General features: G+C 46.1%; 1 protein-coding gene and 9 pseudogenes across 2 annotated transcripts; 5 read left to right on the top strand and 5 right to left on the bottom strand.

Moving 5' to 3' along the window:
- Positions 1-46,263: 46,263 nt before the first annotated feature.
- On the bottom strand, positions 46,264-46,939 carry LOC100401012 (peroxiredoxin-6 pseudogene; annotated as a pseudogene).
- Positions 46,940-48,038: 1,099 nt separating this feature from the next.
- Positions 48,039-68,316, top strand: LOC100401387 (interleukin-17 receptor A-like; annotated as a pseudogene).
- A 17,598-nt stretch (positions 68,317-85,914) lies between these two features.
- On the bottom strand, positions 85,915-90,939 carry LOC118152673 (haloacid dehalogenase-like hydrolase domain-containing 5; annotated as a pseudogene).
- Positions 89,457-90,409, top strand: LOC100409854 (aldo-keto reductase family 1 member B1 pseudogene; annotated as a pseudogene).
- A 1,649-nt stretch (positions 90,940-92,588) lies between the features above and the next one.
- On the bottom strand, positions 92,589-93,232 carry LOC118152672 (large ribosomal subunit protein uL30 pseudogene; annotated as a pseudogene).
- A 10,509-nt stretch (positions 93,233-103,741) lies between these two features.
- Positions 103,742-105,312, bottom strand: LOC100403316 (cyclin-I2-like; annotated as a pseudogene).
- A 729-nt stretch (positions 105,313-106,041) lies between these two features.
- LOC100403683 (centromere protein W-like) lies at positions 106,042-106,285 on the top strand. Its single transcript, XM_078370525.1, has 2 exons — positions 106,042-106,167; positions 106,208-106,285. The coding sequence occupies exons 1-2, from the start codon at positions 106,042-106,044 to the stop codon at positions 106,283-106,285; spliced, it is 204 nt and encodes a 67-aa protein (XP_078226651.1).
- A 1,339-nt stretch (positions 106,286-107,624) lies between these two features.
- On the bottom strand, positions 107,625-111,960 carry LOC118153149 (slit homolog 1 protein-like; annotated as a pseudogene).
- A 1,938-nt stretch (positions 111,961-113,898) lies between these two features.
- On the top strand, positions 113,899-115,807 carry LOC103796775 (serine/threonine-protein kinase D3 pseudogene; annotated as a pseudogene).
- Positions 115,808-116,071: 264 nt separating this feature from the next.
- On the top strand, positions 116,072-118,021 carry LOC103796774 (glutamine--tRNA ligase pseudogene; annotated as a pseudogene). The gene has a single exon (XR_013534773.1). The product of XR_013534773.1 is annotated as a glutamine--tRNA ligase pseudogene (transcript).
- The last annotated feature ends 24,835 nt before the right edge of the window (positions 118,022-142,856 follow it).

Genomic DNA, 142,856 nt, shown 5'->3' with positions numbered 1-142,856 from the left:
TAGGGCAATTCCAGTCAAGAAAATTTCAGGCAAGGAAAGGCAAGGCAATTGGAAGCAAGGCCAGACAATACAAGGAAAAGTATAACAATTTCATGCAAGGCAATTTTGGGAAAGATAGGGAAAGTCAAGCAAATTCCAGGCGATGTAAATTCAGGAAAGGCTAGGCAAGGCAAGGCAAGGCAGTGTAATTCTAGGCAGGGCAATTTCAAACAAGGTAAGGGAAGGAAAAACAAGGGAAGGCAATTCTAGGCAAGGCAATTCCAGGCAAGACAAGGCAAGTCCAGGCAAGTTTATTCCAGGAAATGCAATTTTAGGCAAGGTAGGGCAATTTCATGCAAGGCAATTCCAGACCGGGCAAGGCAAGGCAATTGCAGACAAGGCAATTTCAGTCAAGGCAAGACCAAGCAAGGCAAGGCAAATCTGGCAAGAAAAGGCAAGTAAAGGCAAGGCAGTTCCAGGCAAGGCAATTGCAGGAATGGCAATTTCAGGCAAGGTAACGCAAGAAAAAGCAGGGAAAGGCAATATCAGGCATGGCAATTCTAGGTAAGGCAAGACGAGGCAATACTAGGCATGGCAAGGCAATGCAAGGCCATCCAAGGCAATTTGAGGCAAGGCAATTACAAGCAAGGCAAGGTAAAAGAAGACAAAGCAATTTTCAGTAAGGCAATTCCAGGCACGGCAAGGCAAGGTAAGGCAATTTTACCCAAGGGAATTTTTGACAAGGGAAGGAAAGGCAAGGCAAGATGCAATTCCAGGAAAGGAAATTCCAGGCAAGGCAAGGCTATTCCAGAGAAGGCAATTTCAGGCAAGGAAAAGCAAGGCTAGTTAAGGCAATTCCAGGCAAGGAAAGGCAACCAAGGTGAGGCAATTTGAAGCAAGGCAATTCCAGCCATGGCAAGCTAAAGGAAGGCAGGGAAATTTCAGGTAAGCAAATTTGAGGCAACGGAAGAAAAGGCAAGGCAGGGAAATTCCAGTCAAGGTAATTCCAGGCAAGGCAGGGCAATTCCAGTCAAGGCAATATCAGGCCAGGCAAGGCAAGGCCAGGCAAGGCAATTCCAGGCAAGGTAAGGCAACGCAAGGCAGGGCAATTCCAGTCAAGGCAATTTCAGGCCATGAAAGGCAAGGCCAGTCAAGGTAAGGCAATGCAAGGCAAGGAAATTCCATACAAGGCAATCCAGGAAAGGCAAGGCAATGCAAGGCAAGACAAGGCAAGGTAATTCCAGGAAAAACAATTCCAGGCAAGGCAAGAGAAGGCAGGTAAATGCAATTTCAGGCAATGCAATTCCAGGTAAGGCAAGGCAAGGCAATTCTTTGCAAGGCAATTTCAGGCAAGGCAAAGGAATGCAAGGCAAAGCAATTAAAGGCAAGACAATTCCAGTCAAGACAAGGCAAGGCAATTCCAGGCAAGGTAATTTTAGGCAAGGCAAGGCTAGACTAGGCAAGGAGATTCCAGGCACTGCAATTCTAGACAAGGCAAGGCAAGGCAATTTGAGCCAAGTCAAGTATGGCAATGCAAGGCAATCCCAGGCAAGGCAATTCTAGGCAAGGCCGGACAAGGCAAGGCAATTGCAGGCAAGGCAAGTCAAGACAAGAGAATTTCAGGTAAGGCAATTCCAGGCAAGGCAAGGCAAGAAAAGGCATGGCAAGGCAAGAAAAGGCATGGCAATTTCAGCCTAAACAATTCCAGATAAAACAAGGAACGGCAAAGTAGGGCAATTCCAGGCAAGGCAAGGCAAGGGAAGGGAAAGCAAAGAAATTGAGGGCAAGACCAGGACACGAAAGGCAGAGGCAGGGCAGGGCGATTTCAAAAAATTTAAAGTAAGATGGCAATTCCAGACAAGGCAGTTTCATGTATAGCACATCAATGCAGGGTGAAGAAATTCTAGCCAACGCAACTTAAGGCAGGGCAAAAAAAAGGCAAGGTTATCGTAGGAAAGGCAATTTCAGGCAATGCAAGGCAAGAAAACACAAGGCAATTCCAGGTAGTGCAATTCCAGGAAAGTCAAGGCAGGGCAAGGCAATTTCATGCAAGGCAATTCCAGCCAAGGCAAGGCAAGACAACGCAAGAGAACTACAGGCAAGTCAACTTCAGGCAAGGAAAGGCAAGGCAATACCAGGCAATACAATCCCAGAAATAAAAGGCAAGGCAAGGCAATTACAGGCAAGGGAATTCAAGGCAAGACAAGATAGGGCATGGCAATGCAATTCTAGACAAGGCAATTCCAGGCTAGGTAAAGCAAGGCAAGACAATTCCAGGAAATGCAGTTCCAGGCAAGGCAAGGCAAGACAAGGTAGGGTAAGAAAATACCAGGCAAGGCAATTGCGGGTAAGGCAAGGTAAGGCAATTCCAGGCAAGAAAATTTCAAGCAATGCAAGGCAAAGTAAGAAAAGAAAATTCCAGGCAAAGCAATTCCAGGCAAGGGAAGGCAAAAGAAGTAAAGGCAATTGCAGGCAAGGGAATTCCAGGCACGTCAAGGCAAGGAAAGGAAAGGCAATTCCACGCAAGGCAATTCTAGGCAAGGCAAGGCAATTTTATTCAAACCAATTTCAGGAAAGGTAAGGAAAGACTAGGCAAGGCGATTTCAGGCAAGGATATTCCAGGCAAGGCAAGGCAAGGCAACGCAAGGCAATACCTTGCAAGACAATTCCAGGCAATACAAGGCAAAGCAAGAAAAGGCAATTTCAGGCAATGTAATCCCAGGACAAACAAGGCAACGCAAGGCAATTAAAGGCAAGGCAATTCCAGGCAAGGCAAGGCAATTCTAGGCAAGGCAATTTGAGGCAATGCAAGGCAAGTCAAGGCAGAGCAATTCCAGGCAAGGCAATTTCAGGCATATAAAGGCAGGGAAATTCCACTCAAGGTAATTCCAGGCAAGGAAAGGCAACGCAGGAAATTTCCAGTCCAGGCAATTCCAGGCAAGAGAAGGCAAGTCAATTTCAAGCAAGGCCGGGCAAGACAAGGCAAGGCAGGGAAACTTCATGGATGGCAATTTCTGGCACGGTAGGATGAGACAAGAAAATTCCAGCTGAGGTAAATTCAGGCAAGGCAAGGCAGGTTAATTCCAGCAGAACAATTTTATTCAAGACAAGGTAAGGCAAAACAAGGCAAGGTAATTCTAGGCAAAACAATTCCAGGCAAGACAAGGCAAGTGAAAGCAAGGCTATTTCAGGCAAGGCAATTTCAAGTCAGGAAAGGAAGGAAATTACAGGCAAGGCAAAGCAATGCAATGCAAGGAAATTCCAAGGAAGAAAAGGCAAAGAAAGGCAAGGCAGTTCCAGGCAAGGCAATTCCAGGCAAGGCAAGGCAAGACAAAGCAGGAAAATGTAATTTCAGGGAAGGCAATTCCAAGTAATGCAAGACAAGGCAATTCTAGGCAAGGCATCACCAGGCAATTCAAAGCAATTCCAGGCAAGGGAGTTTCAGGCAAGGCAATTCCCGGCAATGCAAGGCAAGGCAAGTCAAGGCAATATTAGCCAAGGGAATTTTTGGCAAAGGGAAGAAAATTCAAGCGAAGACACAAGTCCAGGCAAGGCAATTTCAGGCAAGGCAAAGCAAGGCAAGGCTATTCCAAAGAAGGCAATTTCAGGCAAGGCTAGGCAAAGCTAGGTAAGGAGATTCCAGGCAAGGCAATTCCAGGCAAGGCAAGGCAACCAAGGCGAGGCAATTTCAACCAAGGCAATTCCAGCCATGGCAAGGGAAATGAAGGCAGGTAAATTTCAGATTAGGCAATTTGAGGCAATGCAAGGCAAGGCAAGGCAGAGAAATTCCAGGCAAAGCAATTCCAGGCAAGGCAAGGCAATTCCAATCAAGGCAATTGCAGGCCAGGCAAGGCAATTTCAGGCAAGGTAAGGCAATGCAAGGGAAGGAAATTTCATGCAAGACAATCCAGGTAAGGCAAGGCAAGCAAGATAAGGAAAGGTAATTCCAGGAAAAATAATTTCAGGCAAGGCAAGTCAAGAGAAGGCAGGTAAAGGCAATTTCAGGCAAGGCAATTCCAGGTAAGGCAAGGCAAGGCAAGGCAATTAAAGGTAAGGCTAGGCAAGGCGATTCCAGAAAAGGAGATTCCACACAAGGCACTTCTAGGCAAGGCATTGCAAGGCAAAGCAAGGAAATGAAATTCCAGGCAAGGCAAGGCAAAGAAAGGCAGGACAATTCCAGGCAAGGCAATTTGAGGCAGGGGAATTCAAGGCAAGGCAAGGCAGAGCAATTCTGGGCATGCAATTCCAGGCATATCAAGGTAAGTCAACGCAGGGCAATTCCAGGCAAGTCAACTCCAGGCAAGTCAACTCCAGGCAAGGCAGGGAAATTATATAAAAGGCAATTCCAGGCCAGGCAAGGCAAGGCAATTTCAGGTCAGGCAAGGTAAGGCAAAGCAAGACAAAGCAATTCCGGGCATGGAACGTCAAGGCAAGGCAGTTGCAGGCAAGGCAATTCTAGGAATGGCAAATCCAGGCAAGGCAAAACAGACAAGGCAGGGAAAGGCAATTTCAGACAAGGCAACCCCAAGTAATGCTATTCCATGCAAGACCACTCCAGCCAAGGCAAGGCAAGAAAGGCAAGCCAATTCCAGGCAAGTCAAATTCAGGCAAGGCAATGCAAGCCAATTCCAGGTAATACAATCCCAGGAAAAACAAGGCAAGGCAAGGTGATTAAAGGCAAGGCAATTCCAGGCAAGGGAAGGTAAGACAAGACAATGAAATTCTAGGCAAGTCAATTCCAGGGGAGGCAAGGAAAGGCAATTCTAGGTAATGCAATCCAAGGAAAGGCAGTTCCAGGCAAGGCAAGGCAAGACAAGGCAGGGTAAGAAAATACCAGGCAAGGAAATTTCAAGGCAAGGCAAGGGAAGTAAAGGCAATTTCAGGAAAGGAAATTCCAGACAAGGAAAGGGAAGATAATTCCACAAGGGACAACGCAAGGCAATTCCATGCAAGGCGATTCTAGTTATGGCAAGCAAATTCCAGACAAGACAGTTCCAGGCAAGGCAAGACAATTCCATGCAGGCAATTTCAGGCAAGATAAGGAAAGGCTAGGCAAGGCGATTCCAGGAAAGGCAAGGCAAGACAATGCAAGACAACGCAAGCCAATTCCAGGAAAGGCAATTTCAGGCAATGCAAGGCAAAGCAATTAAAGGCAATTTCAGGCAAGGCAAGGAGAAGGAAAACAGGGGAATTCCAGGCGAGGCAATCTGAGTCAATGCAAGGCAAGGCAAGGCAGAGAAACTCTATGCAAGGCAATTTCAGGCATATCAATGCAAGACAAGGCAGGGAAATTTCAGGCAAGGCAAGGAGAAGGAAAACAAGGCAATTCAAGGCAAGGCAATCTGAGGCAATGCAAGGCAAGGCAAGGCAGAGAAATTCTATGCAAGGCAATTTCAGGCATATTAATGCAAGACAAGGCAGGACAACTTCAGGCAATGCAATTCCAGGCAAGACAAGGCAAGCCAAGGCATGGCTATTCCAGGCAAGGCAAGGAAAGGGAAGGAAAGGCAAGGCAATTGCAAGCAAGGCTGTGCTGGCCAAAGCAAGGCAGGGCAAATTCACGCAATTCAATTTTGGGCAACGTAAGGGAAGGCAAGAAAATTCCAGGCAAGAAAAATCCAGCAAAGGCTACTCAAGGCAAAGCAGGGTAATTCCAGGCAGCACAATTCCATGCAAGGCAAAGAAAGGCATGGCAAGGCAATGCAAAGAAATTTTAGGCAAGGAAATTAGAGGCAAGACAAGGCAAGAATATTCCAGGCAAGGAAATTCCAGGCAAGGCAGGGCAATTTCATGCAACGCAATTCCAGCAAGGAAGGGCAAAGCAATTGCAGGCAAGGCAAGGCAAAACTAGGCATGACAATTCCGGGCAAGAAAAGGCAAGGTAAAGCAAGGCAGTTCCAGGCAAGGCAATTCCAGGAATGGCAATTCCAGGCAAGACAAGGCAGGGAAAGGCAATTTCAGGTAAGACAATTCCAGATAAGGCAATACAAGAAAATTCTAGGCAAGGCAAGGCAAGGCAATTGCAGGCAAGGCAATTCCAGGCAAAATAAGGCAAGGCCATTGCAGGCAAGGCAATTCCAGGCAAAATAAGGCAAGGCAATTTCATGCAAGGCAATTCTAGGCGAGTCAAGGGAATTCCAGATAATGCAGTTCCAGGCAACGAAAGACAAGGTAAGGCAAGGCAATTCCAGGCAAGACAATTTCAGGCAGGGTAAGAAAAGACTAGGCAGGGCGATTTCAGGCAAGGCAATTCCAGGCAAGGCAAGGTAAAGGGAAACAGAGCAATTCCAGGCAAGGCAATTTGAGGCAAAGCAAGGCAAGGCAAGGCAGAGCAATTCCAGCCAAGGGAATTCCAGGCATATCAAGGCAAGGCAAGTCAGGGAAATTCCACGCAAGGTAATTCCAGGCAAGTCAAGGCAAGGCAATGCACGGCAATGCCAGTTAAGACAATTTCAGGCAAAGCAATGCAACGGAAGGCAAGGCAATTGCAAGCAAGCCCGGGGCAGCCAACGAAAGGCAGGGCAGTTTCGGGCAAGGTACGGCAAGACAAGAAAATTCCTGGCTAGGTAAATCTAGGAAAGGCGAGGTAAGGGAAGGCAGGGTAATTCCAGGCAGGGCAATTGCATGCAAAGAAAGGCAAGGCAATTTAGGCAAGGCAATTCCAGGAAAGACAATGGAAGCCAAGGCAAGGCTATTCCAGGCAAGGCAATTCCAGGCAAAGCACGGCAATTTCATGCAAGACATTTCCAAGCCAGGCAAGGCAAGGCAATTGCAGGAAAGGTCATTTCAGGCTAGGCAAGGCAAAGCAAGGCAAGGCAATTCCAGGCATGAAAAGGCAAGGCAAAACAAGGCAGTTCCAGGTAAGGCAATTCCAGGCAAGGCAAGGCAAGACAAGGCAGGGAAAGGTAATTGCAGGCAAGGAAATTTCAGGTAATGCAAGACAGGACAATTCTAGGCAAGGCAAGGCAAGGAAAATCAAAGCAATTCCAGGCCTGGAAAGGCAAAACAAGACAAGGAAATTCCAGACAAGGCAAGGGAAGGCAAGGCAAGGAAAGGCAAGGCTATATCAGAGAAGGAAATTTCAGGCAAGGCTAGGTAAGGCGGTTCCAGGCAAGGCAATTCCAGGCAAAACAAAACAAGGCAAGGCAATTCCAGAAAAGGCAATTACAGGCAAGGCAAGGCAAGTCTAGGTAAGAAGATTCCAAACAAGGCAATTGCATGCAAGGCAAGGCAACTAAGGCGAGACAATTTCAAACAAGGCAATTCCATCAATGGAAATTTAAAGGAAAGCAGGAAAATTACAGGTAGGGCAATTTGAGGCAATGCAAGGAAATGCAAGGCAGGGAAATTTCAGACAAGTTAATTCCAGGGAAGGCAGGGCAATCTCATTCAAGGCAATTCCAGGCAAGGCAAAGCAAGTCCAGGCAAGGCAATTCCAGGCAAGGTAAGGCAAAGGATGGCAAAAAAATTCCATGCAAGGCAATCTAGGCAAGGCAAGACAAGGCAAGTTAATTTCAGGCAAAACAATTCCAGGCAAGACAGGCAGGTAAAGACAATTTCAGGCAAGGCAATTCCAGGTAAGGCAAGGCAGGGGAATACTTTGCAAGGCAATTCCAGGCAAGGCAAGGCAAAAAAGGCAAGGCGATTCCAGGCACTGCAATTCTAGAAAAGGCATAGCAAGACAATTTCAGGCAATGTAATTCCAGGCCAGGCAATTTCATGCAAGGCAAGCATGGCAATGCAAGTCAATCCCAGGCAAAGCAATTCTATGCAAAGCAAGGCAAGTCAAGTCAATTGCAGGCAAGGCAATTCTAGGCAACACAAGGCAAGACAAGACAATTCCAGGTAAGGCAATTCCAGGCAAGGCAATGCAAGAAAAAGAGGACAATTCCAGGCAAAACAATTCCAGAAAAAGGAAGGTAAGGCAAAGTAGGACAATTCCAGTCAAGGTAATTCCAGGCAAGGCAAGGCAAGGGAAGGCAAGGCAATTTCAGGCATGACCAGGCCAGGAAAGTCAAGGCAAGACAATTTCAGGAAAGGCAAGGCAAGGCAGGGCAATTCCAGGCAAGGCAGCTCTAGGAAAAGCAAGGCAATGCAGGGCAAAGAAATTCCAGCCAAGGCAATACAAGGCAGGGCAAAAAAGGCAAAGCTATACCAGGAAAGGCAATTCCAGGCAATGCAAGGCACGGCAAGGCAATTCCATGCAGGGCAGTTCCAGGCAAGTCAAAGCAGGACAAGGCAATTCCAGCCAAGACAAGGCGAGAAAGGCAAGGCAATTCCACGCATGTCCATTTCAGGCAAGGCAAGGCAAGGCAATGCCAGGCAATGCAGTCCCAGGAAAAACAAGGCAAGGCAAGGCAAAGCAACTCCAGGCAAGGCAATTCCAGGCAAGGCAAGGCAATTCCAGGCAAGGCAAGGTAAAACAAGGCAATGCAATTCTGGGCGAGGCGATTACAGGCAAGGCAAGGCAATTTTAGGCAAGGCAGTTCAAGGAAAGGCAGTTCCAGGCAAGGCAAGGAAAGGCAAGGCAAGACAAGGCAGAGTAAGAAAATACCAAGAAAGGCAATTGCAGGTAAGGCAAGTTAAGGCAATTCCAGGCAATGCAATTTCGAGGCAATGCAAGGCAAACCAAGGCAAGGCAATTCCAGGCAAGGCAATTCTAGGCGAGGCAATTGAATTCCAGACAAGTTAGTTCCAGGCAACAAAAGGCAAGGCAAGGCAACACAATTCCACGCAAGGCAATTTCAGGCAAGGTAAGAAAAGGCTAGGCAAGGCAATTCCAGGCAAGGCAATTCCAGGTAGGGCAAAAAATGGAAAAAAGAGCCACTCCAGGCAAGGCAATTTGAGGCAATGCAAGGCAAGACAAGGCAGAGCAATTCCAGGCATATGAAGGCAAGGAAAACAGGGCAATTCCACACAAGGTAATTCGAGGCAAGGCAAGGCAATGCAGGGTAATGCCAGTTAAGGAAATTCCAGGCAATCCAAGGCAAGGAAAAACAAAAAAATTGCAAGTGAGCCCAGGTGAGCCAAGGAAAGGCAGGGCAATTTTATGGGAAGCCATTTCGGGCAAGGTAAGACAAGGCAAGGAAATTCCAGGCTAGGTAAATCGAGGAAAGGCTAGTTAAGAGAAGGCAGGGTAATCCCAGGCAGGGCAATTGCATGCAAGGCAAGGCAAGGCAAGGCAAGTCAAAGCAAGGCAAGGATATTTGAGGCAAGGCAATTTGAGACAAGCCAAGGCAAGCCAAGGCAAGGCTATTCCAGGCAAGGCAATTTCAGGCAAGGCAGGGCAATTTTATGCAAGGCATTTCCAAGCCAGGAAAGGCAAGGCAACTGCACGAAAGGCATTTTCAGGCAAGGCAAGGCAAAGCAAGGCAAGGCAATTCGGGGTAAGGCAAGGCAAGGCAGTTCCAGGCAAGGCAATTCCAGGACTGGAAATTCCAGGGAAAGCAAGGCAACACAAAGCAGGGAAAGACAATTTAGGGAAAGGCAATTTCAGGTAATGCAAGACAAGAAAATTCTAGGGAAGGCAACGCAAGGTAATTCAAGGCAATTCCAGGCAAGGCAAGGCAATTCTTTGCAAGAAAATTTCAGGCAAGGCAAAGCAAGGCAGGGCAGGGCAATTAAAGGCAAGGCAAAGCATGGCAAGAAAAATTCAGGCAAGTCAAGGTAAGGCGATTCCAGGCACTGCAATTCTAGACAAGGCAAGGCTAGCAATTTCACGAAAGGTAATTCCAGGCAAGATAATTTCAGGCAACGAAAGCATGGCAAAGCAAGGCAATCCCCGGCGAGGCAAGTCTATGCAAAGCAAGGCAAATTAAGGCAATTGCAGGCAAGGCAAATATAGGCAAGGCAAGGAAAGACAAAACAATTCCAGGTAAGGCAATTTCAGGAAATGCAAAGAATGGCAAGACAAGACAATTCCAGGAAAGGCAAGGTAAGAATATGCATGGCATTTCCAGTCAAAACAATTCCAGAAAAAGCAAGGCAAGGAAAAGTAGGGCAATTCCATTCAAGGCAATTCAAGGCAAGGCAAGGCAATTGCAGGCAATGCCAGGCCACGAAAGGCAGGACAGGGCAATATCAGGAAATTCAAGGCAATGCAGGACAATTCCAGGCAAGGCATTTCCAGGCATAGCAAGGCAATGCTGGGCAAAGAAATTCCAGCCAAGACCAAGGCAGAGCAAAAAAAATGCAAGGCTATTCCAGGAAGGTCAATTGCGGGGAACACAGGGCAAGGCAAGGCAAGGCAATTCCAGGCATGGCAATTCCAGGCAAGTCAAGTCAGGGCAAGGCAATTCCATCTAAGGCAAGGCAGTAAAGGCAAGGCAATTCCAGGAAATCAATTTCGGACAAGACAAAGCAAGGAAATTCCAGACAATACAATCCCCGAAACATCATGGCAAGGCAAGGCAATTACAGGCAAGACAAGGTAAGGCAAGGCAATTATAGGAATGAAAAACCAGAAAAGACAGTTCCCAGCAAGGAAAGACAAGACAAGGCAGGGTAAAAAATTACCAGGCAAGACAATTTCAGGTAAGGCAAGGTAAGGCAAGGTAAGGCAATTCCAGGCAAGGCAATTTCAAGCAAAGCTAAGTAAAACAAGGAAAAACTATTCCAGGCAAGGCACGGCAAAGTAATTAAAGGCAATTCCAGGCAAGGAAATTCCAGGCATGGCAAGTCAAAGTAAGGAAAGGCAATTCAAGGAAAATCAATTCCAGGCAAGTCAAGGCAAGGCAAGGCAATTCCATGCAAGGCAATTCTAGGCGAGGCAAGGGAATTCCAGACAATTCAGTTCAAGGCAATTCCAGGCAAGGCAAAGCAAGGCAATTCCAGGCAAGGCAATTTCAGGCAAGGTAAGGAAAAGCTAGGCAAGGCGATTCCAGAAAAGGGAACTCAAGGCAAGGCAAGGCAATTTGAGGCAATCCTAGGCAAGAAAATTACAGGCATATCAAGGCAAGACAAGGAAAGGGAAGGCAAGGCAATTGCAAGCAAGACTGGGTGAGCCAAAGCAAGGCAGGTAAAATGCACACAAGGCAATTTCAGACCAGGTAAGGCAAGGCAAGAAAATTCCAGGTGAGGTAAATCCAGAAAAGGCTAGTCAAGGCAAGGTTGAATAATTACAAGCTGGGCAATTCCATGCAAGGCAGTGCAAGGCAAGGCAAGGCAATTCTAGGCAAGAGAATTTCAGGCATGTCAAAACAAGACAGAGCAAGGCTATTCCAGGCAAGAAAATTTTATTCAAGGCAGGGCAATTTCACGCAAGGCATTTCCAGGCCAGGCAAGGCAAGGCAGTTGCAGGAAAGGCAATTTCAGGCAAGGAAGAGCAAAGCAAGGCAAGGCAATTAAGGGCAAGAAAATGCAAGGCAAGGCAAGGTAGTTCCAGACAAGGCAATCCAGGAATTGTAATTCCAGGCAAGGCAAGGCAAGAAAATGCAATTTCAGGCAAGGCAATTCCAGATAATGCAAGACAAGACAATTCTATGCAAGCAAGGCAAGGCAACTCAAGGCAATTCCAGGCAAGGCAAGGCAAAACAAGGCAAGGCAATTCCAGGCAAGGCAAGGCAAGGTTATGTAAGAGAAGGGAATTTCAGGGAAGACAAGGCAAGGCTAGGTAAGGCGATTCCAGGCAAGGCAATTCCAGGCAAGGCAAGGCAACCAAGGCGAGGCAATTTCAAGGAAGGAAATTCCAGCCATGGCAAGGCAACAAGGAAGGGAAGAAAATTTCAGGTAAGGCAATTTGAGGCAATGCAAGCCAAGGCAAGGCAGGAAAAGTCAAGGCAAGGCAATTCCAGGCAAGGCAGAACAATTCCAGTCAAGACAATTTCAGGCCAGACAAGGTAAGGCCAGGCAAGGCAATTCCAGGCAAGGTAAGGCAACATAAGGCATGAAAATTCCATGCAATAAAATCCAGGGAAGGCAAGGCCAGGCAAGACAAGGCAAGCTAATTTCAGAAAAAAAATTCAGGCAAAGCAAGGCAAGACAAGACAGGGAAAGGAAATTTCAGGCAAGGAAATTCCAGGTAAGAAAAGGCAAGGCAAGTTTTGAAAGGCAATTCCAGACAAGGCAAAGCAAGGCAAGAAATGGCAATTAACAGCAAGGGAAGGAAAAACAAGACAATTCCAGGTAAGGCAAGGCAATAAAAGGCATGGCAATTCCAGGCAAAAGTTCCAGGAAAGGCATGCAAGGCAAAGTAGGGCAATTCCAGTCAAGGAAATTCCAGGCAAAGCAAGGCAAGGCAAGGCAAGGGAAGGCAGGGCAATTTCAGGAAAGGCAAGCAGGGCAAAGCAAGGCAATCTCAGGCAAGGCAATTCTAGTCAAAGCAATGCAAATCAAGGAAATTGGAGGCAAGGCAATTCTAGGCAACGAAAGACAACACAAGACATTTCCAGGAAAACCAATTCCAGGCAAGGAAAGGTAAGGCAATTCTAGGCAAAACAATTCCAGAAACCTCAAGGCAAGGCAAAGTAGGCTAATTCCGGTTTAGGCAATTCCAGTTAAGGCAAGGCAAAAGAAGGCAAGGCAATTGCAGGCAAGGCCAGGCCAGGAAAGGCAGGGCAGGGAAATTTCCGGAAATTCAAGGCAAGGCAGGACAATTCCAGGCAAGGCAGTTTCAAGCATAGCAAGGCAATGCTGGGCAAAGATATTCCAGCCAGGGTAATTCAAGCAGGACAAAAAAGGCAAATATATCCCAGGAAAAACAATTCCAGGCAATGCAAAGCAAGGCCAGACAAGGCAATGAAATTCCAGGCAGGGAAATTCCAGGCAAGTCAAGGCAGGGTAAGGCAATTCCATGCAAGCCAATATCAGCCAAGGCAAGGCAAGAAAGGCAAGGCAATTCCAGGTAATTCAATTTCAGGCAAGGCAAAGCAATTCCAGGCAATACAATCCCAGGATAAACAAGGCAAGGCAAGGCAATTAAAGGCAAGCAATTCCAGGCAAGGCAAGATAGGGCAAGGCAATGCAATTCTAGGCAAGGCAATTCCAGGCTAGGCAAGACAAGGCAAGTCAATTCTAGGCAAGGAATTTCAAGGAAAGGCAGTTTCAGGCAAGGCAAGACAAGGCAATGCAGGGTAAGAAAATACAAGGCACGGCAATTGTAGGTAAGGCAAGGTAAGTCAATTCCAGGCAAGGCAATTCCAAACAATGCAAGGCAAATCAAGGAAAGGAAATTTCAGGCAAGGCAAGTGAAACAAAGAAAATTTCAGGCAAGGTAATTCCAGAAATGTCAAGGCAAAGCAAAGCAAGGCAATTTCATGCAAGGCAATTCTAGGCGAGGTAAGGGAATTCTAGACAAGACAGTTCCAGACAATGAGAGGCAAGCCAAGGCAAGGAAATTACAGGCAAGGCAATTTCAGGCAAGGCAAGGAAAGGCTAGGCAAGGAGATTCCAGGCAAGGCTATTCCAGGCAAGGGAAGGCAAAACAATGCAAGGCAATTCCAGGCAACGCAAAGAAAAGCAAGGAAAGGCAATCCAGGCAAGGCAAGGAAAAAAAAACAGGGCAATTCCAGGCAATGCAATCTGAGGCAATGCAAGGCAAGGCAAGGCCAACAAATTCTATGCAAGGAAATTTCAGGCATATCAAGGCCAGACAAGGCAGGGCAATTCAGGCAAGGCAATTTCAGGCAAGGCAAGGAAAGCCAAGGCAAGTCTATTCCAGGCAAGGCAATTTCAAGCAAGGCAAGGCAAGAAAAGGCAAGGCAATTGCACGCAAGGCCGGGCCAGCCATAGTAAGGCAGGGCAAATTCACGCAAGGCAATTTCGAGCAAGCTAAGGCAAGGCAAGAAAATTCCAAGCAAGGTAAATACAGGAAAGGCTACTCAAGGCAAGGCAGGGTAATTCCAGACAGGGCAATTCCATGCAAGTCAAGGCAAGGCAAGACAAGACAAGGCAAGGCAATTCTAGGCAAGGCAATTCCAGGCAAGCCAAGGCAAGACTCATCCAGGCAAGCCAATTCCAGGCAAGGCAGGGCAATTTTATGCAAGGCAATTCCAGGCCAGGAAAGGCAAGGCAATTTCAGGCAAGGCAATTTCAGGCAAGGCAATTGCAGGCAAGGCAAGGCAAAGCAAACAAGGCAATTTAGGGCAAGGCAAGGCAAGGCAAGGTAGTTCCAGGTAAAGCAATTCCAGGAATGGCCATTCCAGGCAAGGCAAGGCAAGACAAGGCAGGGAAACGCAATTCCAGATAAGGCAATTCCGGGAATGGCCATTCCAGGCAAGGCAAGGCAAGACAAGGCAGGGAAACGCAATTCCAGATAAGGCAAGACAAAAAATTCTAGGCAAGGCAAGGCAAGGCAATTCAAGGCAATTCCAGGCAAGGCAAGGCAATTCCAGAGAAGGCAATTTCAGGCAAGGTAAGGCAAGGCAAGGCTAGGTAAGGTGACTTCAGGCAAGGCAATTCCATGCATGGCAAGGCAACCAAAATGAGGCAATATAAAGCAAGGCAATTTCAGTCATGGCAAGGCAAAGGAAGGCAGGGAACTTTCAGGTAAGGCAACTTGAGGCAATGCAAGGCAAGGCAAGACAGGGCAATTCCAGGTAAGGCAATTTCTGGCAAGACAGGGCAATTCCAGTCAAGGCAATTTCAAGGCAGGCAAGGCAATTCCAGGTAAAATAAGGCAAGGCAATTCTTTGCAAGGCAATTCCAGGCAAGGCAAAGCAAGGCAAGGCAAGGCAAGGCAAGGCAAGGCAAGGCAATTAAAGGCAATGCAATTCCAGGCAAGGAAATTCCAGGAAAGGTAAAGTAAGGCTTGGCAAGGCGATTCCAGGCAATTCAATTCTAGACAAGGCAAGGCAAGGCAAGGCGATTTCAGGCAAGGTAATTCCAGGCAAGGCAGTTTCAGACAAGGCTAGCATGGCAAAGCAAGGCAATTTCAGGCAAGGCAATTCCAGGCAAAGCAAGGAAAAACAAGGGAATTGCATGCAATGCAATTCTAGGCAAGACAAGGCAAAGCAAGACAATTCCAGGTAAGGCCATTCCAGGCAAAACAAGGCAAGAAAAGGCACGGCAATTCCAGGTAAAACAATTCCAAAAAAGCAAGGCAAGGCAAATAGGGCAATTCCAGTCAAAACGATTCCAGGCAAGGCAAGGCAAGGCAAGGGAAGGCAAAGAAATTGCAGGCAACACCAGGCCAGGAATAAAAAGGGCTGGGCAATTTTAGGAAATTCAAGGCAAGGCAGTTCCAGGCATACCAAGGGAATGCTGGGCAAAGAAATTCCAGCCAAGGCAATTCAAGGCAGAACAAAAAAATGCAAGGCTATTCCAGGAAAAGTAATTGCAGGGAATGCCAGGCAAGGCAATGAAAGGCAAGGCAATGTAAGGATATTCCAGGTAGGGCAAATCCAGGCAAGACAACGCAGGGCAGCACAATTCCATGCAAGGCAATTTCAGCCAAGGCAAGGCAATTCCAGGCAAGTCAATTTCAGGCAAGGCAAAGAAAGGCAATTCCAGGCAATACAATCTTAGAAAAATACAGCAAGGCAAGGCAATTACAGGTAAGGTAATTCCAGGCAAGGCAAGATAAGAAAAAGCAATGCAATTCTAGGCAAGGCAATTCCGGCTAGGCAAGGCAAGGCAAGGCAATTCTAGGCAAGGCAATTTCAGGCTAGGCAAGGCAAGGCAAGGCAAGACAAGACAAGGCAGAGTAAGAAAATACCAGGCAAGGCAATTGCAGGTAAGGCAAGGTAAAGAAATTCCGGGAAATGCAATTCCAAGCAATGCAAGGCAAAGCCGGGAAGGCAATTCCAAGCAAGGCAATTCCAGGCAGGGCAAGGCAAGGGAAGTAAAGGCAATTCCAGGCAAGGCAATTTCAGGCACGGCAAGGCAATTCTAGGCAAGGCAATTCCAAGCAAATCAAGGCAATTCAAGGCAATTCTAGGCGAGGCAGGGAATTACAAACAAGGCAGTTCCAGGCAACGAAACGTAAGGCAAGGCAAGGCAATTTCAGGCAAAAAAAGAAATGGCTTGGCAAGGCATTTCCAGGCAAGGCAATTCCAGGAAAGGCAAAATAAGGCAATTTCCGGCAAAGCAAAGCAAGGCAAAACAAAGCAAGGCAATTGCTAGCAAGGCCAGGCCAGACAAGGCATGGCAGCGCAATTTCACGCAAGGCAATTTTGGGCAAGGTAAGGCAAGGCAAGGAAATTCTAGGCAAAGTAAATACAAGAAAGGGTAGTAAAAATAAGGCAGGGTAATTACAGAGAGAATAATTCAATGCAAGGAAAGGCAAAAAAAGGCAAATCTAGGCAATGCAATTCCAGGCAATGCAATTCCAGGCAAGGCAATTCCAGGCACGGCAAGGGAAGGCAAGGCAAGGCAAGGCAATTCCAGGCAAGGCAATTCCATGCAAGGCAATTCTAGACGAGGCAAAAGAATTTCAGACGAGGCAGTTCCCAGCAACGAAAGACAATGCAAGGCAAGGCAATTCCGAACAAGGCAAGGCAAGGCAGTTCCAGAAGAGGCAATTCCAGGAATGGCAATTCCAGGCAAGGCAAGGCAAGACTAGGCAGGGAATGGCAATTTCAGGGAAGGCAATTCCAAGTAAGGCAAGACAAGGCAATTCTAGGCATGGCACGGCAAGGCAAGGCAAGGCAATACAAGGCAATTTCAGGCATGGCAATTCCAGGCAAGGCAAGGTAAGTCAAGTCAAGTCAAGACAATTCCAGGCAAGTCAAGTTAATGGAAGTGAAGCCAGGCAAGGCAAGCCAAGAAAAGGCATGGCAATTCCAGGAAAACAATTCCAGGAAAGGCAAGGTAAGGAAAAGTAGGGCAATTCAAGTAAAGGCAATTTTAGGAAAGACAAGGCAAAGCAATTCCAGGCAAGTCAAGGCAAGGTAAGACATCAACAATTCAAGGTAATTCCAATCAAGACAATTTCAGGCCAGACAAGGGAAGTGAATTCAAGGCAATTCCAGGCAAGGCAATTCCAAGGAAGTGAAGGCAACCCAAGGCAAGACAAGGCAATTTCAGGCAAGACAAGTCAAGGCAATTGAAGACAAAGACATTCAAGGCAAGACAAGGTAAGTCTAGGCAAGAAAATTCCAGACAAGGTGATTTCAGGCAAGGCACTTCCAGGCAAGGCATTGCAAGGCAAGGAAAGAAAATTCCAGTCAGGGTAACTTCATGCAAGGCAAGGCAAGGCAAGGCAAGGGAATTTTACACAAGGCAATTTCAGACAAGACAAGACAAGCCAAGACAAGGCTATTCCAGGCCAGGCAATTTCAGCAAAGCAGGGCAATTTAATACAAGGCAATTTCAGGCAATGCGAGGCAAAGCAAGAATAGGCAATTCCAGGCAAGGCAATTTGAGGCAGTGCAAGGCAAGTCAAGGCAGAGCAATTTCAGGCAAGGGAATTCCAGGCATATCAAGGCAAGACAAGGCAAGGCAATTTCAGAAAAGGCAATTCCGGGCAAGGCAAGGCAAGGCAAGGCAAGGCAAGGCAAAGCAAGGCAAGGCAGTTCCATGCAAGGCAAATTCAGGAACTGCAATTCCAGGCAAGGCAAGGCATGACAAGGCAGGGAAACGCAATGTCAGGCAAGGCAATTCCAGGTAAGGCAAGACAAGGCAATTTTAGGCAAAACAAGGCAATTCATGTCAAGGCAATTTCAGGCAAGTTAATTCAAAGGAAGTGAAGGCAAGGCAAGGCAATACAAGGCAATTCCAGGCAAGGCAAGCTAAGAAAAGGCATGGCAATTTCAGGAAAACAATTCCAGGAAAGATAAGGCAAGGCACAGTAGGGCAACTCAAGTCAAGGCTATTCCAGGCAAGACAAGACAATTCCAGGCAAAGCAAATCAAGGCAAGGCAAGGCAAGGCAAGGCAAAACAATTTCAGGCAAGGCAACTCAAAGGAAGTGAAGTCAAGGCTGGGAAGACAAAAAAATTCCAGGCAAGGCAAGGCAATTATAGACAAGGCAATTACAGGGAAGGCAAGGTAAGGTAAGGTAAGGTAAGGCAAGGCAAGGTGATTCCATACAAGATGATTCCAGGCAAGGCAATTCCAGAACGGTATTGCATGGCAAGTCGAAAAAGAAAATTTCAGGCAGGGAATTTCCATTTAATGCAAGGGAAGGCAAGGCAAGACAATTTTAGGCAAGGCAATTCCAGGCAAGGCATTGCAAGACGAGTCAATAAAAGAAAATTCCAGGAAGGGCAATTCCATGCAATGCAAGATAAGGCAAGGCAAGGCAATTTTACTCAAGGCAAATCCAGGCAAGACAAGGCAAGCCAAGCAAGGCTATACCAGGCAAGGCAATTCCAGTTAAGGTAAGACAACGCAATTATAGGCAACGCAAGGCAAGGCAAGGCAATGCAAGGCAAGGCAATTCCAGGAAAGGCAAGGCAATTGTAGGAAAGGCAAGGCAAGGCAATTTCAGGCAAGGTAATTTCAGGCAAGGAAATTCTAGACAAGGCAAAGTAAGGCAATTTCAGTCAACGAAAGGCAAGGCAATGCAATTTCAGGCAAGGCAAGGTAAGGCAATCCCAGGAAAGGCAATTCTAGGCAAGGCAACGCAAGACAAGACAAGTCTAAGCAAGGCTATTCCAGGCAAGGGAAGGCACGGCAAGGCAAAGCAAGGCAAGGCAAGACAAGGCAGGAAAACCAAGGCAATTCCAGGCATGGCAATTCTAGGCAAGGCAAGACAACTTAAGACAATTACAGGCAAGGCAATTAATAGGAACGTAAAGCAAGGCAGTGCAATTCAAGGCAAGGAAATTTCAGGCAACGCAAGGCAAGGCAAGGCAAGGCAGTTCCAGGCGGTGCAATTCCAGGCAAATCAAGGCAGTGCAAGGTAATTTTATGCAACACCATTCCAGCCATGGCAAGACTAGGAAGGCCAGCCAATTCCAGGCAAGTCAATTTCAGGCAAGACAAGGCAAAGCAAGGCAATTTCAGGCAACACAATTTAAACAGAAACAAGGCAAGGCCAGGCAATTACAGGCAAGGCAATTCCAGGCAAAGCAAGTAAGGCAAGACAATGCAATTCTTGGCAAGGCAATTCTAGACCAGGCAAGGCAAGGCAAGGCAAATCAGGGTAAGAAAATACCAGGCAAGGAAATTTCAGGTAAAATAGGTAAGGCAAGGTAAGGCAATTCCAGGCAAGTCAATTCCATGCAATGGAAGGTAAAGCAAGGAAAGGCAATTCCAGGAAAGTGAAGGCAAGGGAAGTAAAGGCAATTCTAGGCAAGGTAATTCCAGGAACGGAAATGCAACGTAATTCCAGGCACGGCAATACAAGGCAAGGCAAGACAATTCCAGGCAAGTCAAGGCAACTTCATGCAAGGCAACTCTAGGGAGGCAAGGGAATTTCAGACAAGGCAATTCCAGGCAACGAAAGGTAAGGCAAGGCAACGCAAGGCAATTCCAGGAAAGGCAATTTTATGCAAGGTAAGTAAGGGCTAGGCAAGGTGATTCCAGGCAAGGCAATTCAAGGCATGACAAGGCAAGACAACTCAAGACAACTCAAGGCAGTTACAGGCAAGGAAATCCAGAAAATGCAAGGCAAAGCAAGGAAAGGCAAGTCCAGGCAAGGCATGGCAAAGGAAGGCAGGGAAATTCCAGGTAAGGCAATTTGAAGCAGTGCAAGGCAAGGCAAGATAGAGCAATTCCAGACAAGGTAATTCCAGGCATAACAAGGCAAGACAAGCATGGCAATTCCAAGCAAGACAATTTCAGGAAAGGCAAGGCAATGCAAGGCAAGCCAAGGCAATTCCGGGCAAGCTAAGGCTATAAAGGCAAGGCAATGCAATTCCAGGAAAGGCAGTTTCAGGCAAGGCAAGGAAAGACAAAGCAGGGTGAGAAAATTCCAGGCAAGAAAATTGCAGGTAAGGCAAGGCAAGGCCAGGCAAGGTAATTCCAGGCAATGCAAGGTAAAAGAAGGCAGGGAAATTCCAGGCTAGGCAATTTGAGGCGCCGCAAGGCAAGGGAAGGCAGCGCAATTCTGGAGTTGGAAACTCCAGGCATATCAAGGCAAGATAAGGCAGAGCAATTACAGGCTAGTTAATTTCAGGCAAGGCAATTCCAGGCAAATCAAGGCAAGGTAAGTCAAGGCTATTTCAGGCAAAAGAATATTTGGAAAGGAAAGAAAAGACAAGGCAAGTCGCAATTCCAGTAAAGATAATTCCAGGCAAGGCAAGGCAAGGCTATTTCAGAGAAGGCAATTTCAGGCAAGGCAAGGCAAGGCTAGGTAAGGCGATTCTAGGCAAGGCAATTTCAGGAACGACAAGGCAAACTTGATCAGGCAATTCGAAGCAAGGTAATTCCTGCCGAGGCAAGGCAAAAGAAGGCAGGGCAATTTCAGGCAAGGCAAGGTAAGGCATAGCTGGGAAATTCCAGGCAAGGCAAGTCCAGGTAAGGCAGGGCAATTCCAGGCAAGGCAAGGCAAGACAAGTCAAGGCAATTTCAGGCAAGGGAATTTTTGTCAAAAGAAGAAAAGGCAAGGCAGGAGGAAATTCCGGCCAAGGCAATTTCAGGCAAAACCAAAAGAGTCAAAGCTATTTCAGAGGAGAAAATTTCAGGAAAGGCAAGGCAAGGCAAGGCTAGGTAAGGCGATTCCAGGCAAGGCAAGAAAACCTTGGCAAGGCAATTCCAAGCAAGGTAATTCCAGCCAACGTAAGGCAAATAAAGGCAAGGCAATTTCAGGGAAGGCAATTTGGCGCAATGCAATGCAAGGCAAGGCAGGGAAATTTCAGGCAAAACAATTCCAGGTAAGGCAGGGCAATTCCAGTAAAGGCAATTCCATGAAAGACAGTTTCAGGCAAGGCAAGGCAAGACAAAGAAGGGTAAGAAAATACCCGGCAAGGCAAGGCCAGGCAAGAAAATTCCAGACAAGGCAAGCAAAGAAAGAAAAATGAATTACAGAAAAGGCAAGGCACAGAAAGTAAAGGCAATTCCAGGCAAGGCAATTCCAGACATGGCAAGGCAAGGCAAGGCAATTCCATGCAAGGCAATTCTAGATGAGGCAAAATTTTCAGACGAGGCAGTTTCCAGCAACGAAAGACAAGGCAAGTCAAGTCAAGGCAATTCCAGGCAATGCAATACAAGACAACACAAAACAACGAAAAGCAATTCCAGGTAAGGCAATTCCAGGAAATGCACGGAAAAGGAATGAAAGGCAATTCCAGGCAAGGAAAGGCAAAGGAAAACGGCCATTCCAGACAAGGCAATTTGAGGCACTGCAAAACAAGGCAAGCCAGAGCAATTCTAGGCAAGGCAATTCCAGGCATATTAAGGCAAGACAAGGCACTGCAATGCCAAGCAAATTAATTCCAGGCAAGGCAAGGCAAGGAATACCAAGGCAATTTCAGGCAAGGGAATATTTGGTAAAAGAAGAAAAGGCAAGGCAAGATGCAAATACAGGCAAGGCAATTCCAGGAAAGGTAAGGCAAGGCAAGACTTTTCCAGAGAAGGCAAGTCAAGGCAAGGCAAGACTAGGTAAGGTGATTCCAGGCAAGGCAATTTCAGGCAAGGAAAGGAAAGGCAACCTCGGCAAGGTAGTTCAAAGCAAGGTAATTCCAGGCAAGACAAGGCAAACATAGGCAGGGCAATTTCAGGAAAGGCAATTTGAGGCAATACAGGCCATGGAAAGGCAGAAAAATTTCAGGCAAGGAAATTCCAGGCAATGCAGGGCAACTTCGGTCAAGGCAATTCCAGTCCATGCAAGGCCAGGCCAGGCAAGGCAATTCCAGGCAAAGTAAGGCAACGCAAGGCAAGAAAATTCCACGCAACCCAACGCAAGGCAAAATAGGGCAAGTTAATTCCAGGAAAAACAACCCAGGCAATACAAGGTATGACAAGGCAGGTAAAGGCAATGTCAGGCAAGGCAATTCCAGGTAAGGGAAGGCAACGCAATTCTTGGCGAGGCAATTCCAGGCAAGGCAAGACAGAGCAAGACAATTAAAAGCAAGGCAATTTTAGGCAAGGCAAAGCAAGGGAATTTCAGGCGAGGCAATTCTACGCAAGGCAAAGCGAGGCTAAGCAAGGCTATTCCAGGCACGGCAGTTCTAGAAAAGGCAAGGCAAGGCAATTTCTGGAAAGGTAATTTCAGGCAAGGCAAGCGCAGTAAGGCCTGGTAATCCCAGGCAAGGCAACTCTAGGCAAGACAATGCAAGGCAAGGAAAGGCAATTGCACACAAGTCAATTCCAGGCAAGGCAAGGCAAAAAAAGACATGGCAATTCCGGGCAAAACAATGCCAGAAAAGGCTCGCAAGTTAATGCAATTCCAGTCAAGACAATTCCAGGCAAGGGAAGGCAAGAAAAGACAAGGTAATTGCAGGCAAGCCCAGACCCGGAAATGCAAGGCAGGGAAATTTCAGGAAAGACAAGTCAAGGCAGGGCAATTCCAGTCAAGGCAGTTCTAGGCAAAGCAAGGTAATGCAGGGCAAAAAAATTCCAGCCAAGGCAATTCAAGGCAAGGTAAAAAAATATGTTCCAGGAAAGGCAATTCCAGGCAAGGCAAGGTAAGGCAAGGCAAGGTAAGGCAAGGTAAGGCAAGGCAAGGTAATTCCAGGCAATTCAAGGCAAGACAAGGTAAGGCAAGGCAAGGCAAGGCAAGGCAATTTCATGCAAGGCAATTACAGCCAAGGTAAGGCAAGAAAGACAAGACATTTCCAGACAAGTCAATTTCAGGCAAGGCAATGCCAGGCATTACAACTCCAGCAATAAAAGCAAGACAAGGCAATTACAGGTAAGGCAAGGTAAGGCAAAACAATGCAATACTAGGCAAGGCAATTTCAGGCAAGGCAAGGAAGTTATTTGCAAGGCAATTCTAGGAAAGGCAGTTTCAGGCAAGGCAAAGCAAGACAAGGCAGGGTAAGAAAATACCTGGCAAGGCAATTTCAGGTAACGCAAAGTAAGACAGTTCTAGGCAATGCAAGTCCAAGCAAGGCAAGGGAAAGCAAGGAAAGGCAATTCCAGGCAAGGCAAGGCAAGGGAAGTAAAGGCAATTACAGACAAGGCAATTTCAGCATGTCAAGGCAAGGCAAGGGAAAGCAAGGAAAGGCAATTCCAGGCAAGGCAAGGCAAGGGAAGTAAAGGCAATTACAGACAAGGCAATTTCAGCATGTCAAGGCAAGGCAAGGCAATTCCAGGCAAGGCAAGGCAATTCCAGGCAAGGCAAGGCAATTCCAGGCAAGGCAAGGCAATTCCAGGCAAGGCAAGGCAAGGCAAGGCAAGGCAAGGCAAGGCAAGGCAAGGCAAGGCAAGGCAAGGCAAGGCAAGGCAAGGCAAGGCAAGGCAAGGCAAGGCAAGGCAAGGCAAGGCAAGGCAAGGCAAGGCAAGGCAAGGCAAGGCAAGGCAAGGCAAGGCAAGGCAAGGCAAGGCAAGGCAAGGCAAGGCAAGGCAAGGCAAGGCAAGGCAAGGCAAGGCAAGGCAAGGCAAGGCAAGGCAAGGCAAGGCAAGGCAAGGCAAGGCAAGGCAAGGCAAGGCAAGGCAAGGCAAGGCAAGGCAAGGCAAGGCAAGGCAAGGCAAGGCAAGGCAAGGCAAGGCAAGGCAAGGCAAGGCAAGGCAAGGCAAGGCAAGGCAAGGCAAGGCAAGGCAAGGCAAGGCAAGGCAAGGCAAGGCAAGGCAAGGCAAGGCAAGGCAAGGGAGAAAGCAATCTCAAACAAGGGAAGGCAAGTCAAGGCAATTCCAGGCAAATCAAGGCAAGGCAAGGCAATCCCAGGCAACTCGAGTCAAGTTAAGGCAAAATAAGGCAAGGCAATCGCAAGCAAAGAAAGGCAAGGCAAGACAATCCCAGGCTAGGAAATCCCAGGCAAGGCAAGGCAAGGCAAGGCAATCCCAGGCAAGGCATGGCAAGACAATCCCCTGCAAAACAAGGCAAGTCAAGGCAATCCCAGACCAGGCAATTCTGGGCAAAACAAAAGAAGACAATCCCAGGCAATGCAACCCCTGGGAAAACAAGACAAGGCAATCCCAGGTAAGGCAATCCCAGAAAAGACAAGGCAAAGCAATGCAAGGCAAGACAATCCTATGCAAGACAAGGAAAAGCTAGGCAATCCCAGGCAAGGCAAGGAAAGGCAAGGCAAGGCAATCTCAGGCAAGGAAAGGCATTCCCAGCAAGACAATCCCAGGCAAAGCAAGCAAGGCAATTAGAGTCAGGGAAATCCCAGGCAAGGCAAGAAAAGGCAATCCCAGGAAAGGCAATTCAAGGCTATTCTAGGCAAGGCAAGGCAATGCAAGGCAATCCCAGGCAAGAAAATTTCAGGTAAGGGAAGGCAATGCAAGGCTATCCCAGGCAAAGCAAGGCAATCCCAGGCATGGCAAGGAACGGCAAGGCAAAGCAATCTCAAGCAAGGCAAGGCAAGGTAATCCCAAAGAAGAGAAACACAGTCAAGGCAAGGCAAAACAATTTTAGGCAAGGCAAGGCAAGGCAAGGCAATCCCAGACAAGGCAATGCAAAGCAAGGCCATCCCGGACAAGGCAAGGCAAGGCAATACCAGGCAAGGCAAGGCAATCCCATGCAACGCAAGACAATTCAAGGCAATACCAGGCAAGGCAAAGCAAGGCAAGTCAATACCAGTCAAGGCAAGGCAATTCCAGGCAAGGCATGGCAATCCCAGGCAAGGCAATGAAAGGTAAGACAAGGCAAGGCAATCCCAGGCAAGGAAAAGCAAGGCAATCCCAGGCAAGACAATCCCAGGCAATGCAATGCAAGGCAAGGCAACGCAATACTAGACAAGGCAAGAAAAGGAAAGGAAAGGAAACACCAGTCAAGGCAAGGCAAGGCAAGGCAAGGCAAAGCAAAGCAATCCCAGGCCAGGCAAGGCAAGGCAATTACAGGCAAGGCAAGGAAAGGCAATCCAAGGCAAGAAAGGCAATCCCAGAAAAGGCAACTCCTGGCAAGGCAATCCCAGGAAAGTCAATTTCAGGCTAGGCAAGGCAAGGCAATCTCATGCAAGACAATCTCAGACAAGGAAAGGCAAGGCAATCCCAGGCAAGACAAGGTCATGCAATCCCAGGCCTGGCAAGGCAAGGCAAGGCAAGGGAATGGAATCCTGGTCAATGCAAGGCAAGGCAATCGCAGGCAAGGCAAGGAAAGGCAATCCCACTCAAGGCAAGGTAAGGCAATCCCTTGCAAGGCAAGGCAAGGCAATTTCAGGCAAGTCAAGGCAATCCCATGCAAGACAAGGCAAGGCAAGTCAAGGCAGTCCCAGGCAAGGCAAGTCAAATCAAGTCAAGTCAAGGCAAGGCAAGGCAAGGCAATCCCAGGCAAAGCAAGGCACGTTCAGGCAAGGAAAGGCAAGGCAATTTCATGTTAAGCAATCCAAGACAAGGCAATGGAAGTCAATCCTAGGCAAAACAAGGCAAGGCAAGGCAATCCCCAGCAACTCAAGGCAAGTCAAGGAAAAACAAGGCAAGGCAATCCCAGGCAAGAAAAGTCAAGGCAAGACAATCCCCGACAACTCAAGGCAAGTCACAGAAAAACAAGGCAAGGCAATCCTAGGCAAGGAAAGTCAAGGCAAGGCAATCTTAGGCACAGAAAGGCAAGGCAAGGCAACACAAGGCAAGACAAGGCAAAATAATCACAGACTAAGCAAGACAAGTCAATCCCAGGAAATGCAATCCCAGGAAAAACAAGGCAAGGAAATCCCAGGCAACGGAATCCCAGGGAAAACAAGGCAAGGCAATGCAAGACAAGGCAATCCTAGGCAAGGCAAAGAAAAACTAGGCAATCCAAGGCAAGGCAAGAAAAGGCAAGGCAAGGCAATCCCAGGCAAGGCAAGTCAAGGCAATTTAATCTTAGGCAAGACAATCCCAGACAAGGCAAGCAAGGCAATTACAGGCAAGAAAATCCCAGGCAAGGCAAGAAAAGGTAATCCCAGGCTAGGCAATCACAGACAAGGCAAGGCAATCTCCGGCAAGAGAAGGCAAGGCAATCTCAGGCAAGGCAAGGCAATCTCTGGCAAGAGAAGGCAAGGCAATCTCAGGCAAGGCAAGGCAAGGCAAATTCAGGCAAAGCAAGGCAAGGCAAGGCAATCCCAGGCAAGGCAATCCCGGGAATGGCAAGGCAAGGCACGGCAAGGCAAGGCAAGGCAATGCAAAGGAGTCCTAGGCAGTGGAAGGCAAGGCAATCACAGGCAAGGCAAGGCAAGGCAAGGCAATGCCACATAAGCCAAGGTAAGGCAATCCCAGGAAAGGGAAGGCAATGCAAAGGAAGTCAAGGGAACGAAAGGGAATGCAAGGGAAGGCAAGGCAATCCCATGCAAGACAAGGCAAGGCAAGGCAATTCCAGTCAAGACAAGGCAAGGCGATCCCAGGCAAGGCAAGTAAAGGCAAAACAAGGCAACTTCAGATAAAGAAAGGGAAGGCAATCCCAGGCAAGGCACTCCAAGGGTAGGGAATCCCACGCAAGGAAAGTAAAGGCAATGCCAGGCCAAACAACGAAAGGCACGGCAATCCCAAGCAACACAAGAAAAGTCAAGGCAAAATAAAAGAAGACAGTCCCAGGCAAGTAAAGGCAATCTTAGGCATGGCAAGGTAAGGCAAGGCAAAGCAAGGAAAAGAAAGGCAAAGCAATCCCAGGCAAAGCAAGGCGAGGCAAGGCAAGGCAAGGCAAGGCAAGGCAAGGCAAGGCAAGGCAAGGCAAGGCAAGGCAAGGCAAGGCAAGGCAAGGCAAGGCAAGGCAAGGCAAGGCAAGGCAAGGCAAGGCAAGGCAAGGCAAGGCAAGGCAAGGCAAGGCAAGGCAAGGCAAGGCAAGGCAAGGCAAGGCAAGGCAAGGCAAGGCAAGGCAAGGCAAGGCAAGGCAAGGCAAGGCAAGGCAAGGCAAGGCAAGGCAAGGCAAGGCAAGGCAAGGCAAGGCAAGGCAAGGCAAGGCAAGGCAATTCCAGGCAAGACAAGGCAAAGCAAGGCAATCCCATGCAAGACAAGCCAAGGCAAGGCAATATCAGACTAGGCAATTTCAGGCAAGGGAAGGAAAGACAATCCCAGGCAATGCAATCTCAGAAAAGGCAAGGCAATGCAATCCCAGATAAGGCAATCCCAGGAAAGGCAAGGCAAGGCAATGCCAGGCAAGGCCATCCCAGACAAGACAAGGAAAGACAAGGCAATCCCAGGCAAGGCTAAGGCAAGCAAGGAAAGGCAATCCCAGGCAACACAAGGCAAGCCTAGGAAAGATAATCCCAGGCAACACAAGGAAAGGCAATTACAGGTAAGAAAATCCCAGACAAGGCAAGAAAAGGCAATTTCAGGCTAGGCATTCCCAGGCAAGGCAAGGCAATACTAGGCAAGGCAATACCAAGCAAGGCAAGGCAAGGCAATCCCAGAGAAGACAATCCCAGGCAAGGCAATGGAAAACAATTCCAGGCAAAGCAATCCCAGGCAAGGCAAGGCAAGACAAGGCAATCCCATGCAACACAAAATAAGGCAGTTACATGCAAGGGATTCCAGCAAGGCAAGGAAATGCAATTCCAGGCTAGGCAATCCCAGGCAAGGCAAGACAATCCTAGGCAAGGCACAGCAAGGCAATCCTCCTGAAGACAATTTCAGGAAAGGAAAGGCAAAACAAATCCAGGCAAAGAAATCCCAGGTAAGGCAAGGCAAGGCAAGGCAAAAGAAGGCAATCTCAGGCAAGGCAAGGCGAGGCAAGGCAAGGCGAGGCAAGGCAATCCCAAGCAAGGCAAGGCAAGGCAAGGCAATTCAATCCCACGCTAGGCAAGGGAAGACAATCCCAGGTAAGGGAAGGCAAGGCTAGGCAAGGCAATCCCAGGATAGGCAAGGCAAGGCAATTTCCGACAAGACAATCCCAGGCAAAGCAAGGAAAGGCAAGGCAAGGCAAAGCAATACCAGTCCAAAAAAGGCAAGGCAAGGCAAGGCAAGGCAAAACCAGGCAAAGCAAGGAAAGACAATCTCAGGAAAGTCAAATCAAGGCAAGCAATCCGAGGCAAGGCAAAGCAAGGCAATTCCAGGCTAGGCTGTCCCAGGCAAGGCAATGGAAGGCAATCCTAGGCAAGGCAATCTCAGGGAAGGCAAGGCAAGGCAATACCAGGCAAGACAATCCCTGGCAAGATGAGGCAGGGCAATTCGAGGCAAGTTAGTTAGAGTCATGGAAAGGCAAGACAAGGCAGAATAACTTCAGACAAAAAAATTCGAGGCAAGACAAAGCAAGGAAATGAAGGGCAAATCCAGGCAAGGCAATGCGAGGCAAAGCAAGGCAAGGCAAGGCAGATCAATTCCATGCAAGGCAATTCCAGGCAAGGCTAGGCAAGAATAGGCAAGACAAGATAATGCAAGGCAATTCAAGGCAAGACAATTTCATGCAAGGCAAGGCAAGGCAATTCCAGGGAAGGAAATCACTGGGAAGTCAAGGTAATTCCAGGAAAGGGAAGGAAAGGCAATGCAAGGCAATCTCAGGCAAGGCAAGGCAAGGCAATGCCAGGCAGGCAAGGCAACGCAATCCCTGACAAGGAAATCCCAGGCAATTTCAGGCAAGGAAATCCCAGAAAAGGTAAGGCCAGGAAAGGCAAAACAAGGCAATTTCAGGCAAGGCAATTTCAGGTAAACCAAGGAAAGTCAAGGCAAGGAAATTCCAGGCAAGGCAACTTCAGGTAACGCAAGGAAAGCCAAGTCAAGGAAATTCCAAGCAAGGCCATTTCAAGCAAGGCAAAGCAAAGCCATTCCAGGCAAGGCAAGGCAAGTCAATTCCAGGAAAGGAAGGGCAATTCCAGGCAAGGCAGACAAGGCAAGGCAAGGTAATTTTAGGAACAGCAATTTAGGTCATGGCAAGGCAAGACAAGGCAGGGAAAGGCAATTCCAGGCAAGGCCATTCCAGGAAAGACAAGGCAAGGCAAGGAAAAAATATTCCAACAACACAAGGCAAGGCAAGGAAAGGCAATCCTAGGCAATTCAATTACAAGCAAGACTAGGCAAGGCAATTTCAGGCAATTGCCTTGTTTTCCCTTGCCTTGCCTTTTCTTGCATTGCCTCAAATTGCAATTCCAAAATTCGTGCCTGGAATTGCCTTGACTGAAATTGCCCTGCCTTGCCTTGCCTGGAATTGTCTTGACTGAAATTTCCCTGCCTTGCCTTGCCTGGCCTGGTCTTGTTTGCAATTGCCTTATTTTCCCTTGCCTTGCCTGGAATTGCCCTGCCTTGCCTTGCCTGGAGTTGCCCTGCCTTGCCTTTCCTTGCATTGCCTCAAATTGCAATTCCAAAAAAGGCAAGGCAAGGCCATTCCAGGTAAGACAATTCCAGGCAAGGCTAGGCAAGACAAGTCAAGACAAGACAATTCCAGGAAAGGAAAGGCAAGGTACAAAAGTGCAATTCCAAGCAAAGCAAAACAAGACAATTCCATATAGGGAAATTTCAGGCAAGGCAAGGCAATTCTAGGCAAGGTAACATTAGGCAAGACAAGGCAAGCTACGACAATGCTATTCCAGGCAAAACAATTCCAGGCAAGGCGATTCCAGGCAAGGTAATTCCAGGCAAGGCAAGGCAATTTCAGGCAAGGCAATTCTAGGCACAGCAAATCCAGGCAAGGCAAGGCAAGACAAGTCAAAGCAAGGCAATTTTAGGCAAAACAAGGCAAGGCAAGAATATTTCAAGCAACGCAAGGCAAAGCAAGGAAAGGCAACTCAATTACAAGCAAGACTAGGCAAGGCAATTCCAAGCAATGCAATTCTAAGTAAAGCAAGGCAAGACAATTCCAGGCAGGGCAATTTCAGGCAAGGCAAGGCAATTCTAGGCAAGGAAATTCTAGACAAGACAAGGCAAGCCAAAGCAAGGCTATTTCAGCCAAAACAATTTCAGGCAAGGCAAGGCAATTCCAGGCAGGACAATTCCAGGCAAGGCAATTCCAGCCAAGTCAAGGCAATGCAAGGCAAGGCAAGGCAATTCCAAGCAAGGCAATTTCAGGCAAAGCAATTCCAGACAAGGCAAGGCAAAGCAATTCCATCCACGGCAATTCCAGGCAAGGCAAAGCAATTACATCCAAGGCAATTCCAGGCAAGGCAAAGCAATTCCATCCAAGGCAATTCCATGCAAGTCAAGACAAGGAAGGGAAGGAAATCCCAGGCAATGCAAGGCAAGGCCATTCCAGGCAAGGCAAGGCAAGGCGAGGCAAGGCAAAGGAAGGGAAAGAAGGAAATGGAAGGCAAGGGAATTCTAGGCAAGGCAATTACAGAAAAGGCAATTCCAGGCATGGCCAAACAAGACAAGGCAAGGCAATTCCAAAATGGCAAGGCAATGCAATTCCAGACAAGGCAATTTCAGCTAAGAAAAGGCAAGGGAAGGGAAGGGAAAGAAGGCAATGGAAGGCAAGGGAATTCTAGGCAAGGCAATTCCAGAAAAGGCAATTCCAGGCATGGCAAAACAAGATAAGACAATGCAAGGCAATTCCAAAAAAGTCAAGGCAAGACAATTCCAGGTAAGGCAATTCCAAAAAAGGCAAGGCAAGACAATTCCAGGTTAAGGCAATTCCAGGCAAGATTAGGCAAGACAAGTCAAGACAAGGCAATTCCAGGAAAGGAAAGGCAAGGCAAGAAAGTGCATTTCCAGGCAAGGCAATTCCAGGCAAGGCAGTTCCAGGCAAGGCAAGGCAAGGCAAGGCAAGGCAAGGCAGGGCAATTCCAGGCAAGGCAGGGCAATTCTAGGCAAGGCAATTTGAGTCAATGCAAGGCAAGGCAATTTGAGTCAATGCAAGGCAAGGCAAGGCAGGACAATTCCAGACTCGGCAATTCCAGGTAAGGCAAGGCAAGGCAAGGTAGGGCAATTCCAGGTAAGGCAATTCCAAGAAAGGCTAAGCAAGGCAAGGCAGTTCAATTTTAGTCAAGCCAATTCCAGGCAAGGCAGTTCAATTTTAGTCAAGCCAATTCCAGGCAAGGCAATTGCAGGCAAGACCAGTCCAGACAAGGCCATTTCAGGTAAGGCCAGACAAGGCTAGGCTCTTGCAGGCAAGGCTAGGCTAGGCCAGGCTCTTGCAAGACAGACCAGGCCAGGCAATACCATTTCAGTCCAGGCCAGTCCAGTCCAAGCCATTTCAAACCATGCCAGTCCAGTCCAAGCCAAACCATTCCAGGCCAGGCCAGGACAGCCTGGGACATTACAGGCCAGGCCATGCCAGACCAGGAAATTCCAGCCCAGACCAGCCAAGGCCAGGCAATCCTAGGACAGACCAGGACAGACAACGCAAGGCAAGGCAGGGGAAGGCAAGGCAAGGCAATTGCAGGCAAGGCAAGACAAGGGAAGGCAAGCCAATTCCAGGCAAGGCAAAGAAAGGCAAGGCAAGAAAGTGCAATTTCAGGCAAGACCATTTCAGGCAAGGACAGGCAAGGTAAGGCTCTTTCAGTCCAAGCTAGGGTAGGCCAGGCCCTTGTTGGCCAGGTCAGGCCAGGCAAGTCCATTGTAGACCAGGCCAGGCCAGTCCAAGTCATTTCAGGCCACGCCAGGCCAGTCCAAGTCATTTCAGGCCACGCCAGGCCAGTCCAGGCCAAACCATTCCACACCAGGCCAGGCCAGGCCAGGCAAGGAAATTCCAGCCCAATCCAGGCAAGGCCAGGCAATTCTAGGACAGGAGAGGCAAGGCAAGACAATTCCAGGCAAGGCAAGACAAGGCATGACAGGGCAATTACAGGTCAGGCAATTCCAGGAAATGCTGTGAAAGGCATGGCCGGGCAATTTCAGTCAAGGCAATTTCAAGAAAGGCAAGGCAATTGCAGGTGAAGCCAGGCCAGACAAGACCATTTCAGGCCAGACCAGGCAACGCTAGGCTTTCGCAGGCAAAGGTAGGCGAGGCCAGGACAGACAAGGTTATTGCAGGCCAGGCCAGGCCACTCCAAGCCATTTCAGGCCATGCCACACCAGGCCAGGCCAAACTATTCCAGACCAGGCTAGGCCAGACCATTCCAGACCAGGACAGACCAGGCCAGAAAATTTCATCCCAGACCAGGCAAAGCCAGGCATTTCTAGGACAGGACAGGACAGGACAGGCAGTACAAGGCAAGGCAAGGCAATTCCAGGCAAGGCAAGGCAAGGGAAGGCAAGGGAAGTCAAGGAAATTCCAGGCAAGGCATTTCTAAGCAATGCAATGCAATGCAAGGCAAGGCAAGGCAATTTAATGCAAGGCAAGGCAAGGCAGGTCAATTCCAGGCAAGTCAAGGCAAGTCAAGGTAGGGAAATTCCAGGCACGGCAATTTCAGACAAGTTTAGGTAAGGCAAGACAGGGAAGTTCCAGTCAAGGCAATTCCAAGCAAGGTAAGGAAAGGAAAGGCAAAGCAATTTCAGGCCAGGCAAGGCCATTTCAGGCCAAGGCAGGCCAGTCCAAGGTACTCCAGGCCAGACCAGGTCAAGCCACGCCATTCAAGGCCAGGTCAGGCCAGGCCAGACCAGGGCATTCCAGGCCAGGCCAGATGAGGCCAGGCAATTCCAGCCAAGGACAGGTAAGACCAGGCAATTCTAGGCCAGACCAGGTCAGGCATTGCAAGGTAAGGTAAGCGAAGGCCAGGCAATTCCAGGCAAGGTAAGGAAAGGCAATTTAAAGCAAGGCAATTCCAGGAAAGGAAAGGTAAGACAAGTCAAGGCAAGGCAATTCAGGCAAGGCAATTCTAGGGAAGGCAAGGCAAGGCAAGGCAAGGCAAGGCAATTTAAGGCAGGGCAATTCCTGGCAAGACAAGGCAAGGCAGGGTAATTCCAGGCAAGGCAATTTCAGGCAAGCCAAGGCAGGGCAATTATGGGCAAGGCAATTACAGGCAAGCAAGGCAATTGCAGGTAAGGCAATTGCAGGCAAGGCCATTCTTGGCCAGACCATTTTAGGCCAGACCAGGCAAAGCCATGCCAGGCCATTGCAGGCAGCCAAGGCCAGGAAATTCCAGGCTAGTGCAAGCCAGTCTAGGACATTCCAGGCCATGCCAGGCCAATCCAGGCAATTCCAAGCTAGGTTAGACAAGGTCTGGCAATTCCAATCCAGGACAGGCAAGGCCAGGCAAATCCAGGCCAGGCTAGGCTGGGCAATGCAATGCAAGACAAGGCAAGGAAAGGCAATTTTAGGCAGGGCAATTCCAGGCAAGGCAAGGCAAGGCAAGGCAGGGCAAATCCAGGCAAGGCAATTCCAGGCAATGCAAGGCAAGACAAGGCAGGGAAAAGCAATTCTAGACAAGGTAATTCAAGGCCAGGCAAGGCAAGGCAATTTCATGAAAGGCAAGGTAAGGCAATTCCATGCAAGGCAATTCCAGGCATGGCAAGAAAGGGAAGCCTAGGCAATTCCAGTCAAGGCAATTCAGGCAAGGCAATGCAAGGCAAGGCAATGCAATTTCAGGCAACACAAGGCAAGGCAGGGCAATTCCAGGCAAGGCAATTCCAGGAAAGGCCACGAAAGGCAAGGCAGGGCAATTTTAGTCAAGACAATTTCAGGCAAGGCAAGGCAGAGGAAGGCAAGGCAATTGCAGGCGAGTCTAGGCCAGGCAAGTTCATTTCAGGCAAGATCAGGCAAGGGTAGGCTCTTGCAGGAAAAGCTAGGCCAGACTAGGCCAGGTCAGGCCACTTCAAGCCATTTCAGGCCATGCCAGGCCAGGCCAGGCCAAACTATTCCAGACCAGCCCAGGCCAGGCCAGACCAGAACATTTCAGGCCAAACCATGCCAGGCCAGGAAATCTGTCCCAGACCAGACAAGGACAGGCAATTCTAGGACAGGACAGGACAGGCAATGCAAGGCAAGGCAAGGCAAGGCAATTTCAGGCAAGCGAAAGCAAGGCAAGGCAATTTCAGGCAATGCAAGGCAAGTCAAGGCAAGGTAGGGCAATTCCAGGCATGGCAATTCCAGGCAAGATTAGGCAAGGTAAGGCAGGACAGATCCAGTCAAGGCAACTCCAGGCAAGGCAAGGGAAGGAAAGGCAAGGAATTTTCAGGCAAGGCAATTCCAGGCAATCCAAGGAAAAACAAGGCAAGGCAACTCCCGGCAAGGCAATTCGAGGCAATGAAAGGCAAGGCAAGACAGGGCAATTACAGGCAAGACAAGGCAAGGCAGGGAAATTCCAAGCAAGACAATTCCAGGCAAGGCAAAACAAAGCCGGGCAAGGAAATTCCTGGCAAGGCAATGCAAGGCAAGGCAAGGCAATTTCAGGAAAGAAAACGAAAGGAAAGGAAAGTCAAGGCAAGAAAATTCCAGGCAAGAGAATTTCAGGTAATGCAAGGCAAGTCAAGGATATGCCAGGAAAAGCAATTCCACCTAAGGCAAGGCAAGGCTATTCCAGGTAAGTCGAGGCAAGGCAATTCGAGGCAATAAAAGGCAAGACAAGGTAAGGCAATTCTGGCAAGGCAATTTCAGGCAAGGCCGGGAAATTCCAGTAAGGCAATTCCAGGCAATGTAAGGCAAGGCAAAATAGGATAATTCCAGGCAAGACAATTTGAGGAAAGGCGAGGCAAGGCAAGGCAGAGCAATTCCAGTCAAGGCAATTCCAGAAAAGGCAAGGCAAGGCAATTCCAGGCAAGACAAGACAATTCAATGCAAGGCAATTTTGGGCAACGCAATTCCAAGCAAGGTAAGGCAAGGCAATTTCAGGCAAGGCAAGACAAGACATTTCCAGGCAAGGCAAGGCAAGGCAATTCCAGGTAAGGTAAATCCCAGCAAGGCAATTCCATGCAAGGCAATTTCAGGCAAGGCAAGACAAGGAAAGCAAGGCAATTCCAGGCAAGGCAACGCAAGTCAGGGCAATTCCAGGTAAGGCAATTCCACGCAAGGCAAGGTAGGGAAATTCCAGGCAAGGCAATTCCAGGCAACGTTAGGCAAGGTAAGGCAGGGTAGTTCCAGTCATGGCAATTCCAGGCAAGGCAAGGAAAGGAAAGGCAAAAAAATTCCAGGCAAGTCAATTCCAGGCAATCCAAGGAAAAATGAGGCAAGGCAACTCCCAGCAAGGCAATTCGAGGCAATAAAAGGCAAAATAAGACAGGGAAATTCCAGGCAAGGCAAGGCAAGGCAGGACAATTCTAAGCAAGATAATTTCAGGCAAGGCAAAACAAAGCCAGGCAAGGCAATCCCCAGCAAGGCAATGCAAGGCAAGGCAAGGCAATTCCAGGAATGGAAAGGAATAGAAAGTCAAGGCAAGGGAATTCCAGGTGAAATAATTTTAGGTAACTCAAGGCAAGTCAAGTCAAAAATCTTCCAGGCAAGGCAATTCCACGCAAGGCAAGGCAACGCTATTCAAGGCATGGCAAGGCAAGGCAATTCCAGGCAATGCAAGGCAAGGCAATGTAAGGCAATTCCAGCAAGGCGATTTTAGGCAAGATAAGGCATGACAATTCTAGGCAAGGCAAAGCAAGGCAAGGCAAGGCAGAGCAATTCCAGGCAAGGCAAGACAAGGAAGGCAAGGCAATTCAAGGCAAGGCAAGACAAGAATGGCAAGGCAATTCCAGTCAAGGCAATTCCAGGCAAGGCAAGGCAAGGAAATTCCAGGCAATTCCAGGCAAGGCAAGACAATTCTAGTCAAGGCAATTCCAGGCAAGACAAGGCAATTTCAGGCAAGGCAAGGCAAGACAGGGCAATTCCAGGCAAGGCAAGCAAGGCAAGGCAAGCAAGGAAAGGCAAGGTAGGGCAAAGGCAATTTCAGGAAAGGCTAAGAAAAGCAAGGCAGGGCAATTTCAATCAAGGCGATTTTAGGGAAAGCTAGGCAAAGGAAGGCAAGGCAATTGCAGGTGAGGACAGGCCAGGAAAGACTATTTTAGGCAAGATCAGGCAAGGCTAGGTTCTTGCAGCCAAGGCCAGGCCAGACCACTCCAAGCCATTTCAGGCCATGCCAGACCAGGCCAGACCATTCCATGCCAGAAAATTCTGACCCAGGCCAGGCAAGGCCAGGTACTTTTAGGACAGGACAGGACAGGACAGGCAATGCAAGGCAAAGAAAGGCAAGGCAATGCAGGGCAAGGCAAGGCAAGGCAATTTTAGGCAAGGCAAGGCAATTTCTGGCAAGGCAATTCCATGCAAGGCAATGCAAGGCAAGGTAGAAAAATTCCAGGCAAGTAAATCTCAGACAAGTTTAGGCAAGGTAAGGCAGGGCAGTTTCAGTCAAGGCAATTTCAGGAAAGACAAGGCAAAATAAGGCAAAGCATTTGCAGGCCAGACCAGGCCAGGCCAGGCCAGAACATTGCAGGTTATGGCAGGCTAGTCCAAGCCACGCCAGGCCAGGTGAGGCCAAGCCAAGCTATTTCAGGCCAGGCCAGACCAGGCTAGGCCAGTCAATTCCAACCCAGAACAGGCAAGGCCAGAAAATTCTAGGCAAGTCCAGGCATTGCAAAGCAAGGCAAGGCAATTCCAGGCAAGGCAAGACAAGGCAATTCCAGGCAAGGACAGGCAAGGCAATTGTAGGAAAGGAAAGGAAAGGCAATTCCAGGCAAGGTAAGGCAATTCAATGCAAGGCAATTCTGGGCAAGGCAATTCCAGGCAAGGCAAGGCAAGACAATTCCAGGCAACGCAATTCAGACAAGGCAGGTAAAGGCAAGGCAAGGCAAGACAAGGTAATTGCAGTCAAGGCAATTCCAGGAATGATGATTCCAGTCAAGGCAAGGCAAGACAAGGCAGGGGAAGCAATTTTGGGCAAAACAATTTCAGGTAAGGCAAGGCAGGGGAATTCCAGGCAAGGCAAGAAAACGCAAGGAAAGACAAGGCAATTTCAGGCAAGGCAATTCTAGGCAAGGGAAGGTAAGGCCAGGCAAGACACGACAATTCCAGGCAAGGCAAGGCAAGGCAATTTCAGGCAAGGCAAGGCAAGGCAAGACAAGGTAATTATAGACAAGGTAATTCCAGGCAAGTCAAGGCAAGACAATTTTAGGCACAGCAAGGAAAAGTAAGGCAGGGCAATTCCAGGCAAGGCAATCTGAGGCAATGCAAGGAGAGGTAAGGCAGAGCAATTTCAGGCATGGAAATTCCAGGCAAGAGATGGCAAGACAAAGTAGGACAATTTCAGGCAAGGCAATTCCAGGGAAGGCAAGGCAATTGCAAGCAAGGTCAGGCCAGGCAAGGTAACGCAGGGCAATTTTGTGCAAGGCAATTCCAGGCAAGGCAAGGCAGGGAAATTCCAGGCAAGGCAATTCCAGGCTAGTCAATTCCAGGCAAGGCAATTTCAGGCAAGGCAAGGCTATTCAGGCAAGGGAATTCCAGGAAACAGAAGGCAAGGTAAGGCAAGGCAATTCCATGCAAGGCAATTCCAGTCAAAGCAAGACAAGGAAGTCAAGGCAATTTCAGGCAAGGCAAGGCAATGCAAAGCAAGGCAATTCTAGGCAAGGCAAAGCAAGGCAAGGCAAGACAAGGCAAGGCAGGGCAATTTTGAGCAATGCATTTTCAAGCAAGGCAAGGCAAGGGAAAGAGAGGCAATGCAAAGCAAGGCAATTCTAGGAAGGCAATTACAGAAAATGCAAGACAAGAAAGGCAAGGCAATTTTATGGAAGAAAATTCCAGACAAGGCAAGGCAATTCAAGGCAAGGCAATTCCAGGAAAGGCAAGGCAAGCCAAGGCAGGGCAATTCCAGACAAAGCAATTCCAGGCAAGGCAAGGGAAGAAGAGGCAATGCAAGGCAAGGACATTCTAGGCAAGGAAATTCCAGAAAAGAAAATTCCAGGCAAGGCAAGGCAAGACAGGGTAGGGAAAGGCAATTCCAGGCAAGGCAATTCCAGGTAAGGCAAGGCAATTCCATGCAAGGCAATTTCAGGCAAGGCAAGACAAGGAAGACAAGGCAATTCCAGGCAATGCAATTCCAGGTAAGGCAAGGAAAGGCAAAGCAGGGCAATTCCAGCCAAGGCAATTCCAGGCAAGCAAGGCAATTCCAGGCAAGGCAAGGCAAGGCAAGAGAGTGCAATTCCAAGCAAGGCAATTTTAATCAAGGCAATTCCAGGCAAGGCAAGGCAAGACAAGTCAAGACTAGGCAATTCCAGGCAATGCAAGGAAATTCCACGCAAAACTAGGCAAGGCAAGAAAGTGCAATTCCAGGCAAGGCAAGGCAAGGCAGGGCAATTCCAGGCAAAGCAATTCGAGTCAATGCAAAGCAAGCCAAGGCAGGAAAATTCCAGGCAAGGCAAGGCAAGGCAAGGTAGGGCAATTTCAGGCAAGGCAATTTCAGTAAAGGCAACTCCAGACAAGGCAAGGCACGTCAAGGGAAGGCAAGGCAATTGCAGGCAAGGACATGCCAGACAAAGCCATTTCAGGCAAAGTCAGGAAAGGCAAGGCTCTTGCAGTCAAGGCTAGGCTAGGCCAGGCCCTTGCAAGCCAGGCCAGGCTAGGCAAGACCATTGTACGCCAGGATAGGCCAGGCCAGACCAAGCCATTTAATGCCATGCCAGTCCAGTCCAGGCCAAACCATTCTAGGCTAGGACAGGCCAGGCCAGAAAATTCCAGTCCAGGCCAGACCAGGCCAGGTAATTCTAGGAGAAGTAAGGACAGGAATGCAAGTCAAGACAAGGAAAAACAAGGCAATTCCAGTCAAGGCAAGGCAAGGCAAGGCAATTCCAAGCAAGGCAATTTCAGTAAAGGAAAGGAAAGACAAGTCAAGGCAAGGCAATTTCTGGAAAGACAATTCCAGGAAAGACAAGGCCAGGGAAGTCAAGGGAAGGCAATTCCAGGAAAGGCAATGGAAGACAAGGCAAGGTAAGGCAATTTAAGGCAAGACAATTCCAGGCCAGCCAAGGCAAGGCAATGCAAGGCAATTCTGGGCAAGGCATTCCAGACAAGGCAAGGGAATTCCAGGCCAGACAAGTCAAGGCAGGGCCAGGGAATTTCATGCAATTCCAGACAATTTCAGGCCAGGCAAGGCCAGGCAAGGCAATTCCAGGCAATTTCAGGCCAGGCAAGACCAGGCAAGGCAAGGCAAGGCAATTCCAGGCCAGACAAGAAAAGGCAGTTCCAGACCAGGCCAGGCAAGGCAAGGCAATTTCAGGCCAGACAAGGCAAGGCATAGCAAGATAATTCCAAGCCAGGCAAGTCAAGGCAAGGTAAGGGAATTTCAGGCAATTCCAGGCAATTCCAAACCAGGCAAGGCAAGGCAATGCAAGTCCATTTCAGGCCTTTCAAGGCAATGCAAGACAATTTCAGGCCAGGCCAGACCAGGCAAGGCAAGGCAAGGCAATTTCAGGTCAGGCAAGGTAAGGCAAGTCAAGGCAAGGCAATTTCCAGACCAAGCAAGGGAAGGCAAAGCCAGGCAATTCCAACCAGGCAAGGAAAGGCAATGCAATGCAATGCAAGGCAACGCAATTCCAGGACAGACATGACAAAACAAGGCAATTTCAGGCCAGGCAAGGCAAGGCAATTCCCGATCAGACCAAACAAGGGAAGGCAAGACAAGGCAAATCAATTGCAGACCAGGCAAGTCAAGGCAAAGCACCTCTCCAATTTTTCTCCCTCACTGGTGTTTTACTGGATGCAATGCAACATAATGAGGGGAGGGAAGGCCACAGAGGTGGTCCCCAGAGGATGTAGATTTGCATGCATCATTGCACTTACTGACTTCTGCCGTCTTGAGCTTTGAGGCTGCCTGGGCCTGGGTTCCCTTATTTCCCCAAAGGCAGAAATGAATAAGCCTTCTCAAAATATGCCCATGCCACTTTCCAAAATATAATTGTCTGTCCAAAGCGCATTTAGACTTAGCCCTTCATGACTATCCTCAGACAGGGAGGAGGCTTCTACACACCTGTTCTGTACCTAGCTCAGTGCTGAAGTACAGGATGCAGGGGCTTAATAAGTATGTGTTGACTGAACAAAAGAATGCCTGAATGAAAGAATGCCTGAATGAAAGAAGTCAGCTATGCTTGGAAAGTAGTGGCAGTCTGAGACCCACCTTAGCACTGGTGCCAGCTGCCTGGGGTTAGCACCTCAAAACCTGGAAGGCTGATTTCCCCATAGAAATCAATACAAGAGAAACCATCAATAATTGCATTTCCCTGCATATTTTCTGGTGGCTAGCCCTGCCCCCTAGATAGACTTTTTGTATGTTTTCCATGACTGCCAGCCTGGAGAAATGCCCATAGGAAAGACAGCAGCAACGTAAGAGTTGGCCAGGGTGAATGTTAACACATAAGTTCACAGATGGGATGTGTGTTTCATTACAGTCTTTTTTTCCTGAGCATTCACTGTTGTGACTTGCAATTGTAAAACAAGTGCTCAGTTAAACCCCTTTATCTTCTGCTTGCCAGAAGCCGCTTTCATCATGCCAATCTTCCAAAGTCCACAAAGTTGTGTTCTTTGTGCCAGGAACTGTGCCAGTCGTTCACAAGTATCCCTTCATCCCATGCTCACAACAGCTCACAAGGTTGGCAGGATGAACCTGCTTTTGAGAGGCTGGGTCATTGGCCCAATGTCTCACAGCTAGTGAGTGCCAAGCTGACAATGAGAGCAGGCTGTGCTTATAAGTTTGAAGCCCACTTTCTCTCTCAGGCACTCAGTAGTGTTCACTGAGAGCACTGACTTGGATAGAATCTTTCATTTCTTCCTCTTAACCTTCACCTTCTGGGTAGAGAATAGTAACCTATTGGAGGTGTCTCCTATTGATGGATTGATTGAGAAAGAGCTTCGTTCCATCACCCAGGCTTGAGTGCCATGGCATGATCTTGGCTCACTGCAACCTCCACTTCCCACGTTCCAGCAATTCTTGTACCTCAGCCGCCAGAATCATTGGGACTACAGGTGCCCGCCAGCATACCCAGCTAATTTATGGGTTTTTTTCCTTTTTTATTGAGATGGAGAATCACTGTTGCCAAGGCTGGATACGCCTGCCTCAGCCTCCCAAAATGCTGGGATTGCAGGTGTGAGCCAAGACACCCAGCCAATTTATTTATTTTATTCATTTTTTTGAGACAGGGTCTCACTCTTTTACCCATATTGGAGTGCAGTGGCATGACCTTAGTTCACTGCAACCTCCACTTTCCAGGCTCAAGGAATTCTCCTGCCTCAGCTTCCCAAGTAGCTGGGATTATAGGCATGCACCACCATGACCAGCTAATTTTTGTATTTTTAGTAGAGACAGGGTTTCACCATGTTGGACAGGCTGATTGCAAATTCCTGACCTCAAATGATCCACCCACCTTAGCCTTCCAAAATTCTGGCATTACAAGCATGAGACACCATGCCAGGCTAATTTTTTTATTTTTGTAGAAACAGGGTTTCACCATGTTGGCCAGGCTGGTTTTGAACTCCTGATCTGCCCACCTCGGACTCCCAAAGTGCTGGAATTATAGGCATGAGCCCCTGCACCCTTGTCTTTTTTTATTTAAAGAGACAAGACAGCAGGGATTAAGATCTTATATTCTGGAGGAAAACTTTGTTGTGCAAGTGCCAGCTCTGTGATACCTTTGGTCACTTACCCAACCTCCCTGATTCTTAATTTTTTCAGCAGTACATTTGGGATGAGGGTGCTTGACTCATAGGATTGTTGTCAAGATCAAATGAGATATGTGTACAAAGTGCTTACCATGTTGCCTGCACAAAAGAGGAACTCAATAAATATCAGCTGTTGTCACCTTCATTGTCATGACAGTCCCCCTCCGCTTTCTACAGGATGCCTCACGTAATGCCATTCACAAGCAGGTAGCTCACAGACAATGTTCTAATTCTGCTGTTTATAAAGAATGGGCAGTGGCACCACACCTGTAATCCTAGCACTTTGGGAGGCTGAGGAAGGTGAATCACTTAATCCCAGGAGTTCAAGACTAGACTGGGCAACATGGCAAAACCCTGTCTACAAAAAAATACAAAACAGTCAGGTGTGGTGGCGCATGCCTCTAGTCCCAGCTACCGGGGAGGATGAGATGAGCGAATCTCTTGAGCCCAAGAGATAAACACTGCACTGAGCCCTAAGCATGCCACTGCACAAAAAAGTGAGACCCTGTCTCAAAAAAAAAAAAAATGAATGGAGGATTTGAAATTAGGGATGACTGTTGTAAAGGAATTTGTTAGTCAAGATATGTCTTAGTAATAGCCAAAGAAGACCTCAAACACTTTTTTTTGCCTTATTTAAAATGTTATACAATTTTATATTGAAACTAAATTATAAGGGAAAAAATGAATACTCATTCTTCCCCTAAACAAATTAATGTTTTCATTTATTTACCTTACTTTTTAATCCTTTCATTTCTTTGGCAAACTTCTATTTTCAAATTAATTTTTATCAAGTTATGTATGGTGATTCTCCTTTAACTCCTTAAAAAATGGTACTGAGATGTGTAAAACAAAAAACAGCAGATCCCTGTGCCACCCCACGCCTGCTCCCCAAATATAATTCCTTTACTTCTTCTAACATTTACTTCCATATTGCTAAACAGTCTGTGATATTGTTGATTCATGATTTGTTAATTTCAGATATTATGTATTGACTTTCAATAGATGAAAATTGCATTATCTTTCTGCCACCAATTCTCTCTTTTATTATAGTTAAATCATGATATTAGTTAAATAATAGGCAGCATTTATATTATTATAATAAGTAAGCATCTTCACTGCCGAGGCAAGCAAGTGTACTTTTTTTTGAGACGGAGTCTCTCACTGTTGCCCAGGTGGAGTGTAATGGCGTGATCTCAGCTCACTGCAACCTCTACCTCCAGTCACACACAGCGATCAGTCAGACCAGGCTGTCAGTTAGGTGATACTGACCCCATGCTGCAGTGTCTCTCAGCAGCACAGGGTGGATTTCTCTGCCATGTTATGCATCCCACCTGGGTCATTTGAGACTTCTCCTTGTGCACTTCACTCCATGCTCTCTCTGCTCCTGGAAGAGGGAAAAGAGAACATGGTGAACCACACCCTGGCTCTATTTTTTTTTTGAGATGGACTCTGTCGCCCAGACTGGAGTGTAGTGACACGATCGTGGCTCACTTCAACCTCCACCTCCTGGGTTTATGCAGTTCTGCTGCCTCAGTCTCGAATTACAGGTGCCCACCACCACCACTGGCTAATTTTTTTGTATTTTAGGTAGAGACAGGGTTTCACTATGTTGACCAGACTGTTCTCGAACTCCTAATCTCATGATCCTCCCATCTTGGCTTCCCAAAGTGCTGGAATTAAAGGCATGAGAAACCGAACCTGGCCAGCAATGTACTTTATGTATTTTTTCTGATACAAACCCCTCCTGTTCTGCCCTAGAGATAATAATTGTTTTAATTTTTCACTTGTATATATTTTTTTAAGATGGGGTTTTACCATGTTAGTCAGGCTGGTCTTGAACTCCCAAGGTGATCTGCCCACCTTGACCTCCAAACTGCTTGGCTTACAGACACGAGCCACCATGCCTGGCCTACTTGTATAATATTTCATGTAGTTAGTCTTAGTTGTTTTTTATCACACATGTATCATTTCCCCTGCCAAATCATCAGATATTCTATCAACTCCATCCCCCCCCTTTCCCCAGAGAACTTCCTCCTAGAGCCTTCTGTTCTTCAACCCCAACCAGGTTTGTGCTATCTAGACCTGTGTCTAGACAAGAACAGACATTCTGTCATGGTCAAACATCTTATGTCCTGGATGTTGTGTCTTCTTCCTCAGGGGTTACTCCCTCATTTTGCTGCAGCACATCGTCCTGTAATTTTCTAAGAATATGTATGAGGATGGTTATAGACACACACATACACACACACACACATCATGTATGTTCCTGATCTACAGATATATGTACATCTACATATATATCAGGAATATACATGTTAAATCTTTTAGTTTCAAATATCTTTATTCTACCCTCATAACTTTTTTTGATAATTTGGCTGCGTATGAAAAATCTGTGTTAAAGATAATTTTCCCTCAGAATTTTGAAAGCATTGCATTCTAGCAAATGGTACATATGCTAAGAAAATCAATGTTATTACATTTCTTATCTGTTTTTATGATACTTATTTTTTTTCTCTCTGGAAACTTTTAGAAACTTCTTTTTATTCCTGATATTACAACAGTTTTAAAATTTGGGCCCTTGGTCTGCTCTGCTTGCTCATTTTTAATTCTGTACCTTTTTAGTAGACAACTGAAGCAAAGAGGAGGGGAAGAGACTTTTAAATATTTTGTTATTAAAAGATTGTGAAAAGTTTCTATCAGATGGGGAGACTGCAGAAAAGGCTTCTCTTGGCTTCCAAGGAGGTGTAGCAGGTGTGAACAATACTAGTGCCATGTGCCTTTCACACAGGGTTTGCGTCTTCTTTTTATTGCTGATATTACAACAGTTTCAGAATTTGGGGTCTTCGTTACTGTTTTTGTGCAGGCCACTTAGTACCCTTTTTAATTCAGCAATGTGATACTCTGAAATATGCATTCAGTTTTTCAACCCCTTTCTCTGGCATAGAAACTCCTAAAATACTTAGAATCTCCAAAATGGTATTTTTTATATACTAATGATTCATTGATGGCTGGCAGCCTCTAAGCAGCTTCAGGATGGGGGCTGGTCACAGGAAGGACCAAGGTAGGATTAGAGAGCTGGGATGTTCAGCCCCGCTCCTTTCCCCCTCACATCTGGGAAAGGGAGAGAGGACTAAAGGTTAAGTTGATCATCAATAGCCAGTGGTTTAATCAGTTATGCTCATGTGCAGCCTCCATAAAAACTCAAAAGAACCTGGTTCAGAGAGCTTCCATGTAGTGGAATATGTGGAGGTTCCTGAAAGAAAGCACCTGCGGAAGAGGGTGCACCTGGGAAGAGGGTGCACCTGGGGAGGGCAAGGAAGCTGTGTACTCCTTCCCCTGTACCTCACCCTCTGCATTTTTTTCTTTGGTGTTATTTGTGATATCCTTAAAATAAACTGGTAATTTTGTTTCCCTGAGTCCTCTGAGCAGCTCTAGCAAATTAATTGAACTGAAAGAGAGAAGCATTAGAACCTCAAATTGAAGCCAGTTGATCTTAGACGTTCTAGAGGCATGGACTTATGACTGATGTCTAGAGGGTGGGCAGTCTTGGGGACTGAGCACTCAATCTGTGGGATCTGATGCTATCTCTAAATAGTGTCAGAATTAAATTGGAGAACACCCAGCTGGTGCCTGCTGCGGAATTGATTGCTAGCTTGGTGTTGGGAAGAAACCACTCCCACAACATGTAGTCACAGAAGTCTTCTGTGTTGATTGTTGTGGTGTTGTGAGGGCAGGAGAGTTTCTCTACATTCTCAGGGAATATGTCCTTAACTTCCAGAATGTTTTCTTTCTTTCTTTCCTTTTTTAAAAAATAATTTCTTCCTTCTATTTTTTCATTAGTCTCCTAGAAATCTGGTTAATCATATTTTGTTTTTCAAATTGAGTTTCTAATAGTCATATATTTTCTCCTATTTCTATTGGCTCTGCTCTCAGAGAAATGTCCTTAATTTCATAGACAAACCCTTCTATTGAATTTTTATTCAATAGAACTTCATCTATTGAGTTTCAAGGTTTAGTTTTAATTCTCTGCCTGCTTGTTTGTCCATGGCATCCTGTCCCGTCTTACAGATGCAGTGTCATATCTCTTTGGGGCTATAATCTTTTTACTTTTTTTGGGTTTTTTGTTTGTTTGTTTTCTAGTTTTAACAAAGAATTTTATTTGTTGCTAAAAAGTAGAATCCAGAAAATAGCAACCCACTGCAGGAAGAGTTTTCTAATAAAACATTTTCAGTCATTCTCTCTTATCTTCACATGGTGTACTCTTTCATGTACACATAATCAGAAAGCAGACTGATGCATGCAAACCCTGTGTGAAAGGCACATGGCACTAGTATTGCCTTCACCTGCTACACCTCCTTGCAAGCCAAGGGAAGCCTTTTCTTCAGTCTCTCAATTTTGATACAAACTTTTCACAAATTTTTTATAGTAAAATTTGTAAAGGTCTCTTCCCCTGCTCTTCATTTTAGTTATCTACTAGAAAGGTACAGAATTAAAAAGCTTTTTTCCCAGCTGTGATCAAAACACAGAATATTAAAGAGCATCTGGGTTACTCTAAGTTTCGGGTTTCATACTTCAATATTTATAGAGCAAGTTGAACCTCGAGTTCTGCAGCTCTTCAAAATGGGTGACAGAAAGGAGGATGTGATAGGACTTTAAAAAATGGATAGTCATTCTCTGATGGAGTTAAGCAAACATTTTCAACCATCAAACAATATGACCTCATTGGTCACAAGCCCTGCGAAGGTCCAACAAGAGTTGAGTTTTAAATACAGAACATATTTCAAAGAGAATGAGTAGAGAGTTCTTGTTTATGAACAGAATTGAGTGCTGGTGAAAGTGGAGAGTAAAGAATCCCAAGAAACTTATAGTGACATTTTCATTTAATAAGCAAGTAGTATAGCAACCTAAAAACCTTGGCTGTGATGACACCAGGATTTTTTATGGAACTGCTGCAGGCAAACATGATTGGCAGCTGACATCCTCTGGCTCTCAGCACCAAATCCTCCAAGAGACTTAAGACTGAGGGGTGTAGTGGAGGTATTTCTTGCCAGATGGGAGCTCTTTAGTGAAGACTCCTTTTGTGAGAAGTCCCTTGGCTTCTTTTTCAGGGATGGTTGGAAGGACCATCACATTATCCCCATCTTTCCTGTCAACTGGGGTGGCAACCCTCTTTTCTGCTGTCAGCTGAAGAGAGATGAGTACCCTGAGAATGTCATCAAAGTTCCTGCCAGTGGTAGCTGGGTAGAGGATAGAGATTTTCAGCTTCTTATCGGGACTGAAAACAAACACCACCACATGAGCTGTCACAGGCACCCCCTTTTCATCCTTCTCTGCTGGACCCAGCATGCCCAACAGGATGGCAAGGTCCCGATTCTTATCATCAGTGATGGGAAAAGGTGACTTCTCTGGGCTCTTCACCACTGGAAGCATTGGTGACCTTGCTCCAGGCAAGGCCTTCCTCAACACTGTCTATTGAAAGGGGAATCAGCTCGACATTCCCCTTGGCAAATTCTGGTGCCAGCTTTTCAGCTCTGCCAAGCTCTGTGGTACACACTGGGATAAAGTCCCGAGAGTGGGAAAGAGAATGTCCCTTGAGTCTCCCAGAAAGTTCCTGGAAACGGATGCAGCCGACGGTGGTATTGGCCTCAAAGTTGGGAGCCAAGTTACCAAGAAACAGACCTCTGAGCATGGCAGTGGCAGTGATGAGGAGGCACCACTTTGACAGCAACAAACTGGGGGGTTCTCATATAGAAGGACTACTTGTTTTAATCATGTTAACAACATTGCTGTTTTCCTTTATTCCAGGACAATTTTAAATTGTTTTTATTTATTTATTTATTTTTAATATATATATTTTTAATAAAGATGGGTTTTGCCATATTGGTCAAGCTGGTCTTGAACTCCCGACCTCAGGTGATCCACCCACCTTGGCCTCCAAAGTGCTTGAATTACAGGCATGAGCAACCACACCCGGCCTGATCTGTTTTTTTCAGACCAAAAACCCATCCCAAACATTCTTGGCTGTCTGAGAATTTCTTTTTGTATGTGTGTGACTGAATCTCACGTGGTATCCCAGGCTGGAGTTCAGTGGTGCAATCTCAGCTCACTGTAGCCTTTGCCTCCTGGGTTCAAGTGATTCTCCTGAATTAGCCTCCTGAGTAGCTGGAACTACAGGCACGTGCCACCACACCCGCCTAATTTTTTGTATTTTTAGTAGAGATGGGGTTTCACTGTGTTAGCCAGGGTGGTCTTGACCTTCTGATTTTGTGATCTGCCCACCTCAGCCTCCCAAAGTGCTGGGATTACAGGCATGAGTCACTGCAGTAAGCCTGTCTGAGGATATTTTAAAAATAAAGTCCTAAAAGCTAATTAAATGTTCTGTGTAGTTATGGTTTATTGAACAAAACTTTACTGTGTAGGAGGTCAGGCTGATGGTGAAGCTGGCCTATTGGGTGACCTCTAAATGCTGAAATATGGAGGTCTTTTGTTTGGGCCTAGCTGCCAGGATTCTGAGATCAGGGCAGGGAAAGAAAGCATAAGGTTTACAACACTCCATATGTAGTCCTTCACTTAATTCTCCCTGCCCCTAATCCCTGAGGGTTGCAAGGTTCTGAGGGTCCCCTGGCCTCTTATCCATAACTCCCTTTTGTAGCATTTAGACAGAAGTTCCACCACTCAGCAGGAGCCAGCTGCCCACGCTGCTGCCAATTGGACAGTTATTTATGCATTCATTTGTTCATTTTTGCAGTTTTATAATTTTATTTGACAACAGTTTGTTCTCATCCACAATGACTGACTGCCAGTTTCTGAAAGTGGCCATAGGCACACAGGTAACCAGAATAGAGTTTGTTTGGTGACTCTTCAACCTTGTTATGCTTTCTTTACAGCTGCACGTGGATATGGTATGGAACATTCCTTATTCCTTCAGCCCAGACAACTTTGTTGAGCCTAGTGTTAGCATGTCATGTCTGGAATCCCCGTCTGTTTATGGCAAAGTTCTGGGTCTCTTTGAGTGCCCAAGGCCCAAGGGGCACGCTGCTTGAAGTCCACTCTATAGGTGTGCCTGTGAATGCTGATGTCATATTCTGGTGTCACCACCTCATTGGTGGCAGGTGGAAGAATAGCTCTTTTTTTTCCTTTTGTAGAAAGAGTCTTGCTCTGTCACCCAGGATAGAGTACAGTGGTACAATCTCAGCTCTCTGCAGCCTCTGCCTCCTGGGTTCAAGCAATTCTCCCACCTCAGCCTCCCAAATAGCTCAGACTACAGGCACATGCCACCAGGCCCAGGAATATTTGTATTTTTAGTAGAGACAGGGTTTCACTATCTCTTGGACAGACTGGTCTCTAACTCCTGACCTCAGATGATTCACCCACCCCAGCCTCCCAAAGTGCTGGGATTACAGGCATAAGCCACTGCACCCGGCCAACACCTTTTTTTTTTGAGATGGAGTCTCGCTCTGTCACCCAGGCTGGAGTGCAGTGGTGCAATCTCAGCTCACTGCAACCTTCACTTCCTGGATTCAAGCGATTCTCCTGCCTCGGCCTCCCAGGCAGCTGGGACTACAAATTCGTGCCACTATGCCTGGCTAATAATTTTTTGTATTTTTAGTAGAGACTGAGTTTTACTATGTTACCCAGGATGATCTCAATCTCCTGACATCGTGATCTGCACCCCCTCAGCCTCCCAAAGTGCTGGGATTACAGCCATGAGCCACCATGCTCAGTCCCAACATTCTTCTTTACAGGAACTGTGCTGCTGGGCCCAAGTTGAAAAGGGCTTTTAAAAATTTGTTCATATCTCTTCTCCACTGAGTTTTGCTCTTTGATCCTTGAGAATTTACCAAAAAAAATCTTTCCAGAATTGTTATATTGTTTGGAGAGAGGAAGAAAATGTGTGTACATGGTCAATGCGCTATTACCTCTAATAGAATTTTCATTCTGTATTTCACTTACCTGTATATTATTCGGTTTTACTAAAGTTTCTTCCCCTTGTCATCTCTCACACCATCCCCTTTGCTTCTGTTCCCTTTTCCCCAAGAAACCTGTGTTAACACCTGATACACACCCATTCATGTTTCTCTTCTCATTCAGTCACACTCATATATATATTCAGGGAGGTCTTTTTCATACCTTCCTTCCATAGAAAATGGAATCATACTGGCTGGGAGCAGTGGCTCACACCTGTAATCCCAGCCCTTTGGGAGACCAAGGTAGGCAGATGACAAGACCAAAAGATCGAGACCATTCTGGCTAACATGGTGAAACCCCATCTCTACTAAAATACAAAACTTAGCTTGGCGTGGTGGTGCGTGCCTGTAGTCCCAGCTACTTGGGAGGCTGAGGCAGGAGAATTACTTGAACCTGGGAGGTGGACATTGCAGTGAACCGAGATCATGCCACTGCACTCCAGCCTGGTGCCTGGTGACAGAGCAAGACTGTCTAAAAAAATGGATTTATACTATAGAAAGTTGTTTGCAATTTTTTTCTCACTCATCAACACATTCTGGCCATCTGCAGGCCAACAGATGGGTCTATGCAACTAATTATCATTCTCTTTAATATTTACATAACATTCCATAGTTGACAGCAATCATCTATTCGACCATTTCTAGTTTGATAGACATTTAGATTTAAACTGGTTCTCACCTTATTTAGCCATTCTCTCTTGATGAACATTCAGTACCACAGAAAAAGTGGAAAAGCTATCCATTTTTTAAAGCTTGCACAAACTTAATTCTAAAACTTGATAAATCTTACACAGAAAGAAAAACTATGGCCCAATCTCATTTATGAATATAAATTCATGCAATTCTAAATAAAATATTAGCAAATGTAATCTACAAGAATATCAAAAGAATGACCTCATGATACATTAACAAACCTAGTTTGTTAATCCATGCTGGAGAGGAGAGATCTATGATGAGGTTCAGGGCTGATTTGCCACAGCTTGTCACTGTAAAGTGAGAGACATCTGTGGTGAAGATTTTGTTTTTCTTTAATTCAAAGAGGAAGCACATATTCAAGTGTCTGAGCCAATTAGGGACCCCTGACATATAAAAATAAAGCAGCTCTTACTACAACCCCATCCCGTCTGTGCCCTCATGCCCAATCACAGCTTCATCTCGAAATCAAGTTGTGTACTTTGTCTTCTCTTTTAAAATACCCTTTAGACTTGAGAGATTTGTAGTGACCCCAGTTCACATTAGAACAGAGTGAGCAGGGCAATGAAGCTGAGGATGCAGCAAAGGGTCACAGGCTAGCAGGTCACAGGCCCCTGAGCTGTTTGCTGTTTATCTGTCTGTACCCACTGCTGGGGCATCCGTCTTCACTGTAAGTCTCTAAGTGATGCTTTTCCCTGGCTGCCAGGTACCTGCCTGGATGACAACTGAATCCACCCTCAAAACCTGACCTCCTCCTCCCCAAAAGAGCTGCAGATTGAGCTTCGCTTTGCCTGCACTCAGCAAGAAAACCTGTTTCCCATGGCTCACATTGAGTGGATGCTGCAGATAGATGGTGAGTGGGCCTGCCAGCAGGACCCTGGGGGAGTCTCTCTCCCTCTGAGTGAGTCCACAGACCCATCTGTCGACTCTCCCAGTCAGGCTCAGTATTGGGCTCCCAGTCCTATACTCAGACATGAGGGCTCAAACTTAATTTTGTAAGGATCCATTGTTTCAAGTGTTAATGCTTGTTCAGTGTTTTGGATATTAACCTGCAGTGATGCCTTCCCATCACCCCATTCCTCACGAAAAAATGTCTTCAGCCTAACAATTTTAGCACCCTGGGGAAAAAAAAGCAAGTAGTTAGTTTTGTGACTGCAATACCAAAAATGAGGTCGAAAATGGCAACACGTTTGCCAACCTGTTTGTTCCCTTAATGCAGGGGTCACTTTTAAAACATTCTGGGAGCCTATTCAGGAATAGAGGGTTTATGTTACAGAATTGGGGCAACTGGAGCAAATGAGCACCAGCCCCAGATTTGTGACCAGGGCCTGGGGGGTTCTCTCTGGAAGTCCCCGATCTCAGTGCTTCTGCTGACTGCCACAGTCTGGTGAGGATGATAGCACGGCTGTGTTTGACACCCATGCCAGGCTGTCATAGCCCTCACCACAAATTTACACAGCCTTTGCTTCTAGAGGTGTGTAAAGTGTCATTTTTCCTTGCCCATCTGGTAAATAATTGTCTGCAAGGAAGCACGCAGAAAGTGAGCTGAAAGGGACAGGAAGTGGAGAGCTGGGTTAGACAGGCATATTTTCTTTCAAGAGTGAACAACCATAGCAGACAAGTGGTGACACAGCCAGCACTTGTCGTGGCCGACCTGTATCTGTTTGCCTCCTCTTCTCCTCTGTCCTCCAGCCAGCATCCTGCACCTCGAGGGCACAGAGATATTTGTCCTGCAGCTAAACACCAATGAACGTTTGTGGGTCAGTTCAAGTTTCTGTCTAAACTGAGGCATCACCACAAGTGGGATGACACAGCGGGTGTCTGCTGATGACACCAGTACAGACTTGTCCCCAAATTTATACCCTGATTTAGAGTGGTGAAGACCCAGAGGCACTGAGAGAGTCTGAGGCATTCCAAACAGCAGCTTCAGATGGGCAGAACTCAACAGAGAAGTGGTGTGGCTGTCGTGAGCAATAGTGAGGGACAGAGTATATTTTAAAAGCTTTCCTGACATACCCCTGCTTTTTCTTCCCACTTTGCTGAGCTATTCATTCTGAAAGAAAGGTGAATTGGAAGACAACTTCCACAGCCCTGCCTCCTGGCATCTTTGTGTAACTTTGTATGACATCTTTTCTGTGTAACTTGGCTTAAGCTGGGGTTTCCCCTCAGAAAGAAAAAACTGCTCAGACCAAAGAGCTGCTGCAGGTGGGCAAATGAGCACTCTGATGCTCAGTCTTATGCAGCTGCACATGGCTACGTGGTGAAATGTTGATTCTTCCTTAAGTTTGTTTAAAACAATAGGTCCCAAATGTGCTCCCTAGATCAGCAGCCTCAACCTCACCTGAAAACTTGTTAGAAATGTGTGCTCTGGCTGGGCATGGTGGCTCACACCTGTAAACCCAGCACTTAGGGATGCCAAGGTGGGCGGATCCTGAGGTCAAGACATGGAGACCATCCTGGACAACATGGTGAAACCCTGCCTCTCCTAAAAATACAAAAATTAGCTTGGTATGGTGGTGTGTGCCTGTAGTCCCAGCTACTCAGGAGGCTGAGACAGGAGAATTGCTTGAATCCAGGAGGTGGAGGTTGCAGTGTGCTGAGATTGTGACACTGCACTCTAGCCTGGTGACAGAGTGAGACTCCGTATCAAACAAAAGTAGAAGAAAAGAAATGTGTGTTCTGAGGCTCCACCCCAGACTTCCCAGGCCAGAAATTCTTAAGGTGTGGTCCAGCAACTGCTCCCTAATCACCCCTCAAGTATTTAAGATAAAAGCCTTAGTCTGAAGACTGCTGGTTTAACTCTGCAAACAGCCACTTGAAAACAAGTTAGGTCTCTCACAGACACAAGTAGCAAAGTCAGGACCCCTCTCTGATGTTAGATTAAGACCCCCAAACTTTGCTGCTGTGTGATGATGAAAACCAGGTTCCTCCATCCACTCAGAAGTGAAGGACCCCTGGCCTTTACTCCAGGGTAAATAGAATGGGGTTGGAGTTGATATCTGTAATCTCTACCACCCAGAAAATAAATCAGCACAAATTCAAATATCTCTGCAACTAGGGTGTCTGCTGGCCCAGGGCAAGTGAGCTTGTCCTCCGCACTTTTTTACCCCAGAACTTTCTCAAGAGATCCCTGGCTTTCCCATTTTAGGAGGAAGAATCATTTGACAAAGTTTTTACTTGCCTGTGTGCCAGACCTCCACAGCCTCAACTCCTCTGGCTCAGCCATCTCACACCCATTGTTATAGAATTTGAGAAGCCTGGTGGGGGGCAGGACTGCTTTCCCTTATTCATTGTCTGCTCAGGAGGCCAGATCCAGGTTGTTACTGTTTTTCTTAACAGGAAGAAAAGACCAGAGGAAACAGGACAAGGATACTGATTTCCCTGACTGGGTTTTGCTGTGGTAGTTGCTTTATTCTTATTTTTGGTTGAATGTTTACGAGTGGGTGGGAACGAGGGTCTTTGGGCATAGATGGGCGAGAGAGGTGTGTGTAACCCATCCACCTTCCCTTCCTGCCTTCTCTTCAGTGGCGTTTTACCTGCAGCCACTTTGTGGTTGACCCAAACCAGGAGTATGAGGTAACCGTTCACCACCTGCTCAAGCCCATCTCTGACGGGGCCCAAACCACCAGTCCAAGAATTTCCTCATGCCTGGTAAGAGCATCCTCCCAAGGCATTCCCTCACCGCTGGACTCTATGAAAAAGAAGCAGCAGGTGGCACAGATGCCAGCCCCCTCACTCAGCAAGGCAGTGGCTGGCATTGCCAGTGCCTGGGACCCACAGAATAGAGGCCAGGACTGGGAGTTATTTGGCATGTGCTGCAGCCTTCACTCCCTGGGGCAGAGCCATTCTCTGCTGGCACAGCAGTGGACATTGGCCCAAGAGCCCACAAGTTTTATGAGAACTGCAGTTCCTCCCTCTACCTAGAGAAGCACCCATCCTGCCCAGAAAATAGCATAAAGGCAAAGCTGCAGACCACTCATGGAGAAGTTGCAGCCTCTACTTGTAGCCTGGTGAGGCCTCCATGGCTTTCTCTCCTTCTCCCAAATTGCGTTCTCCCTGCATCATGCAACACTTGTTCAAGGCATGCTGCTCTCCTTCCTGCGCCATCCACCCTGCCTGTGGTTACTGCCAAGCTTTTCTTCTCAGGCATCCTTTGATATACAGGCACCTACTACTTCCCCATCCTCCCCAGAGGCTCAGCTGTTACATGCATTTATTTCTCTTTTTGTTTTAATAGAGGCGGTCTCACTTTGTCACCCAGGCTATAGTGCAGTGTTGCTATCCTAGCTCACTGCAGCCTGGAACTCCTGGGCTCAGGCGATTCTCCTGCCTCAGCCTCCCTATAATTCTCACTGTTCATAGCCAGCTGTGTCAGAAAGCCTGCTTGATAACAAAGTCTGGGTCTTCTTCCCACTTGTAGCATCTCCAGAGCCTCACAAATTGCTTTGCATATAGCAGGTGGTCTGGAAATCCTTGTTAAGAATGGTCTTGACCTTCTTCATTCTGGGGACACGCTGCACACATGCATATGCACACACTCTCAGCTGACCCTGCTGTGTGTCCCCGCATGTGGCTCATCACTCCCTGGCATGGCACTGCATGCTCTGCATTTGCTTTTATTGGTCTTTCCTATGGGCTTGAAGTCTCTGTGTCCTGTTTACCACTTACCTACAGTGCCAAGAACAGGGCCTGGTTCATGGCTGGGGCCTATCAGTGTTTGTTGAAGGAGTTATTCTTCTTTGTTCTTTCTTCATTCCTAAAGTGACTGGCTCAGTCCCTGTCCCTCCATGATGATTCATGCCTGTTGTGTGACAAGAAGCTGTGGTGGACAGAGAGGGAACTGGAGGGGACCAGAATTGCTTGGTCACCCACAGCAAGCTCAGGAGGAATGCATTGAATTGGGAGGGCTCCCTGAAAGATGACGATCAGGCAAGCAGGCTAGCACCCATGCCATGGTGGGTCCAGCCCCAGAGCTCACTCTGAAAGGGCCATCCATGGACAGGCTCCTGGGGGAGAAAAGATAGCTGTTCTGGTGTCAGAAGTCTGGAAGTATAGGTTTCCAAAAGCAGAGGCTTTATGAGTTCCCTTTTCTCTGCATCACCAGGCTGCAAGGACACCAGGATAAAAGAAACTGCACCATGCGTGAGCACAGGTGATGGACTTCCCGGGAGAGCTGCACACACCCATTCACACTCCTACTCCCATGCCCTTTCTCACTCCCAGCCTGCATGTGTAACCTTGGCAGGCAGCCTGTGGGACCTCGACATCACTTTGGAGACCCTGGAGGTCCACCAGCTGTGAGTGAGCTTTACCATGTGTAATGAATCTACCCATTACCAGATTCTGCTAATCAGCTTTTCACATATGGAGAACCGTAGCTGCTTTGAGCACATGTACCACATGCCTGCGGTAACTCTGCTATTTTTGACCCTTCAAAGCTCAGAACCACCCTCCAAACCCCAAGTTTCTTCTCTGGTAGTCTGACAGAATTGTGTTGCCAGAGCTTGAAGCTTATGCTGTGCTTACTCCATAGTGGCCATGGTGCCTTCCCTTATTCTTCCCTGGTGATCTGATGGTTGATAGAAAGGCAGTTGACTCCATCCTGCCCATGACTCAATCCTTTTCCTTCTTCCCTCCATCACAGGCTCCCTTGTTCTCTTTTTGTTTTGCTGTGTTTTTTTTCAAAAAGGATTTGATAATTAAAAAAAAAATGTTGGAAAGAAGATGGCACGGTAGGAGCAACTCAGGATTGCAACTCTCAGTGAAGATGCAGAGGGTGAGTGCAAGCCGCATTTCCAGATGGATCTTTTTTGCCCACAGGACAAGGAAATTCCCACGTGTAGGAGAGATACAGGATGCCAGTGCAGCTGTTTCGGCTGGGGCAGCCATTTCAGCTGGTGTAGCAGTGCAGCGGCACTCTGCACAAAACGCACTGGTCTGGGTGCCCTGTTAAACTGGCAATCTGAAATTTGGGAGGGCAGATTAGCATATCCATCTGATTAAACGGGACTTGGACAGTGAACCAGATGAGGAGATTCCAAAGAAGCGACGTGTGAGCTGGCACAGTGGGTCGCTGCACAGGAAATCACACAGATCCCGGTGCCCTATCAGCACATCTGGGAGAGAGTCAACTGTTCAACTAAAAAAAAAGGGCTCTGAGGCAGGGAGTCAGGTGATCATGCTCGGTGGGTCCCACCCCCACAGGGACAAACAAATAGGCGATTCAAAATGCTCAAGGTTGAGAGTTTCACTGCGGGCACAGCTGAACCCAGGATGGTGCAGCTTGGTGGGGGAGGGGCGTCCACCATTACTGAAGCATTTTAACCCTACTGAGGTATGCTCCCATTGCTGATGCAGCCTGCTGTTGCCTAGGCAACCCACCATAACAGAGAGACTGTGCCAACAAGGTGGAGCCCATGACAGCAGGGAGGAGCTCATGGCAACAGGGCAGAGACCATGGCAACAGGGCGGAGCCCATGACAATAGAGAGAAGCTTACAGAAACAGGGCAAAGCCCACGACAGCAGGGCAATCCCACAGCAGCAGGGCAGAGCCCATGAAACAGGGCAAACCCCACAGCAGCAGGGTGGAGCCTCGGAAGGCAAATAGTGACTAGACTGCCTCCTAGCTGGGCAGGACAGTGCAATGGATACTCATAAAGAAAGCTCTAACTCCCCGAAATAGAGCACCTGAGGAAAAAAAAGGTTTTATGAGTTCCACTGCAGCAGACATAAATGTACCTGCCTAACAACCCTGAATAATCAACAGAGTTAACAGCTCAGCACTTGAGCTCCTATAAAATACAGACTGCCTCCTCAAGCAGCTCCTTGACCCCTGTATATCCAAAGAGTCATTTCAAAAAACACTGATCAGACTGACATTTGTCAGGCATCATTCTAGAACAAAGATAACAGAAGAACCTGGTAGCACCCCTCACTGTTCCAAAGCTGCTACAGGTGTACCTCAGACAAGGAGGGCCTGGAGTGGACCTCAGCAGTCATACAGCAGAAGGGCTAGACTGTTAGAAGAAAAACTAAGTAACAGAAATACTTCATCATCAACAATCTGGGCATCCACTCAGAGACCAAATTGAAAAGTCAGCAACTACTCAGATGACAGGTAAATAAACCCACAAAGACGGGAATAAACCAGTGCAGAAAAACCCAAAACCAAAACACCTCGCCTCCTACAAAGGACCAAAACTCCTCATGAGCAAGGGAACAAAGCTAGACAGAGAATTAGCATGATGAAATGATGGAATGAGACTTCAAAAGGTGGGTAATGAGAAACTTCTGTGAGCTAAAAGAACATATTCTAAATCAATGCAAAGAAACTAAGAACCTTGAAAAAAGATTTGAAAAAAGATTCGAGGAAATAATAAGAATGGACAGCTTAGAGAGGAATATGAATGAATTCAAAGAGCTGAAAAACATAACATGAGAACTTCGTGAAGCATGCACAAGTTTCAACAGCCGAATTGACCAAGCAAAAGAAAGAATATCAGAAGTCAAAGATCAACTCAATGAAATAAAACGAGAAGGCAAGATTAGAGAAAAAAAGTGCAAAAACGAATAAACAAAATCTCCAAGAAATGTGGGACTATGTGAAGAGACCTAACCTATATTTGATAGGTGTACCAGAATGTGACGAAGAGAATGAATCCAAACTGGAAAATACTCTTCAGGATATTATCCAGGAAAATTTCCCCAATCTAGCAAGGCAGGCAAATATTCAAGTCCAGAAAATACAGAGAACACCACAAAGATATTCCGCAAGAAGAGCAACCCCAAGGCACATAATCGTCAGATTCACCAGGGTTGAAATGAAGAAGAAAATGCTAAGGGCAGCCAGAGAGAAAGGTCAGGTCACCCACAAAGGGAAGCCCATCAGACTCACAGCAGATCTCTGGACAGAAACTCTAGAAGCCAGAAGAGAGTGAGGCCAATATTCAACATCCTTAAAGAAAAGAACTTTCAACCCAGAATTTCATATCCAGCCAAACTGAGCTTCATAAGTGAAGAAAAATAAAATCCTTTGCAAACAAGCAAGTATGCAGAGATTTTGTCACCACCAGGCCTGCTTTACAAGAGCTCCTGAAAGAGGCACTCCATAGAGAAAGGAACGACCAATACCAGCCATTCCAAAAACAAAGCAAATGCTAAAGAGCATCAACAAAATGAAGAATCTGCATCAACTAATGGGCAAAATAGCCAGCTAGTATCAAAATGGCAGTATCAAATACACACATAACAATATTAACCTTAAATTAAATGGGCTAAATGCACCAATCAAAAGACACAGACTGGCAAATTGGATAAAAAGCCAAAACCCACTGGTGTGCTGTATCCAGGAAACCCATCTCACATACAAGGATACACAAAGGCTCAAAGTAAAGGGATGGAGGAAGATTTACCAAGCAAATGGAGTGCAAAAAATGGCAGGAGTTGCAATTCTCATCTCCGATAAGATAGACTTTAAAGCAACGAAGATCAAAAGAGACAAAGAAGGACATTACATAATGGTAAAAAGATTGATACAACAAGAAGAGCTAACAATATATGGACCCAATACAGGAGCACCCAGATATATAATGCAAGTTCTTAATGACTTACAAAGAGACTTAGACTCCCACAGAATAATAGTGAAAGACTTTAACACTCCACTGTCAATATTAGACAGATCAACCAGACAGAAAATTAACAAGGATATCCAGGGCTTGAACTCATACCTAGAAAAAGCAAACCTGATAGACATTTACAGAACTCTCCACCCCAAATCCACAGAATATACATTCTTCTCAGAACCATATCACACTTTCTCTAAAATTGATCACATAAATGGAAGTAAAACACTCCTCAGCCAATGGAAAACAACTGAAATCATGACAAACAGTCTCTCAGACCATAGTGCAATCAAGTTAGAACTCAGAATTCAGAAACTAACTCAGAACCGCACAGCTTCATGGAAACTGAACAACTGACTCTTGAATGTTGATTGGATAAACAATGAAATGAAGGGAGAAATAAAGAAGTTTTTCGAAACCGAGAATGAAGACACAACATACCAGAATCTCTGGAACACATTTAAAGCAGTATCTAGAGGAAGATATATAGCAATAAGTGCCCATATGAGGAGAATGGAGAGATCCAAAATTGACACCCTATCATCAAAATTGAAAGAGCTAAAGGAGCAAGATTAAAAAAACTCAAGACCTAGCAGAAGACAAGAAATAACTAAGATCAGAGCAGAACCGAAGGACATAGAGACATGAAAAACCCTTCAAAAATCAATAAATCCAAGAGCTGGTTTTTTAAGAGATCAACAAAACAGACCACTAGCCAGACTGATTAAAAAGAAAAGAGAGAACAAACAATCAGATGCAATAAAAAACAATAAGGGAAATCACCACAGATTATACAAAAATTCAAACGATCATTAGAATATTACAAACAACTCTATGCACATAAACTAGTAAACCTGGAAGAAATGAATAAATTCCTGGACACCTGTGTCCTCCCAAGCCTAAACTAGGAGGAAGCTGAAACTATGAATAGACCAATAACAAGGTCTGAAGTTGAGGCAGCAATTAAGAGCCTACCACACAAGAAAGCCCAGGTCCAAATGGGGTCACAGCCAAATTCAACTAGACACACAAAAAGGATCTGGTACCATTCCTTCTGAAACTATTCCAAAGAATCCAAAAAGAGGGAATCCTTCCCACTTCGTTTTATGAGGCCAACATCATCCTGATACCAAAACCTGGCAGAGACTCAACAAGAAAAGAAAACTTCAGGCCAATATCCATGATGAACCTAGATGCAAAAATCTTTAATAAAATACTGGCAGGCTGATGGCAACAGCACATCAAAAAACTTATCCATCATGATCAACTAGGATTCATCCCGGGAATGCAAGGCTGGTTCAACATATACAAGTCTATAAACGTAATTCGCCACATAAACAGAACCAAAAACAAAAACCACATGATTATCTCAATTGACGCAGAGAAGGCATTCGACAAAATTCAACAGCCTTTTATGCTAAAAGCCCTCAATAAACTCAGTATTGATGGAACGTATCTCAAAGTAATAAAAGCTATTTATGACAAACCAACAGCCAATATCATACTGAATGGGCAAAAACTGGAAGCATTCACTTTGAAATCCAGCACTAGACAAGGATGCCATCTCACCACTCCTATTCAATATAGTACTGGAAGTTCTAGCCAGAGCAATCAGGCAAGAAAAAGAAATAAAGGGTATGCAAATAGGAAAGGTGGAAGCCAAATTGTCTGTATTTGCAGATGACATGATAGAATACCTAGAAGACCCCATCGCCTCAGCCCAAAAACTCCTGAAACTGATAAGCAACTTCAGCAAAGTCTCAGGATACAAAATCAATGTGCAAAAATCACAAGCATTCTTATACATCAATAACAGACTGAAAGAGAGCCAAATCAAGAACAAACTGCCATTCACAATTGCTACAAAAAGAATAAAATACCTAGGAATATAACTTACAAGGAATGTAAGGGACCTCTTCAAGGAAAACTACAAACCACTGCTCAACAAAATAAGAGAGGACATAAACAGATGGAGAAACATTCCATGTTCATGGTTAGGAGGAATCAATATCATGAAAATGGCTATATGGCTCAAAGTAATTTACAGAATCAAAGCCATCCCCATCAAGCTACCATTGACTTTCTTCATAAAACTGAAAAATCCACCTTGAACTTCATATGGAACCAAAAGAGAGCCCGCATAGCCAAGTCAATTCTAAGCAAAAAGAACACAGCGGGAGGCATCGCACTACCAGACTTCAAACTATACTACAAGGCTACAGTAATCAAAACAGCATGGTACTGGTACCAAAACAGAGATATAGACCAATGGAACAGAACAGAGGCATCACCACACATCTTCAACCATCTCATTTTTGACAATCCTGACTAAAACAAGCAATGGGGAAAGGATTCCCTGTTTAATAAATGGTGTTGGGAAAACTGGCCAGCCACATGCAGAAAGCAGAAACTGGACCCCTTCCTGACACCTTACACTAAAATTAACTCCAGATGGATTACAGACTTAAACATAAGACCTCACACCATAAAAACCCTAGAAGAAAATCTAGGCAAAAGCATTCAGGACATAGGAATAGGCAAGGACTTCATGACCAAAACACCAAAAGCATTGGCAACAAAATCCAAAATAGACAAGTGGGACCTAATCAAACTCCACACCTTCTGCACGGCAAAAGAAGCAGTCACTAGAGTGAATCGGCAACCAACAGAATGAAAAAACATTTTTGCAGTTTACCCATCTGATAAAGGGCTGATACCCAGAATTTACAAAGAACTCAAACAGATTTATAGGAAAAAAACAAGCCCATTCCAAAATGGTCAAGGGATATGAACAGGTACTTTACAAAAGAAGACATACATGAGGCCAACAAACATATGAAAAAATGCTCATCGTCACTGGTCATCAGAGAGATGCAAATCAAAACCACATTGAGATACCATCTCACGTCAGTTAGAAAGGCGATTATTAAAAAATCTGGAGACAACGGTTCCTGAATAGGATGTGGAGAAATAGGAACACTTTTACACTGTTGGTGGGAGTGTAAATTAGTTCAACCATTGTGGAAGACAGTGTGACGATTCCTCAAGGCCTTAGAAATAGAAATTCCATTTGACCCAGCAATCCCATTACTGGGTGTATATCCAAAGGACTATAAATCATTCTACTATAAGGACACATGCACACGAATGTTCATTGCAGCACTGTTTACAATAGCAAAGACCTGGAACCAACCCAAATGCCCATCGATGATAGACTAGACTGGGAAAATGTGGCACATATACACCATGGAATATTATGCAGCAATCAAAAACAATGAGTTCGTGTCGTTTTTAGGGACATGGATGAATCTGGAGAACATCATTCTCAGCAAACTGACACAAGAACAGAAAATAAAATACCGCATATTCTCACTCATAGGTGGGTGATGAAAAATGAGAACACATGGACACAGGAAATTGAGTACTACACAAGAGGAATTGAGGTCTATTGAGGAAAATAGGGGAGGGAAAGCCGGGGGGAGCTGGGGAGGGAAAGTGTGGGGAGAAATGCCAAATGTGGGTGAAGGGGAGGAAGGCAGTGAAACACACTGCCATGTGTGTACCTGTGCAACAATCTTGCATGTTCTGTATATGCACCCCAAAACCTAAAATGCAATAAAAAAAGCATATCAAAAAAAATAAAAATAAAGATAAAAATAAAATAAATGTGCAAATAGAGATAAAGGTGAACTAAAGGAAATAAGTGCCTCACACCTCCCGATACTTTGGGAGACCACAGCAGGCTTGAAGTTGGAGTTGGAGCTGTAGTGAGCAGTGATGGCACCACTACACCCAACTACGGGGACAGAAGATGTTGCTGTTTCCTAAAAACAAAAAGGCTGGGCACAGTGGTTCATGCCTGTAATCCCAGCACTTTGGGAGGCCAAGAAGGGTACGTCACAACGTCAGGAGTTCAAGACCAGCCTGGCCAAGTTAGCGAAACACTATCTCTACTAAAAATACAAAAAATTAGCTGGGTGTGGTAATACATGCCTGCAATCCCAGCTACTCGGGAGGCTGAAGCAGGAGAGTTGCTAGAACCTGGGAGGCAGAGATTTCAGTGAGTTCAGATCCTGCTTCTGTACTCCAGCCCAGGCAACAGAGTCAAAAAACAGTAAATTAATGAAATAAAATAGGCTGGGCATTGTGGTTCATGCCTATAATCCCAGCACTTTGGGAGGCCAAGGCAGGTAGATCACTTGATGTCAGGAGCTCAACATCAGCCTCGCCAATATGCTGAAACCCCATCTGTACTAAAAGTACAAATTAAGCCAGGTACACTGGCACATGTTTGTAATCCCAGCTACCTAGGAGGCTGGGCATGAAAACTGTGCTGTGTGGTTTTGTACAACTGGTGTGAATGAACACAGATTTGTAGCCCCAATTTCCAGCAGCGAAAGCAAAGAGGGCCTTACCAGTTAATTTGTAAGTAAGAGGGCCTTACTTACAAATTTACAACAAACTGGCTTCCATGCAAAAATGAATTTTTTTCTGGAACAGAAACCTGAAAAGCATTTGTCCCCTGGCATTCCTAAGGGGTTCCCTGGAAATCTCCTCCTTGGCAGAGCCACAGCAGGTTCTCACCCAAGTAGCATTACCCGTCCTTGCCTCTCTCCTCAGCCCAGACCACAGGAATTTCACCAGCAATCCAACATCATGCTCACTCCACGCAGCCTTAGAGGGTGCTGTTGCCACCGAGTGCAGGTGAGTGAGTGTGGTGTGGACGGATGCAGAGAGCAAAATGGGTGGAGAGTGTGGTGTGGGGGAATGAGGAGTATGCACAGGTGGAGAGTTGTATGGATGGGAGCGAGTAGTGTGCACAGGTGAGTGGCATGGATGGGAGGAGTGTGCACAGGTGGGGAGTGGTGTGGATGAGAGTGAGGAGTGTACACAGGTGAAGCGTGTGGCATGGATGGGAGTGAGGATTATGCACAGGTTGAGAGTGGTGTGGATGGAAGTGGGGAGTGTGCACAGGTGGAGAGTGGTGTGGATGGGAGTGAGGACTGTGCACACGTGGAGAGTGTGGTGTGGATGGGAGGAGTGTGCACAGGTGGAGAGTGTGGTGTGGATGGGAGTGAGGAGTGTGCACAGGTGGAGAGTTGTATGGATGGGAGCGAGTACTGTACACAGGTGAGTGGCATGGGCAGGAGGAGTGTGCACAGGTGGGGAGTGGTGTAGATGGGAGTGAGGAGTGTGCACACGTGGAGAATGTGGTGTGGATGGAAGTGAGAAGTGTGCATCGGTGGAGAGTGGGTGGTGGGAGCGAGGAGTGTGCACAGGTGGAGAGTGTGGAGTGGACAGAGAGGGGAGCATGCACAGTCTGTTATTCCCGCTGGTGTACAGGGAGGGCTGGTTGAGACACTTCCCCTGCCTTTCTCCTTTGATTCTCCCCGCCTCATCTGGGCAGGGGTCCTCTGACTATCCCCTTGCTGGAGGGATACAATGGCCTTTAACCTGACCTTTCTGCCCACAGATCCAGCCCTTCTTCAGCAGCTGCCTTAATGACTGCTTCAGACACTCTGTGACTGTTTTCTGCCCAGAAACGCTAGACACTAAAGGTAGGAGACATGCAGCAGTCCAGGGCCACACTGGGAGTGCAGGTGGCTGAGAGCCACCAGCCTGGGCTGAGGCCTGACCTGAGTCTGGGATGTGGTTTGGCAGGAGAGTTTAGTTTAACTTGGAGCTCTTCAGGCCTGAAGTGTGGAGTGGGGTTTAGGAGTGTCACTGCCTGGAGTTGGAGTCCTGGCTCCCTTTCATTAGTGATGCATCCTCAGGCAAAATCCTTAACCTTTCTGATCCTCCACTTTCTTGACTGGAAAGTGGGTGGTTTTTAGCCTATAGGCCTAGTGCTGTGCCATGCACTGAGCGCACGGCTTCAACATGCTGTCCATGTTTGATCCTCCCTCATTGTGACTGAGTCATCATACTGTAGAGGATTCCCCCACCCTAAACCCCAGGTTCATGGATGAGGAAACTGAGGCACAGTGATATTGAATAACTTGTCTAAGATCACACCCCAAGGATGCTGTTCAGAAGTTGCATGCCCTAAGGCATGGAAGACTGGGGCCACAGGCTCACAAGAAGGCTGAGATATGGGGCCAGGCTGGAAGGAGACCCAGACTCCCAAGGAGGAGGCAAGGCATCTCTCCTTAGACTAGAAGCTCAAGTCCTTGTCTCTTGTAGGTGGCTTCATTAAGTTCAGCCTGGATCTAAAGTGACTGGTGCAGGGCCAAGGTCATGAAGGCCCTTAAGGGATGTCAGTGGTGGTTTTTGTGATGACTAAGAAGGGTTAAGAATACTCTTTCCGCTTTTCCGTTTGTTCTCATTGCACAACCAATTGAGGAATAAGCTCCGATCTCTGCAGGGCAGCAGCCCTCAGGGGCCATTCCCCAGGGACCACATGAGAGTGAGAAGTTGGTGCCTGACCCAGGCAGACTAGCCTGAAGGAGGCCAGCTGGGGTGGTGGGGGGTGTGCATGGGTGAGACTGTGGTTTGTCAGCCAGGGGGTAGGGGTGTGAGACCATGGTTTGTCAGCCTGGGGTTGGGTTGAGGACATGGTTTGTCAGCCTGGAGGTGGGTTGAGACCATAGTTTGTCAGCCCAGAGCAGGGGGAGAGACCAGTTTGTCAGCCCCTGGGAGGGGGGCATGGTGAGACCACAGTTTGTCAGCCTTGGGGTGAGTGAGACCATGGTTTGTCAGCCCAGGGGTAGGGGTCAGGCATGAGGGAGCAGAGTGGTGGATGGTGGTTTGTCGGTAGCCAAAGAGGACAGAGCCTGAGGCTGGGGATAGGGAACGGGGCCCTCAGGGCTGGCAGGGCAGGCTTGGGCAGCACTCACACTGTTCTGCTCACCACAGACTACATGCCCCTGTGGGTGTACTGGTTCATCACGGGCATCTCCATCCTGCTGGTGGGCTCTGTCATCCTGCTCATCATCTGTATGATCTTGATACCCAGTAAGGGCTGGGGCTCTGGCCATCCCTAGAACTGCCATTCACTAGCAGGACAAATTGCTTTATTCTCTGAGCCTCAGGTTCTCACTTGTAAAATGGAAATCACAGTGATATCCATGTCACTGTTCTGCTGAGTGAGATAAGGCATATGAATTCTTAGCACAAAACCTATAACCTGGCATGTGATGTTTGCACAGTGTTGGTTAGCTACCATTATATTTGTTGTTATTAAATGAAATATTATTAAAATCAACAGGTTGGAAGGAGCCAAGGTGAAGTATTTTTGTGTCAGGAATTACCAGCCAGGCAGGCAGAGCAGCCTGAACAACCCTGTCTTACAACCCCCAGATGTGTACATCTGGGATCAGAGAGAATAGCAAGAGCCAGCATCAGGTGATAGAGAAGGCCACTGCTGCCCTGAGCCATTGGGGTAGACCCCAGCTCCACCTCATTAGCCTTGTAGTCACAGGCCAGTTACTTAACATACCATGGAGTCACTTTTCTGTAAAATGTGCTGATAATGCTTCCCTCTCAGGGCTGTGATGAAGGTTAAAGGAGTCACTGAGGAAGGTGCTTGCTAGGGGAGATTAGTACATACCAGTCTCATCTCCTACCTGCAGCCCTCTGCTGGCATGAGAAGGCTTTTGGGAGGTTCTGATAATGGCTGGTGTTCTGTAGGCTGTGGAGCTCTTTAATGGTGTGCTGGGTGCTTTTCATTGCATTTCTGCTGTTGCTTCTGTTTCCCAAAGTGCACCACATCCCAGGGTGAAGGCAAGGAGGAGCCTCACTGGTTATTTGACTGTCTTTGATGAGTCTAGGGAAGAGCTGAAAGGGCGAGGATTGAGATTAAGGTTCTAAGTCACTTGCTTAGTCATCTGTGGGTCTTGATTAACCCAGCAGTCACCAAGGAGTTAACTCCCACAGAGCAATTTTTTTCATCACATTTCTGAGGGGAACAATTGCTTAAGTATGTGGGTTCCCCTTTCTCACCCCAAAAATACAAGGAGGAAATGTTGCAAGTGGCTCAGTGGGGAGGCTTCTGGAAAGAAGTGTGGTAAGATGCATGCCTTCTGCAAGGGCGCTTCTTGGGAAGAGCTTCCCCTCAGGTGGACTTAGTGTAGGGTGGCCAAATTTCAGGGACACAGAGCAGACCAAGACCATAGTGAAAAGCCAGGGTGGCCCCTCCAGCACTGTTTCTAGGGGTCCCAGCTGTGTCAGTGCTACAAAATAACAACTGTGATCCCAGCTGACCACGTGCAATGTGCCAGGACTTTACATAGGCACGCTCATTTAATACTCATTACACGAGAATAAACAAAGACTCACTGCACAGAGGAAGAAGCTGCATTTCAGAGGCACCAGTGACTGCTCTGGTCATGTGCTTGTAGTGGCCGACCCAGGATTCATGGCTGTGCCGACACCTAGCATGGCCTCCTGGCTCAGGGCTGCCCCCTTCCCTTCACCCTTTGTCAGGGTGAGGCACATGTCCTGTGAGCTGGTTTCTGTTTCTCTTCCAAAGAGCCACTCCAGTGTCTTTCTTTTCCTTTCCAAGGCCTGCAAGCGAAAAATACTGTAATGACACCAAACACACAGAGTATTTCCTGGTTTGCGTGTTTGCTTGTGTTTAAAGCAGTGGAGGGGTCTCCTGGGATAAGTGGGTGGGTTGCCTCCTGTCTTCTAACTCCCAGGCCCCTTCAGGAGAACCTACCTTAGGTCCCCCTTTCCAGGACCCCACTCAGAAGGGCCCCTAATAACAAGGCCTGGGTGCCATTTACAGAATCAGACAAGGAAAGGCAAGTGCATCATATTTTGTGAAAAGAGGTCCTCCCTGGAGGAAGCAGACCAACAGGGCTGGCTGCTCTTTTTCTTTCTTTAATTAAAGCACAGGCTAAAGACCAGATAGGAATGTGAGAGATTCTTTTTCCCACAAGGCAGCAGACTGATTTTCTTCAAGCAGCCAAAGGTGGAATACTAAATCTGCATTTTGCCAGCAGGCCTCAGTCATTTTCTCAGGCTAGGGAGAGAGCCAGGCTGTGTGCTGGTCCCAGCCCCTTCAGGGCTGGCAGGCACAGAGCTGCCATAGGCCGTGAGGTAGGGTCAGCACGTGTGGTCTTGTTTCCTTAGATGGCATGCCTGCTGCTGACCTGACATCCCCACCGTTGAAGCCCAGGAAGGTCTGGATCATCTACTCAGCTGACCACCCCCTCTACATGGACATGGTCCTGAAATTCACCCAGTTCCTGCTCACTGACTGTGGCGCGGAAGTGGCCCTGGACCTGCTGGAAAAGCCGGCCATCTTGGAGGTAGGAGTCATGACCTGGGTGGGCTGCCAGAAGCAGGAGATGGTGGAGAGCAACTCCAAGATCATCATCCTGTGCTTCTGCAGCACGTGTGCCAAGTGGCAGGGTCTCCTGTGCCGGGGGGCACCTGTGCAGCTGCTCTGTGACCACGGGAAGCCCACGGTGGACCTGTTCACGGCAGCCATGCACATGATCCTCCCGGACTTCAAGAGGCCAGCCTGCTTCAGACCTGCGTGGTCAGCTACTTCTGCAAGGCCAGCAGTGAGGGTGACATCCCGACCTGTTCGGTGCGGTGCCATGGTACGCACTCATGGACAGATTCGAGGAGGTGTACTTCCACATCCAGGACATGGAGATGTTCCAGCCGGGCTGCATGCACTGTGTTGGGGAGCTGTCGGGGAACAACTACCTATGCAGCCTGGGCAGTGTGGCGTGGTGGTGCTGTGGGTGATGCGTGCTGCTGGCCACGCCACCCCAGCTGTTCTTGGTGAAGAAGATGGCCCAGCCCACCACCACCACCAGGTCCCTGGCGATCCAGGAGCACCAGTACAGGTCAGTGATGGCGATGAGGTATAGGTCCAGGAGGCTGCCCTGTGCCAGCAGCTGTGCCACTGAGAGCTCCTGGTAGCCCCAGTGGCACCCAGGACTGGAAGCGCAGCCACAGTGCCAACCCCTGTGGCCGGGCCAGACCTGGTGGCCACAGCAGCAGCAACATCAACAACAGGAGGTGCCACTTCCTGACCTGCTGCCACCCGCGCCCCCGCCGAGGGGCTCCCAGGGCCCTCGATGGCCCCGGCTGTGGTGTCCCCGCCAAAGTCCACAGCAGTCATGCTGCAGGAGGAGGTGGGCATGGAGCTGGAGTAAGAGGTGTTGGAGGAGGAGGAGAAGGCGGCCAGTGCTGGGCTGGCAGGGGCACCCCCCTGAGCAGGTGGCCCCAGGAGCTCAGCGTTGGGCACCAGTGGCTTGCTGACTCTCAGGCTCTTGTGTTCGTCCTCACGCTCGGCGCCCGTGCTGCTGCTCGGGGAGCTGCCACCCCCACCGCCTCTGCTGCCGCCTTCCTGGCGGCTGGTGCTGGTGCTGGTGTTACTGTAGCTTGAGCCTCTCCGGCCTTGGAAGGAGCCCCCATGGAGGAAGAGCAGCTGCAGTCGGGCGGCGGTGGCGGGGGGGGCGGGAAGGGGCCCGGCGCGGAGGAGACCGAGGGAGGGTGGCTGAGCGCTGGGGGCATTGTCCTCCGAGGGGCTCCGGGGGCCCCCCAGCTGCTCCCTCCCCGCCAACCCCGGGTCCGCCGCCTCCCCAGCGGTGGGGACTCGCACCTGGGCTGGGCGGCGGCGAGATCCGGACTGGAGCCACTGGACTGGGCGAGTCAGGCAGAGCCGGGCGGGAGCGGGGGCAAGCACAGACCGCGGTGATGGTAGGAGGGGCAGGGAGCAAGCCTGCCAGGAGGGAGGGAGGCTGGCGGCGGGGAAACCAGGACTGAATTCGAGGGGAAGAGGAGGCGGTGAGACCAGAGGATGGGAAAGCGCGGCACGTTTTATCAGCAGGAAAAGGGGTGGAGGTGCTGAGCTTTAGAGTCCAGTGGGGAGCTCTGTGGCCTGGAGGAAGCAGAGGAGGCGCGGGTGGCCGCCAGAGTGAGACAACCGGCCAGGGACTCTGAGGGAGTGCAGACTCCAAAGGAAGTCGCTGGGAATCCCACCAGCTGCACCCCAGGGCGCTAGTGCTTAGATGGCTTCAGTGCCCCCAAGCTATGGACTCAGGCAACAGGGCGGGCTTTGCACCTGGCCTTCTCAGCTCTGACGTAGGCAAAGGGCAGCTTCCCTCCACCCTCCATCCAGCACCCTTCCCAGGGGCCCATCCGCCTCTCCCTAAGGCATTAAACACCAGTGAAGGAGACAGGCCATGTTGGCAAAAAGGGCCAGGGCAGCAGTCCCACACGTAGAGCCCTAAACATCTGTGTGCCCAGCACTGGGGTCACCAGCCATCTCAGGGACGACACAGAGGATGGAGAAGTTCTTTGAAAACACCTGCCTAGGAGGAGAGGCTAGTGGTATCCACCCAGCGGGCTTCTCAAATGTTTTAAAAGCAGAATGGGACATAATAGGAAGATGCGTCTAGCAGAGAGAAAAACAAAGGGACATTTAGAGTTGTGGGCACCTGGATGAAAACAAAGGCTCCAAAGGGATGATAGTGAGGGTTACAGCCCGTCACAGTAGACAGAGACACCAAGGAAGAAATGTAGTCGGTAACCCTCCATAGAAAGGCTCAGGAGAAAGGGCACAACAGCTCACCCAAGGACTTATCCATGGCTGGGGCCAGATGTCCACGCAGCAGCTCTGGAAGGCAGAAGGTAGAATGCTACCTTTGGTGACTTGAGGAAGAAGGAAATGACTAGAGTAGTTGGGGCTCAAAAACAATCTGAGGTTCACCAATAATGGAGACATTCCATTCCCAGCCCCATGAAAGGAGAGCAGGAAGCCCACCTGGCCTGTTGGCCTCCACGCCATTTGGGTGGCCTGTGCCCTCCCTGATTTCATGACCTTTGAAGCGTTGCTGCAGGCTCATCTTCCCTAGGTAACAGCTTGCAGCACAGCAACACCAGGCAGTGTGAGGGAGCACGTGCAGTGGAGCCGCAGGGCTTAGTCAGACCTGCCTCTAAATCTACCTATTGAATGAGGGTCAGTTTCAGGCAAATCTGCCTTTTCCAGTTCCCCGGAGTCTGCACAGCCAATCCCTGACAGATATACAATTTAGAACCTGCACCATTTCCACCTCTCCTGAACACGCAACCTTTGGAAAGAAGGAATGGTGGTGAAGGAAGGAGGAGCTCTGGGGCTGCTGTCCCAGCTGTGCCACTTAACACCTTTGTGGTCTTATCCTGGATATTTCACCTCACAAAGCTTATCTATAAAAAAAACCCCACCCCTACCTTAATGGGTTGCTGTATCAAGAGAGATCCTGTGTGTAATCTCTCTTTGATGACAGAGCCAGGCCCTGGCTCGGAGTCCATGCTCAGTTAAAGGTCTCTGTGTGATCATCATTCCACTTAGCCTTAGCTTCCCAGGGAATGTCCACTCATAGCAGGGGCCACCAATGGCTGTTTTCTGGCTGGACTCTGAGTTCTACTCTCCCACAGCATTGCACTTTGGTAAGTGCTGGGGAGCAAAACTACCATGATTAGGAGCGCTGGTTCTTGGAGCTGGTTTTCACAGGATTATGGTGTGAGACATCCAGGGTGCCAGTTGGCGCCAGGGTCTACCCACATGGAGCTGGGTGAGGAGAGAATTGTCTAGTGGGTGCAGCCACCACTCATGGCGAGCAACACAGCAGGCCCAGAGCTATCAGGGTTAAGCCAGTCCAGGTCAAAAATTGGTCTTGTTGGGGATCTGCCAACTGCTAATGGGGGTGATTATGGCAGTTTCCCAATCCCTTCAGGGAAAACACCAGCTGGCAGCTCACACAGAAGCAGGCTCAGGCCTCCTGTACAAGTAAGTAAAGTGGTGGAAGAAGGAAGCAGCTGGTAGGGTGAAGTGGTTCATGCCTGTAATCCCAGCAATTTGGGAAGCAGAGGCAGGACTTGAGGTCAGGACTTAGAGACCAGCCTGGCCAACATGGCAAAACCCCAACTCTACTAATAACGAAAAAATTAGCCAGGCATGGTGACATGCACCTGTAATCCCAGCTACTCAGGAAGGCAGAGGCAAGAGAATCACTTGAACCTCGGAGGTGGAGGTGGCAGTGAGCCAAGGTTGTGCCACTGCACTCCAGCCTGGGTGACACAGTGAAACTGTGTTTCAAAAACAAAAAAGGAAGCAGCTGATGAAGGAAGAGCTGGACTTCTGAGAACCAGGGAAGAGTGCCCTCCCACTCCCCAGCCCACACCCTACCCTGTCTCAAAAAAACAAAACAAAACAATAAAAGATAAAACAAGTTCTTTCCTAGGAGGAACATAGACATATAAGCAATTAAGCACAATGAAGTATTATGAATATTATGACCAAATTCAGGGTCCACAAGAGATACAAAACAGGAGTAGGGGAGCAAAGCCTTCACAGAGGGCAAGACGAGAGTGCTGTTTTGAAAGCTGAGCAGGTGCTGGGGAGCAGAAAGGAGGTAGAGCCGGATCAGAAGAGCAGTCAGGACCAAGATGGACAAAGGGCCTAAGGCATAAAGTAGCAGGCCCTGTACGGAGTGACAAATATTGGCTCTGCTTGAATTTAAGTACAGGAGAGCATTCAATGAAAGGCGCAGCTGAGGACACAGGCAGTGCTGAGTTCCCATGGGCCACCGAGACCAGGCCGAACCTGGGCTGCATTCTAAGGCAGGAAGAAACTCTTGAAATCAGGAGTACACCAAGCACAGATGTGCATGTTAGAAAAGCTGCTTGATCGGCTGAGTGCAGTGGCTCATGCCTGTAATCCAAGCACTTTGGAGGCCAAGGCGGGCAGATCACCTGAGGTGGGGAGTTCAAGACCAGCCTGACCAACATGGGGAAACCCCATCTTTTTTTAAAGAAAAAGAATAAATAAAAAAAGAAAAAGAAGAAAAAAAAGTTGCTTGATCGTGCAGACGATGGATTAGAGGGAATGGAAAATGGAGGCACAAACACTATGTTCTAATTCTGGCAATACAGTGAATTAAATCATATAAAAACTCCCTAGCTTACCAAAAAATAAAAAAACAGCACTCAATGAAATAGAACATTCTTTAAATGCAGTTAATCTCAAAGAGTAAGGGAAACTCTTGGAAACATAAATGAATAGGAAACCAGACTGCAAAGTGAAATACACGAGGCTGTGAGTGCCTTCAGATATGTAGTCAGTCTCACTTAGCCATGCTATCTAGTTTGTGGCTATCTAAATTTAAATTTAGGCCAGTCTTGGTGGCTCACGCCTGTAATTCCAGCACTTTGGGAGACTGAGGTAGGTGGATCACCTGAGGTCAGGAATTCAAGACCAGCCTGGTCAATGTGGCAAAACCCCATCTCTACTAAAAATACAAAAATTAGTGGGGCTTCATGGCACAGGCCTGTAGTCCCAGCCACTCAGGAGGCTGAGATGGGAGCATCATTTGAACCCAGGAACTGTACTTTAGCCTGGGTGATAGAGCGAAACTCCATCTCTCCAAAAAAAATTTTCAGAAAAAAGTGTTTTGCATATTTTCTCTCCTTTCGTCTCTCAATCTATTCAAAAAGCAATTGTTTAAAACTATAACTGTTGGCCGGGCGTGGTGGCTCATGCCTGTAATCCAAGCACTTTGGAGACCAAGGCAGGAGGATCACCTGAGGGTGGGAGTTCAAGACCAGCCCGAGCAACAGGGTGAAACCCCGCCTTTAAAAAGAAAAAAAAACTATAACTGTATTGTTGGGCCTTTAACATATAGACATGTAATACATTTGACAATAGCAGCACAAAGAAGGTAGTTGAGAGCACAGCTGTATTAATGCAAGGAAATGACATCAGATGGCAATGCAAATTCATTCAAAAATAAAGGAAGATTACCAGGAATAGTAAAATACAGATACAGTTAGATATTTTTTAATATTTTCTATATAGGCCAGGCATGGTGGCTCATGCCTGTAATCCTAGCACTTTAGGAGGCCAAGGCATATGGACTGCTTGAGCTAAGGAGTTTGAGATCAGCCAAGACAACATGGCGAAACCCTGTCTCTACAAAAAATATTTTTAAAATTAACCAGCCATTAAAAAAAATTAGCATGGTATAGTCCCAGCTACTCTACTAGGGAGGTTGAGGGAGGAGAATTGCTTGAACCCAGGAAAGAGATGTTGCAGTGAGCTGATATCTCACCACTGCACTCCAGCCTGGGCGACAGAGCAAGACTCTGTCTCAAAAAAAAAACAAACAAAAATTAGCCAGGCATGGTGGCACATGCCTATGCCACTTAGGAGACTGAGGAGGGAGGATCACTTGATCCCAGGAGACTGAGGCTACAGTGAGCCCCGATTTCACAACTGCACTCCAGCCTGAACAACATAGCAAGACCCTGTTTCAAAAAAAGTCATATATATATATATATAATGTATAATAATAATTGCACCAGAAAACAAAGAAAAAATAGAAATGAAGTTTTTTAACTCCCTGGAATTAAGGTGGTATAAATCTGAAGTCAATTTTGATAAGCTAATACATATAAGCTCTAGAGTGACACTAAGACAATAATCCAAAACATAGTTTAGAAGTCATTAAAGTAATTAAAACATTGCACTATAAAAACCCAATACAAAAGAGAACAAATATATATAAAAAAAAACACTAGCTGGGCACGGTGGCTCACGCCTATAATCCCAGCACTTTGGGAGGTGGACGTGGGTGGATCACGAGGTCAGGAGTTTGAGACCAGCCCAGCCAACATGGTGAAACCCTGTCTCTACTAAAAATACAAAAAATTAGCTGGGCGTGGTGGCTCACTCCTGTAATCCCAGCTACTCAGGAGGCAGAGGCAGGAGAATTGCCTGAACCTGGGAGGAAGAGGTTGCAGTGAGCTGAGATTGTGCCACTGCACTGCAGTCTGGGTGAAAAAGCAATACTCTACCTCAGGAGAAAATAAACAAACACACACTTCAGTTCTACCGGACATGCTAAAAAATAAACAAACAAAAAACCTGGTCAGATGCATTTGAGATCAGCCTGGGAAGCATAGCAAAACCTCATCTCTAAAAATAACTTTTTTTTGAAACAAAGTATCGCTGTACCCCACGTGCAGTGGCACCATCTCAGCTCACTGCAACCTCTGCTTCCAGAGTTCAAGAAATTCTCATGCCTCAGTCTCCAACATAGCTGGGATTACAAGCACCTGACACCACAACCCGCTCATTTTTATGTTTTTAGTAGAGACGGGGTTTTGTCATGTTGGCCAGGCCAGTCTTGACCTTCTGACCTCAGGTGATCTGCCTGCCTCAGCCTCCCAAAGTGCTGGGATTACAGGTGTGAGCCACCACACCCAGCCAAAAATATATATGTATTTTTTTTAAGTAGCCAGACATGGTGGCATAAGTCTGTAGTCCTAGCCACCCAGGAGGCTAACGTGGGAGGATCATTTGATGCCAGGAGTTTGAGGTCACACTGAGCTATGATCATGCCACTGTACTCCAGCCTGGGTGACAGAGCAAGACCCTGTCTCAGAAAAGAAAAGAAAAGAAACCTTCAGATTTTAAGTATATAGTAGTCCTTGAAGGATTCATTTCAAGACCTCCAGTAGATGCCTGAAACTGAGGAGATACACACGCACACACACACACTCTCTCTCTCTCTGTTTTTTCTTTATACATATCTATGATAAAGTTTAATTCATAAATTAGGTACAGTAGGAGATTAACAATAACCAATAATAGAACAATTATAACAATATATTATAATGAAAGTGAATCTGGTGTCTCTCTCTCTCAAAACGTCTTAATATTTTCAGACAGTGCTTTACCATGGAACTGAAACCATAAAAAGTAAAACTGCAAATGGCAGACATTACTGGACAGCCACTGAAAACATATTAATGGATGAGCTCAACAGCCAATTAGACACAAGTGAAGTGAGTGGACAGTCTCTAGACTGTAGCACAGAGAGGAGACTGAAAATGTATGAGACAGGAGACATGAGAGATAGATTGGAAGATCCAAAATATGTCTGACAGAAGCTCCAGAAGGAGAAAATAGAAAGAATAAGGGAAAGACAGTAAATAAACTTGAACTGAGAATTTTCAAAAATTGGTGAAAGAACTTCTCCAATCCATAGATTTAGGAATTCCTTCTCCTAAACAGGATGAATAAAAATAAACATGCTCATAGGTGTTTTCAAGTAAAATTGTAGAACTCTAGGCAAGAAAAAGATCTTAAAAAAATCAAACAGTGAAAAACAAATGACTTAAAACAAACAACAGTTAGATTAATGGCAGACCTCTTATCAGAAATAACAGAAGTCAGAATACAATGGACGGTAGAAATAAAGATAAATAATCAGTAATCACAACAGATGTCATATTAAACAACAGATGATCAGCTTGGATTTATTTTTTTAATGTTCAGTTATAGGCTTTCACAAGAAATAACCCATGGCCTGGTATGGTGGCTCATTCCTGTAATCCCAGCTCTTTGGGAGGCTGAGGCAGGAGGAATCCTTGAGCCCAGACTGGGCAACAAAGTGAGATGCCTTTACAAAAAAAATTGTTTTTAATTAGCCAGGTGTAGTGATACATGCCTGTAGTTCCTGCTAGTTGGGAGGCTGAAGTGGGAGGATTTCTTGAGCCCAGGAGCTGGAGGTTGCAGTGTGCCCCAGCCCGGTTGACAGAGCAAGACCCTGTCTCAATAAACAAACAAACAAACAAACAAATAAATAAATAAATAAAATAAAAAATATCCCTAAAATATAAAGACAAAGTTTAAAAAGGTTGAAGAAAAAATACACAAATATGATTTAATGCATGTATATAATTAAACTAGGCAAACACCAATTTTAAAAAGTGGGTTTAGCAATATTAATACTGGAAAAAATAAATTATATGACAAAGAATATTCTTAGAGATAAAGAAGTTCACTATATACTCATAAAAGACAGTATGCTATAGTAGTGAAGGGTACACACTCTAGAATCAGACTACCTGGATTCAAACTATTTCATTTCATTTCATTCTATTTTATTTTGAGATGGAATCTCACTGCGTCACCCAGGCTGGAGTGCAGGGATGCAGTCTCGGCTCACTGCAACCTCTGCCTCCCAGATTCAAGAAATTGTCCAGTCTCAGCCTCCAAAGCAGCTGGGACTACAGGCGCCCACCACCACACCCGGATAATTGTTTTGTATTTTTTGTAAAGACAGGGTTTCACCATATTAGCCAGGCTGCCCTTGAACTCCTGACCCAAAGTGATCTGCCTGCCTTGGCCTCCCAAGGGCTGGGATTAGAGGAATGAGCCACCATGCCAGGCTGACTCCACCATTTAGAAGCTGAGTGACCTTGGGCAGGTTAATCTCTCTTTCCTTGATTTTCCCACTAGCAAATGGAGAAAATAATAGTAGCCACTTAAGAGTTATTACATGAAGTAAATGAATTAACATATAGAAAGTGCTCAGCACAAAATGTTATATAAATATTTGCTGTTGTAAAAGGACAAAGTTCCAGAAAACTGTAATTATGAATGCATATGTACTCAATAACATAGCCCTAAAATATAAAAATAAAAATGGATAGTATTTATGAGACTGGCAAATAACCTAATTATAGTGGGGAATATAAACATATCTCTCAACAAGCCCATTCATAAGTGGGCAAAGGATATGAACAGACACTTTACAAAAGTAGACATACATGAGGCCAACAAACATGAAAAAATGCTCATCATCACTGGTCTTTAGAGCAATGCAAATCAAAACCACATTGAGATACCATCTCATGCCAGTTAGAATGGTGATCATTAAAAAATATGGAGACAACAGATGCTGGAGAGGATGTGGAGAAACAGGAACACTTTTACACTGCTGGTGGGAGCGTGGAAGGCAATGTGGCCATTCCTCAAGGGCCTAGAAATAGAAATTCCATTTGACCCAGCAATCCCATTACTGGGTATATATCCAAAGGACTATCAATTGTTCTACTATAAAGACACATGCACATGAATGTTTATTGCAGCACTGTTTACAATAGCAAAGACCTGGAATCAACCCAAATTCCCATTGATGATAGACTGGACTGGAAAAATGTGGCACATATACACCATGGAATATTATGCAGCAATCAAAAACGATGAGTTCGTGTCCTTTGTAGGGACATGGATGAACCTCGAGAACATCAATCTCAGCAAACTGACACAAGAACAGAAAATGAAATATCACATGTTCTCACTCATAGGCGGGTGATGAACAATGAGAACACATGGATACAGGAAGGGGAGCACTACACACTGGGGTCTATTGGGGGGAATAAGGGAGGGACAGCTTGGGGGGAGAGCTGGGATGAGATAGCATGGGGACAAATGCCAGCTGTGGGTGAAGGGGAGGAAGGCAGCAAATCACACTGCCACGTGTGTACCTATAGAACTATCTTGCATATTCTTCACCTGTACCCCAAAACCTAAAATGCAATAAAAAAATAAATTAAAAAATATATCTCTCAGTTAGTGATAGACCAAACAGATAGAACATTGGTACAGACGTATACAAGTTCAACCACATCATTAACAAGCTTGAGCTAATGGCTGAATTTAAGAGCTCTGTACCTCCAAATTTAGATACTATACATTGTTTGCGATTTTACATGCAACATTTACAAAACCTGACTATGTACAGACCAATTTTTTTCTTTTCTTTTTTTTTTTAAATAAGAGGCAATGGCTATTCACAGGTGTGATCCCACTACTAATCAGCACGTGAGTTTTGACCTGCTCCATTACTGACCTGGGCTGGTTCACCCCTCCTTAGGCAACCTGATGGCCCCTGCTCCCGAGAGGTCACCATATTGATGCCGAACCTAGTGTGGACACCTGATTGGCATAGCGCACTGTAGCCCAGAACTCCTGGGCTCAAGAGATCCTCCAGCCTCAGCCTCCTAAATAGCTGGGACTATAGGCACGTGCTATCCAGCCCGGTCAGACCAATTCCTTGACCTCACAACATTTAGATTAGAATACAGTAACAAAATGATGACCAATCACCCCACCTCCACATATTTGGAAGTTTAAAGACATACTTCCAAATAAATCATCAAAAAATTAAAAAATATTTAGAACTAACCAGGCTCAGGGTTTTATTCCTGTAATCCCAGCAGTTTGGGAGGCCAAGGAGGGTGGATCACCTGAGGTCAGGAGCTCGAGACTAGCCTGGCCAACATGGTGAAACCCCATCTTTTGAAAAAAAGAAAATAAAATATTTACAACTAAATGAACATAAAAATACTTCCTGTCAAAATGGACGGGATATAATCAAAGCAGAAAAGGAAAATGTATAACCTTAAATATTTGTGTTACAAAAGGAGGAAATTGAACATTTAATAAGGTAAGCATCAAGTTTAATAAACTGGATGGGCACAGTGGCTTGTAATCCTAGCACTTTGGGAGGCTAAGGCAGGAGGGTCACTTAAGGTTAGTAGTTTGAGATCAGCCTGGTCAACATAGCAAGACCCTGTATCTACAAAAAATAATAAGTTCACCAGGCATGATGGCCATGCCTGTAGCCACAGCTACTTGGGAGTCTGAGGTGGGAGAACCTCTTGAGCCCAGGAGTTCAAGGCTATAGTGAGCCATGATCACATCACTTCCAGCCTGGGCAACAGAGTGAGATCTTGTCTCAAAATTAATAAATAAAAGTGGGAGAAAGGAAAGCTAGTACAATGAAAACTCAAAGAAGGAACTATGGCCAGGCATGGTGGCTCATGTTTTTAATCCTAGCACTTTGGAACTGGGTAAGAAAGTTCCAAACTGGCTGGAAGAGTTTTGAGGTGTATGCTATAAATGTGGACATTAGGGGTTATTCTGATGAGGTCTCAGAAAGAAAAGAGGAGAGCTGTAGAGAAACCCCAATCTTCTTAGAGAATGCCTAAGTAATGCTGAACAGAATGTTAGTAGGAATATGGACAGTAATGCCATTCTTTTTTTTTCTTTTTTGAGACAGAGACTTACTGTGTTGCCCAGGCTGGAGTGCAGTGGTGTGAGCCTTCTGTAACCTCCACTTCCCAGGTTCAAGCAATTCTCCTGCCTCAGCCTCCCAAGTAGTTGGGACTACAGGTACATGCTGTCACACCTGGCTAATTTTGGCATTTTTAGTAAAGATGGGGTTTCACCATGTTGACCAGGCTGGTCTAGAGCTCCTGGCCTCAAGTGATTCACCCACCTTGACTTCTCAAAGTGCTGGGATTATAGGCAGTCAGGCCATTCTGATGGAGTCACAGATGGAAATGAAGAACATTTACTAGAAGCTGGACAAAAGGCCACCTTTCTTAGGAAGCAGCAAAGAATTGGCTAAATTGCATTCATGTTCTATCATTTTGTAGAGGTAAAAATTGCAAGTGATGAAACTTACAATGGGATGTTTGGCTTAGGAAATCTCTAAATCAAGTATTGAAGGAGTAACCTAGCTCCTTATGACTGCTTCTAGTACAATTCAAGAGACACATAAATGACATAAAGGCAGAACTGTTAAGCAAAAAGGAGTAAGAACTTAAAGTTCTGAAAAATGATCAGCCCATCCATAAAGAAAAGAATAAGAACCCAGTTTGGAGAGAATACTAAAGGCACTGCCAAGCTCTTGGACTGTCCCAAGTCTCCAAAAGTATGAGAAATAAATTTGTTTTCAGAGGACACCCAGACTATGGTATTTTAACAGCCCAAATTGATTAGCACATAGCTCGATCCCACTTGTGAACATTGATGAAGAGCCCCTGAACTGTTGCTATAGTAGCTTCTGGCAACATGTAACATAACCAATTTTGTTTTATCCCAGGAATGAAAAGAAGAGTTAAAGTTGAAAACAGACTGGGCATAGTGACTCACACCTGTAATCCCAACATTCTGGAGGCCAAGATGAGAGGAGCACTTGAAGCCCAGGAGTTTGAGACTAGCCAAGGCAACATAGAGAGACCCCACCTCTATAAAAAATAAAGAATTGAATTAGCTGGGTGTGGTGGCTCATACCTGTAGTCCCAGCTACTTGAGAGGCTGAGGTGGGAGAACTGCTTAAGCCCAGGAGGTGGAGGCTGCAGTGAGCCACGATTGCACAATTGCACTGCAGCCTGGGTGACAGAGAAAGACCCTGTCTCCAAAAGAAAAGGTGAAAACAAAATTTATTAATATGCTGGGTGCAGTGGCTCATGCCTGTAATCCCAGCTCTTTGGCAGGCAGAGGCAGGCGGATCACCTGAGGTCTGGAGTTTAAGACCAGCCTGACCAATATGGTGAAATCCCATCTTCAAAAACAAACAAACAAACAATATATATATATATTGCCACCATGCCCAGTTATTTTTGTTTGTTTGTAGAGATAGGGTCTCCCTATCTTGCCCGGGCTGGTCTCAAACTCCTAGGCTCAAGTAATCCTCCTGCCTCAGCCTCCCAGAGTGCTGGGATTACAGGCATGAGCCACCAAGCCTGGCTGGAATTTCTTTCATTTCTTTTTTTTTGGGGGGGATGGAGTCCTGCTCTGTTGCCCAGGATGGAGTGCAATGGTGCCATCTCCACTCACTGCAACCTCCAACTCCCAGGTTCAAGCCATTCTCCTGCCTCAGCCTACTGAGTAGCAGGGATTACAGGCATGCACCACCATGCCCAGATAATTTTTGTATTTTTAGTAGAGACGGGGTTTCACCATGTTGGTCAGGCTGGTCTCAAACTCCTGACCTCGTGATCTGCCTGCCAGCCTCCCAAAGTGGTAGAATTACCAGCATGAGCCACCACGCCTGGCTCAGAATTTCTTTATTCCTAGTAAATAGTAATATGGCAACAGAGACAGACTAGATGCTGTCCAATCCCATTTCCTCTTCCTAGGCAAAGAAAGACCACATTTTTCATACTCTCTGTAGTCACATTAAAACCATATGACTAGCCAATCAACACGTTCACAAGTGGCACCCACCACAGCCTGGTTCAGCCATAAATCCCGTCACAGTCATACATTCATGCTCCCTCACACAGACCTTGCAAGCCATGTGTAGAAGATGACAGCATCACCAGCTGGAGTGTTCCTGGGCCTCTGAGTCACCACTTGAAGGGGAAAGGTGAAGAGTAGCCACCTGACCCATATGAGACTCTGAAATCAGAAGGAGGCTGGGTGCAGTGGCTCACGCCTGTAATCACAGCACTTTGGGAGGTCAAGGTGGGAGTATCACGAGGTCAGGAGTTTGAGACCAATCTAACTAATATGGTGAAACCCCGTCTCTATTTAAAAAAAAAGAAGAAAAAATTATCAGGAAAGAAATATTTTGTGAAGCTGCCTTTTCAAACATGTTTAGGTCTATTTCTGGGCATTTTATTTTGTCCCATTGATTTGTATCTCTCCCTCTGCCAGTAGAATAGTGTCTTGATTACTGTAACTTTATAAAAATTCTTAATATCTGATAGGCAAGTCCAGGGTTAAGACAGGATGGACTCCTCTAAAGCAAGGGCAGTTTCTCTCTTTTTTTTCGGGGGGGACACAGTCTCACTCTGTTGTCCAGGTTGGAGTGTAGTGGCGTGATCTTGGCTCATTGCAACCTCTGCCTCCTGGGTTCAAGCAATTCTCCTGTCTCAGCCTCCTAAGCACCTGGACCACAGGCATCCACCACCATGCCCGGTTAATTTTTGTATTTTATTTCTTAGTAGAGCTGAGGTTTCACTATGCTGGCCAGGCTGGTCTCAAACTCCTGACTTCAAGTGATTTGCCTGCCTTGGCCTCCCAACATGCTGGGATTACAGGCATAAGCCACTGCATCCAGCCCTCACTTCTTAACACTGTGCTCAGTAGGCGTGCAACAGTCATTTAAATGTAAATAAATGAAGCCAAAAGAGGAAATTAGAAAGATCGTAGAAAAAAGCAGAAAAGAAGGGAAAAAGGAACACCCCTCTTCTCTCCAAAGAGAGGGCTCCAGGAATGCCACAGCTGCTCACCTAGGAATTCAGAGCCAGAAAGCTCAAGTCAGAGTGGGAGGAGGTAGGGAGGGAGTTTCAAGCTAAACTCCTATTCTGTCTCTCCACCCCCTCCCTTTCCTCAAAAAGAGAGGAAATGATGCAAGGCTTTGGAACCAAGAGCTGGAGGAACCTGGAGGCAAAAGCTGAGGCTGTCAGCTGCCCAGCAGTTCACACTGAGAGCAGCTTCCTACTTCCAACACCCACAGAAGCTACCTTCCAAGGGCCCCAGTGTCCCCACATGGCTCACCTCAGCAGCACAACACAGCACTAGGGAAGTGACCGAATGTAACAAAAAAACTATTATAGCTGAGATATTTTAAAATTCCGCCCCCCAAGCAGCATCTGGTTACCATAGCAACCCCAGCTCTGCAGGGTGTTCCAATTACCAGCAGACTCCCTGCACCTGCCCCAGGCCAAGAGCAGATGGCTAACACCAAGGAAGTGCCCATGTGCTGATTCCGAGGTAATGGTTCAGACCCAAGGTGATTTTATCTGTTCAATGTGAACACCTGATGAAGTTTTGTCCCATGTTAAGAATTTCATTAAACATATGGCCTTACATCCTATCTGATGCACTCAGTCTTTTTATTTTCATTCACTTGGCTTCATCAAAACACAAAAAGAGAATATTTTCATTCATTTTGGGATTGAGCAAATGACAACACCTGGATGTGAGTTTTGGTTCCAGGGATTAGACAAAGCCCCCAAGGGACATGATTGGAATCAGAGCTGAGTGGCTGGCCTTGATCTCTAGATTTGCATAAGTCATGTGTAGGACACTTGCAGTTTTGCACCCAGCCTGACCTAGCTTAAGATATCTTTAGGAAATCCAAACAAGTAAGAAATAGGGGGCTGGGCACCATGGCTCATGCCTGTTATTCCAGCACTTTGGGAGGCTGAGGCAGGGGTATCACTTGAGCCCAGGAGTTCCAGACCAGCCTGGATAATATAACTAAGTTCCTGTTTCAACAAAAAATTACAGGCTGGGCACGGTGGCTTACACCTGTAATCCCAACACTTTGAGAGGCCAAAGTGGGTGGATCACCTAAGGTCAAAAGTTCGAGACCAGCCTGCACAACATCGTGAAACCCCATCTCCACTGAAAATACAAAAAAATAGCTGGGCATGGTGTCGGGCACCTATAATCCTAGCTACTCAGTAGGCTGAGGCAGGACAGTCACTTGAACTTGGGAGGCAGAGGTTGCAGTGAGCCAAGATCACGTCATTGCACTCCAGCTTGAGTGTGTAGTGTGTGGTGACACACACCTGTAATCCCAGCACTTTGGGAAGCTGTGGCAGGAAGATTGCCTGAGTCCAGGAGTTTAAGACCAGCTGAGTCAACATAGTGGGACGTCATCTCAAAATATTGTAAATAAATGAAAGAATGGTTACAAAAAACTAGCTGGGCATAATGGCACTCACCTGTAGTCCCAGCTACTCAGGAGACTGAGGCAGTAGAATTGCTTGAACCCAGATGGCTGAGATTGTAGTGAGCCAAGGTGGCACCACTGCAATCCAGCCTGGGTGACAGAGCAAGACTCTGTCAAACTTAAAAAAAAGAATGAATGGTTTCTGACTCTGTGCCCTCATTTCTTAAAATGGCACAGGTAAGAATTCTCTCTCCTTGAGGGGCTCTGCGAGGCTCTAACAGAGTAGGAAAAGATGATGCCAGTTTCAAAATGCTTTGGAAAATGCTGACCACAATGCAAATATGAGCCAGCAAGACTGTCCTGGCCAACTGCTCAGATGGCCATCACCAAGGTGCTTCGGAGTCCAGAGCCTGCCCCACTTCTCAGAGCGTTGCATCATGTCTTGGAGCAGCTGCTCCAGGTGCAGCCCAGATGAGCTCTCAAGTCAGACAGGTTGACAGATCACCCCACCAAGCAGATTTTATGGAATAACCCAGCTAATTGCCTTGGTGCCAATTGTGAGCCTTTCACACACAATTCAAATTTTGAGCAACAACATGCAGGTTCCTGCTTGTCACTGGGGGTGTCTGTGTGACCCCCTCATCATCACCTGCAGAACTGGAGGACAAAAGGGGGCACTCCTGGGGATAAGCTCCATGAGCTCTGCTCTGGGCCCTTCCCTCCCACCCCTTCCAATGGGACTGAGAGACTTGCATGTGTAAGGGGCCACCTTGCCACTGGACAAAGCACAGCTGCTAAGGATGGTGGCCATTGAGTCCTGCAGGATGACGTGGCACTGCTCCCAGCGCTGATGTGCCACCTCTGATCTGCCCATCACTTAGAAAAATAACCTCCTGTTGGGTCAAGCCATTTATCAAACTTGTTAGAGGCCAGGTGCAGTAGCTCATGCCTGCAATCCCAGCACTTTGGGAAGCCACGGTGGAAGGGTCACTTCTTGATGCCAGTTCGAGACCTGTCTGAGCAACATGGTGAAACCCTGTCTCTATCAACAATACAGAAAAAAAATAGCCAGGCACGGTGGCGTGTGCCTGTAGTGCCAGCTATTCAGGAGGCTGAGGTGGGAGAATTGCTTGAACTCGGTAGGTTAAGTGAGCTATGACCATTCCACTGTTCTCCAACCTGGGTGACAGAGCAAGACTCTGTCTCCAAAAATAAAAATAGAATGAGGAAAGGAGACATCAGCTCTGTCAAATGCAAATGGCCACTGGAGTAAAATGAGGTCGAGAAATGTCTGGAGGATTTGCAGATGCTGAGGCCACCAGTGACACAGATGAATGAAGAAATGAAGTTGGTTACTCCTAGAGGAAGGGAGGCAAGAAGCAGCGTATGTTTTCTAGAGGCACTGCAGGAAGAGATGCTTCCTTTAGAACAAAGCAGTGACAAGATTCCTCTTCTTTTCCACACTAGGGAAGTTGCTAAGTGTATGCCAAAGCCAGGCATAACTCATTCCTGGACAGCCTCAGGCTTTACAGCCCAGAATGGGTGTGGGCTTGTGGGCGGGAGGTAGGAAAGGAGACGTGGGTACCTCGTGGTGTTGAAATGCCACCCATCTCCCAGCCCCAGAGCCGCCCAGCACCACTCCCTCCCTCTCCTCTGCCCACAAAACTTTGAGTGCACTCCAGACAGAGCTTCACACGAGAGGGCATCATGACTATTTATTATTTTAATTAAAAAAAATAAACCCCAAATCTCTGGGTAATAAACTACAGTAAAAAGTAGCATCTGGTGTTAGATACTCTGCCAACCGGGCACACCCCTTCAGTGCTGGCAAAGGCTCTGCAGAGTCATCCACAGTATTCCACACTGCTCCCCCTCTCCAGAAGTACCTACTGAAATGAGAAGGACACTGAGGCACACCAGTGAAGAGACTAGCCTGAGGTTAGACTGCCAGGAGAGGCACATGGGAACTGGGCCCAGAAAATTTCAACAGTTCCATAGAGAATGCTACCCAGCAGGAAAAAAAGAGCCATGTCTTCTTCCAAGTAACCAGTAACACCACTCATGAAGCAGCAGAAAGGGAGGCAAGGGAACCAAGCCCTGACCTGAGCCCAGTGATGGGCCAGAGCCCAGCCAACGGGCCTCACCTGCTCACCTCCACCAAACTGTCCTCACTCCCAAGCCCAGCCCTCCTTGCAGAAGACCAGCTGCACAGCCTCATTCACGTCCTTCACCATGTGGGAGGCCTCCATGAGCCCTGAACTGAAGCAGAAGTCTCAGTGCCCATGGAATGGAGGCTCCTCTCCTCCAAGCACAGACTCCATGGACTGCAGGTCCCTGGGATTGTACACACCTGTGCACACCAGGATGGAGATGCAGCTCTGGCTTGCTGAGGGCTGTTACTGCAGTGGGACCCCAGTCCCTAGTTCTGGCGTCCCATCACGTGTCTCCTTCTGCAGGTACTGTTGGAACAAGTTGGCACCATACACATCAGAAATCGGGTTGTCCCTGGCAGGGGCAGCCACACCAGAAAAGGAAAAAGAAGAAAACCCTAACTCAGTGATGCAAAGCAAAGGGAGCAGAGAAGAGTTTCAGGGCAGAATAGTGAATCAGATACAGAAAAACGGGGGTAAGAGAAAAGAGGGAGGGAAGAGGAGGTCGTGAAAGGGATGGAGGAGGGGAAGTAGAGCCTACCCCACTGCATAGAGCTTCTGGATGGGGACGGCCCAGCCTCGCCTCTCTGCCTGTCACCTGAGAAGCTCCTCTGCATACTGGTAAGTGAGGATGCTGGGTTTTCCCATCAGGCCCTCAGCTCCTTGCTCGTCACTTTCTGGTAAATGGTTTCCAGGCACTGCAGAAAGGTGCCATGGCCAAACCTGCCAAGAAGGACCACAAAGCAGTTCAGTCTTCCTGATCCTTAGGCCCTTCTAGAGAACACAACTGCCATTCTCTAAGCAGCACCCACGCAGACTAGCCTCCTCCCCAGAGTAAGAGCTGGCATGTAGCAGACACTGTGCTGGCACTGGAGGTGGTGTTTCACATTTCCCTCTCAGAAAACTGCTAGGAGAAGACATTAGCATCCTCATTTTACAAACAAGAAAACTGAGGAACCACAAGATTCAGTAATGTGTTCAAGATGGCAGAGCAGTATTGCAACTCAGTCTGACTCCAGAGCTTAAATCCTACTGTAGAGCTGGGCAGATGATGGTTGCCCTTCTCCCCATCTTTGCTGGTGTCTGCTTCAGCTGACCATACTACTACTACGTGTGAAAAAGACCTTCCCTTCCCACCCTTGCAATGAGGCATGGCTATGTGATTAAGCTACAGTCAAGAAATGCACAAATGCTGGGCTGAATTTTTTCCTTTCTTTGAGGTGGCATCTCACTCTGTAACCAGGCTGTAGTGCAATGGTACAATCTCGGCTCACTGCAACCTCTGCCTCGGAGGTCCAAGTGATTCTCCTGTCTCAGCCTCCTGAGCAGCTGCAGTTATAGGCATGAACCACCATGTCTGGTTAACTTTTTGTATTTAGCAGAGACAGGGTTTCACCACATTGGCCAGGATGGTCTCGATCTCCTGACGTCATGATCTGCCTGCCTCACCCTCCCAAAGTTACATGGGTAAGCCACTGTGCCTGGCCTGGGCTAAACTTTTAATAAGCAGCCTTAAAATTGAGGACAGGGGACAGAAATGGTGGCTCATGCCTGTAATCCCAGCACTTTGGGAGGCTGAGGCAGGTGGATCAACTGAGGTCAGTAGTTCAAGACCAGTCTGGCCAACATGGTGAAACCCTGTCTCTACTAAAAATGTAAAAATGAACCAGGTGTTGTAGCACACACCTGTAGTCCCAGCTACTTGGGAGGCTGAGGCAAGAGAATCACTTGAACCTGGGAGGTGGAGGCTGCAGTTGGCCAAGATTCTGTCACTGCACTCCAGACTGGGTCACAGAGACTTCATCTATAAAAGTAAAACAAGATAAAGTGGTGACAGCATATTCCTCTCTGGCCTCCCCAACTCCTTCCTGCCACCTGGAATAGTAATATGATAGCTGGTGTTTGGGTGCAATCTTGGTTCACTGCAACCTCCGCCTCCTGGGTTCAAGCGATTCTCCTGCCTCAGCCTCCCGAGTAGCTGAAATTACAGGCGCATGCCACCATGACTAATTTTTGTTTTTCTTTTTAGTAGAGATAGGGTTTTGCCATGTTGGCCAGGCTGGTCTCAAACTCCTGACTTCAGGTGATCCACCCACCACGGCCTCCCAAAGTGTTGGGACTACAAGCATGAGCCATTGCATATTTCAGTGTCATCTATGTAATGAATTCTGTTTTTAATTAATTCATCTCAGATGAACTTTTTAAAAGTTCATCTCAGATCTGGTTTATAAACTGAGATCTTCCCCTTGCTTTTTAGTTCACAGCAACATAACCAACCAAGTGCACTGGTATAGTGTTAGCATACCTTCCTCTAGGAATAATACTTCAAAGGCAATGCCAAGCTTCAAGCCACAGAGACACACTTTAAAAGTGACAAGAGCACCCCCCATCTCTCTGGGGCTACTAAGAAGTGCCCTGAGGTAGCACTGGGCTGTGCCCACCCTCTGCTGATGAGCAATCACAAGGTTGACTGGAGGGCAGTCACAGGCTGAGACTCAAGAGTCTGCCCATGCAGATAGCAGCCAAACAGTATACAGCAGTTGTCAGCTCGACTTCGAGTAAGCACCTTGAGGGCCAAAAAAGGGCAGCCTGTACTTGTGCTAGCCAGCTGCAGAATAAGACAGGACTGATGACATCAACACAGCTGAGCAGGGACTGTAGGCACTTGCATGGCCTGAGAAAGCCACTTATTGCTGGTCTCAGTTTTCTGGTCTATACAACTATCAGAACAATCCTTGGCCTGTGTGATGGTACACACCTGTAATCCCAGCCCTTTGGGAGGCTAAGGCAGGGGGATCACTTGAGGCTAGGAGTTCAAGGCTGTAGTAAGTTCTGATTGCACCACTGCACTCCAGCCTAGATGAGACGGTGAGACCCCTGTCCCCGCCAAAAAAGATGAATCTTTGCTTCCCCTTCCCTCTGTCTTAAGGGTTCAAGAAAACAAGAAAGTGAAAGAACCAATGCTACAGGGTGGAGCCAAGGAAGGAAGAGCAACTGAATAATGTGCACTGATATGGCACAAAAGGTGTCCATGGTTTGGGTTCCAGTAGACACGAGGAGAGTGTTCTGTTAAGATTACCAGGGCAGGGGGCATGTGTGAAACATCCTCTCCTCAGATTCTGTAATCTGTAGTTTAGGTTTAGTAACCAACATGTAAAGTGATCCTTGAAAGCCCTTCCAAAGGCCAGGTTATTGCAGCAATGAGGCCTACCTAAGTAAGGTCCAACTACCCTGGGTGTCAGAATGATGGGTGGGAACTGCCCGCAGGACTGCCCAGGCAGCAGCAAGAAGTGGGCCACCAGGCCAAGGCCAGAGCTTTGTGTCCTCACCTGGGCATCTTGGCTTCAGCCATCCACAGGAGATCCATCTTGCTAGCCAGGACAAGGAGATGGGGGTAGAGGGATGTCTCCAGGCTAGTCCCAGGGCTCCCATTGCTGAGGAGGACATCCATGATCAGCTGCAGTCTGGTCTCCCAATGGACCGGCTCCCCTAGGAGGAGCACCCCTTTAAAGAACAGAGGCGGTACAGTTCCGGGCAGGGGTCTGGGGAGCACAGCAGCAATGGCCAGCCACCTTGTGTTCAACAATGGTGCCAAGATGCCCATCCTCGGGCTGGGCACCTGGAAGTCCCCTCCAGGACAGGTGACTGAGGCTGTGAAGGTGGCCATCAACGTTGGGTACCACCACATAGACTGTGCCCACGTGTAACACAATGAGAATGAGGTGGGGGTAGCCATTGAGGAGAAGCTCAGGGAGCAGGTGGTGAAGCGTGAGGAACTCTTCATCAGCAGCAAGCTGTGGTGCACGTACCACGAGAAGGGCCTGGTAAAATGAGCCTGCCTGAAGATGCTCAGCAACCTGAAGCTGGACTACCTGGACCTCTACCTTATTCACTAGCCAACGGGCTCTAAGCCTGGGAAGGAATATTTCCCATTGGATGAGTCGGGCAATGTGATTCCCAGTGACACCAACATTCTGGAGATATGGGCAGCTATGGAAGAGCTGGTGGATGAAGGGCTGGTGAAAGCTATTGGCATCTCCAACTTCAACCATCTCCAGGTGGAGAGAATCTTAAACAAACCTGGCTTAAAGTATAAGCCTGCAGTTAACCAGATTGAGTACCACCCATACCTCACTCAGGAGAAGTTAATCCAGTACTACCAGTCCAAAGGCATTGTGGTGACCGCCTACAGCCTCCTCAGCTCTCCCGACAGGCCCTTGGCCAAGCCCAAGGATGCTTCCCTCCTGGAGAATCCCAGGATCAAGGCAATCACAGACAAGCCCAATAAAACTACAGCCCAGGTGCTGATCTGGTTCCCCATGCAGAAGAACTTGGTGATTCCTGAGTCTGTGACACCAGAATGCATTACTGAGAACTTTAAGGTTTTGACTCTGAGCAGAGCAGCCAGGATATGACCACCTTACTCAGCTACAACTGAGTCTGGAACTGGAGGGTCTGTGCCTTGGTGAGCTGTGCCTCCCACAAGGATTACCCCTTCCATGAAGAGTTTTGAAGCTGTGGATGCCTGCTCGTCCATAAGTGACATATACCTGTGTTTCCTGCTTTATTTTTTTCCTTGCAAATGTAGTATAGCCTGTGTCATTCAGCAGTGGGACAGCAACTTTTAGAGTGGCCAGCAAGAGCATGTCTGGCTTGATGTTGGATCTGACCAGGCCTGTCAGTAGAGTAGAAGTCTCTTCCAGTTTGTTTTGCCCTTCTTTTTGCCCCACTGGGGAAAGTACAACCTGAATACCCTTTTCTGACCAAAGAGAAGCAAAATCTGCCAGGTCAAAATGGTGCCACTAACAGCTGAGTTTTGACTGCTTGGAACTGTAACTCTTTCAGCAAGACCTCTCTTTGCCTCAAACAAAAAGTGCTTTTGTGGAAAAAAAAAGAGCAGAGTCACAGGTGAGGGCTGCATGGCAGGAGGCAGGCCCTTAGGATGCCAGCTAGGGTGACCCACCCACACACTCTCCACCCACAGTGTGTCCAGCTGGGCAGGGGCACAGCTCCCCACCAAGTCTAGAAGAGCCCCATACCCATCCACCCTGGGTGCATAAGGCCCAAGGCCCAGAAATAAGCTTCCTAGAGACTTCCATTCTAACTTTAGTCCACTGGTACTTCACAAAAGAGGTTATGAAACCAAACCAGCAGGCCAGCCATGGTGGCTCACACCTGCAATCCCAGCACTTTGGGAGGCTGAGGCAGGTGGATCACCTGAGATCAGGAGAATAGGACCAGCCTGGCCAACATGGTAAAATCTTATCTCTACTAAAAATACAAAAATTAGCTGGGGGTGATGGCAGGTGCCTGTAATCCCAGCTATTCAGGGGCTGAAACAGGAGAATTGCTTGAGCCTGGGAGGCAGAGGTTGCAGTGAGCCAAAATCGCACCACTGCCCTCCAGACTGGGTGACAAGAGTGAAACTCCATCTCAAAAAAAAAAGAAAAAAATATATAATAAATAAATATATACATACATACATAAAAATCAGGCCAGGCGTGGTGGCTCAAGCCTGTAATACCAGCACTTTGAGAAGCACAGGCAGGCAGATCGCCTAAGGTCAGGAGTTCACGACCAGCCTGACCAACACGGAGAAACCCTGTCTCTACTGAAAAATACAAAATTAGGGCAGGTGTGGTGGCACACATCTGCAATCCAAGCACTTTGGAGGCCAAGGTGGGTGGATCACCTGAGGTCAGGAGTTCAAGAACAGCCTGTCCAACATGGTGAAACCTCTCCTTTTAAAAAAACAAAAAAAAAAACCCAAAAAACAAAATTAGCTAGGTGTTGTGACACATACCTCTAATCACATCTACTTGGGAGGCTGAGGCAGGAGAATCACTTGAACCCAGGAGGTGGAGGTTGCAGTGAGCCAAGATTGCACCATGCACACCAGCCTGGGCAACAAGAGTGAAACTCCATCTCAAAAAAAAACCAATATATATATATTGTATGTGAAATATACATGTGTGTATATATGAGATATAGTGTATATATATATAATATATATGTGTGTGAATATGAGATATATGTGTGTATATGATATATATGTATAAATGATATATACATGTATATATGTATATATGATATATGTGTATGTATATATGTGTATAAATGATATAAATGTGTATAAATAATATATGTGTATAAATAATATATGTGTATATATGTATATATAATATATATTTGTATATATCATGTATGTGTGTATACAATTGTATATATATCATATATGTGTGTATATATGATATGTGTGTATGTGTGTGTGTGCGTGCATATATATATATCTTTCTCTCTTTCTCAAAAGAAAAGGCAGAAGAAACTCTCAGACTTGTGGTAAAGAAACTCCTGATGTCTACAGCTGTCTACCAGACCTATGGACGATTGGTCCTTGACCAGCTGGAACTGGTTAAAGCCTTCAGAAAGAGACGTTTTTCAAGACAAAATTGGCATAATACCTAAAGTGTTTGATTGTATTCATTATTCACAGGAGTTTTACATACCCAAAGGAGAGTCTGAAAAATAAAGATAACATAGAAAACAAAGTCAAAGAAAAAGTATGACAATTATTAACTCTAAGAAATACAAAGAATTGTGCAGGAGAGGAAAAGTTATTCTTTTTATTTTTAATTGAGAGCAGATACTGTTTATTAACTTACAGGCTTAGAAAAATAATCATGGTAGACACCTTAGTTCATTCTTCTAATAAGCCTGTTTATCTGATCCTCCCTGTTGCCTGCATCTCCACCTTCCACGAAATGGGTGGTCTTTTTCTTCATTCCATCCCATGGCAAAGATAATTTAAAGGGCCACAGGAAGTTATTTGCTTCTTTGAAGCGTTTTCCAACAGTACAGATCTCACAAATCAGATCCTCCATGCAGATGATGCCATATTTTCCAAGAGATTGAGCAATCAGAGCATTATCTGTCAAAGCAATTTGCTTTTTTTTTTTATTTTGCCAAAACCACGTTTGTAGATTAGTTCATTTGCTGACTTCAGATTTGGGTACCCCCATAGAATATATGGCTCTAAAATCCTCAGCATGTTAATTGAAGCCTTGTTGAGCTTCACAAAGGTTCAACTGAAGATTTGACGAAGGTGAAGAAGCTGCAACACCTTTTGGACCTTTGGGCTCACACCATTGATACCTCTGATCCTGATGACAAATGCCAGTTTGGGTTCTGCAGGTACATAGAAGTTGCCAGCTTTCATTGCCATCCTCACCATTCAAATTTCAGTTCTGTACATCTGCCTATGTTCCTTATGATAATGCTTCACTTTTTCATAGAAAAGCTTCTTCCTTGACTTTCAAAGCATCTTTTGGGAAAACTTCTTTCTCAGGCACTTGATCTTCAGCTCTGCGAAATTCCTTCACTTTTTCTTAAGGGTTTCCAGCATAGCAGGAACCTTCTTCTTCTTCGCTTCTCCACCCTCCGTCGTTCCAGCTGGAAAGATAGCCAAAAGTTATCCTTAACTGTGCAACTCAGTGGTGTCTACACAGGCACGTAAGAATAAGAAATGAATAGAGATGTCACAAAGTTACCCCAAAGAGATTGGGATGAGAGTCAGAAAGCATATTTGTGCTGATCAGGGTGGGAAGGGGATCTTCATCTCTGCAGTTAAAAGCTGGCAGATAATGCCTAAAATGGAAAAAACTCAAGAATAGCAATATAAATAGTTTCTGATGATATGCATGGAGATACTGAAAGATTCAGCTCAAATAAAGGAGCAATTACTATCAGATTACAGGTAGAATAAAAATTTAAAAAAATTAAAAAATAAAAGTGAAAGATTCAACTCAAAAACTTGAAAATCACTGCCTCTAGAATGCTAAGTATGGGGCAGCAGGTGGTGGCTCGCGCCTGTAATCTCAGTAATTTGGGAGGCCAAGGTGGGCAGATCATAAGGTCAGTACATCCAGACCAGCCTGGCCAACACATCTCTACTAATAAATACAAAAAATAATTAGCCAGGTATGGTGATATGTGCCTGTAGTCCCATCTACTCAGGAGGCTGAGGCAGGAGAATCACTTGAACCCAGGAGGTGGAGTTTGCAGTAAGCTTAGATCACAACACTGCACTCCAGGTTGGGCAACAGAGTGAGACTTCATCTCAATGAAAGAAAGAAAGAAAGAAAGAAAGAAAGAAAGAAAGAAAGAAAGAAAGAAAAAATGAAAGAAAGAAAGAAGGCAGGGAGTGGGGGAGGATGGTGCTCTGGAAGCAACTCAGGATTGCAGCTCTCAGTGAAGACGCAGAGGGTGAGTTCACACCACATTTCCAGATGAATCTTTGTTGCCCACAGAACGGAGAAATTCCCAGGTGTATGAGAGATACAGGACACCAGCGCAGCTGTCTCGGCTGGCGTGGCCATTTTGGCCAGTGCCTCAGTGCAGCAGCATGCCGCACAAAATGTACTGGCCTGAGTGCCCTGTAAAACCAGCAGTTTGAGATTTGGGAGGGCAGATTAGCATATTCATTTGATTAAATAGGACTTGGACAGTGAGCCGGGCCAGGAGATTACTGGGAAGCAAACTATGAGCCGGCGCAATGGGTCACTGCATGAGAAATCACACAGATCCTGGTGCCCTTTCAGCAGGAGACTGAAACACCTGGGAGAGAGTCAACCGTTCAACTTAAAAAAAAAAACCAAAAGGGCCCTGAGGCACGGAGCCAGATGATCAGGCTGGACGGGTCCCACCCCCACAGGGACAAACAGCATGGCGATTTGAAATGCTCAGGGTTGAGAGTTTCACCATGGGCAAAGCAGAACCTAGGACAGTGCAGCTCGGTGGGGGAGGGACGTCCACCATTACTGAGCCATTCCACCCCTACTGAGGTACTCTCCCATTGCTGATGCAGCCTGCCATTGCCGAGGCAACCACAATAACAGAGAGACTTTGCCAACAGGGAGGAGCCCACAGCAGCAGGGCGGAGCCCAGGTCAGCAGGGCAGAGCCGATGGCAGCAGGGCAGAGCCCACGGCAGCAGAGCAGAGCCCACGGCAACAGGGCAAACCCCACGGCAGCAGGGCAGAGCCTCAGCAGGCAAATAGTGACTAAACTGCCTCCTAGATGGGCAGGACAGTGCAACAGATACTCATAAATAAAGCTCTAACTCCCCGAGACAGAGCATCTGAGGGAAAACAGGGGTTTTATAAGTTCTGCTGCAGCAGACTTAAATGTACTTGCCTAGCAGCCCTGAATGAACAACGGAGCTCACAGCTCAGCATTTGAGCTCCTATAAAGTACAGACCATCTCCTCAAGCAGCTCCCTGAGCCCCGTTTACCCAGAGTCACCTCAAAAAGGACAGATCAAACTGACATTCTGCGGGTATCATTCTGGGACAAACATAGCAGCAGAAGAAACTGGTAGCATCCCTCACTGTTCCTCAGCTGCTACAGGTGTACCCCAGGAAATCAGGGCCTGGAGTGGACCTCAGCAGTCTTACAACAGAGGGGCTACACTGTTTGAAGGAAAACTAAGAAACAGAAATATTTCATCATCAACGATCTGGGCCTCCACTCAGAGACCCAATAAAAAAATAAGCAACTACTCAAATCCACAAAGATGGAAAGAAACCAGCACGAAAACGAGGAAAACACCCGAAACAAGAACATATCACCTCCTAAAAAGGACCAAAACTCCTCACCAGCAAGGGAACAAAGCTGGAAGGAGAATGAATTTGATGAAATGATGGAATCAGACTTCAGAAGGTGGGTAAGGAGAAACTTCTGTGAGCTAAAAGAACATGTTTTAAGTCAATGCAAAGAAACTAAGAACCTTGAAGGAAGATTTGAAAAAAATTTGAGGGAAAAACAAGAATGGACAACTTAGGAATATGAATGAATCGAAGGAGCTGAAAAACACAACGTGAGAACTTCTTGAAGTGTGCACAAGTTTCAACAGCCGATTGACCAAGCAGAAGAAAGGATATCAGAAGTCGAAGATCAACTCAATGAAATAAAATGAGAAGCCAAGATTAGAGAAAAAAGCGCCAAAAAAATGAACAAACTCTCCAAGAAATGTGAGACTATGTGAAGAGACCTAATCTACATTCAGATAGGTGTATCTGAATGTGACAAAGAGAATGAATCCAAGCTGGAAAATACTCTTCAGGATATTATCCAGGAAAATTTCCCCAACCTAGCAAGGCAGGCCAATATCCAAGTCCAAGGAATACAGAGAACACAACAAAGATAATCTGCAAGAAGAGAAACCCCAAGGCACATAATCATCAGATTCACCAGGGTTGAAATGAAGAAGAAAATGCTAAGGGCAGCCACAGAGAAAGGCCGGGTCACCAACAAAGGGAAACTCATTAGACCGACAGCAGATCTCTCGGCAGAAACCCTATAAGCCAGAAGAGAGTGGAGGCCAATATTCAACATCCTTAAAGAGAAGAGCTTTCAACCCATAATTTTATATCCAGCCAAACTAAACTTCATAAGTGAAGGAAAAATAAAATCCTTTACGAACAAGCAAGTACTCAGAGATTTTGTCACCACTAGGCCTGCTTTACAAGAGCTCCTGAAAGAGGCACTACACATAGAAAGGAACAACGAGTACCAGCCATTCTGAAAACATACCAAATGCTAAAGAGCATCAAAAAAATGAAAAATCTGCATCAACTAATGGGCAAAACAGCCAGCTAGCATCAAAATGGCAGTATCAAATACACACATAACAATATTAACCTAAAATGTAAATGGGCTAAATGCACTAATCAAAAGACACAGACTGGCAAATCGGATAAAAAGCCAAAACCCATCGTTGTGCTGTATCCAGGAAACCCACCTCACAAGCAAGGACACAAAAAGGCTCAAAATAAAGGGATGGAGAAAGGTTTACCAAGAAAATAGCAAGCAAAAAATAGCAGGAGTTGCAATTCTCGTCTCCGATAAAATAGACTTTAAAGCAACAAAGATCAAAAGAGAAAAAGAAGAACATTACATAATGGTAAAAGGATCAATACAACAAAAAGAGCTAATGATCCTAAATATATATGGACCCAATACAGGAGCACCCAGATATATAAGGCAAGTTCTTAAAGACTTACAAAAATCTTAGACTCCCACGCAATAATAATGGGAGACTTTAACACTCCACTGTCAATATTAGACAGATCAACCAGACAGAAAAATAACAAGGATACCCAGGGCTTGAACTCAGACCTGGAACAAGCAAACCTGATAGACATTTACAGAACTCTCCACCCAAAATCCATAGAATAAACATTCTTCTCAGCATCACATCAAACGTACTCTAAAATTGACCACATAATTGGAAGTAAAGCACTATTCAGCAAATGCAAAACAACTGAAATCATAACAAATCGTCTCCCAGACCATAGCACAATCAAGTTAGAACTCAGAATCCAGAAACTAACTCAGAACCACACAGCTTCATGGAAACGGAACAACTGGCTCTTTAATGTTGATTGGATAAACAATGAAATAAAGGCAGAAATAAAAAAGTTCTTCGAAACCAATGAGAATGAAGACACAACATACCAGAATATTTGGGACAAATTTAAAGCAGTATCTAGAGGAAAATATATAGCAATAAGTGCCCACATGAGAAGAGTGGAGAGATCCAAAATTGACACCCTATCGTCAAAAATGAAAAAGCTAGAGGAGCAAGATTAAAAAAAACTCAAAACCTAGCAGAAGACAAGAAATAACTAAGATCAGAGCAGAACTGAAGGAGATAGAGACACAAAAACCCCTCAGAAAATCAATAAATCCAAGAGCTGGTTTTTTGAAAAGATCAACAAAATAGACAGACCACTAGCCAGACTGATAAAAAAGAAAAGAGAGAACAACCAAATAGATGCAATAAAAAACGATAAAGGGGACATCACCACAGATTTCACAGAAATTTAAGCCATCATCCGAGAATATTACAAACAACTCTATGCACATAAACTAGTAAATCTGGAAGAAATGGATAAATTCCTGGACACCTGTGTCCTCCCAACCCTAAACCAGGAGGAAGCCAAAACTATGAATAGACCAATAACAAGGTCTGAAGTTGAGGTAGCAATTAAGAGCTTACCACACAAAAAAGCCCAGTTCCAGATGGGTTCACAGCCGAATTCTACCAGACACAGAAAGAGGAACTGGTACCATTTCTTCTGAAACTATTCCAAATAATCCAAAAAGAGGGAATCCTTCCCAAATCATTTTATGAGACCAACATCATCCTGATACCAAAACCCGGTGGGGACTCAACAAGAAAAGAAAACTTTAGGCAAATATCCATGATGAACATAGACGCAAACATCTTCAATAAAATACTGGCGAGACGATTGAAACAGCACATCAAATAGCTTATCCACCATGATCAGGTAGGATTCATCCCAGGGATGCAAGGCTGGTTCAATATACACAAGTCTATATATGTAATTCACCAGATAAACAGAATTAAAAACAAAAATCACATGATCTCAATTGATGCAGAGAAGGCCTTTGACAAAATTCAACAGCCCTTTTTGCTAAAAACTCTCAATAAACTCGGTATTGATGGAACGTATCTCAAAGTAATAAAAGCTATTTATGACAAATCAACAGCCAATATCATACTGAATGTGCAAAAACTGGAAGCATTCCCTTTGAAATCGGGCACTAGACAAGGATGCCCTCTCTCACCACTCCTATTCAATATAGTAATGGAAGTTTTAGCCAGACCATTCAGGCAAAAAAAGAAATAAAGTGTATTCAAATAGGAAAGAAGGAAGCCAAATAATCTCTATTTGCAGATGACATGATAGTTTATCTAGAAGACCCCATCGTCTCAGCCCAAAAACTCCTGAAACTGATAAGCAACTTCAGCAAAGTCTCAGGATACAAAATGAGTGTGCAAAAATCACAAGTATTCCTATACACCAATAACAGACTGAAAGAGAGCCAAATCAAGAACGAACTGCCATTCACAATTGCTACAAAAAGAATAAAATACCTAGGAATACAACTAACAAGGAACGTAAAGGACCTCTTCAAGGAGAACTACAAACCACTGCTCAAGGAAATAAGAGAGGACACAAACAGATGGAGAAAGATTTCATGTTCATGGTTAGGAAGAATCAATATTGTGAAAATGGCTATACTGCCCAAAGTTGTTTACATACTCAGTGCTAACCCCATCAAGCTACCAATGGCCTTCTTCACAGAACTGGAAAAAACCACCGTGAACTTCATATGGAACCAAAAGATAGCCCGCATAGCCTAGACAATTCTTAGCAAAAGGAACACAGCAGGAGGCATCACACTACAGGACTTCAAACTATACTACAAAGCTACAGTAATCAAAACAGCATGGTAATGGTACCAAAACAGAGATATAGACCAATGGAACAGAACGGAGGCATCGGAAGCAACACAACATATCTATTACCTTACAATCTTTGATAAACCTGACAAAAACAAGCAATGGAGATATGGGTTCCCTGTTTAATAAATGGTGTTGGAAAAACTGGCTAGGCATGTGCAGAAAGCAGAAACTGGACCCCTTCCCGACACCTTACACTAAAATTAACTCCAGATGGATTAAAGACTTAAACATAAGACCTCGCACCATAAAAACCCTAGCAGAAAATCTAGGCAAAACCATTCAGGATATAGGAGTAGGCAAGGACTTCATGACCAAAACACCAAAAGCATAGGCATCAAAAGCCAAAATAGACAAATGGGACCTAATCAAACTCCACAGCTTCTGCACTGGAAAAGAAACAGTCATTAGAGTAAATTAGCAACAAACAGAATGGGAACAAAATTTTGCAGTTTACCTCTCTGACAATGGGCTGATTTCCAGAATTTACAAAAAACTCAAAGAGATTTACAAGAAAAAAAAGGAAAACAAGACCAATCAAAAATGTGCAAAGGATATGAACAGACACTTTACAAAGAAGACATACATGAGGCCAACAAACATATAAAAGAATGCTTATCAACACTGGTCATTAGAGAAATGCAAATCTAAACTACATTGAGATACCAACTCACACCAGTTAGAATGGCTATCATTAAAAAATCTGGACCGGCTGGGCACGGTGGCTCAAGCCTGTAATCCCAGCACGATGGGAGGCCGAGGCGGGTGGATCACGAGGTCAACAGATCGAGACCATCTTGGTCAACATGGTGAAACCCCGTCTCTACTAAAATTACAAAAAATTAGCTGGGCATGGTGGTGCGTACCTGTAATCCCAGCTGCTCAGGAGGCTGAGGCAGGAGAATTGCCTGAACCCAGGAGGCGGAGATTGCAGTGAGCCGAGATCACGCCATTGCACTCCAGCCTGGTAACAAGAGCGAAACTCCGTCTCAAAAAAAAAAAAAAAAAATCTGGACCAACAGATGCTGGAGAGGATGTGGAGAAATAGGAACACTTTTACACTGTTGATGGGAGTGTAAATTAGTTCAACCATTATGGAAGACAAGTGTGGCGATTCCTCAAGGACCTAGAAATAGAAATTCCATTTGACCCAGCAATCCCATTACTGGGTATATATCCAAAGGACTATAAATCGTTCTACTATAAGGAATCATGTACACAAATGTTCATTGCAGCACTGTTTACCATAACAAAGACCTGGAACCAACCCAAATTCCCATTGATGATAGACTGGACTGGAAAAATGCGGCACATATACACCATGGAATATTATGCAGCAATCAAAAACGATGAGTTTGTGTCCTTTGTAGGGACATGGATGAACCTCGAGAACATCAATCTCAGCAAACTGACACAAGAACATAAAATGAAATATCACATGTTCTCACTCATAGGCGGGTGATGAACAATGAGAACACATGGACACAGGAAGGGGAGCACTACACACTGGGGTCTATTGGGGGAATAGGGGAGGGACAGCTTGAGGGGGGAGCTGGGAGGGGATAGCATGGGGACAAATGCCAGATGTGGGTGAAGGGGAGGAAGGCAGCAAATCATGCTGCCTCGTGTGTACCTATGTAATTATCTTGCATGTTCTGCACATGTACCCCAAAACGTAAAATGCAATTTAAAAAAAAGATGTTCCCATCATTCCTTGGGGCAAAAAAAGCAAAATATCTTTGGGATGACAAAACTTAAAAATGAATAAATAACGTGGAATTTTTCAGCCAAATCTTTTTAAATTTTCATGTAAACTTTGAAGCTACAATTAACTTCATTTAGACCATGAAAAGCAATGTAAGAATTTCCACAAATAAAGCTTCACCTATTTGTTTCACATTCATAAAGGATGACTACTACTCAAAAAAAATCATTTAAAGCTGTGTGTTTTAAACTTATCACTTAGAAATAAAAAGAAAACAAAACATAAAAACAATGATCAGTTTGCAACATAATTTAAAGAAGCTTCTGGTTTAAAATACCACAGCAGCAACATAAAGAGTTGGTGGCAATCACATTCGGGAATGAAATTGAAATCAATATATCTTGTCCACATCGGCATCCAATTACAGTAGTTGTTAAATTCAATCCAAAAAGTTGAATTTGTGGCATGTAATTTGAGAAGATACATCCAGAAACTAGAATGTTTCCACTTCTCTTTCCCATCTTGCCCAAACCACTAGATGGAAATGGCTCAATTTTCCTAATGTGTATTTTGTTCTCATTAATAGTACATTAGCTGCTCATGTATTTAGGCAAAATCAGTAGGATTACAGTGTTTTTTAACAATCCATTTGCAGTAATTATTTTCTCCAGAAACAATTCACATTAGTTTTTGCTATTGGATTCCCCTCCACCACCAATTTTTTTAAGAAGAAAAATTTGGTCAACTACTGTTTTGCTTTTAAAATGTGAGATGCACCTGAGATTGCCAGCTGAGGTCTCTATATGTCTCCTGGAGATAACACTGCTGTGATAAACAGTGAAACAAAAACAAACAAAACAAAGCGATTAGGTTAAAACAGGAAGCACAACACAGATATTGTTTGCAACACCTCGATACCACAGGCGGCCATGCTTGTAGCTTTGGAGAAAAAAGTCCCAGTCATGTGAAAGTTCAAATCATTTGATTAAGAGTTTATAAGGACATAAGTCAACCTGAACTAAATACATACATATATCTGCACAAATGTTGTTTACCGTATGTTGGGTAATTTGGAGGAAGGAAAAGTGATTAGGGTCTCAAAATTTTGTCCAAAACCTTGCTTTCAAGTTCTCTAAAATTAGAGCCAATGATGCCTTCTGTATCTCAGGCAAGCTTAGGAGTCTAGTTCATTCTCTTACACCCCCAGGGAGAACACAGGCAGCTCAGAAACATTATTATTAGTTTTTTCAGTCACAGTTTTCATCTTGCAAAAGTGGCAAGCTCAGGAGAGTGCTGGGAATGTTCAGAGCCTACATATTGTTTACTCCCCAGTTCCCAGAAAGAACTCAACAAAGTCTCAGTCCTAATGAAGCCCAAACCAAGTGACTTCTTAGCTGGGAGGCTTTGTGCATTTTAAAAAAGAATATTTAAGCTTGTTTCCTAGAAGCTCTTTCTGTGTGACCCCATCTGTCATCCCATCTTTTGCCCTGATCTGTTGCATAATAGCTGAGGTCCCTCAATTGCTAGGCCAGCTCAACTTGATGGCATTAGTATCCTATTCAACACCCTCCATTTTGTAAAGAGCCATATAAAAATATGGCCTGTCAGATTCACAAAAGTTGTAGTTGATTTTATTAGACTAGTAGTTTTAAGGCTAGTAGCTTAGCCATTTAAAATCTATTTCCCAAAAGAAATAGACTTTTTCCCAAAAGAGGGGAAAACTAGTATTTTTCTGCTGTTTTAAAAACTCATTAGCCAGTTGCTATCAAAAAGCAACCTTTTGGGTTGGTGAAGGCAAGAGAGTTCTTAAATTACCTGACTATGTAGTTATGGCCTTCAGCATAAGGAGATAAGATACATTTATTGTGCTATCTCTCATCACTGGAAATTGGAAATTTTACAACATACCATATACTTAAAACCAGTAGGCAGACAAAATTAAAAACAGACTCATTTTCTCAGTAGGCATTCTTTCCCCATTCTTTCATAGTAAAGGGGTAAAGAAAAAAGGTAAAAACTGAAAACCCACCATAACACAGCTGAATTGTTAAGAACACACAATATTTGTTTCTATCCCTAACTCCGAAGGGCACATGGTCCATCTCTGTCCACAGACAAGGCAGCATTCTTGGGGATCTCCTGGAAATTCCTGCCACCTTTTTCTCTCCTTCTCAACCAGGCTGCAACGTTGAAAGATGGACTGTTTTGGGAGGAGTGGAGGGAGAGGAAAAGGGAAAGCAATTATGTTCAACCAAGCCTTCTGACTCTGCCTCTAGACTGACATAAGTCCAAATGAGTTATGTTCTTTTAAATTAGAAATAACGCCATGAAGATAAGTGCCAGGTGCTCTTCTGTTACCAGTTAATCATGGAATTTCTGTTGAGGGTCATGAAAAACACTTGGCTATTTCCTCCAGATCGCACGGATGCAAAAAATACCTTATCATTTCCTTCACATAGAAACTTTAACCTTTGAGCTCGCTTATGCATAAATACTCCATCCAAATGTCCTGTTTCACTGACTGAATCTCAATAGTTTTCTCTCCCCATCCCATTATCTGATTGGAATAAATGTAGGCCACAGACGTGGGCATTTCTCCCCATTGGAGCACCACATCCTTAGTTAGGATGGCCCCTTTTTTTCTTTTTTCTTTTTTTTTTCCAGCCTGCCTTTCCCTCCCTCCTTTTTTTTCCCCAAGGACTCAGTAGGGAAATTTTTCTCAGATTCTCTTCCAGGGATACCTTCCCTTCTTTTTACAGGATTCATAACAAGCCAAAGAACTCACAGTAGTCCAAGCAAGGAGGTTTCACATTATGCTCTGAAGGTCCTGGGGTGGAGGCAGAGGGGTTGGCTGGCAAGTGGCACAAAGCTGTCTATGCAGGTGCATGACTGAAAAGTTCTCAGCTGCTGCACTACAAGTTCTTTGCAGCAGCTTTACTGCATATTACCAACCTGTGCTTTCCTTAGCAGATCAGATATAGGAGCACACCAGTTGGGCATGAGCCTCTCCAACTCTAAGGTGATAATGACCAAGGCCAGTGTGGAGCCCTTAAACTTCAGCACCTGGTGGCCTGCCATACAGTGCTGCAGCTGCCTGGTCAGGGATGCGACGTGGAGGGAAGGATTCCTCTGAGGCAGCGGCTCCAACACATGCGGCCAGCTCAGGACCACCAGGGCATGAAATACAGTCAAGAAGTCTAGTGACATCCCAAAATAGAGGTCCCAGTGCAATGTGTCCAGAATGGCCAGCTCCATCCTCAGCAGCTCATCCGGGGAATAGTCAGAGCCATGGTGCTTTATAAAGTGGTTTACTTGTGGAATTACCTCATTTTCTTCATTAAGTTTTGCAGCAAGCCTCGAGGAAACAATTGCGGCACAATGCAGGTATTTCTCTTTTACCTTCACTGAAATCAGGAGGCGGCTGAAGATGGTGAGGGCCAGGTTAAAAGCAGATTGGGAGAAGTATAAGTTGTTCTAAAGCTGCAGAAGCCACTGCACGATTTCCTCAAAGGCGTTGCAGATTTCATCCTGCTGGGGTTTGCCGCCCTGCCACAGGCACACCTCGTGGTCCTGGGCCAACTGCAAGTAGCGGAGCAGCTGGCACTCGTCGAGGATGCCTTCCAGGTTGCGCGGTTTGAGGGACTGTGGATTGGGCTGCGGAGCCTGTGAGCTGGGGCGTCAGCGAGGACCGGGTCTGCGGTTCGCCCAGCCGGCGCCGTTCTGTGCTGGGGCCCCAGGGCCGTTCTGTGTTGTGGATGGTGCCAAAAGAGTGGCCGCTCCTGGCTGGCTGGTCCCAGGGCACCTGCTCTGGGTGCTCGGGGGCAGAGGGGCCTCCTCCGGAGATGGCGGGAGAGGAAAGCCCAGGGCTGCTTCCTCCAGACCCACCACGGGATGCCTGCCTGGGCTCTGGACCTGGCTGACCTCCAAGCTCGATGGCTGTGGTGGGAGCCGCCTGCCCAAGGCCACGGCATGAGTAGGATGCTAGGTCTTTTTTTTTTTTTTTAGGTTATGTATTGAGCTTTATTGCAAGTAATTGATTTCAATGATTGTAGGAGCTGGCTAGTCATGTCCAAAATCTATAAGACAGGCGGTCAGGAAGGGCAGGCTGTCAGGAACTCTCACCAAGAGGTGGGCTGCTGTCAACAGGCAGGATTTCTTCCTCAGGGAAGCCCTTAGCTCTGCTCTTTAGGCCTTTTGACAGATAAGGTCAGGCTCACCCAGATGATCCCAGATAATCACACTTACTTAGTTGACTGGTTATGGACTTTTGTTACATCTACAAAATACCTTCACAGCAATACCTAGATTAGTGTCTGAATTACTGGGGACTATAGCCTAGCTAGGCCGACATATCCAAAGACCATCCCACCCACCATAGCCATGTGTAGGCTCAGGGACTCTGGATCAGCTCACCCTCTTCCTACTGGTGGAAGGTATGGACAGAATCATCTGTCTAATCTCAAATCCAGCAGCACAAGCAGTGCCTGGACATTTTGCTTTTAGTTGAGGTAAAATTCACATAACCAAAACATTCTGAAGTATACAAATTCAGTGGCATCTAATATGTTCACCACATTGTTCAACCATCACGTCTCCAGAGACCCAAAATGATTCTGGCACCACAGAAGTAAGCCCCTTACCCATTAAGAAGTCACTCCCTGGCTGGGCACAGTGGCTCATGCCTATAATTCCAGCACTTTGGGAGGCCAAGGAGGGTGGATCATGAGGTCAGGAGTTCAAGACCAACCTGGTCAAGATGGTGAAACCCCATCTCTACTAAAAATATAAAAATTAGCTGGGCATGGTGGCAGGTGCCTGCAATCCCAGCTACTTGGGAGGCTGAGGCAGAAAATTGCTTGAACCTGGGAGGTGCAGGTTGCAGTGAGCCGAGATCATGCCACGGCCCTTTCGCCTGGGTGACAGAGCGAGACTCCATCTCCAAAAAAAAAGTAAACGTCACTCCCCATGCCACCCTCCCTCTGCCGGGACATTTTAAAGCTGACCTGGACAATGTTGTTGGGGCATCAGTGGGACCGGATTGTTTTCCCTGAGCTTGTGTGCAGTGCAGGGAACACCTTGGAAGCTGAGGCAGCTGGTACCTGATGGAGAGGATGGCACTGTCTACCACAGTCTCCCAAAGGAAGCAGATAAAACAGAAGGCTCCCTGTGGCTTTCTAAAGCAAGTCTTCAAGCGACAGAAGCCTCAACTTTGTCTGGAGAAAAGTGGTGATTTACTGGTCCATCTGAGCTGTTTACTGTTTGTTCATTGATTAGCAGAAGAGTCCAGGACAAATGCTTGTGAAAATAAATGAAGAGTCATTAACAAGGAGCATGTACTGGCTGCAGCAAAGGTAATTGTAAAGAAGAGCCAAGGTTATAAGTCAAAGAACATATTCTTGAAAGTTCTTATAATGTATTCTTTAGGGTGGTAACAGGTCATAAAGACTTTTTTTACACATCAATTTCTATGGGATTATTAAATATTGGCTAGAAGAAAAAAAAAGGTGAAGCAGGGGTCTGCCTCTCCTTTGACTTTGGCTGTGATTGTGAGTTTCCTGTGGCCTCAGCCATGCAGAACTGGGATCTGATGTTTCTTCTGGGCCTTGAAGAATGAGTACATTTCCAGGTGGGAAAAGGACATTGTGATGTTTGAAAGGACTGGTCATTTCTGCCGCTCAGCACCAGCCCACTCACATGAGCCGCTGGGCAGAGTCCAGCTGGGCAGCCGTGCAGGAGTTCGTGATCCTGGGCTTTTCCACATGGCCCCTGGGGCTCCGTGTAGTGCTCTTCACCCTCCTCTTCCTGCTCTACCTAGCCACCCTGGTTGGGAACCTGCTGATTCTAGGCCTGGCCGTGGTGAATACTGCCCTGCACTCACTGATGTACTTCCTGGGGGTGCTGTCTGCGGTGGAGGCAGCCTACATGCTGGTGCTGATGCCGCACATGCTGGCCAGTTTCCTCCTGCCCGCCGGGGGCCAGGCTGTGGCCACCTCCACCTGCACTGCCCAGATCAGCCTCTTCGTGGCCCTGGGGGGCTCCAAGTGCCTGCTGCCACCGTGTTGAAGGCCTTGCAGTGGCCCGCAGCCCCCCTGACACCCAGGATGACCACCAGCACCTGGGTGTAGGAGAGCAAAATGAGGAGCAGGGGCAGCACCAGCAGCAGCAGGCAGGCTGCCAGGAGGCTGCATTCCTGCAGGGCCTGGGACCCACAGGCCAGCACCAGCATGGCTGGGAGGTCACAGAAGACATGATCGACCAGGCTGCCATTGCAGAAAGGCAGCTGGAAGATGGCCATGGTGAGGCCTGAGGCCAGGATGGAGCCATTCATGTAGCAGGCCACCAGCAGGACCCAGCAGACACCTGTGGTCATAAGCTGAGGGTAGTAGAGTGGGTGGCAAATGGCCAGGTAGTGGTCTAGGACCATGGCCCTACTTGGTTTTTTTTCATTCAACAAATATTTATTAAGCATCTATTCATGCAAGGCACTTCCAGAGAGGGCATCTGGCAGCCCAGGCCTCACCCATCCCCTCTGTCCCCAGCTATGGCGCAATTTGCTTTTAAAAGGCTGCTCTGACAACACCCCACCCAGGAAGGCCCAGCTGCCCAGGAGCCATCCTGTGATGACCTGCACCCCAGCCTGCTGCAGCAGCTGGGCCCCCATCATCCACCCTCAACTGCCTGTCCATGCCTGGCACTATGCACAGAGGGCACAGCCACACTTGGTGGGCTTTTCCACCTCCTTGGCAAAAAAGATCCCATCGCTGCACTTAAAGGTGAACTTCCTCCACTTCAGCCAAAGGGCCTGGCAGCAGCCCTGGCCTGGACATGAGCCTCGGCACTCCACCCATGACAGGGTCCGCATGATCCAGCAGATGGCATAGACCCTCTGGACCTGGTGAAAGTCCCAGACAGGGTCCCCCCAGCACTCGGACTCTGGATGAAACAGACACCAAAAGAAAGCCTCAGGGCACACCCATGGGTGAGCTGCTGCCTCCAGGGAGGCAGGAGAAAGAGGGCCACATCTGTAGGGTAGAGCCTGTGGCTCTCAGACCCCATCATACTTCCCCTCTCATTGACATGCACAAGCTCCTCCCAGGGCCCTCCGGGACAGATTGAATTGCCCAAGGGAGGTGGGGTCCCCATTGCTAGAGTTGTGCAAGAGAGGCTGGAGGACCCAGAGGCAACATTATGAAAAGGATTCATGCTGGGAGGGGATGGCCTAGAGGACCCTTAAGGTGCCTGAGTTCTGGGTTTCTCCAGCTTCTTCCTGCCCTGCTTTAGCAGTCTGGATTCCAGTAGAATCATCTTGGTCAAGGAGCAGGGAGGGCCTTGGAAGGAGTCTCCAACCCTCTGACTTCCTGCCACTATGCCCAGGTCATGAGGTGATGGGGCCAAGATGCAGAGGTTGGGCCAGGAGCTGTTACCCGGGGTGGTCTCTTCTGCAAGGAGAGAACCCAGTCAGAAGAGGCACATACCCTGAATAAGGGAGCTGCAGGGCAAACTGGGCCAGGAGAGATGGAGAGCAGTGTCCAGAGGGTGAAGGGACCCCCAAAATCTCATAGTAGCCCATGGCACAGGGCTGGGGGAGGACAGAAGGGCTGCCAAGGCTGGGAGGAAAAGTCAAATTGCTAAAGCAATTTGTGGGGGACCCTGGGGAAGGCACATCAGGAGGGGGGCCCATGACCTTGCTCGCACCGCTTGCCCAAAAAGCCAGGGTCACATACAGTGTGCTCCCTTGGTGGCCAAGGCCTGGCAGTAGCCATGCAGGCACTGCAGGCCTCTGCAGGGCTCTGCTGGGGCCCCAGCCTGGTTGCACAGGGCCCCTGAGTACCCATTCTGGCACTGGCAGCTGTAGGAGAGAGCATCAAGAGGGACACATTGCTTGTGGACACACTTGTGGCCATGGCAGAGTCTGTCAGCAGGCTGGTCGCAGTGCAGGACCCCCCAGCCAGGCTCACAGTGGCACGTGGGTCCCAGGGTGGCATTGGGTGAACAGATGCTGTGCAGGCAGTAGAGCTTGTGGCAGGGTTCACAGCCTGGCACCATACCTGGCTTCATCTACATCTTGATGAAGCCCTGCAGCTTATTGCTGATGTACAGGTTTTGGATGCATCTGTGGAAGCTGGTGCCATTAAGGATCTGCCACAGGCAGAAGGAAGCTGAGTTGACATCCACGGGCATCCCTCCCACATAGAGTGGCACCTCACTGTTGAGTGTATAATGTTTGCCAACGTTGTCCATGGTAATGGAGCTGCTGCCATCAGTGGAGAGATTTACAATCTGGTCAAAGGCAACCAGCCCAACAGTGTGGAACTGTGGAATTGATTGTCTTGGCACTGTAGATGCACAGCTGGGGTAGCTGCCTGGGTCATAACTGACATGCACATGGTCCTGGTACTCAACTGCAATGTGGTCGTTGTCCCCATTGTACAGAAGGATCCCATTGTCCTCTACCATGGAGACCTGAAGGGTGATGTTGGCTCGTGGCCAGTTTTGCAGGTAAGTGAACTGCAGGTAAGTGTCCCAATCTACAAAGTTGACACTGAGCAACTTCTCACACTTAGGGCCACCGAAGCCTGGGAGGCACTGGCACACTGGCCTGTTGCCCTGGTCCACACAGTTGGCCCCATTCTGGCACTCAGTCACTTCACAGGGGCTCTTGGGGCAGGCGGATGGGGAGGGATCTCACAGAGCTGTCTGCTATAGCCCTCAGCACAGAGGCAGGAGTAGCTATTGACTTCATCCACACACTGCACCCCATTCTGGCAATGGTGGTCCCTGCAGTCATCCTGTTTCTCGCTGCAGTTATCACCTGCGTAACCTGGCACACACTCATGCCTGGGCCCAGCTGGGGTGCCCACACACTGGGCCTTGTGTTGACATGGGTTCAGATTTGGAGGGCACAAGTCAATCAGTTGCTCACAAGCCCTTCCCTCATACTGCAGGGGGCACTGGCAGGTGTAGTTGCCCCACACCGTCCACACAGATGCCCCATTGGCACAGGCGTGCTCCACACAGTCATCCATGTTCACCCCACAGGTTTGTCCTTCAAAGCCAGTAGAACAGGAGCACGTGAATGGGGCATCCTTGCCCTCCTGTGAATGGCAGCTGCCCCTGTTTTCACAGGGGCCACTGGAACAGCTGTCCAGGGATACCTCACAGTCTTGGCCCTTATAGCTGCTGGGGCAAGCACACCTGTACACCTCAAGAGGGTCATTGTGGCAGGTTCCCTGGTTCTGGCAGGGACTGGACAAGCAGGGATCACACTTGGCCTGGACAGCCAGTGTTGGGGGACCTTGGCACTCAAACTTCTTGGCAGGCATGGTGAGGAGCAGCTTGCCCTCCACGTCTGGGGGCCCAGCACAGTGGGCAATGCCCGGTTCCTTGTAGCCAGTCTTCACCCAGCTGGACAGCCAGTGGAGGTGGCAGTCACAGTACAGGGGGTTGGCACCAATGGCCAGGTGAGACAGGGAGGTCATGTCTGTGAAGATGCCCTCTCGCAGGGTGGAGATGTCATTGCCAGGGAGGTACAGTAGCTTCAAGGAGCGGAGTCCCTGGAAGGCCAGTGGTGGGATGCACCGTAGGGCGTTGTAGCTGAGGATCAGAGTGGTCAGCTGGCTCTTGTTGGTGAAGGAGGAATTGCTTAAGGAACTGATCTTGTTGTTGCTCAAGTCCACAAGCTGCAGGTACTTGAAGGTAAACAGCTGTCCTGGAACCAGCCTGAACTGGCTCCCATACAAATAGAGTTCTGTGATGTTCTTGGGGAAACCCTTGGGCAGGGCCTGCAGGTGCTCATTGCTCCATCAAACCATGGTAGGCATGCGCACTCTTGTGGGCACTGTGGGCAAGGCAGGCAGCCCCCTCCTCCTGGCCTTCCTCACACCTGAAGTCAGGGAAGGCCATGTCCTGCAGGGGAATCTGCTGCAAGAAGTCGGGGTTCTGGCAGTGAGGGTTTCCCATCATGATCTTGTGCTTCTGCAGCCAGTCTTCCAGCCAAGCCAGCTGGCAGTTGCAGTTGAAAGGGTTGGCCAGGAGGTTCAGCATGGAGAGGGACTGGAGGGTGTCAAAGGCCCCTGGGAACACGGTGGTGATCTGGTTGTCATAGAGTGAGAGCAGTCAAACATTGCACAGGCCTGTGGAGCTGTCATTGTGGATGCAGCTTATGCTGTTGTTCAGCAGCATCAGGGTCCTCAGGCCATCCAGATCCCAGAACATGCTGCTCCAATGGACTCCAGCTGGTTGGCAGTCAGGTGCTGCTCATTCACAGAGGCTGCACCCTCGAAGACCCCATCTTCAATTTCTGACACCTTGTTGTTGCTCAGGTTGATTTTCTTCAGATGTGTAAGTTTTTTAAACATCCCAGTGGCCTCCAGGATGGAAATCTCTTTGTTATTTAATCACAGTTCAGCTGTGGACTGGGGGATACACTTGGGGATCTTGGCGAGTTTCAGGCTGGAGCACTCCACCGTGCTGGCCTCACAGAGGCACTTGTGTGGACAGATCACGTCACTGTTGCACTCACTGTTCCTCTCTGCCTGGAATGAAGTACTTCTCTTTGGCTGAGCATCAGAACTTCTTGCTCTTGATCTGCCCGATGTGCTTGTTGATGAGGTGCTGGGGACTGGCACTGCGGGCCCCAGTCATCTCGGTGGAATTGGTGTGCAGAAATTCTGCCAGCCACTTGAGGTTACAATTGCAAATGAAAGGGTTCTGAGCCAGGTGCAGCATCTGGATGGCCCCCAGAGGGCCTAAATCCTTGTGCCCATGGGGTCAGAACATGCGTTTGGAGAGGGGTAGAGGAAGGTCTGGTTTGGTTGAGCAAGCACTTCTGCCCAGCAGCCTTCTCTGCAGCCCCAGATTCAATTTGAGACATCTTAAGGGAGGCTTAAAAAGAAACATTGTCACTTTTCCCTATAATAAATGTGGGGGTTTTAGTTTACTGGCACACTGAAGGCAGCTGGTGATGGCTTCCAGATGCAGGTTATCTGCCTCCCCTGTGGCCTTAGCAGAAAGCTTTTGATGTTTAACATGCAGAGCACACAAGAGGGCAGAGGCATCTCTGGGGTGGGTGGAGGGAACAGAGAAGCAGAGAGGACTTTGCAAGGGGCTGGAGGACAAGGAGGCTGATCACTGCTGCTTCTGAGGGTGTTTTCCTAAGAGCAGGAGAGGGCAGGGTGGAGCAGCCACAGCCACAAAGAATGGGAGTTTCTTTGCAGGACAGGTGTAGGCTTCTCACAAGAAATAACCCCCTGACTTTACATATCTTCCTCAGAAAACAAGATGCAGAAAACCAAACCTTCGAAACCACGAAATAAATGAGGAGAGATCTTCTATCATCCTGAGCTGGCACTTTTAACATTTCAGAGTACTTTTCTAGCATTTCATTTCATGAATTCCAAAAACTCAAGACTGTTGACAAGAACCAAAAACAGCTATGTTAATTAGCCTGCCAGAATGTCAGGGTGCAAGAAAATGGAGGCCCAGAGGGGGCAGTGACTAACTCAGGGTCAGCCAGCTTTCTGATGATTGAACCCCAAAAGAACATTTTGCATATATAAAATGATATATTCATCAGATCTCATGATACTAATTTTAAATGGATCAGTTAACCAAAAAGAACATACTGTAGTGATGTATAAGCAAGGCTGTATAGTTAATTACCGACTATGGTTTTGATTGTTAAGAAAGTGAGTAAATCCCACCATGGTTCTTTTTTTTTTGGAGACAGAGTATAACTCTGACACCTAGGCTGGATTACAGTGATATGATCTCAGCTCACTGCAACCTCCACCTCCAGTTTCAAGCAATTCTCCTGCCTCAGCCTCCTGAGTAGCTGGGATTACAGGCACATGCCCATTCCTGGCTACTGTTTTTATTTTTAGTATAGATGGGGTTTCACCATGTTAGCCAGGCTGGTCTCAAACTCCTAACCTCGTGATCCACCTGCATTGGACCCACAAAGTGCTGTGATTACAGGCATGAGTCACTGTGCCCAGCCAATAGTTCTTAATAGTTGCTAGGGTTTCTCATATTTTGTTTTACAAAATCTCTTTTCCCCCTTATAATATATCTACCTACACAAACCCCTAAGGAGTTAAAAGCTTCAAGATCCTATAAACCCAGACTCCTAAGTCATTCCAGCACCCACCATCAGCCCACCCTCTAAGCCATGCACATGTGTGTTACTCAGGAGTCTGAACCCAGCAAGGATCTTCTCTTTGTTTATACCCACTATCAGCAGGTGGCTTGGGAAAAGAAGGAGGGGGAGTGAACTCACTACCTAAAGGATGAATTAACCAAAAACACCTAAGGAGGACTGAGTACTGTGTACTTCTAATAAGTTCAGTCAGCAGCCACTTTTCAGGCGGGACCCTTAAAGCCCCAGAAGTACAATTTATGTTCTTTAGTAGCTTACAGTGTAACTGGGGACAAGAATCATGTAAGTACAAGAAAATGTTTAGTAAAATTCCAGTCAACATGAAAGTTGGCTAATGAGTAGCTATATGTATCAAGGGGCTGTCAGAGCTCAGAAGGAACAAGCAGCTTTAGGCAATGTAGCCTAGTGGTTAGAGGCATGGTTTTGGCACTCTCATACAAGTATCTATGAATTCCATGAGTTCTAGGTTCTGAGTCTGTGATGTTAAGTATGTTACTTGACACTTCTGAGTCTAGGTTTCCACTGTATAAAATAAGGATGATAGTTGGACTTTCCTCATAGGGTTTTTGTGAAGGTTAATAAAATAATGTATATGAAAAATACGTGAAGGCTGTGGATTAAATTATCATAAATGATGTGCTTTCAAGATCCCAAATAACTGTAGTGGAGTAAGAAAGAGACATCTGTCAAATGTATCTTTGCCAGGACCCGCCTCTCAGTTTCAAGACCCCTACAGCCTGAATATGTAGCCCTTCCAAGTGAAGAGTCACACGTCCACTAGGAACCAAGTAAGAGAATTCCTTCTTGGAGTGGTCGCCCAATATGGATGGTAAAGATGGTAATGTGCAGAGTGAAAGTTTCACACACATTTGCTGTTCACTCTTATACCCGTCCCATGATATGTCAGTACTGCAAGCAGTTACTGAAAGGCCTCTTTCACCAAGGAAAGCAGTATAAAGATTGTAAATTCAACTGTCATAAATGCTGTGCATCAAAAGTACCAAGAGACTGCCTGGAGAGGTTACTTTCATGGAGAACCTTCGAATCTGGGAACAGATACAGATATACCAACAGATATTGACAATAATGACATAAATAGTGATAGCAGTAGGGGCTTGGATGACATGGAAGAGCAATCTCCCCCAGAAGACAAGATGTTCTTCCTGGAACTATCTGATCTTGATGTGGAAAGAAGTAAAGAAGCCATTAAAACAATCAGTCCATCAACAGGCAATAATATTCTGCTAATGAGCGTTGTACAATCCATCAAGTACACAAAGACGAAGAGCAGCACCATGGTGAAGGAAGGGTGGATGGTCCATTACACCAGCAGGGATAACCTGAGAAAGAGGCATTACTGGAGACTTGACAGCAAATGAGTAACATTATTTCAGAATGAATCTGGATCAAAGTATTGTAAGAAAATTCCACTTTTAGAAATTCTTCACATATCTTCACCAAGAGATTTCATAAACATTTCACAAGGCAGCAATCCACACTGTTTTGAAATCATCACTGATACTATGATATACTTCGTTGGTGAGAACAATGGGGATAGCTCTCATAATCCTCTTTTTGCTGCTACTGGAGTTGGACTTGATGTAGCATAGAGCTGGGAAAAAGCAATTCGCCAAGCCCTCATGCCTGTTACTCCTCAAACAAGTGTTTGTACTTCTCCATGGCAAGGGAAAGATCACAAAGATTTGTCCATGAGTATCTCTGTATCTAATTGTCAGATCCAGGAGAATGTGCATAACAGTACTGTTTACCAGATCTTTGCAGATGAAGTGCTTGGTTCAGGCCAGTTTGGCATTGTTTATGGAGGAAAACCTAGAAAGACTGGAAGGGATGTGGCTATTAAAGTAACTGATGAGATGAGATTCCCCACAAAACAAGAAAGTCAACTCCAAAATGAAGTGGCTATTTTCCAGAATTTGCACCATCCTGGGATTGTAAACCTGTAATGTATGTTTGAAACCCCAGAATGAGTCTTTGTAGTCATGGAAAAGCTGCATGGCGTTATGTTGGAAATGATTCTATCTAGTGAGAAAAGTCGGCTTCCAGAACGAGTTACTAAATTCATGGTCACACAGATACTTGTTGCTTTGAGGCATCTGCATTTTAAGAATATTGTGCACTGTGATTTAAAGCCAGAAAATGTGCTGCTTGCATCAGCAGAGCCATTTCCTCAGGTGAAGTTGTGTGATTTTGGATTTGCATGCATCATTGTTGAAAAGTCATTCAGGAGCTCTGTGGTAGGAACTCCAGCATACTTAGCCCCTGAAGTTCTCTGGATTAAAGGTTACAACCGTTCCCTAGATATGTGGTCAGTGGGAGTTATCATCTATGTGAGCCTCAGTGGCACGTTTCCTTTTCATGAGGATGAAGATATAAATGATCAGATCCAAAATGCCGCGTTTACATACCCGCCAAATCCATGGAAAGAAATTTCTGGTGAAGCAATTGATTTGATAAACAATCTGCTTCAAGTGAAGATGAGAAAGCATTAGAGTATTGACATATCTCTTAGTCATCCCCGGCTACAGGACTATCACACTTGGCTTGACCTTAGAGAATTTGAAACTCGCATTGAAGAACGTTACATTACACATGAAAGTGATGATGTTCGCTGGGAAATACATGCATACACACATAACCTTGTACACCCAAAGCACTTCATTATGGCTTCTAATCCAGATGATATGGAAGAAGATCCTTAATCGCTGAGTTAACCTAAATAAGGAAGGATTTCACGTAATGGACTGATATTTTGCTGTATAACTTGTTCTTTGTAGGCTGTCATCTGCAAGGATGCATAGATATGAGGAAATATGATAAAGAATTAGTGACATCAATACTGTAGTCCATACTGTGTAGGTACAGGAGGGAAACTGAATAATAAGAACTCATAATGGAATCAAGGTGAAGCTTTTTATAAACTTCCATAGCCTAAGCAATTTAAAAGAAATGAATGGCTGCCGTTTCAACATGGGGCTGCTGATGGGAGAGGCTCAGACTGTGCTCAAGTGGGCAGATGGCAAAATGATCAAGAATGAAGTGGACATGCAGGTCCTCCACCTTCTGGGTCCCAAGATGGAGGCTGATCTGGAGAAGAAGCCCAAGGTGGCCAAAGCACAGCTGGAAGAAACAGACTGGAGGACAGCAAAAGATGTGATAGATAATAGTGAGACTGCTGACCAGACCCTGTCTCTGATGGAGCAGCTCCAGGGGGATGCCCTTAAGTTCCACAAGCCTGACGAGAACTACAAGACCCCAGGCTATGTGATGACTCCACACACCATTAATCTACTAAAGCAGCATCTGGAGATTACTGGTGGGCAGGTACTTACCCAGTTCCTGCCAGAACCCAATGGAATCCTGCATATTGGACATGCCAAAGCCATCACTTTCAACTTTGGCTATGCCAGGGCCAACAATGGCATCTGTTTTCTGTGCTTTGATGACACCAACCCTGAGAAGGAGGAAGCAAAGTTCTTCACTGCCATCTATGACATGGTGGCCTGGCTGGGTTACACACCTTACAGAGTGACATATGCCTCTGACTATTTTGACCAGCTATATGCCTGGGCTGTGGAGCTCATTCACAGGGGTCTGGCTTATGTGTGTCACCAGTGAGGGGAGGAGCTCAAAGGCCATGATCCTCTGCCCTCACCCTGGAGAGACCGTCCCATGGAGGAGTCACTGCTGGTCTTTGAGGCAATGCACAAGGGCAAGTTTTCAGAAGGTGAGGCCACACTACAGATGAAGCTAGTGATACAGGATGGCAAGATGAACCCTGTAGCCTATCGAATCAAGTATACACCACACCACCGCACAGAAGAAAAATGGTGCATCTATCCCTCCTACAACTACACACACTGATTCTGTGACTCCATCGAGCACATCACTCACTTACTCTGCACCAAGGAATTCCAGGCCCAATGCTCTTCTTACTTCTGGCTTTGCAGTGCACTAGACGTCTATTGCCCTGTTCAGTGGGAGTATGGCCATCTCAACCTGCACTATGCTGTTGACTCTAAGGGGAAGATCCTCCAGCTTGTAGCAACTGGTGCTGTGCAGGACTGGGATGACCCACGGCTCTTTACATGCACGGCCCTGCAACGATGGGGTTTCCCACCTGAGGGCATCAACAACTTCTGTGCCCGGGTGGGAGTGACAGTGGCACAGACCACAATGGAGCCACATCTTCTAGAAGCCTGTGTGCGTGATGGGCTGAAAGACACAGCCCCATGAGCCATGGCTGTGCTGGAGTCACTATGGGTCACCATCACCAACTTTCCCTCTGCCAAGTCCTTGGACATCCAGGTGCCCAACTTCCTGGTTGATGAGACCAAAAGCTTCCATCAGGTTTTTTTTTTTTTGCACCCATTGTGTTCATTGAGAGGACTGACTACAAGGAGGAGCCAGAGCCAGGTTTTAAGCATTGAGTTGCAACGTGTTGTCAAGAGTCCCAGTTGTTGTGTAGAGAGTCTGGAGGTAACCTGCCGAAGGGTAGATGCTGGAGAGAAGCCAAAGGCCTTTATTCACTGGGTGTCACAGCCTTTGACATGTGAAGTTCGCCTTTATGAGTGACTATTCCAGCACAAGAGCCCTGAAGATCCTACTGAGGTGCCTGGTGGATTCTTAAGCGACCTGAACCCAGCATCACTATGCATGGTGGAGGCAGCATTAGTGGACTGCTCTGTGGCCCTGGCAAAACCCTTCAACAAGTTCCAGTTTGAGCATCTTTGGTACTTCTCTGTGAATCCAGACAGCCATCAGGGAAAGCTTGTTTTTAACCGAACTGTGACACTGAAGGAAGACCCAGGAAAGGTGTGAGCTGGAAATACTGTGAACCTACCTCGTCCTCCTGGAGGTTGGGGCTACCCTCACCACCCCAAATTCCATGTTAATAAAGAACAACTAAATTTAAATTTTAAAAAGGGTCATTTGCACAGACCTCAATGTGACTTGTACCTGCTGAAGTTGCATAGTGCTCTATGAGTGTGTGTATGCACGTGTGTGATAGGGAGCCAGAAAGATGTCTATGCAGTCCTTGGTGGTTTCCTATGTACCTACTTTCATCCCAGCTTCACTCTTCTACCTCTCTCCCATGACCTCTTCTTGGCCCATCAATTCCCCAGATATCTCTGGTTAGAGTAGAGGCCTCAGTGTCCTGGCCCCTGCCTGGGGATGCCATAAGTGTGGTGGGCAGTGCCCTGGAGCCAAACTGTCCACACAGATGGCCAGCATTGTGGTCTGGCTCATCCACACCATCCACAGGAGCCACTCCATAGCCACACACTTTTTTCCCCAAAATTTTGCATTGTAAATAATTTTATTTATTTATTTATTTATTTATTTATTTATTTATTTATTTATTTATGAGGATGTCTGGGCCAAGAGCACCTTCTCCATCTGGCAAAAGCCAGATTTGGGTTCTACTACTTGTGCCCCATCCCCACCCCCACTTCAGCTGCTCACTTTTGAATCTCCTCAAACCCAAGCCTCTGTTGCCCTCTGGGCTGTTTTGGATGGCTTTTTGCACCCTGCTCAGGCAGTAGGTAGGAGAGGGTCAAGGTAGACCCTTTGGGAATGGACAGAAAACAAAAAGCACAAAGGTGAGGGGGTGAGGCTGAACAGCAAACCCCACTCCCCTCCTGCTGGCACTGCCTCCCCCAGCCCCCTCCTCTTGCCCTCCTCCTATCCACCCCAGGTAGTGGCACGAGGTGAAGTGAAAAGAATCTGCCCAGCATCTGCTCGTAAGTCAGGAGTAATGTGGGCAGGGACCCTCCTAATCTGGGGTTGGATGAAACCAAGCACTCTGTTATTTAGCATTCCCTTCTAGATGGTTAAACTACCCAACCCTGAGCACAGCTCCATCTCAGTGACCATAACCCTGAGGTACTCTAAGATCCCAAAGTGCCTTGTGATATATCAAAGACGACAGCACTGGCTTTAGCCTTATTTTAGCATCACGTCCATGTTACCGTTTTCAATGCCTTTGGAGGGGGGAGATCCTGCAGCATTGAGAAGGTGGCTGAGTGTTCAAACACATCCCCCTCAGAACTGACACCTGTGGAAAAGGGTGTGTCATTTAAAGCAAGGCCATGATTCAAAGCATGTTGTCCTTTAGGGGGACATCTTTTTGTATATCCTCCATGGTGGAGGGGAGAGTATTTTGTAAGCCATAAAGCTCTAGGCTAACACGAGGTGATCTTAATAATATTATTATTCTTTTTGGGGTGGCTTTGATTCTTGAAAATTCCTAAGGTTATCTAAGCCACTTGTGTTGGATCAAGTTCACATCAAGCATGGCAGAGCCTCACATGGTTTGGGTTGAGTTGCCTGTCTCTGGTTCCCAGGCTATGTGAGGGCTGGGAGGCTGCAGTATTGTCACTCTTGTTTTCTGAAGCATTCCCAAGAGAAGGCCAGAATGTTGCAAGATTGATTCTCTGCTTGGGTAAAGCGCACAGCCTCCTCAAGGTCAGCTGTCTAGGTGCATTTTGAAAACAGTGTTTTTGCACTTGATATTGGTGCATTTAGTGGTGGTTTACAATTATTTGTTATTTTATTTAACAGTCACCGACACACAGTGCTTATTACATGCCAGGCAATGATCTAAGCACTTTACAATATTAACTCATTTAAACCTCATAATAGCTTATGAGGTAGATCCCAGTATTATCTGCATTTAACAAATTAATCAGAACATTTTATTTACAAGAACATATAAAAAACCCGCCCATGCCAAAAGTCTGACTTTTTTAAAGATTTTCATTATGCATTTTATATTTTAATATCCTTTCTCTTTCATGAAAAAGGTCATGATGCCCACCTGATAAAAAAGAATCTCTCATATCTCTGATGCAGCCACAATTGATTACATACTTTCACATGGAAATAATATATGAATGAAGAACATGGAGTAATTTGAGAGTTGAATTACATCTTTTGCATTTTAAAGAGTATGTAATTTTTAAATATAATAATGTTAATTTATTTGATACTTGAAGTTTACAAAATGTATACTTCAAATGTAATTATAATTTTCAAAAAATAATTTTCTCTTTTTAATGTTATATACAAATAACTTATCTAATAGTTTTAGTTTTAAATTATTTTTTATGCTCCACACTGTGGTTTAGTGTAATGTCTGAAGTGTTAATGTCTTATTTCTACTGTGAATTCTCTGATATTTACAGAGAGTTAATTTAGGTTTAAATATTTTTAATACTTGCTGCATCTACAAAAATGTATATTTTAGTATACTCTGGTGTTTTCTAAGATATAGTTTATAATTGTCCCCCTAATTATTACATTTGCAGAATTTTCCTCCAATATAAATTCCCTTGTAATGAGCAAAGTTTGAGCAAGTGTAGGGTTTATCTCTAGTACAAAATATGTACAATAAGACTTGTGATGCAAATATACTATTAAAACCCTCTCTATAGTTGTAATGTCATCCAAAGAAATACTCTTCACCATTCTAAGGTGCATATTTTCTACAAGATTTTCTAACAGTAATTGCATTTTTTAATTGCATATTAGGTTTTAGGGTACCTGTGCAGAACATGCAAGATAGGTGCATAGGTACACACGTGGCAGTGTGATTTGCTGCCTTCCTCCCCTTCGCCCACATCTGACATTTCTCCCCAGACTATCCCTTCCCAGCTCCCCCACCGCTGTCCCTCCCCGCTTTCCCCCAATAGACCCCAGTTTGTAGTTCTCCCCTCCCTGTGTCCATGTGTTCTTATTGTTCATTACCTGCCTATGGGTGAGAACATGCAATATTTTATTTTCTGTTCTTGTGTAAGTTTGCTGAGAATGATGTTCTCCAGATTCATCCATGTCCCTACAAATGACATGAACTCATCGTTTTTGATTGCTGCATAATATTCCATGGTGTATATATGCCACACTTTCTCAGTCCAGTCTATCATTGATGGGCATTTGGGTTGGTTCCAGGTCTTTGATATTGTAAACAGTGCTGCAATGAACATTCGTGTGCATGAGTTCTTATAGTAGAACGATTTATAGTCCTTTGGATATATACCCAGTAATGGGATTGCTGGGTCAAATGGAATTTCTATTTCTAGGTCCTTGAGGAATCGCCACACTGTCTTCCACAATGGTTGAACTAATTTACACTCCCACCAGCAGTGTAAAAGTGTTCCTATTTCTCCACATCCTGTCCAGCATCTATTGTCTCCAGATTTTTTAGTGATCACCATTCTAACTGGCATGAGATGGTATCTCAATGTAGATTTGATTTGCATTTCTCTAATGACCAGTGATGATGAGCATTTTTTCATGTTTATTGGCCTCATATATGTCTTCTTTTGTAAAGTGTCTGTTCATATCCTTGCCCATTTTTAAATGGGCCCTTTTGTTTTTTTCTTGTAAATCTCTTTGAGTTCTTGGATATCAGCCCTTTGTCAGATGGGTAAACTGCAAAAATGTTTTCCGTTCTGTTGGTTGCCGATTCACTCTAGTGACAGTTTCTTTTGACATGCAGAAGCTGTGGAGTTTCATTAGGTCCCATTTGTCTATTTTGGCTTTTGTTACCAATGCTTTTGGTGTTTTGGTCATGAAGTCCTTGCCTACTTCCATGTCCTGAATGGTTCTGCCTAGATTTTCTTCTAGGGTTTTTATGGTGCCAGGTCTCATGTTTAAGTCTTTAATCTATCTGGAGTTAATTTTAGTGTAAGGTGTCAGGAAGGGGTCCAGTTTCTGCTTTCTGCACATGGCTAGCCAGTTTTCCCAACACCATTTATTAAACAGGGAATCCTTTCCTCATTGCTTGTTTTTGTCAGAAATTGGTTGTATGGTAGTAGATATGTTGTGTTGCCTCTGATGCCTCTGTTCTGTTCCATTGGTCTATATATCTGTTTTGGTATCATTACCATGCTGTTTTGATGACTGTAGGCTTATAGTATAGTTTGAAGTCCTGTAGTGTGATGCCTCCTGCTGTGTTCTGTTTGCTTAGAATTGACTTGGCTATGCGGGCTCTTTTTTGGTTCCATATGAAGTTTAAGGTCGTTTTTTCCAGTTCTGTGATGAAGATCATTGGTAGCTTGATGTGGATAGTGTAGAGTTTACTTTGAGCAGTATGGCCATTTTCACAATATTGGTTCTTCCTAACCATGAACATGGAATGTTTCTTCATCTGTTTGTGTCCTCTCTTATTTCGTTGAGCAGTGGTTTGTAGTTCTCCTTGAAGAGGTCCTTTACGTTCCACGTTAGTTGTATTCCTAGGTATTTTATTCTCTTTGTAGCAATTGTGAATGGTAGCTCGTTCTTTCAGTTTGTTATTGGTGTGTAGAAATGCTCATGATTTTTGCACATTGATTTTGTATCCTGATATTTTGCTGAAGTTACTTACCAGTTTCAGGAGTTTTTGGGCTGACACAATGGAGTCTTCTAAATATACTATCATGCCATCTGCAAATAGAGACAATTTGACTTCCTCCTTTTCTATTTGAATACCATTTATTTCTTTTTCTTGCCTGATTGCTCTGGCTAGAACTTCCAGTACTATGTTGAATAGGAGTGGTGAGAGAGGGCATCCTTGTCTAGTGCCCGATTTCAAAGGGAATGCTTCCAGTTTTCACCCATTCAGTATGATATTGGCTGTTGGTTTGCTGTAAATAGCTTTTATTATTTTGAGATACGTTTTATCAATACCGAGTTTATTGAGGGTTTTTAGCATAAAAGACTGTTGAATTTTGTCAAAGGCCTTCTATGCATCAATTGAGATAATCATGTGGTTTTTGTTTTTGGTTCTGTTTATTTGGTGAATTACGTTTATAGACTTGTTTATATTGAACCAGCCTTGCATCCCTGGGATAAATCCCACTTGATCATGGTGGATAAGCTTTTTGATATGCTGTTGCAATCGGCCTGCCAGTATTTTATTGAAGATTTTTGTGTCTATGTTCATCATGGATATTGGCCTGAAGTTTTCTTTCCTTGTTGAATCTCTGTCAGGTTTGGGTATCAGGATAATGTTGGTCTCATAAAATGACTTGGGAAGGATTCCCTCTTTTTGAATCATTTGGAATAATTTCAGAAGGAATGGTAGCAGCTTCTCTTTGTGTGTCTGTTAGAATTTGGCTGTGAACCCATCTGGACCTGGGCTTTTTTTTTGGTGGTAGGCTCTTAATTGTTGCCTCAACTTCAGACCTTGTTATTGGTCTATTCATAGTTTCAGCTTACTTCTAGTTTAGGCTTGGGAAGACACACGTGTCCAGGAATTTATCCATTTCTTCTAGGTTTACTAGTTTATGTGCCTAGAGTTGTTTGTAACATTCTCTGATGATGGTTTGAATTTCTGTGGAATCTGTGGTGATTTCCCCTTTATCATTTTTTATTGCACCTATTTGGTTATTCTCTCTTTTTTTATCAGTCTGTCTAGTGGTCTGTCTATTTTTTTGATCTTTACAAAAAAACAGCTCTTGGATTTATTGATTTTTTGAAGGGTTTTTCATGTCTCTCTCTCTTTCAGTTCTGCTCTGATCTTAGTTATTTCTTGTCTTCTGCTAGGCTTTGAGTTTTTTTTTTATCTTGCTCCTCTAGCTCTTTCAATTTTGATGGTAGGGTGGCAATTTTGGATCTCTCCACTCTTCTCATGTGGGTACTTATTGCTATATATTTTTCTCTAGAGACTGCTTTAAATGTGTCCCAGAGATTCTGGCATGTTGTGTCTTCGTTCTCATTGGTTTTGAAGAATTTCTTCATGTCTGCCTTTATTTCATTGTTTATCCAGTCAACATTCAAGAGGGAGTTGTTCAGTTTCCATGAAGCTGTGCGGTTCTGAGTTAGTTTCTGAATTCTGAGTTCTAACTTGATTGCACTATGGTATGAGAGACTGTTTGTTATAAGTTTAGTTGTTTTGCATTTGCTGAGGTGTAATTTTCTTCCAATTATGTGGTCAATTTTAGAGTAGGTGTGATGTGGTGCTGAGAATAATGTATATTCTGTGGATTTGGGGTGGAGTCCTGTAAATGTCTATCAGGTTTGCTTTTTCCAGGTCTGAGTTCAAGTCCTGGGTATCCTTGTTAATTTTCTGTCTTGTTGATCTCTCTAATATTGAAAGTGGAGTGTTAAAGTCTCCCACTATTATTGTGTGGGTGTCCAAGTCTCTTTGTAAGTCATTAAAAACTTGCCTTATATGTCTGGGTGCTCCTGTATTGGGTCCATATATATTTAGGATCGTTAGCTCTTCTTATTGTTTCGATCCTTTTACCATTATGTAATGTCCTTCTTTGTCTCTTTAGAGCTTTGTTGCTTCAAAGTGTATTTTATCAGAGACGAGAATTGCAACTTCAGCTTTTTATTTTTGTTCTCCATTGGCTTGGTAAATCTTCCTCCATCCCTTTATTTTGAGCCTTTGTGTATCCTTACATGTGAGATGGGTTTCCTGGATACAGCACACTGATGGGTTTTGGCTTTTTATCCAATTTGCCAGTCTGTGTCTTTTGAGTGGTGCATTTAGCCCATTTACATTTAGGGTTAATATTGTTACGTGTGAATTCGATCCTGCCATTTTGATGCTAGCTGGCTGTTTTGCCCATTAGTTGATGCAGATTCTTCATTTTGTTGATGCTCTTCACCATTTGGTATGTTTTTGGAGTGGCTGGTACTGGTTGTTTCTTTCTATGTGTAGTGCCTCTTTCAGGACCTCTTGTAAAGCAGGCCTTGTGGTGACAAAATCTCTGAGTACTTGCTTGTTCGCAAAGCATTTTATTTTTCCTTCACTTATGAAGCTCAGTTTGGCTAAATATGAAATTCTGGGTTAAAAGCTCTTTTCTTTAAGGATGTTGAATATTGGCCCCCTCTCTCTTCTGGCTTGTAGGATTTCTGCCGAGAGATCTGCTGTGGGTCTGATGGGCTTCCCTTTGTTGGTGACCCAACCTTTCTCTGTGGCTGCCCTTAGCACTTTATTTTTATTTCAACCCTGATGAATCTGACAATTATGTTCCCTGGGGTTGCTCTTATTATGAAATATCTTTGTGGTGTTCTCTGTATTTCCTGGACTTGAATATTGGCCTGCCTTGCTAGGTTGGGGAAATTTTCCTGGATAATATCCTGAAGAGTATTTTCCAGCTTGGATTCATTCTTTTCCTCACATTCAGGTACACCTATCAAATGCAGATTAGGTTTCTTCACATAGTCCCACATTTCTTAGAGACTTTGTTCATTCCTTTTTGTGCTTTTTTCTCTAATCTTGTCTTGTCATTTTATTTCATTGAGTTCATCTTTGACCTCTGATATCGTTAATTCTGCTTGGTCAATTCAGCTGTTGAGACTTGTGCATGCTTTGTGAAATTCTCTTGTTGTGTTTTTCAGCTCCATCAATTCACTCATGTTTCTCTCTAAGTCATTTATTCTTGTAATCATTTCCTCAAATCTTTTTCCAAGTTTCTTAGTTTCTTTGCATCGAGTTAGAATATGTTCTTTTAGCTAATGAGAGTGTCTCATTACCCACCTTCTGAAGTCAGATTTTGTTATTTCATCACACTCATTCTCCTTCCAGCTTTGTTCCCTTGCTGGTGAGGGGTTTTGGTTTCTTGTTGGAGGCGAGGTGCTCTGGTTTCTGGTGTTTTCCTCCTTTTTGCGCTGGTTTCTTCCCATATTTGTGGATTTATCCACCTGTCATCTGAGTAGTTGCTGACTTTCTGATTGGGTCTCTGAGTGGATGGCGAGATTGTTGATGATGAAGTATTTCTGTTTCTTAGTTTTCCTTCTAACAGTCTACCCCCTCTACTGTAGGACTGCTAAGGTCCTACAGTAGAGGGGGTAGACTGTTAGAAGTAGGTTCCCTACTTGCCTGGGGAACACCTGTAGCATCTGCGGAACAGTGAGGGTTGCTACCAGTTTTTTCTGCTGCTATTTTTGTCCTAGAATGATGCCTGCCTAATGTCAGTCTGATCAGTCCTTTTCGAGATGACTCTTTGAATATACGGGGGTCAGGGAGCTGCTTGAGGAGACAGTGTGCACTTTATAGGAGCTCAAGTGCTGAGCTTTAAGCTCCATTGTTCATTCAAGGGTGCTAGGCAGGTACGTTTAAGTCTGCTGCAGCGGAACTCATACAGCCCCATTCTTTCCTCAGGTGCTCTGTCTCTGGGAGTTGGGGATTTACTGATGAGTATCCATTGCCCTGTCCTGCCCAGAAAGGGGGCAGTTTAGTCACTGCCTGCTTGCAGAGGCTATGTTGAGCTGCTCTGGGCTCTGCCCTGCATCCGCAGGCTCTACCCTGCTGTTGTGGGCTCTTCCCTGCTGTCATTGGCTTCATCCTGCTGCTGTGGGCTCTGCCCTGCTGCTGTGAGGAATTCCCTGTAGTCCTGTTTATATGGGTGTGGTGAGAACTGCCGTGGTGATGGTGGCCTGCCTCTGTAATGGTGGACTCTCTCTGTTATTGCAGGTTGCCTCAGCAGTGGCAGGCTGCGTCAGCAGTGGCAGAGTACCTCCCTAGGGGTGGAGTGCCTCGGTAATGGTGGACGCCCCTCACCCACCGAGCTGCACCATCCTGGGTTCAGCTGTGTTTGCCATGAAACTCTCAACCCCGAGCATTTCCACTTGCTGGGTTTTTTTTTTTTTTTTTTTTTTTTGTGGGGGTGAGACCCGCCAAGCCTGGTCACCTGGCTCCCTGCCTCAGAGACCTTTTTGTTTTTAAGTTGAGCAGTTGACTTTCTCCCTGATGTTCCAGTCGCCTGCTGAAAGGATGCCGGGGTCTGTGTGATTTCTAGTGCAGCGACCCACTGTGCTGGCTGAAACAACATTTCTGCACAGGACTCTCCTGGTTTGGCTTACTGTTTAAGTCTTGTTTAATCAGATGAATGTGCTAATCTGCCTTCCCAAATCTCAAATTGCCAGTGTAACAGGGCAGCCAGACCAGTGTATTTTGTATGGAGTTTCCCTGCACTGCAGCACTGGCAGAAACAGCTGCGCCTGCCCAAACGGTGGTGCAAGCCCAAACAGCCATGCTGGTGACCTGTGGGACTCCTACACCTGGGAATCTCCTGGTCTGTGGGCAAATAAATATCCATCTGGAAATGCGGCATCCACTCACCCTCTGTGCTTTAACTGGGAGCTGCAATTTTGAGTTGCTCCTATAGCGCCAACTTCTTCAATTTGTTTTTATACCTTCATTCCAGTAATTGCATTTTTAATGTTTTTGTTAAGTACAGCCTCTGTGATGATGAGTAAGATGTGAGGAGATATTAATGGCTTTTTATATTCCTTATCTGTGTACTTTTTTTAAGTATAAAGGTTTTCCCGTGCAGTAAGGCATGAGCATTGGTTAAATGTTCTGCCACATTCTTCACACTTGAAGGAGATTTCTCCAGTATAAATTATCTTACTTACAATCAAGGGTCACAACCACTTAACAGCTTTGTGGTGTCACTCATACGTCTAGTTTTTCTTGCCAGTATGATTTCTTTTATGTTTAGAATAGTTTAAGGTGTTCTCTTTGAACACTGTCACATCTCTGTCACATCTGTTGGGTTTGTAGTTACTCTGCAGTATAATTTGACAACTTATTAAAAGCTTTGTCACATTCTTCACATTTGTAGAATTTCTCTGCAGCATAAATTATCTTACATATGGTAAGGGTTAAAATGTTTTTAAAGCTTTTGTCACATTTTTCATATTTGGAAAATTTATTTTCTGTATGAATTCTCTTATGTTTAGTAAGTGTTGAAGACCAGTTGAAGACTTTTTCCATTCTTTTCATTTGTAGGGTTTCTCTTTAGTATGATTTATCTTCTGTCTGGTAAGTTGTGAGAAACGGTTACAGGCTTTGCCACAATCTTCTCATTTGTAGGGCTACTTTCCATTATGAATTATCTTATGTTCAGTAAGGTTTGCGGACCAGTTAAAAGCTTTGTAATTCTTAGGTTTGCTGAGTTTCTCTCCCAGCAAAACTCATGTCTCTTCTTCCTCTTTATTTTTTACATGTCAGTTGTGAACTTTAGTGTGTTTGTATTTTTTAGAAAGTAAGAAAATTTTTAATAAAGAATGATTTAAAAACATTTACAATAAATTATTTTTACATCTCTTAAAAAAAAGGTCCTTCTATGCTGTGGTCATGGGGCTGGACAATGCCGCCATCAGCCGCCTTTGTCTCACCTGGGAGAAGCTGCTAGGGAAATTCAAGAATTTGTTCCACCAATTTGAGAACCTGACGGACCCCTGCAGGAACTACAAAAGCTACCGAGAAGTGATCTCCAAAATGAAGCCCTCTGTGATTCCTTTTGTGCCTCTGATCCTCAAAGATCTGACTTTCCTGCACAAAGGGAGTAAGACCCTTGTAGATGGTTTGGTGAACATTGAGAAGTTGCATTCAGTGGCTGAAAAAATAAGGACAGTTGGCAAATACCGGAGCCGGCCCCTTTTCCTGGACATGGAGGCATCCCCCCATCACCTGCCGACCAAGGCCTATGTACGCCACTTCCAATCATTAACCAGAACCTCCTCTTCAAGCTCACCTACAGGCTGGATGCGAATAGTCAGTGAGTGTGGAGGTTCCAGTCATACCCACCAGATCCTTGGGTGCCTGGCACTCAAGCACTTTGCACAATGTTTCAACCAACATTTGATATCTTTACCGAGGAGCAACTTCCTGCCCACCCCTGCTCCACATGAAAGAGTTGGATGGATTTACCCTTGGACCCATAAGTCTGTTCATTCTCCTGAAGCCCTCTCCCCATTGCTCCTTCAAGCCAAAACAACTCTTTGCTGGTTCCTGTTCCTTCTGAGAAAGGGGGCAGAAAGCTCCTTCCTCTGTCCACTCCCATTGAGGTCTTTTCTGGGGATGGAGTTTCCAACTTCCTCTTCACAAGAAGGAAAGAAAGCTGCCCACCCTTCTGTCTTGCCAAGTGGGATGGTGGGAGGGATTGGCAGCCTTCTTCTCCAACACCTGTCCAGCTTCTTCCTGGTCAGGACTGAGACCCACAGAAATATTATGTTTCCGTGTGTGTGTGTGTGTGTGTGTGTGTGTGTGTCTCCTTGTAGGGAGCATGAGTTCATCTGGTAATTGAGGGAGGGTGTTGTGTGTGCCAGGGATGGGTCCCTCTCTTTGGTCCTACCCTTGTCTACTCTGCCCCTGAGATGGTGTGGGGTGCTTTCTTTACCCCCACACTCCCTGCTCAGCTCCTCATGCTGCCTTGCCTGCCCAGGCTTGTGAGCCAAGCTGCTTTTCAGGGCAAGGAGTAGCAGCAGGTGGGAGGGGTTACCCATCAGCCCTTGCAAGGCCTCCAGAAGGTCCAAGGGTGGGCTCTGATGAGAGGGTGAAAGATACACAGGGAAACACAGGCCTCAGCTGCATAGAGAACCCTTTCCTTGCCTTGCAGTGGTGTGGGGTAGAGCAGTCTCAGCAGCTAGGGGTGTCTGCTTCTCACACTCCTGCTTTTTGGGTGTCTAACTGCTAAGGAGGGAGTTGGCCTCCCCCTTCTAGCTCATGTGTGACACCAACAACGTGGTCTCTTTCCCTCTCCCTGTCTCAACTCCCCCTTTGTCCTTCCCATAGAGCTGGGATAGGGTGGATCCCTATATCCTGGGCAGGAAGCCCCATAGTGGGGAAGGGGGATGGTGGAGACTGTAAAATTGCCACCAGACTCTGGTGAGGCCTTTATTACCTCTGCCCCCTCCCTCTCCCATCATCAGCCTCAAGGCCTGAGAAGTGCAGGGGCTCCTGGCAGCTACAGGGTGAGGTTTTTTGGTGCAGCCTCACCCTTCTTCCTGGCATTGCCTCTTTCCCTTTTGAAGAGGAAGCAACAGCATCAGCAAAAGCAGCTGCTGCTCCTGCTATGAGGGTGTAAGTACATTTATTTTTTAAAACTCAAAAAGGGAAAGATCCTTGTATCATATGTGAACATTGTATCATAGGTAATGTTGTACAGACCCTTTTATACAGTGATTTGTCTTGTTCCTGTGGCAAAAATTCTGTGGACATATGCAGGCACTGTGTCCCATGCCTTTTCACCCTTACGGTGCCCAGGGTGTCCCTGGCACCCTCCTGCTCCCTGCCCCCTCCCTACTACTGCTGATGTGCTTTCCTCTCCCTGCAGCCCCAGGCTTCCAGCCTTCTTCCTGACTCCTTCTGGCAGCCTTTGTACTCCAGCTACTGCCACCCTCTGGGTCAAACACTGGGACCCACTAGCCCAGTCTTGGCTGCTGGCCACCCCTAGCCTTGACGCCTGTCCAGGGACTCCCAGCACCCTCCTCTTGCCCTGCAGCTTTAACAGAGTTAACCACATGTATTGTACAGGTGTGATTGTCATTGCAGAAACCGCTGGTTGGGGAAAAAGCCAATAAAATCTATGAATCAAAGAAAATGAGTCTAAAGGATACCAGATGGTGTGAAAGAAACTGAGCAATTTTTTTGAACACCGGATGAGTCTAAGGTTGGAGGAGTGGCAAATACCCAAGACAGGCTACAGTTTTCTCTTTGGTCAGAAGGTAGAAAGGGAAGGAAAATGTGGCTAAGAGAGGTTTGAACACAGACTTCTCTGGGTGGGTGCCTTATTCTCTAGTTTGTAGAAAGGCAGACAGACTGACTTGGTGCTTGCTTTTCTGCAGAAAGAGCAAATCTCTCCAGACGCCTATCTGATATTACCTGGGTGCCCTAAAGGCATGACTGAAACCAAACTGGGTATCCCCCACCTCTTCTGAAACCAAAAGCCTGGAAGCCTGCCAATACTACCAAGTAGCCTGGATGTTACACCTGAATCACTGTCTCCTTCAAGCCAAGAGAGTCATCAGGGCCTACGAAATCTCCTTCCTCAATTTCTCTCAGGTTCACCCTGTTCTCTATAGCTCACTCTCACTTTCTGAGTTTAGGCTACCCACATCATTCCTCTGGATCAATGTAAAGTCCTCATAACTTGTCTAAGGCAAGTGTGCCAAGCCTGTGGGCCTTTGCACATGCTGATCCCTCTGTCTGGAACACACTGTCCCCACACTTTCTGGTTAACTTTTGGTGGAGTTTTGCTCTTATCACCTAGGCTGGAGTGCAGTGGTGCGGTCTCGGCTCACTGCAACCTCTGCCTCCCAGGTTCAAGCAATTCTCCTGCCTCAGCTTCCCCAGTAGCTGGGATTACAGGTGCCCACCATCATGCCTGAATAAATTTTGCATTTTTAGTAGAGACAGGGTTTTGCCATATTTCCCAGGCTGGTCTCAAACTCCTGACCTCAGGTGATCCACCAGCCTCAGCCTCCCTAAGTGCTGGGATTACAGGCATGAGTCACTGCATCTGGCTCCTGATTAACTTGTTTTCCTGGAAGCGTTCCTGCCCCTCCAACAATACTCATACAGAAAGTATAGATGAGATCTGTCTGTCAAGGCAAATTTTATGTATCAACTTGAGCACACCACAGAATGCCCAGATTAAACATGTTTTCTGGATGTAAGGTTGCTTCCAGATGACACTAGCATTTCAGTTGGTGGACTAGGTAAGGCAGATTACCCTGCCCAGTGTAAGTGGGCATAATCCAATTCATTGAGAGTGTGACAGAACCTAAAGGCAGAAGAGGAGGAATTTGCCATTTTTTCTCCTGCCTGCCTGCTGAGCTGGGATGTTCCATCTCATCTGTCCTTGAACTGAGACTTATACCACCAACTCTTGTGGTTCTCAGGCCTTCAGACTCAGAGTGGAATTGACACCATGGGCTTTCCTGGGTCTCTAGCTTGCACGCAGCAGATTATGGGACCTCTCAGCTTCCCAAATTGCTTGAGCCAATTTCTCATGATCACTCTCCTTTCTCCAGTGTCAATTTCAGGAATTGAGTTATGTTCAGAGAGGGAGGGGAAGTGAGAAAGCTAGAGTAAGCTGGGGCAAGAACAGTTTTTCTAAGGTTTTGTTTCTTTTTCTTTTTCATTTTTTAGATGGAGTCTCACTCTGTCAGCCAGGCTGGAGTCCAATTGTGGGATCTCAGCTCACTGCAACCTCCACCTCCCAGGTTCAAGCAATTCTCATGCCTCAGCCTATGGAATAGCTGGGATTTCAGGTGCCCACCACCATGCCTGGATAATTTTTTGTATTTTTGGTGAAGACAGGGTTTCACTATGTTTCTCAGACTAGTCTCGCACTCCTGGCCTCAAGTGATCTACCCACCTCAGCCTCCCAAAGTGCTGGAATTGCAGGCATAGCCATCATGCCCAGCCTGTAAATTTTAATTTTTTTGAAAAGGAAATAGAGCTAGGTGCGGTGGCTCATGCTTGTGATCCTAGCATTTTGGGAGGCTGAGGCGAGAAGATTGCCCAAGGCCAGGAGTTGAGGACATGCCTGGGCAATATAACAAGACCCTGTTTCTACAAAAAATAAAATAAAATATTAGCTAATATTTTCACATCGGATTACTCCATTTTCACACTGCAAATAAAGACATACCTGAGACTGGATAATTTATGAAGAATAAGAGATTGGATGGACTCAGTTCCATGTGGCTGGAGAGGCCTCACTATCATAGCTGAAGGTGAAACTCACGTCTTATATGGTGGCAGACAAGAGAGAATTAGAAACAAGCAAAAAGGGAAGCCCTTTATGAAACCATCAGAACTTCTGAGACTTATTCACTACGAGGAGAACAGTATGGGGGAAACTTCCCCCAAGATTCAGTTATCTCCCACCAGGTCCCTCCCACAACCTTTGGGAATTGTGGGAGCTGCAATTTAAAATGAGATTTGGGTGGGGACACAGCCAAACCATATCACCGTCTATCCCAGTCCAGGAGGGTGATATGGTTGAGGCTGTGAAGACCTTGGACTCAGCCAGGGGGACCAATGCTGCAGTGTGGTTCTCAGGGAAGGTGACTGCCTTGTTTTGGTCAGAGGAGAGCCCAGCTCCATGGCACCAGATGCTGACCGACTAGATAAAGAGGCTGAAAATCACCTCCCAACCTAGCTTATCAGAGAGGATAAAAAATTGCTGGAGAGGCCAGAGAAACTAAAACAAGAACAAACATAAGCACAGAGTATTCCTGATTTTGACAAAGGCATGAGAAACAGGGGAAGAAGTATGGGAGGTGGAGAAAATTTATATTTTTAAAATAAAATATAATTTTATATTTATAAAGCACCTTTCCCAGAGAGAAGAGATGGGAGAGCATGAGAATTCTGTGTCCCCAGAAAATTTGTATATCTGAGTCATGGGAGGTCATTTGGTTTGTTCAGTTATTTCTTTAGCAAATATTCTTTTTTTTTAATTTTTTATTGGATTATAGGTTTTGGGGTACATGAGCAGAGCATGCAAGACAGTTGCGTAGGTACACACATGGCAGTGTGCTTTGCTTTTCTTCTCCCCTTCACCCACATTTGGCATTTCTCCCCAGGCTATCCCTCCCCACTTCCCCCTCCCACTGGACCTCCCCTTTTCCCCCCAATAGACCCCAGTATTTAGTACTCCCCTTTCTGTGTCCATGTGTTCTCATTATTCATCACCCATCTATGAGTGAGAATATGCGGTGTTTCATTTTCTGTTCTTGTGTCAGTTTGCTGAGGATGATGTTCTCCAGATTCATCCATGTCCCTACAAACGACACGAACTCATCATTTCTGATTGCTGCATAATATTCCATGGTGTATATGTGCCAAATTTTTCCAATCCAGTCTATTATCAATGGGCATTTGGGTTGATTCCAGGTCTTTGCTATTGTAAACAGTGCTGCAATGAACATTCGTGTACATGTGCCCTTATAGTAGAACGATTTATAGTCTTTTGGATATATACCCAGTAATGGGATTGCTGGGTCAAATGGAATTTCTATTTCTAAGGCCTTGAGGAATCGCCACACTGTCTTCCACAATGGTTGAACTAATTTACACTCCCACCAACAGTGTAAAAGTGTTCCTTTTTCTCCACATCCTCTCCAGCATCTGTTGTCTCCAGATTTTTTAATGATCGCCATTCTAACTGGCGTGAGATGGTATCTCAATGTGGTTTTGATTTGCATCTCTCTGATGACCAGTGACGATGAGCATTTTTTCATATGATTGTTGGCCTCATATATGTCTTCTTTCGTAAAGTATCTGTTCATATCCTTTGCCCACTTTTGAATGGGCTTGTTTGTTTTTTTCCTGTAAATCTGCTTGAGTTGTTTGTAAATTCTGGATATCAGCCCTTTGTCAGATGGGTAGACTGCGAAAATTTTTTCCCATTCTGTTGGTTGCCGATCCACTCTAGTGACTGTTTCTTTTGCCGTGCAGAAGCTGTGGAGTTTCATTAGGTCCCATTTGTCTATTTTGGCTTTTGTTGCCAATGCTCTTGGTGTTTTGTTCATGAAGTCCTTGCCTACTCCTATGTCCTGGATAGTTTTGCCTAGATTTCCTTCTAGGGTTTTTATGGTGCCAGGTCTTATGTTTAAGTCTTTAATCCATCTGGAGTTGATTTTAGTGTAAGGTGTCAGGAAGGAGTCCAGTTTCTGCTTTCTGCACATGGCTAGCCAGTTTTCCCAACACCATTTGTTAAACATGGAATCCTTGCCCCATTGCTTGTTTTTGTCGGGTTTATCAAAGATTGTATAGTTGTATGTATGTTGTGTTGCCTCCGGTGCCTCTGTTTTGTTCCATTGGTCTATATCTCTGTTTTGGTACCAGTACCATGCTGTTTTGATTACTGTAGCCTTGTAGTATAGTTTGAAATCCGGTAGTGTGATGCCCCCCGCTGTGTTCTTTTTGCTTAGAATTGACTTGGCTATGTGGGCTCTCTTTTGGTTCCATAGGAAGTTCATGGTGTTTTTTTCCAGTTCTGTGAAGAAAGTCAATGGTAGCTTGATGGGGATAGCGTTGATTCTGTAAATTACTTTGGGCAGTATAGCCATTTTCACGATATTAATTCTTCCTAACCATGAACATGGAATGTTTCTCCATCTGTTTGTGTCCTCTCTGATTTCGTTGAGCAGTGGTTTGTAGTTCTCCTTGAAGAGGTCCCTTACGTTCCTTGTGAGTTGTATTCCAAGGTATTTTATTCTTTTTGTAGCAATTGCGAATGGCAGTTCGCTCTTGATTTGGCTTTCTTTAAGTCTGTTATTGGTGTAGACGAATGCTTGTGATTTTTGCACATTGATTTTATATCCTGAGACTTTGCTGAAGTTGTTTATCAGTTTCAGGAGTTTTTGGGCTGGGGCGATGGGGTCTTCTAGGTATACTATCATGTCGTCTGCAAATAGAGACAATTTGGCTTCCACCTTTCCTATTTGAATACCCTTTATTTCTTTTTCTTGCCTGATTGCTCTGGCTAGAATTTCCAGTACTATATTGAATAGGAGTGGTGAGAGAGGGCATCCTTGTCTAGTACCAGATTTCAAAGGGAATGCTTCCAGTTTTTGCCCATTCAGTATGATATTGGCTGTTGGTTTGTCATAAATAGCTTTTATTACTTTGAGATACATTCCACCGATACCGAGTTTATTGAGGGTTTTTAGCATAAAGGGCTGTTGAATTTTGTCAAATGCCTTCTCTGCGTCAATTGAGATAATCATGTGGTTTTTGTTTTTGGTTCTGTTTATGTGGTGAATTACGTTGATAGACTTGCGTATGTTGAACCAGCCTTGCATCCCTGGGATGAATCCTACTTGATCATGATGAATAAGTTTTTTGATTTGCTGTTGCAATCGGCTTGCCAATATTTTATTGAAGATTTTTGCATCTATGTTCATCATGGATATTGGCCTGAAGTTTTCTTTTCTCGTTGGGTCTCTGCCGGGTTTTGGTATCAGGATGATGTTGGTCTCATAAAATGATTTGGGAAGGATTCCCTCTTTTTGGATTGTTTGAAATAGTTTTAGAAGGAATGGTACCAGCTCCTCCTTGTGTGTCTGGTAGAATTCGGCTGTGAACCCATCTGGACCTGGGCTTTTTTTGTGAGGTAGGCTCTTAATTGCTGCCTCAACTTCAGACCTTGTTATTGGTCTATTCATAGTTTCAGCTTCCTCCTGGTTTAGGCTTGGGAGGACACAGGAGTCCAGGAATTTATCCATTTCTTCCAGGTTTACTAGTTTATGTGCATAGAGTTGTTTGTAATATTCTCTGATGATGGTTTGAATTTCTGTGGAATCTGTGGTGAGTTCCCCTTTATCATTTTTTATTGCATCTATTTGGTTGTTCTCTCTTTTATTTTTAATCAATCTGGCTAGTGGTCTGTCTATTTTGTTGATCTTTTCAAAAAACCAGCTCTTGGATTTATTGATTTTTTGAAGGGTTTTTCGTGTCTCAATCTCCTTCAGCTCAGCTCTGATCTTAGTAATTTCTTGTCTTCTGCTGGGTTTTGAGTTTTTTTGATCTTGCTCCTCTAGCTCTTTCAATTTTGATGATAGGGTGTCAATTTTGGATCTCTCCATTCTCCTCATATAGGCACTTATTGCTATATACTTTCCTCTAGAGACTGCTTTAAATGTGTCCCAGAGGTTCTGGCACGTCGTGACTTCGTTCTCATTGGTTTCGAAGAACTTCTTTATTTCTGCCTTCATTTCGTTGTTTACCCAGTCAACATTCAAGAGCCAGTTGTTCAGTTTCCATGAAGCTGTGCGGTTCTGGGTCGGTTTCTGAATTCTGAGTTCTAACTTGATTGCACTATGGTCTGAGAGGCTGTTTGTTATGATTTCAGTTGTTTTGCATTTGTTGAGCAGTGCTTTACTTCCAATTATGTGGTCAATTTTAGAATAGGTGTGATGTGGTGCTGAGAAGAATGTGTATTCTGTGGATTTGGGGTGGAGAGTTCTGTAAATGTCCACCAGGTTTGCTTGCTCCAGGTCTGAATTCAAGCCCTGGGTATCCTTGTTGATTTTCTGTCTGGTTGATCTGTCTAGTATTGACAGTGGAGTGTTAAAGTCTCCCACTATTATTGTGTGGGAGTCTAAGTCCTTCTGTAAGTCATTAAGAACTTGCCTTATGTATCTGGGTGCTCCTGTGTTGGGTCCATATATGTTTAGGATCGTTAGCTCTTCTTGTTGTATCGATCCTTTTACCATTATGTAATGGCCTTCTTTGTCTCTTTTGATCTTTGTTGCTTTAAAGTCTATTTTATCAGAGATGAGAATTGCAACTCCTGCTTTTTTTTTGCTTTCCATTAGCTTGGTAAATCTTCCTCCATCCCTTTATTTTGAGCCTTTGTGTATCCTTGCATGTGAGATGGGTTTCCTGGATACAGCACACTGATGGGTTTTGGATTTTTATCCAATTTGCCAGTCTGTGTCTTTTGATTGGTGCATTTAGTCCATTTACATTTAGGGTTAATATTGTTATGTGTGAATTTGATACTGCCATTTTGATGCTAAGTGGCTGTTTTGCCTGTTAGTTGTTGTAGATTCTTCATTATGTTGAAGCTCTTTAGCATTCAGTGTGATTTTGGAATGGCTGGTACTGATTGATCCTTTCTATGTGTAGTGCCTCTTTTAGGAGCTCTTGTAAAGCAGGCCTGGTGGTGGCAAAATCTCTGAGTACTTGCTTGTTCGCAAAGGATTTTATTCTTCCTTCACTTCTGAAGCTCAGTTTGGCTGGATATGAAATTCTGGGTTGAAAGTTCTTTTCTTTAAGAATGTTGAATATTGGCCCCCACTCTCTTCTGGCTTGTAGTGTTTCTGCCGAGAGATCTGCTGTGAGTCTGATGGGCTTCCCTTTGTGGGTGACCCGACCTTTCTCTCTGGCTGCCCTTAGTATTCTCTCCTTTATTTCAACCTTGTTGAATCTGACGATTATGTGCCTTGGGGTTGCTCTTCTTGCAGAATATCTTTGTGGTGTTCTCTGTATTTCCTGCAATTGAGTGTTGGCTTGTCTTGCTAGGTGGGGGAAATTTTCCTGGATGATGTCCTGAAGAGTATTTTCCAGCTGGGATTCATTCTCTTCGTCCCCTTCTGGTACACCTATCAAACGTAGGTTAGGTCTTTTCACATAGTCCCACATTTCTTGGAGACTTTGTTCATTCCTTTTTGCGCTTTTTTCTCTGATCTTGGTTTCTCGTTTTATTTCATTGAGTTGGTCTTCGACTTCAGATATTCTTTCTTCTGCTTGGTCAATTCGGCTATTGAAACTTGCGTTTGCTTCGCGAAGTTCTCGTATTGTGTTTTTCAGCTCCTTTAATTCATTCATATTCCTCTCTAAGGTATCCATTCTTGTTATCATTTCCTCGAATCTTTTTTCAAATCTTTTTTCAATGTTCTTAGTTTCTTTGCATTGATTTAATACATGATCTTTTAGCTCACAAAAGTTTCTCATTATCCATCTTCTGAAGTCTAATTCCGTCATTTCATCACAGTCATTCTCCGTCCAGCTTTGTTCCCTTGCTGGTGAGGAGTTTTGGTCCTTTCTAGGAGGCGATGTGTTCTGGTTTCGGGTGTTTTCCTCCTTTTTGCGCTGGTTTCTTCCCATCTTTGTGGATTTGTCCGCTGGTCGTCTGCGTAGTTGCTGATTTTTCGTTTGGGTCTCTGAGTGGACACCCAGAATGTTGATGATGAAGTATTTCTGTTGCTTGGTTTTCCTTCTACCAGTCTAGCCCCTTCGCTGTACGACTGTTGAGGTCCGCTCCAGACCCTGCTTCTCTGGGGTGCACCTCTAGTAGCCGTGGCACAGCGAGGGATGCTACCAGTTTCTTTTTCTGCTCTCTTTGTCCCAGGATGATGCCTGCCTAATGACAGTCTTTTGGATATAGAGGGGTCAGGGAGCTGCTTGAGGAGACAGTATGTACTTTATAGGGGTTTAATTGCTGAGCTGTGCACTCTGTTGTTCATTCAGGGCTGTTAGGCTGCTATGTTTGATTCTGCTGCAACACAGCTCATTAAACAACCCTTTTTTTTTTCTCAAATGCTCTGTGTTGAGGGGTTTGGGCTTTATTTTTGGATGTCCGATCAGGTGTCCTGCCCAGCTCGAAGGCAGACTAGCCACTGTTTGGCTGCCGAGGCTCCGCCCTGCTGTTGTGTGATTCGCGCTGTTCCTGCCGGCTCTGCTGTGGTCTCCGCCACGCCCTGCGGTGGAGTCTCTTCGTTGTAGCATGTTGCCTCAGCAACGGCAGGCTGCGTCAGCCGTGGGCGTGTATCTCAGTTGGGGCGGGTTGCCTCGGCAACGGCTGGCTGCGTCAGCAGTGGGCGTTTATCTCAGTTGGGGCGGGTTGCCTCAGCAAGGCTGGCTGCCTCAGCAGTGGGTGTGTATATCAGTTGGGGCAGTTGCCTCCGTAGTGGTGGACGCCCCTCCCCCACAGAGCGTCTCGGACCGTCTGCCCGGGATAGTTTGAAATCGCGGTTTTGTTCGTCCCACTGGGTATCCCAAACGATCTGTCCCTGAAATCCCCTGGGCTGGGCTACTGTGCAAGTCTCGTTCAGTCTCAAGTCCAGCCCTCTCAAGTCTCAGGTTGCCGGTTCAACAAGGCACCCGGAAAGCGCGCCCTGTGGGGATTGCTGGGTAGGGCCGGCCGCCGCCGCCCCGGCTGCCGGCTTTGCCAGGCAGACCTACTGCCTGGCGTTCCGTGTCTTTTTATACTTGGGAGTTTCCCCGTTCTGTGGGCAACAAAGATCAGTCTGGAAATGCAGCACTGACTCACCGTTTGCGGATTCAACGCGGGCTCCAATCCTGGGTTGTTCTCACAGCGCCATCTTGAGTCCCCCCCAGCAAATATTTTCTGAGCACCTACTATGTGCAGGGCACAGTGTTAAATGCTGGGGATGCAGCAATGTGCAAAATAAGCTGCTGTGTGGCTGAGGAAGATTATTTAGATTCTTTCAGCCACACTGCTGAGGTCATTTGTCCATCCGAGGTCACAGATGAGATGGAGTCTGTGCACAGTCCCCCTACACCCCACACAGCACCACCCCGTCCTCCCTTATTGGACAGCACTGTAGACACCTCCTGTGCCCCCTACTCCCCGTGATCTGTTTGTTTGTTTGTTCTCTGATGGAGTCTTGCCCTGTCACCCAGGCTGGAGTGCAATAGTTCAATCTCAGCTCACTGTAGCCCCTGCCTTCCAGGTTCAAATAATTCTCCTGCCTCAGCCTCCTGAGTAGCTGGGATTACAGGCACCCACCACACCACCAGCTAATTTTTATTTTTATTTTTTGTATTTTTAGTAGAGATATGTTTCACCATGTTGATCAAGCTGGTCTGGAGCTCCTTGTGTCCAATCCACCTGCCTCAGCCTCCCAAAGTGCTGGGATTACAAGTGTGAGTCAACACACCCAGCGCCACGTTCTGTTTGAAATACCCTAGCTTGGCTATAATGAGTACATTTTAAACAATCCTGCTAACTCTATTTTGCCCACCCTGAGCTATGCAGGGATTTCCATTCTGAGAGCTCATGGTCTGAGACACCTGGCATCTTTGCAACCAATTTTCTAAGAAACAGAGCTCACTGACCCTGTACATACTGTACATTCTGTTTTGCAACTGCATAACTGCTAACCCCACATCCTGAGTTAAAAGAAAAAACAACTTTAGGCTGGACACATTTGCTCACACCTGTAATCCCAGCATTTTAGGTGGCTGAAGTGGGCGGATCACAAGGTCAGGAAATTGAGACCATCCTGGCCAACACGGTGAAATGCTGTCTCTACTAAAAATACAAAAATTAGCTGGGCATGGTGGCGCATGCCCATAATCCCAGCTACTCAAGAGGCTGAGGCAGGAGGATCACTTGATCCAGGGAGTCAGAAGTTGCAGTGAGCTGAGAATGTACCACTGCACTCCAGCCTGGATGACAGAGAGAGAATCTGTCTAAGAAAAAAAACAAAACTTTAAATAGAATTTTTTGTTAGATACCCCCCTTTTCCTTAACCTGTTCCTTCTGCTTCTGTAATCATCTGCTTACCGCCCCCTGATGCTAAACTGGTATAAAAATGTTGACCACCCTTTGTTCTTAGCTGAGAGGTTTGAGTTCTAGGTAACTCTCAGATGCTAGCCATTAAAGGTGGACTCTCAACAAACTCAGAGCATGGCCCTTCCGTTTTAAATTCACTTGGATATAACATGTTTTCTAGACTGGACACTTCATCCTTAGAGAAGAAGGCTAGTGGAGAAACCAGAGGCTGGCACTGAAAATTCACCAATCAAGAAGAAACCATTTCATGGGGTTATTGGTGTATAGAGGCTTGTACAAGGGAAAGATCAAAGGTGCAAACCATGAGGTTCAAATACATGGAGGGTCAGGTTGGGCTGTTTATTCTAGAAGGCTGGGAGGCATTGAGGCTGAAGGAGACACATATGGTGCCCTTCTCTGGGATGGATCACTCAAGTCTGGCCTAACATTGCCTTCTGGAATGCAGGACTTTCTGCCCAAGACACCCAAGGAATAGCAGGACTCTGCCAGAGGCCCCATCACAACCTGAGGTTCGCAGGAGGCCTCAGCATCTCCATCCCTCCAATGCTTGGGGAATCTTGCTGATTTTCCTTTCCTTTTTGAGGCTGCTCTTTGCATTGTTTTTGTTTTGTTTTGGTTTTTTGAGATAGGGCCTTGGTCTGTCACCCAAGCTGGAGGGCAGTGAAATGATCACAGCTCACTGCAGCCTCAAAGTCCTGGACTCAAGCAATTCTCCTGCCTCAGCCTCTCAAGTACCTGGGACTATAGGGGTGTGCCACTACAATTTGATTTTTTTTGGAGATGGAGTCTTTCCCTGTTACCCAGGCTGGAGTGCAGACATGTTCAGTATAACCTCAATCTCAGCTCAGTATAACCTCCACCTTCCAAGTTCAAGTGATTCTCCTGCCTCAACCTCTCAAGTAGCTGAGACTACAGGTGTGAGCCACCATGCCTATCTTTTATTTTTTTAAAGACAGGGTCTCACTATGTTGGCCAGGCTGGTCTCCAACTCCTGGCCTCAAGCAATCCTCCCACCTTGGCCTCTCAAAGTGTTGGGATTACAGTTGTGAGCCACTATGCCAGGCTATACCTCCCTTCCAATGATTCTTTGTGGCTTTCTCAGAAGATCTCCACCAGGTAGCCTTTAATCTGACATTCAAATTCAATAGGTTTGAAGTGCGCTCCAGACATCTTCCCCTGACATTTGAATTCAATAGGTTTGAAGTAAGCTCCAGACATTTTCCTCTGGCATTTGAATTCAATAGGTTTGAGGTGAGCACCAGGTGATTCTTATAATATTTGCAATTACAAGGTGGGCTGATCACCTGAGGTCAGGAGTTTGAGACCAGCCTGGCCAACCTGGTAAAACCCATCTCTCCTAAAAAGTACAAAAAAAATTAGCTGGGCATGGTGGCAGGTGCCTGTAATCCCAGCTACTTTGGAGGCTGAGGCAGGAGAATCACTTGAACCTGGGAGGTGGAGGTTTCAGTGAGCCAAGATCTAGCCACTGCACTCCAGCCTGGGTGACAGAGCAGGACTCCATCTCAAAAAACAAAAAGAAAAACAAAATTGCAATTATTTATTAATCCCAATGTCCATCACTGTGAAAAACTGTTACTAAGACAAAAGCCCTTAAACTTGAGGGGGCATCCAAATTCCTGGGGGATTGTGGCTTTGGGCCTCTCCAGAGTTTCTGATTGCATAGGCTGAGATGTGGCCTGAGAAGATTAATCTCTAATGAATCCCAGGTTCTGCTTTCCTGAAAAGCACATGAATCAGAAAGAGCAGGAGGAAATCACTGCCCTAGTTCTTAACTCTGTGTGCAGTTAGAATCACAGGGTGAGCTTCTAAAAATCCGTGAGGTCCAGGCTGAATCCCAGAACAATGAAGTCATCCCAGAACAATGGAATATCTGGGGGTGGGGCCAAGACAATGTAAGTGTTTTATTTTCTTTTTTTAGAGAAAGATTCTCATTCCATCACCCAGG

Source organism: Callithrix jacchus, chromosome 4 (assembly GCF_049354715.1).
Source record: "Callithrix jacchus isolate 240 chromosome 4, calJac240_pri, whole genome shotgun sequence".
Taxonomy (NCBI): Eukaryota; Metazoa; Chordata; class Mammalia; order Primates; family Cebidae; genus Callithrix; species Callithrix jacchus.
The sequence above is the reverse complement of the archived record's forward strand: the minus strand, read 5'-3'. Positions and strand labels throughout refer to the sequence as shown.

Coding starts and splice junctions, on each gene's coding strand:
- LOC100403683 (XM_078370525.1), top strand. CDS start 106,042: ATGGCACTGTCTACCACAGTCTCCCAAAGGAAGCAGATAAAACAGAAG. Junction 106,168..106,207: donor AGAAAAGTGGTGATTTACTG/GTCCATCTGAGC, acceptor ATTGATTAGCAG/AAGAGTCCAGGACAAATGCT.